General features: G+C 38.4%; 6 protein-coding genes, 8 long non-coding RNA genes and 2 other non-coding genes across 25 annotated transcripts; 7 read left to right on the top strand and 9 right to left on the bottom strand.

The window, feature by feature from the left end:
• Nucleotides 1-4,564: 4,564 nt before the first annotated feature.
• Nucleotides 4,565-6,454, top strand: LOC133742682 (uncharacterized). Of its 3 annotated transcripts, none has more exons than XR_009862673.1 (5): nucleotides 4,565-4,695; nucleotides 4,785-4,859; nucleotides 4,971-5,670; nucleotides 5,777-5,899; nucleotides 5,980-6,454. It is a non-coding gene; the product is annotated as an uncharacterized LOC133742682 (long non-coding RNA). The 3 variants fall into 3 exon arrangements; XR_009862672.1 differs by having other exon boundaries at nucleotides 4,971-5,650; XR_009862671.1 differs by lacking the exons at nucleotides 4,565-4,695; nucleotides 4,785-4,859; nucleotides 4,971-5,670 and having other exon boundaries at nucleotides 5,678-5,899.
• Nucleotides 6,455-13,412: 6,958 nt separating this feature from the next.
• LOC133742681 (indole-3-acetic acid-induced protein ARG7-like) lies at nucleotides 13,413-14,751 on the top strand. The gene has a single exon (XM_062170360.1). It carries the CDS (start codon nucleotides 14,166-14,168, stop codon nucleotides 14,415-14,417), a length of 252 nt encoding a protein of 83 aa, XP_062026344.1. The 5' UTR covers nucleotides 13,413-14,165; the 3' UTR covers nucleotides 14,418-14,751.
• A 6,557-nt stretch (nucleotides 14,752-21,308) lies between these two features.
• Nucleotides 21,309-24,645, bottom strand: LOC133742684 (uncharacterized). Its single transcript, XR_009862676.1, has 2 exons — nucleotides 22,305-24,645; nucleotides 21,309-21,781 (listed from the first exon to the last, which is right to left on the bottom strand). It is a non-coding gene; the product is annotated as an uncharacterized LOC133742684 (long non-coding RNA).
• Nucleotides 24,646-28,518: 3,873 nt separating this feature from the next.
• Nucleotides 28,519-29,225, top strand: LOC133742680 (auxin-induced protein 15A-like). Its single transcript, XM_062170359.1, has one exon. The coding sequence runs from the start codon at nucleotides 28,629-28,631 to the stop codon at nucleotides 28,911-28,913; it is 285 nt and encodes a 94-aa protein (XP_062026343.1). The 5' UTR covers nucleotides 28,519-28,628; the 3' UTR covers nucleotides 28,914-29,225.
• A 3,502-nt stretch (nucleotides 29,226-32,727) lies between these two features.
• LOC133707610 (U6 spliceosomal RNA) lies at nucleotides 32,728-32,830 on the bottom strand. Its single transcript, XR_009845223.1, has one exon. It is a non-coding gene; the product is annotated as a U6 spliceosomal RNA (small nuclear RNA).
• A 3,460-nt stretch (nucleotides 32,831-36,290) lies between these two features.
• LOC133742726 (uncharacterized) lies at nucleotides 36,291-40,664 on the bottom strand. Its single transcript, XR_009862695.1, has 3 exons — nucleotides 38,288-40,664; nucleotides 37,489-37,565; nucleotides 36,291-36,535 (listed from the first exon to the last, which is right to left on the bottom strand). It is a non-coding gene; the product is annotated as an uncharacterized LOC133742726 (long non-coding RNA).
• Nucleotides 40,665-43,446: 2,782 nt separating this feature from the next.
• LOC133742725 (uncharacterized) lies at nucleotides 43,447-45,986 on the bottom strand. Its single transcript, XR_009862694.1, has 3 exons — nucleotides 45,608-45,986; nucleotides 44,809-44,885; nucleotides 43,447-43,859 (listed from the first exon to the last, which is right to left on the bottom strand). It is a non-coding gene; the product is annotated as an uncharacterized LOC133742725 (long non-coding RNA).
• Nucleotides 45,987-50,403: 4,417 nt separating this feature from the next.
• LOC133742723 (uncharacterized) lies at nucleotides 50,404-52,319 on the top strand. The gene is made up of 2 exons (XR_009862692.1): nucleotides 50,404-51,664; nucleotides 51,961-52,319. It is a non-coding gene; the product is annotated as an uncharacterized LOC133742723 (long non-coding RNA).
• A 7,146-nt stretch (nucleotides 52,320-59,465) lies between these two features.
• LOC133742718 (PRA1 family protein B4-like) lies at nucleotides 59,466-61,216 on the bottom strand. Of its 2 annotated transcripts, none has more exons than XM_062170398.1 (4): nucleotides 60,470-61,216; nucleotides 60,207-60,350; nucleotides 59,967-60,036; nucleotides 59,466-59,908 (listed from the first exon to the last, which is right to left on the bottom strand). In XM_062170398.1, the coding sequence occupies exon 1, from the start codon at nucleotides 61,025-61,027 to the stop codon at nucleotides 60,473-60,475; it is 555 nt and encodes a 184-aa protein (XP_062026382.1). In that variant the 5' UTR covers nucleotides 61,028-61,216; the 3' UTR covers nucleotides 59,466-59,908; nucleotides 59,967-60,036; nucleotides 60,207-60,350; nucleotides 60,470-60,472. The 2 variants fall into 2 exon arrangements, with proteins under 2 accessions (XP_062026382.1, XP_062026383.1); XM_062170399.1 differs by having other exon boundaries at nucleotides 59,967-60,050.
• A 3,596-nt stretch (nucleotides 61,217-64,812) lies between these two features.
• On the bottom strand, nucleotides 64,813-68,569 carry LOC133742719 (structural maintenance of chromosomes protein 3-like). 7 transcript variants are annotated; one of them, XR_009862689.1, is made up of 6 exons: nucleotides 68,283-68,564; nucleotides 68,035-68,181; nucleotides 67,346-67,467; nucleotides 66,514-66,920; nucleotides 65,989-66,133; nucleotides 64,813-65,055 (listed from the first exon to the last, which is right to left on the bottom strand). XR_009862689.1 is itself a non-coding variant. In XM_062170400.1 (4 exons), exons 2-4 carry the CDS (start codon nucleotides 67,675-67,677, stop codon nucleotides 65,237-65,239), a joined length of 513 nt encoding a protein of 170 aa, XP_062026384.1. In that variant the 5' UTR covers nucleotides 67,678-68,181; nucleotides 68,283-68,569; the 3' UTR covers nucleotides 64,813-65,236. The 7 variants fall into 7 exon arrangements, 1 of the variants encoding a protein (XP_062026384.1); XR_009862688.1 differs by having other exon boundaries at nucleotides 68,000-68,181; XR_009862686.1 differs by having other exon boundaries at nucleotides 66,681-66,920; nucleotides 67,346-68,181; nucleotides 68,283-68,566.
• Nucleotides 68,570-71,213: 2,644 nt separating this feature from the next.
• Nucleotides 71,214-74,338, top strand: LOC133742717 (putative wall-associated receptor kinase-like 16). The gene is made up of 3 exons (XM_062170397.1): nucleotides 71,214-71,947; nucleotides 72,043-72,219; nucleotides 73,046-74,338. The coding sequence occupies exons 1-3, from the start codon at nucleotides 71,332-71,334 to the stop codon at nucleotides 74,263-74,265; spliced, it is 2,013 nt and encodes a 670-aa protein (XP_062026381.1). The 5' UTR covers nucleotides 71,214-71,331; the 3' UTR covers nucleotides 74,266-74,338.
• A 3,659-nt stretch (nucleotides 74,339-77,997) lies between these two features.
• On the top strand, nucleotides 77,998-81,111 carry LOC133744723 (uncharacterized). Its single transcript, XM_062172784.1, has 2 exons — nucleotides 77,998-78,274; nucleotides 80,807-81,111. The coding sequence occupies exons 1-2, from the start codon at nucleotides 77,998-78,000 to the stop codon at nucleotides 81,109-81,111; spliced, it is 582 nt and encodes a 193-aa protein (XP_062028768.1).
• A 1,072-nt stretch (nucleotides 81,112-82,183) lies between these two features.
• On the bottom strand, nucleotides 82,184-82,289 carry LOC133707621 (U6 spliceosomal RNA). Its single transcript, XR_009845233.1, has one exon. It is a non-coding gene; the product is annotated as a U6 spliceosomal RNA (small nuclear RNA).
• Nucleotides 82,290-85,933: 3,644 nt separating this feature from the next.
• LOC133742722 (uncharacterized) lies at nucleotides 85,934-88,160 on the bottom strand. The gene is made up of 3 exons (XR_009862691.1): nucleotides 88,131-88,160; nucleotides 87,382-87,457; nucleotides 85,934-86,456 (listed from the first exon to the last, which is right to left on the bottom strand). It is a non-coding gene; the product is annotated as an uncharacterized LOC133742722 (long non-coding RNA).
• Nucleotides 88,161-93,474: 5,314 nt separating this feature from the next.
• LOC133742721 (uncharacterized) lies at nucleotides 93,475-95,724 on the top strand. Its single transcript, XR_009862690.1, has 2 exons — nucleotides 93,475-93,814; nucleotides 95,265-95,724. It is a non-coding gene; the product is annotated as an uncharacterized LOC133742721 (long non-coding RNA).
• A 12,921-nt stretch (nucleotides 95,725-108,645) lies between these two features.
• Nucleotides 108,646-110,922, bottom strand: LOC133742724 (uncharacterized). Its single transcript, XR_009862693.1, has 3 exons — nucleotides 110,857-110,922; nucleotides 109,391-109,459; nucleotides 108,646-109,261 (listed from the first exon to the last, which is right to left on the bottom strand). It is a non-coding gene; the product is annotated as an uncharacterized LOC133742724 (long non-coding RNA).
• Nucleotides 110,923-116,828: the final 5,906 nt, after the last annotated feature.

A 116,828-nucleotide genomic window follows, 5' to 3' on the forward strand; every position in this document is an offset into this window, starting at 1 on the left:
AAGTTGAAGAAGAGGCTAAGCAGTTGATAACTTCATCATATACTGAATCAAATTGCCTCTTGCACTGAGGAGAAATCTGCTGTACTTCCTCAAGTTGTTTTTTAGCTGAGAAGAAAGGTGTCCAGATTCTGAAGAAGAATCAAATCACATCTTATGAAGCAGGCAAATGAGAACATTGTATATACGATATACTCTCCAAGGCAATTGGTCTAAAGTTCATAAGACTCCAAATTTTGAACACAAGTATTGTCAAGTTCTGTCTTTTAATCCTATGTAAAACTTTCTTGTTTTCTAGAATATATGTGAATATAAATATATTTCAAATCCTGATCAACTTTATTGTCTTATTTTTCATCACGGAGATGATATTCACACTATCTTTTGTGTTTTAAATAAGGGTTCTTGACCCAAAGCATCAAAATTGGCCAAAATTATCTTACTTTACCCCAGCAACAGATTTTTATTCCTACTAATCCAATTTAAAGGAAAATGACTATTCTGCCCATAACTTAATTAATGAATTACATGCCACTGCCAATTTCTCTTAAATGTACTTGAAAGTGAGAATATTGAAATAAATCGTGTGAGTGAACCTTTAGAATGTACAATGCCTTTGAATATATATGATCCTAGAGTTTGGGATAGTTTAGATGGAAAAATGAGAGATCTCTGCTTGTTGAAAAAGGTCCTATTAGAGAAACCAATATTGTTTTTCCTAAGGATAATCGAAATAGGGGGTTCTCTTTGGATTATTTTTCTCCAAAGATGAGTAATGGTGAACTTTCCGATAGAAAATGGTTGGTTTACTCAAAAGATTTGGATAAAGTATTTTGTTTTTGTTGTAAAGTTGTAAGAAAAACTCATTCTAGGAGTCAATTAGCAAATGAAGGAATTAATGATTGGAAACATTTGGGAGATAAGCTTAAACAACATGAAAAGAGTCGTGAACACATCTCTAACCTTAGAGCTTGGAATGAGCTACGAGTGAGATTGAGCACAAATCAAACAATTGATAAAGAATTACAAGAGCAAATCAAGAAAGATACAGAGCATTGGAATGAAGTCATGGTTAGAGTAATTAGTGATATTAAACGTCTTGCTATGAATAATATAGCCCTTCGTGGAACAAATCAAAAAATCTATGAGAATTCAAATGGAAATTTCTTAGGCTTTCTTGAATCAATAGGAGAGTTTGATCCAATAATGAAGCATCATTTTCGACTCATTCAAAATAAAAAGGGCTAAATACAAATTACTACCCTGTGGTTTAGGTCCAAAATCAATTCAGTCATTGAACTTCTAATTTCATCAAAAACACCCCTGCACTTTCAATTTTGATCTAATAGGTCCAATTTGTTAGTTTTCTGACAATTGAGTTATTTAACTTGTTAATGTGGCTCATATATGGCCTATGTTTTATGATGTGGTGTCGAGGTGGTCTGCATAGTCAATTTAGGAGTGAGTCCTACTATTAAAAAAAAAAAGTTTTTCAACAAATAATCCAACTATAACTTGAACCCATAACAAAATATTAACGAATTGGACCTATTAGATCAAAATTGAAAGTGCAGGGGTGTTTTTGATGAAATTAGAAGTCCAGGGACTGAATTGATTTTGGACCTAAACCACAGGGTACTAACTAGTATTTAGCCCTAAAAAGGGCCATTATCATTATCTTAGTCATAAAATACAAAATGAATTGATAGCTATGTTGGCATCAAGTGTCAAGAGTGTGATTATAAAGAAGATTAAGAGCATCTTTAGCAATGCTAGCCATTTTTGAGTCAAATCACTACACCAGAAACGTTAACACACAACACTTTTTGCACAACGAAAAAAAAAAAGTGTTGTGTGATGAAGAAAAGTGAATCACACAACACGTTTAGTAAACTTACGTTGTATTAGGTGGTTAAAATTCTAAAGTTTTTGTTTAGAAGGTCATTGCACAACGGTTACAAGAATAATCTGTTGTGTGAATGAAAAAAAAAACAGCGGCAGATTTCCCTCTTGGCCTAACTCAAATTTGGCTCCAAATTGGTACTTCAAAGGACAACAGAATAGTTATATCTGTTGTATGAGTGTAGCTTGCAAAATATCATACAACAGTTTTTTACTTTGTGTTGTCCAAGTAATGAAGATATATACTGGCAAAATTTCAATACATCCAAAATGAACAGACTTTGATCGAAATGTAGGTTACATATATGTACTCCTACAACGTAATTTCTTATTTGTGTTGTCTAAATGAGAGATACCTATCCCTAGCGCCAAAACTGGTACTATGATTGCACATAGGCGGGAACTATCCCTCCTTGCTCCCTCAGCTCAAATTTATAATCAGACAACATAACTTCATATACGTGTTGTGTGATTCATGAATACTTTTAAAAACCAAACCCCCGCGCCTTGATAGCTATTATCTCCCACTTGCACAAAACAACACTTCAACAAAATAACAAATTACCTTTTCTTCGAGCATCTCTCCTCAAAACATCATCTCCTCTCGCGTTTTACTGTCCCTTTTCCTAGATTGCTCCTCTCCCTATTGTCTCCGCAATCCCTTCCTCCATCTACATCATGATCTTCGCCTACACGCATCACCGCCAAGATTAGGGTTCTATTATCTCGACTCAGCCATCACTCAATTCCATTTGTGAAGAAATAGGGTTCTGCGTATTAGGAACTGGGAAGAAGGAGGAGGTTCTTCAATCCGCTGAAGATTAGGGTTCTTCGATCTCTAGGTTTACAACGTCAATTTGGGGATTTGTGGGCTACTCGATTTGGGGGTTTCACAGCTACTCGATTTGGGGTTTTTACGGCTCTTCGTCCTCTCTTCGATTTGGGATTTCTGGGCTTGTGTTGGTCTTCGAATGAGAAAGGTAATGGAGCCTAGGCTTTCGCCTGGGCGGTCTGGGCGGCAAGGTGACTAGGCGGGTTTTTTTTTTTTCCTCCCTTTTCGCGACATCTAAAACGGCCTAAACTATTCGATCCCCAAATCAATGAGATATTGAGACCTAATCTGCCTAAACCATTCGATCCCCAAAACTCAGATTCGCTCTCCGGTCTCTCCCTACCAAGCCACCGCGCCTCTGCATCACTCGTCCACGCCTTCACCGCAGCTCCCCCGAACCACCACAGCTCTCCCCAAGCCACCGCAGCTCCAGTGCTTTATCTCGGCGGCTTCAGACTCGCTTTGTAACGCGCGCCGCCTTCAATCTCTAACTCTGTAAGTCCTTCTATTCCCTTGAATTGGAAGTTTGAGTTTCTCATTTCTGTTCAAGCTCTGATTGTTTGGTAGGGACTAGGGAGACAAAGTTAATAATCGACTGTTTTGACTAGAAGCTTGCTAGCTAAGTGTTCTGTAATCTCACCAATTTCATTAGAGATTCAAGTTTTGATCGAATTTTAGTGATTGATTGTGAATGTTGGATGATCAGGACTCGTTCACGCGGGGCTTTAAGTCGAATCCTCCGGAGCCGTGGAATTGGAATATCTATTTGCTCCCCTTGTGGTGTTTCGGAGTGGTGATTCGATACTTTGTTCTATTTTCGGCAAGGTTAGAGCCTCTATCTTCTGCTTACATATTCAAACTTCCATGCATTTATGCCATCAAGCAACGAAATGTGTTGGTATGAGGTTACTGGTATAACAGGACATTGTCTCGCTGATTATTAGTTGATGGTGCTTGCCATTGTCGTTATTGTTGTTGTCTGTTTAGCTAATGAGGGGCTTAACTTATTGTGCAGGGTACTGGTCTTGACTATTGGATGGATAATTTTCCTTTCGGCATTCATTCCTGTGCACTTCCTACTCAAAGGCCATGAAAAATTGAGAAAAAATTTAGAGGTGCAGATTGTTTTATTACATTTCTATACTTATCATGTATTGCATTTTTTCCTATTGTCTGAAAACGAGGTTGGATTTTTGTGACTGCCTTTTATAGGAATCAGGTTAAATGAAGTAGTATTGCATAATCTTTCATAGACTGCGCTACAATATAGTTTGGGTTACACATGTATTATCTTTTTATGCACTACACATGTATTATATATCTTTTTATGCACTCTAAAAAATAGTTGAACTGTATTTTGCCATTGTTCTCAACATAAGGTATTTTGCCATTGTTCTCAACATAAGGTATCTGCCAAAACCTCCAAGGAAACTTGAGTCACTTTCATGCACAGAGTTCTATACTTGTCTGTATCATTGAAACGTCGGGTTAGATTTGCCCGATTTATGTAGTGTAATTACTACAATTATCCATCTTACATGTAAGTTCCTCAGGCCTCTGATGGAAGTGAAGTTTTCTGGCTTTGTGTGATTTTATTTTATTTTCATGGTTTAGAAAATGAATTTAGTAGTGTTACCATATTTTTTCTTGTACATCAATGAATCTTTTGTAAAAGTGGCCAAGTGAAGAGCCAGGTTTTGGCCTTTTGGATCTATGCTATTTTTGTTTACCACAAATAATAACAGTCAGGAATGGGAATTGATGGACCATTCATTAGATTCTGATATGGATATAAAATGCACTTGCAGCAACGGTTTTTGGAGAGCTGTGGAAATTGGAACCACTATCTGAAGAGAGGAAAACAAAATGGCAAAGGGAAATGGACTGGTTGCTCTCCCCTACAATACTCAATGGTTGAGCTAGTTCATTCCAGGAAAAATGGTGCTAATGGCTGGACATTAGAGGTATCTTTCACTTCAATTAGCTCTACATTAGACTGTCAATATGCATAATAATGTATATCACAATTTGTATCTGATTCTTGTTTGTGCAGATTATGACTCCGAAAGCTCGTGCAAACATACACATCAATCTTCCAGCACTTAAGAAGTTGGACTCGATGCTTATTGTAGGTGGCCTCTTATATGCCAGCAATGTTCATAGCACTTTTTTTTTTTTCTTTTCCTGGCTTACATTAACTGATAATTTCTGTTCACCTCATTAATCTTCAATTTGGCAGGAAACACTTGATTCAATGGTGGATACTGAGTTTGGGTATGTAGAAGGTCGGGCAGAAGGATGAAACAGAACTCCAGGTCAGAGCAAGAGATGGTGGCTCCCATCACCTCAGGTACCAGCTACTGGACTCTCTGATACAGAAAAGAATAAGTTACTTAAACAGGGTAAGGTGGTACATCAAGTATTCAAGGCTGCCAGAACCATCAACGAAAGTGTTCTTCTTGAAATGCCTGTGCCAACCATTATCAGGGATGCACTTCCCAAGGTAGTGAAATTTTTTCTGGTTTAGTATTTTGATCGATCTGTTTGGTTTGATTTTGGTATGCAATTATAGTGTCTCAGATGTAGTCCAATTTCAGTTAGACGTTCTAGTATTAGTGCTCAGAATGGTGATCGTGGCTTTTTCGTTTTTTTTCAGTCTTCCTTAATCAATCCTTGCATTTTTCATTGTCCAATGTTGTGTTATTGTTTACTGTAATTCTTTTGGTAGATTTTGTTTTTTTTTTTTTTGGTTTTCTGAAGAAATAGTTTTCATTTCTGGGTTCTTAATTTTTTTTCAGTTTTTATTTTAGGTGAGTGGCGATTATTGCTTGTGAAATACAATGGTAGTTCGTCTGGGTGTATATTGTGCTGGGATTTTTTTTATTTATTATTGGATTGACTTTTCTGGAACTCAAGCAGGTCTATTTCCCACCACACTTGTATGTTTTATCTTTTTTTTTTTTTTTTGAAACGTCGTTTAATCTTTTCTAGAGCTTTGAAGCTTTGAATCAACATGCTGTTGCTGTGGTGGTGGATCCAATTCAGAGTGTGAAGAGGAAGGTGGTCATTGATGCCTTCCGCCTTATCAACCCATAGACTATGATGCTCGGTCAAGAACATCGGCAGACCACATCCAATCTGGGCCATCTTAATAAACCATCTATTCAAGTAAGTTCCCAATGAGTCAGTTTGAACCCCATTGTTTGCAATAGCAACTTTCTGATCTTTAATGCAATTTTCTCTTCAAGCTTTGATCCATGGGTTAAACCGGCATTATTACTCTATAGCAATCAATTACAGGAAGAATGAACTCGAGGAGAAGATGTTGCTTAACCTTCATAACAAGGGACAGTTGTTTTGATTCGGGGCAGTAAGCATGGCGGTGACAAACTAGTTCTCAACTCATTGGCACATGTTTTTGCTAGGTTCATTTGCAGATCATATTGTTCAAATAAAGGATGGTGCATAGTTGGTGCTAGGAAGGCAGGTGGAGAGCTAGATTTGATCCCACATCCCACCACTTCCTCCAACCATTTCACCCATTGTGAAGCTAAAAGTCCTGATTTCTCTCAAGTATTATGTACCAATTCATTATCAAACTACTAGGTCGATCATTTTACTTTTGGGTTGTTTAGTGAACATATGCCACTTTGGCTTATTAGGTTTCATGATTTTGTGGAACAATGACTAATATGAATGCATCTTGGTGGATCCATTTGATGATTTGCAGTGTGTTTTGTTTCCAATTGATCACTGTTCATTAGGTAAAATGGAGCTATGCTCAAAATATAGCAAATGAAATTGATCGTACAACAATTTTATAGTATGGCAATCCAACGTTGTCTGAATACACAAATACACAAAACTGGCCATTCACTCAATGCATTCTTTACATATCACACAATGGTTTTAAAGAAAAAATGTCTTCTCATTTACAATCACACAACAATAAAAATGAACTAATGTTGTCCAAAACCAATTCACACAACAAACATACAATACAACTGAAGTGTGATGGTATATCAGACGACGTTGAAATTAAAGAATACGTTGTTTGACTAGGCTTTCCAACAACAGCTTGAAAACAAGATCTGTTGTATGAAGGATGCACCTGGCATGCTGTGTGGCAGCTGTGCCTGGCATCTGTCGAGAGAAGACACAACGGTGATAACAAAAATATGTCGACTGTTTGTATATCATACAACGGTGCAGCACCGTTGTGCAAATTTTAAACACACAACGCTCCGATACACAACGGTGATCCTCCAAATCAGACAACGAATTTTACCCGTCGTCTGTTTCGTTTTTTGGTGTAGTGAATTTTAGCCAAAGTAGCTAAAAAGTCATTTTAGCTAGCCACTTTAGAAATACGTTTGCATCAATGCTCTCTATTTTAGCTAGTTTTGACTTCCTTCATCCTTTCTCCCAGAGTATGCTAGAGACTTGACTTCTAGAGTTTCTATTCGTTTCTCTTAGTGCAGGCTTGTTCTTATTTATTTGTTCTGTTACACTTTTAGGTCTTGTTTTCATAATTGTTATGTTCTTATTTTGTACTGTGTGGGGTCTGTCTATCCATCCAGGGAGGTTTTGGTCTAGTTCCCCTCCCATGTTTGTATCTTTGTTCATTTTAATAAATTCCTGGCAAGGGACGGGCGGTGGGCTCCCGGTTGTTGCGGTCCCCTTCGGGGTTGTGTGGGTGCTAGTCACCCCTTTCAGACTGCTTCAGAGGAGCTAATATCGCCTAATCCTTGCTAGATAAAATTAAAAAAAAAAAAAAAAAAAAAAAAAAAAAGAAGCTAGTTTTGAATTTATATTAATTTTTAAATGAAGATTAAATAGTTTAAATGTATTTATAAATTACATAAAATAACTTAAAATGAATGTTTTAAATTATAGAGAGCCTCATCTCGCTCTCTATATTTAGGAGCGAGATAGCTATAAGTTATAATAGAGAGCCACTTAGGAGTCTGGTGCAGCTACTAAAATATATAAAAAGCTAAACATGCTCTTCAAAATAGCTAAGGAGTCAAAATAGAGAGTCTGCTAAAGATGCTCTAAAGAGGCTAAATATTTTTCTGTGATTCTTGATTGCACCCCTGATACTAGTCACCAAGAGCAAATGACTTTGATAATAAAATGTGTAGATGTTGCAAGTTGCCCAATAAAAGTAGAAGAGTATTTTTTGGAGTTTTTAAATGTAGAATATACATCAAGTTTGGGTCTTTTTAATGAACTACAAGCTGCTCTAAGCTCTCTTGATTTAGATATTGATGATGTGAGGGGACAAGGTTATGATAATGGTTCCAATATGAGAGGAAAACACCAAGGTGTTCAGAAAAGGCTACTTGACATAAATCATAGAGCTTTTTATATGCCATGTGGCTGTCACTCTCTTAATTTAGTACTTTGTGATATGGCAAACTCTTGTCTAAAAGGAAAATCATTTTTTGGAGCATGTCAGGCCATTTACAATGTGTTTGCTAATTCAACAAAGCGATGGAACCTTTTACTTGAATATGTAGATGAATTAACTTTGAAATCTTTGTCAGCTACACGGTGGGAAAGTCATATTGAAAGTGTGAAAGCAATAAGAAGTCAATTTCCCAAAATAAAAGAAGCTTTAATCAAACTTGCTGAAGTTGGTGATGCATATGATAATCATTTGAGTTGGGAAGTTAAGAAATTATTAGATGGTGAATTTTCAAGTTTTGATTTCATTTTAAGTTTGGTTATATGGCATGATATTTTGCACAAAATAAACATGGTGAGCAAAAATTTGCAGGCTGGAGATATGATTCTTGATGTTGCTATTAAAAGTTTAAAAGGGTTGATTTTCATTTTTTGAAAAATATAGAGAAGATGGATTTAATTCTGCTATAGTTGATGCTAAAGAAATTGCAAATGAAATGGGAATTGAGCTTGTATTTCCTGTGAAGCGTAGGGTTATAAGAAAGAGACATTTTGATGAGATTCCTGATACAGATAGAGAACAACAATCAGCTCAAGAAGATTTTAGAACTAATTACTGCTTTTTTGTCTTAGTTTTTTTTTTTTTTTTTTTTAAAGAAGCGGGAAGATGACTAACTCAATGTCCCCTCCCGAAATATTATTGATAGGAAAAAAGAATTACAAATAGGCCGGAGGACAAAACCAAAGCCGTGCCTGATACAAACCCCATTACATGCATAAGAAGACTCTAGAAAGTTCCAAACCATTGCACTAGCAAACAACCCAAAACGTGAAAGATAATCCACAAAACCTTTACAATCAAGACAAGGAAAAACAAAGGCAAGACTCATCTGAACCTGTAAGCCATTCGTCCAGAGAAGTCCCATCCAAAGGCAGGGGCAAGGAAATGGGGTAAAACGTCCCACACATGACTACCATGATGCGAAGCACCATAATTAGCTAAAACATCGGCGGGAACGTTTCCTTCTCGAAAAATATGAGTTACTCTGAGTCGCATAGTACGAGCTAAAGACAACCCATTAAACCACCTAGTCCGCAGCCTCCAAGGAATAAGATTTGGTGAGTTGAAAAACCGAACAACCGCCATGGAGTCCGACTCAATCCATAAGTCAGTTCATTCCCGAAGCCTTGCAACTTGAACTGCTTCAAGAAAAGCTAATATTTCCGCATCCAAAGCGCTGCAAACACTGACCTTAGAAGCAAAGGCCAGCACAAACCCACCGTCATGATCACGTACAATCTCACCAAACCCCGCAATCACCGGGCTTCTGAAGGAACCATCTATATTAATCTTTAGGCAAGGATGCAGTGGCGGATTCCATTCCACGCAAATGAAGCGTGGGGCATGAACTCTCAATTGTGACAACTGTAGAAAAGTAAACATTGGCAAGGAGGAGGGATATACTGAGGGAGAAAAAGCCAACCCCGCTGAATCCTTTAGGGAGCCTACGAAGAAGTGCTTGAAACATGCAAATGAGAACTGCCCCCCATCAAATTTACGTTTATTCCTTTCATTCCAAGTGCACCACAGGAGGTTACAACAAGTTATACGCCAACGAATCTTTGAGGCTTTGGAGAAAGAAGCAATAAAAGCATTAGAGAGAAGGTCCATTAAAGAAACCTGCGGGGGAGGCGTTAAGTTGATATGGCTCTTTCTCAATTGAAGAGTAGATTTGAACAAATGGAAAGTTTTGAATATGTATTTGGCTTCTTATTTGATGCATCGCGGTTGGTTTCATTGGATGATGAAGAAATGAAAAATTGTTGTTTGAAACTTGAACTTGCTTTGAAACATGGTGAGGTGTCTGATATTGATGCAAAATATTTTCTTTCTGAGTTACAAATATTGCAGGAAATGCTACCAATTGAAGCATATGAAACAGGAAAACCATGGAATTCCATTAAAATTATGGAGTTTGCAAAAAAAATGGATATGTTTCCAAATGTTTTGGTTGCTTATAGAATTTTATTGACTGTACCTGTTACAGTGGCATCTGCGGATAGAAGTTTTTCAAAATTAAAGTTATTAAAATCTTATTTGCGGACAACGATGACTCAAGATAGGTTGAATGGTTTAGCAATCTTGAGTATTGAAAAGAATATGTTGAAAAATGTTGAGGTTGAGCACATAATTGATGACTTTGCATCTAAAAATGCAAGAAGAAGTCATTTTAGATGAGATTTGATTGATATAAAGCGATGTAATCTTTATTTTTCGGGGTATTGGTTTTATGTCCCCCCCCCCCGTTGTATAATATTTTTTTCATCAATATGAAACATTTTTAATTATTTTTTTATATACGGCCCAATTTTATTTTTCGCCCCGAGCCTTGAATTTCCCAAGGCCGGGCCTGAGTAGTTGTTAAACATAGAAGAAACTAAAATAACCAAAGAAGGGGAGAAAGAGAGGGAGAGCTGCTGCCTATTGATCTCCTTTTATATGCTTAGAGGTTGCCTCCATCTTTCCTATTGTGTAGGAAATCCAAAACCTAAAAGAATTAGGGTTAGCGTGCTTAGGTGACGTTTTCCTATTGGCTCTTGAACTTGATGACTCATTCCAACCATTCATATCGCTCTATTTGTCCATATTAAGTCGAAATATGAAGCACAAACTCGTCCTTAGGCTTCCCTGTGTGATTTGGGCATCGAAACATAAATTCCCGTCCAATCTTAGATTCACGCGCAGCCTGACTTTCTTGTACTAAATCAGTCATAACTTCTTATAAAAAAGGGGAAATGCTCATTTACTCAATTTTAGCTTAAAATTTGCCCACTTGCTCCACTAATAGTTTTTTAACCCCATTTACCCAAACCCAAAACACTCTAAGGGATTATTTCCCTAATACCCAATTAATTCTTTTTTTATTCTTTTTATTTATTTTTGGGACACTTTTGCCCTCTCCTTCTTTGTCACTTAGAGAGAGAAGTGATAGGAGACTTTGCCGGACTCAGGTGACTAGTGGCCGACAGCGGACTCCGGCGACTGGTGCCCGGAATCCGGCGACCGGTCACCGGAATCCGGCTACTGGACTGGTGACCGGATTCCGGCGTCTGATTTTATTACCCCCCAATAATACCTAGTAATCGTATTATTGCCCCCCAATAATCATATTATTGCCCTCCAACAAACTAGTTATCGGGGATCAATAATTAGTGAAAAATGAAGATGTTTTGAATTTTGAAAGATTTCGAAGGTTTATCTAAATAAATAATTTTATTATTGCCCCCCAATAATCTTATTATTGCCCTTAAGTGAACCAAAATGAATACACTACAGACACAATAAACATTTTATTGCCCCTCAGTAATCTTATTATTGCCCTCCAATACTCATATTATTGCCCTCCAATAATCATATTATTGCCCTCAAGTGAACCAAAATGAATACACTACAGACACAATTGATCAATTTATATGTTCAATTGTAAACGTTCACTTTTTTTTTTTTTCCTTCCCCATTCTCGAAGCTCTTCCCATTGAAACCAAAAAAAAAAAAAAAACCATCGAAATCAGAAAAAAAAAAAAAAAAAAAACCGAAACCAGAAAAAAAAAACCATCAGAATTTTTCTCCGGCCACCCACGCTTCCCCTGTGGACACCCATGCTCCTCCAGCCCGATTCCGACCGGACCGCCTTCGTCTTCTCCAGGTCCTCTTCTCCAGTCGCTCACCTGCAATTGATCTCCGCGCTGCCCTTGAGACCCGATCTCGACCTCAACGACGACTCCTCTACACCGTTGCCGCACCCAGATCGGATTCGTCAGCCCCCCACCGTCGCAGCACCCAGATCGGCGACGACGTATCAGCCCACCCGCCACCTCATTGCCCAGCCCCCGGCCCCCCACCGTCGAAGGAGCTTGATCTCCATAGCCGCTTGGTTCTGTTCTTCAATCGAACCGGACTCGAGGACGCCGATTTTCGAGGCTGACGGTGGTCGCTGAGTCGTCTCAGCCGGGAAGAGAGAGAGAGAGAGAGACTGGAGGTGGAGGTCGGGGGGGGGAGAGAGAGAGAGAGAGAGAGAGTCTGGGAAGGAGAGAGAGACTGAGAGGAGAGGGATTGGTTTTAATTTAATTAATAGGGGCTAAAATGTCAATAGATGTTAGATTGGGTAAATGAGGTTAAAAAACTCTTCGTGGAGTAAGTGGACAATTTTTAGCCTAAAAACGGGTAAGTGGTCACGGCCCCTATATAAAAAATAATATTGATGAGCCGTAGATTTGAGCCTCGAAACATAAATTCTCGTCCAATCTCAGATTCACGCGCAGCCTGACATTCTTGTACTAAATCAGCCATAACTTCTTATAAAAAATAATATTGATGAGCCGTAGGTTTGCCGCCTATACAAATTAAAACCATTTATGTGTGTCAAAATCGGATGTCCCCAAACGGACGAGCGCTGCTGTAAGCTATGCCTATATGAACAGGATTATTTAGCTGCCGTTTCCCGATGTGGGACTTGTAAAACAGATATTTCAAAAGCACACGTGCCTCACGTGTCCTCTCTCAGCTATTTAAACCAAGGTTTTAAACTAACAAAATTTGACTTCTTATGGCACCTATCTAAGTTACTGTTTTTTGAATAATCTTTATGCGAACTTGAAGATCATGTTACAAAGGCTTTAGTTCCTGGTATCGGATGTAACGAAAACATACTTTTATGAATTCAAATTGTGCTTGAATTGCGCAGTTAAAGGGGATTTACATAGATGATAATATCATATTTTAACAAACTGAAAACACCAATAGATTTAGAGCTCCTATACTTTGATCCGATCTTTGGAGTGGCGCCTCTCATGTCTTCCAGTTGCTTCTTATATACACTAGTATCGTGACATACTACTTTTCGGTAAAGTTTTTCAATTAAAAATAAAAAAGGTTATGCGTTTTCTTATATATATCATCATTTTCTTCTAATATCATTGTGAATAACCATTTTTTCTAGTCTCCCAATTAATTGAAATTTCTAATTTGACCACACCAATTGTATGCATTGTTCTTTTAGCTTGTTGAGACTAGAGGCCATATATGAAACACACGTACTGAAGCTGCACATTTCTCAAGCTGGTATTCAGCTTAAAGTATGCAACCTTCAAATGAACAATACACCTAGTAGCTTAAATTTAATTCATCAACATTTTGCTCAAGCTTCGTATACGCGCAAAGGATTTTGAAATTTTGAATAAGTACCTTTTCTATTGATTAAACACTAACACAAAAGAATCTATAACCTCCCAATTTTTCCACCTTCACACGAAAAACCTTTAGTGACGCTAATGGCTCCCTGCTTCGGAAGTCGCCTCCCTTTCGCTTGCAAGTTATATACAGAAGGAACGGAAGACTTGATGTTTCTACAAAAGGAGAGAATTTCTTCAGTAGCATATTTGAAATCTCCTGGGAGGATAATGAGTTACGTGAATGGCAAGACAAAAACAAACCCATGTGATTTCATGATTTCTCACAAGCCGCCCAGTGTCCCTCATTGCTATCCATTTGACCACTCATTTCATGTACTATATCATAGTCCTTCTTCAGTCTTCACCACTACAGCCTCTCATCATAGCCTAGCATATCCTTCAACATATATATGCAGTTTGTTAGGTATATTGAAACTTGTGGTACCTAGTTTTCTTCTTGTCTGCTATAGATAAAGGAGGTAGGGAACATATGTTTCTATCCAAGTATATACAGTTTGGTATCATTTGCATGTGAAATCTAAGTGGGGCTGAAGTTCCCCATGTGATCTCTCACAAGCTAGTGTTCCTAACTGGAGCCCAACTCAGTTCTTCTTCACCAAGCATTTCATCTACCAGATGATTTACGGCATACCATCTCACCTATATATACACACATGATCAACTTCATGAGCAACTCAACTCCTCTCATTGCAAGTATCAAATAAAGCTCTCTGTTTCCCAAGTCCTTTCAATTTTTTCCTCCTCTTTTGATCACTTCAGTAATATAGAAACCATGGGTTTCCGATTGCCTCGAATTGCTAACACAAAGACATCAGTTATCCCAAAAGGCCACCTTGTGGTATATGTTGGAGAGAGCCAGAAGAAACGATTTGTGGTTCCAATATCATATTTGAACCACCCTTTGTTTCAAAATTTGCTGAGTCAAGCTGAAGAAGAATTCGGATACCATCATCCAATGGGTGGAATCACAATTCCTTGCAGTCAGGACACCTTCCTTGATGTCACTTCCCGCCTAAGTGTGTGAGTCAAGCACACTAATGAAGTGACGTTGGATCCAAAAACATCCTCATTTGGAAACTCGCAACTGAGTCAAGATCAAGAAGAGGCTAACTCATCATCTACTGAATCAAGTTGCCACTTGCGCCGAGGGGTATTCCGAGCTGATTCTGAGCTGATAAGAAGAAGGAAGAATCAAATCACATCTCATGAAGCAGGCAAATGACACTGCATCAACTCTCCAAGACAACTACTGTGTACTGTCTAAAGTTCTTGACACCAAATTTTGAATCCCATGTAAAAAAATTGTCCTCCAGAAAAATTATGGGAATATACAATATATTTCAAATTATCCTGATCAATTTTCTAATTAGTTGTCAGTAATTTCCATTATATCATATTTTTTTTTCTTGTATCTATATGCTACAAGTCTACAACTAACAAATCCCAGCAAATTTTGATGAGGAAATACTACTAATGAACTAATGGCTTATCTGATTTTTAACCAAGGCGTGCCTCATACAAAACGGGGTCTTCAATTAAACCACATCAATATGATCTTGACATTGCGATCTCTCAAAATTAATGATAGAGGTCCTTTCCCATCAAAATATGCAGATAGATTCATCCACAGGCTTTAATTAATCTTTGATAGCCTGTGGTATTAAAAGAATAATTAGAGCTGGAATTTTCGTCATGGGAAGGATTATATCATAGCAGAGGAAATGATGAGAAAAGAAACCAAATTATACAACAGAAAGCTTTCTTGCAGTTAAAAAAAAAAAGAGAAGACCAAACCTATTCGTGTGGGTAAGCTGAACCTTAGTACTGGTTCAGCCCTTTAGGTGAGTTCTGTAACTGAGTTCATAACGAATGGGAAAAAAAAGAAGACAACAACAAAAACAAAAACAAAAGATAGTGACTATCAGATATACAAGAATATGTCATCTAAATTTCGTGAAACAGCTAATCAACCTTTCTATCTGGATTTGCTGAGTCAAGTTAAAGAAGAGTTCGGAAGTGATCATCACATAGGCAGTATCAGAATTCCTTGCAATGTAAACATCGCAATTCTCAACACTTGCTTAGCACCTCTGGAGAAGAGTTTGGATGGCTGTACAATTCCCTGCAGAGAAGATGTCCTCATTTTTCGAGGTGTTGATCACTTAGCTCCATCATAGATAGCAGTGGAAGCATTCCACCAAGACGAATATGCAAACAAGTAGGACCGGGTAGTAACTTTCTAACCAGTCAAGGAAGTGGAATGCACTACCTCAAACCTATGAGAGTCATTTAAGGTAGAATGCTGTTGATGGCCCAAGAGGCAACAAGGGGTGCATGGAAAGGCAGCATCACTATCTATATTTAAGAGAAACCAAGAAGCTTGCAATGCTTCCCATTTCGTACTTCAAAGATGATAAATATTGTACAGTACAAAAAGAAAGAAACCCCTCTAATCCGGAATGGTATACATAATGACAGTGTCACAGAACATGAACTTTAATTTCTGTAAACTACTGTTAACTTGATATTGTTGCCATTCATGCTCTATGATACATAGCTTATACCTTCGATTCAATTTTGAAGGCCAAAATTGAATCATTCACAGATTCACTGATTATGTGAAATTTTGAGACAGAAAATTTTAAGATAACATATATATAATGTAAACACTATTTATCTCTCTTCTTCAATTCATAATCTGGTTGGTTTTCTTGGATAGCAAGCTAATAGATAGATATGATAAATGGTATGCAGATATGATATAGCTGAATAACCCAAAAACTGTTGTAAAACGAACATAAAATTGTTTTAGAAAATGGAGAGAGCTTTGCTTCAAAGAACTTGAGAGAGAGAGAGAGAGAGAGAGAGAGAGAGTTTTGATGCAGGGAGGAAGAGTAGTATTTTCTGCTAAAATGGATTACATATAGGGAAAGAGTGTAGGAACATGTAGCCTAAAGTCCTCCCTAAAACAAGGGAGACTTTAGCCTTAAAACATGGACCTTAAAACATGGAAAATGTAATCCTATAACAACATCATGATTACCCTATATCTATTTACATGGTATAGCCATTTATAGTATACTACAATTATACTACAACACAATTTACATAATATAGCCATAATAGTTTACAACACTCCCCCTTGGATATTTCATGTCAATAGTGTTGCCTAGGCTGTGCGCTTTTAAGTTGCCTCGTCAAAAACCTTACCAAGTAATAAAAACCCTGTGGGAAAAAAAAACAACCTTGGTCGAAGGAGAAAAAGAGCACAACGCGCATGAGTGTGGAGTAGCAATATCATAGCTTCGGAGATAAGTGGAGTCTTCTTATCAGCATCATAAGTAGGTAGTATGTCTACGAGAGGGATGCATTTAGATTTGCTACACCAAAACCTTGCCCGGTAAACCCAGTGGGAAAAACCCGTGGTCGAAGGGAAAAGATGAGCAAATGCATATATATTGAATCAAAACATCTTCAGGATGTAGTATAAGTGGGGCGACCATGCTAAAGATATGCCTCGTTAAAACCTTGCCAGGTAATAAAAACCCAGTGGGACAAAATAACCCTGGACGAAGGACAAAAGAGTACACGATGGTCAAGTGGGTATGCTTCTAGATACTCCCCCTGATTCAACTCCCCCTGAAAATTACATGTTAGGTAATTCAGATAATTTACGTAGACCAATACCTTGTACATGCTTCTAGAATGTAGACTTTGGTAGTGACTTAGTGAAGAGGTCTGCACGATTGTCTTCAGATCGAATCTGCTTGACTTTAATTTTCTGATGCTCCTATTGTTGCTGATTGAAGAAGAACTTTGGTGCAATATGTTTGGTGTTGTCTCCTTTGATGAAACCCGTCTTCATTTGCTTGATGCAAGCAGTATTATCCTCGTGGATAGTGGTTGGTTCATCAATGGTGGAATGCAGCCCACATGTGCTTTGTGATGGCTCTCAACCATATACATTCACATACTGCTTCGTGAAAAGCTAGAATCTCAACATGATTCAAAGAGATAGCAACAAGGGTCTGTTTTGTAGACCTCCAAGAAATTGCAGTATTCCCAATGGCAAAGACATAACCAGTTTGGGAACGCGCCTTGTGTGGGTCTGATAGATAGCCTGCATCAGCATATCCAACAAGGCGAGCATCATTCTGAGGATCAAGGGGGTTTGATCCATTTCTTGATGCATAGGGATAAAATAAGCCCATATCAATCGTACCTCTAAGATAACGAAAAATATCTTTTATACCATTCCAGTGGCGGCGTGTTGGTGCAGAGCTATATCTAGCTAACAAGTTCACATCGAATGGGATGTCCTGTCTAGGGCATTGAGCCAAGTACAATAATGCGCCTATTGCACTTAGATATGGGACTTCTGGCACCAATATCTCTTCGTTATCACCAGTAGAACAATACGGTTCTCTCTAGACTTCGGACGACCATGAGTGTGCTTGCTTTTATCCTGATTAAAGCATATTAACATCTTCTGGATGTAATTTGGTTGATGGACCAAAATTTCATCTGCACTTTGCTCGGGCTCCAGGTCGAGACAATAATTTGTTCTCCCAAGGGCTTTCATCTCAAATTCCGACTTCAGGTGCTTTGCAGTTTCCTTGATCTCTTCAGGAATATCAATCAAATTCATGTCTTTGACATAGACCGCCATAATTGCAAACCCGGAATTTGTTTCCTTAATAAACACGCATAGGCGTAGTTTATTATTCACATATCCCATCCCGATCAAATATTCACTTAGACGGTTATACCACTTCCGTCTAGATTGTTTTAATTCATAAAGTGAACACCTCAAAACTAATGGAGAACACGTTCCGTGGTCTAGAACTATTTGCATTGGGTACCTTAAGTCCTTCAGGAACTTTCAGGTATATCTCTGTATTATGATCCCCCTAGAGATAAGTTATGACCACATTCATAAGCTGCATATTCAGTTTTTCGGAAACTACCAAATTGATAAGGTAGTGGAACGTTATGACGTTCATTACGGGAGAATACGCCTCCTCGTAATCAATCACAGGGCGTTGAGAAAATTCTTGCGCCACTAGACGAGCTTTGTGTATCACAATCTCATTTTTCTCATTACGCTTCCTTATAAATACCCATTTAAATTCTACAGGTTTAACATGGGGAGGTGTAGGAACAACAGGTCCAAAACACCTTTCTCTTTGTCAAGGAATCTAATTTGACCTAGATTGCTTATTTCCTTTTTGGCCAGTCATTTCTTCGTTAACATTCATCAACGGAGCAAGGTTCGATTTCATCTCTTGTTTTAGTTTCGGTGGCCACCGCAAATACAAACACATCATCGATGATAATCTCATTCCAATTCCAAATCTCACAAAGTTTACCGAGATTTCTCTATTCTCGGGAGTGGGTTCAAATGTTGGAGCGTCCCCCAACGTCGTCTCTTCTAGGACGGACCCATAATCCGGATTTATCTCGTGAGATGAATCAGTTTGAGATTGCGATGTCAAGAAGATTCATTTGTGCCGAGTTTACCCTCTTCTGGGGATAAGAATCTTTCGAACCTAATGGTCTACCTCACTTCTGGGCAGGGACATATGACTGGTTAGCCGCTATGGTCGTACCTCGTCCATCTGGGATGACATGTCATACGGGGACGTCTATCCTTACAGGCATATTTGCAGCAGGTATATGTGATCTGGTCACTTTAGCTAGATCAGAGAAAGCGTCTGGCATATTTTGGGCTATACTTTGTAGATCTAGAATTCTCCGCACTTCACTATCGCATTGTGCGGTTCGGGGATCGAGATGAGACATAGTGGGGACATTCCACGTCAATTCACGTCGTTCATCAGGAACGGTAACGTTCTTATCTCCCCCTAACGGCGGGAAGATTGTCTCATCAAAGTGACAATCTGTAAACTCTCCGGCATTATCAAGTCTTATGGACTTTATGGGATAATCCGAGTGGTGAGCCACAATTTCATGATCTGGGCGAGAGTTTAGCAAAAGCAGCATTTTCTTGTGGACAATAGTGTAACATGTGATCACTTTGTCGATACATCAACCACAACCATGAAATATTTAAATTGTCCGCATGGTGGTTGGAAAGGTCCACAAATTTTCCTTGCATTCTGTGCAGAAAAATGGTGTGTGTATATACTAGTCTTTGCACATGACGGTCTAGAGTTTAACATTCCTAACGAGCAAGTTTGGCGTAATGTGTTACTAAACACAGGACCCTTATTCAGAAGGGGATGCCCGTGTGATAAGTTGAGGATACGGTGCATCATACTTTGACCTGGGTGTCCCAAATGGTCATGCCATAGCAAGTAGTTGCTCGAATTGGTTAGCTTCTGGCTAACAAATTTCAATTTCTCCAATATACGCTTCTGGCCGCACATTCAGAGGTTATGCAAAGATATTACACTCATTTTTCTTAGGGGTTTCAACGTGATAAATGTTGGTTCGAATATATATCCTTAATACTCAATAACGTTCTTCTGGAACGTGGAGATTATAAGGCTTCATTAATGGTAGGTTCAGTACCATTGGACAACATATAGTGGGTTTTGCCATAACCCTCTATCAGGTTGGATTGGCCTGATACGGTTGTCACAGAGGTATGAATAGACAATAAGTTTGAAAAATATCTCCGATCTGGGAGTATGGTGTGCGTAATAGCACTTTTAACCAGACAACAAACTTCCCCACAGAATATGCCTATTCATTTATTTAATTCAATGGATCACATGTATGAATAAGTTTATTGAATTAAATATATTCGAACATAACCACATTTCTATAATCCAAAATAATTGAAAACATAAATCACCAAAATCCGAAGATGTTTCATTCATTAAGATGAAATAGATATGGCACAAGGGGCCAATTATACCCATGTCTTCGAGTTCTAATCCTCGGTATGTTCAGTAACTGCCTGAAAATCCATGATCTCTAGTGTGGAATCGATAGAAAATGACCCTTTAATAAAGTTGGTATTTCGAGTTCTGCGACTGGCGTAATACTCATCTACTGCTTAGGCTATCGCACAACAGGTGCGGGACCAGCAGTCAATTCCTCCACATTGATAACAAAGATCATGCTGGTCGATTCTGGTGGCAGCGGGCCGGACCAGTGTTCCTTTCAACTCGGGCTTGCTGAGTTATGGCATCATGGTTCCTACCACGTGGGCCTTGGCCACGTGGAGCCTGATTACATGGCCTCTTGGGCTTTGGCCAAGTGGCAGACGGTCATATGGGCTAATTTCGTTCTGCCAATCATGTCTTGCTTCAAGCAAGAAAATGGTCATTTGATGGTGAAAGTGCTCTTCTAGAGCGACCCAAAGAATCTGTGTATCCTCTTCATCGGATACTCAACTTGGAGTGTTTTCTCCATATGTTTCCTTTGAAAATTATGGCACTCATATTAAAAACCTCAATGACGACATTGTTAGCATTGATTGTTGATCTCATCTTCTTTGCAGTTAGATGAATTATCACATCTTGAGTCCACTTTAGATAGTTTCTTCTGGAAACCTCCAAAGCAACAAAGTCAAGTTTGTTGAGATTTGGCATTTCTTACAGGAAAGGAACAAATAATCTTAGTGCTTTGGGTAGTATCGTCCATAAGCAACTAATAGGAACTTCAGGTTCTATAACATGGTATGAAAAATCGGATTAAACATGTAAAATCTACTGGTTTTATCATGTGTGGTGAATTTATGAAGGAAACTTCAAGTTTCTTAAATGGCATTATCGAAACTACAAGTTCGATATGTGTATGAACTACTGGTTCATTTAGAACTTCTAGTTCATTAGGTACCTGCATTTTCTACACATATATTCTAGTGCGAAAATTTAGACAAGTAACACAATAATATTGAATAGAGCAAATTGAAATAATATCTCACAAATTGAATAAATGGAAATCACAAATCAATTGAGATATTAATTGCATGCTAGTAATATAACATATTAATTGTCACACAATTATGTGAATAAATGCTTCTGGCAATTAATTACACATATGAAATATGGTGAATTTATTTACAATAGCCATAATGACATGCACATTGTCTGGGTTCAAATCTCAGTAGAATCAAATCATTTTTTCTTTTATTTGGTTCTGCTGGACCAAAGAAAGAGTGGGCTTGATAGTGAAGCCTATCGGGCTTAGTCTGCGGGCTTGTGACTCGGCCTTTCATGCGTAATTTAAATGGTGTGTGAGGCCTGCTGGGCTGCTAGGTCCTGCAGAGGGAGAGTAGGCCTGCTGGGCTCAAACTGGTCTTTGTCATGGCAACTCATGGCGAGCTTCTGTTATGGTCTTGTAGCTTGGGCCTGAGCTTCTGGCTCGAATTTGTTATTATGACTTTGGGCTTGATTTGAGCTTCTGACTCAGCCTCTATTAATTCACAATTATAACATAACCAAATTTAATATATGTTATTAAATCGTAACATAAATAAATTAATGCAGCGGTTATATACATAAGGAAATGAGTTCAAATCCCATTAATTAATGCTTCTGGCATTTCGTATAGGTAATAAATTGAGCAAATGCTTCTGGCATAACTTTATGTAATAATCGCATAATAATTTAGCCCATAATGCTTCTAGCATAAGGAATTATAATGGCATAATTCAAATTAGTGTAACCAAAAAATTAAGTCCATAATGCTTCAACAAAAATCAAAAACATGATTGCAGCTTCTACTGAATAACAGTCGAAAGACGAACTGAAACATTAAGCAAAACTACCCAGAAAAATACGAAAATTTACAGAGATGCACTAAACACATAAGGGCTCCAGCATACAAAATTTGGTGAGTTTTGGAGTTGATTTACTATTTCAAATAAATACTGGAACACAGAGAACAGAAGGTAAAATGAAACAGCAAAATCGGTTTTTGTTTGGAAAAAACCTACTTGGTTGTAGAGCTGGTAGAGTGAAGTTGATTGAAAGATGAACTGCCTCTTCTCTGCAACCCAAGTTATTCACCTCTCCTCTTGTCAATCTGCAATCCGAATCGTAGAGCTATTCGTGCTGATAACGTGTTGTAAAACGAACATAAAATTGTTTTAGAAAATGGAGAGAGCTTTGCTTCAAAGAACTTGAGAGAGAGAGAGAGAGAGAGAGAGTTTTGATGCAGGGAGGAAGAGTAGTATTTTCTGCTAAAATGGATTACATATAGGGAAAGAGTGTAGGAACATGTAGCCTAAAGTCCTCCCTAAAACAAGGGAGACTTTAGCCTTAAAACATGGACCTTAAAACATGGAAAATGTAATCCTATAACAACATCATGATTACCCTATATCTATTTACATGGTATAGCCATTTATAGTATACTACAATTATACTACAACACAATTTACATAATATAGCCATAATAGTTTACAACAAAAACCAGAAAACTGTTGTATTATCACCTCTTTTTCTTTGGTTGAGACCTCAAGCACATCACCCACCATATTGAAAAAGAAAATAAGCAAGGACATTGCAGCTGTATAGATTCAGCAGCATACATACAGAGGAAGTGTCAGCAGGTTTCAGAATTTGCAATCTTCTTATGTGCTTGGACAGGTTGTCAGCACTCAGCAGCATACATACAGAGAAGTGTAAGCAGGTTTTAGAAGTTGCAATCACCAACTCATGCCGAGTTCAGTCTATTCATGAATGCATCAATGTCCATCAACTCTGGTGTTTGAAACTGTTGGTAATAAGCAAATCAGTACCTGTACGTATGGCTTTCTCAGTTTCTTGTGATGCATGACCATCAGAGGAATTTCCTAGGTTGACCAAATGAAACAAAATACTCCCTCAGCTAGCCAGTTGAAACTAGAGATCATAGACTATAGATGAAACAACAAACCAAATGCCAGGCTGGCTAGGTGCTCCCAATCAAGATATAGCATCCCTTTATATCCGGCCGCAAGTAAAATTGTGTAATTAGCACCACAAATTCTTGTCTGTAAGCAACATCAATTATCAGAGTTGGGCAAGATCAGAGTTCGTCTCCCCCATGTCTGCTACCATCTTTGATCATCACACATTTGCATGTGAAATCTCATGGGTGATAAAGTGCTCGAGTAGGAAGACAAAGCCATGTGATTTCTCACAAGCTAGTGTCTCCAACTGGAGCCCATGAGTCCCTTCTCAGCTTCTTTTCACCAATCATTTCATGTAGCAGATGATTTTCCGTATACCCTTTCATCTATATATACACACATACATGATTAGGTTCCTCAACAACTCAACTCTTTTCCTTGCAAGCATCAAAGCTTTCTCTGTTACCAACTCCTTATTCTTATCTTCTGCTTCAAGCCTTCAATCACATAAAAATATAGAAACGATGGGTTTCCGATTGCCTGGAATCTCTAACACAAAGAGAAGTCTTACTCCATACCAAACCGTTTCAAAGACATCAGATATCCCAAAAGGCTACTTTGCGGTCTATATATGTTGGGGAGAGCCAAAAGAAACGATTTGTGGTTCCAATATCATATTTGAACCAACCTTTGTTTCAGGATTTGCTGAGTCAAGCTGAAGAAGAATTCTGATACCATCATCCAATGGGTGGTATCACAATTCCTTGCAGTGAGGACACCTTCCTTGATCTCACTTCCCACCTAAGTGTGTGTCATGAGCACTAATGAAGTCGATATCTTGGATCCAAAACATCCTCATTTGGAAACTTACTGCTGATTCAAGTTGAAGAAGAGGCTCACTCATATATATATATATATATATATATATATATATATATATATATATATATATTCGGGGATATGGCGTACGGGGCAACACAATGTGGTTGAGGTGTTTTGTTCTTATTTTGCCTCTCCCTTTGCAAAAACGGGTAACTTCATCATCTACTGAATCAAATTGCCTCTTGCACTGAGGAGAAATCTGCTGTACTTCCTCAAGCTGCTTCTGACCTGAGAAGAAAGATGTCCAAAAGTTTGAAGAAGGATCAAATCACGATTTCTACTACATTACATGAACTCTTCAAAGAAAATCATCTAAAGTTCTTGACTACAATTTTGAACACAAATCCAGTCAAATTCTGTGTTTGGACCCCATGTAAAACTTTCTTGTTCTCCCGAACTATGAGAATATATAGTACCTATTTCAAATCCTGCTAAACATTCTTTTTTTTTTTTTTTTTTTTTAAATCATATGTAGAGTGAGCTCTAATCTATATAGTCTGATAGTTTCCAGCTCTAATATAATTGAAACTGTCATTATATTAACCAAAATTTAAACACAGCGGCAAATTTCTGAAGTAATAACTCTAAAGTTTTGACCTGTTCATCTTCTGTTTACATTATCTGCAGACTCACAGACATCCATGAACAAAATTCAATTGAAAAGAAAGAAAGGAAAAAAAAAAAAACTGTTTTAGTTGCTGACACCAAATCTATTTCTGTCTGTATATTCCATACTTGTTCTGCTTAAAATCTTAAATTTGTTGACCTATGCTAGTACCATGCATTCGATGCATATGCAGGCAGTGTGACAGTTTCCTAAGACCTAAATCAAACTCCATAATTTCCACAAAGGGAACTTCATTTATGTAGTGATAACTGTACCACATAAAATGATAAAATACTTTTCTTGGTAACCAAGTCGCCAAGCGGCTTTAGTCAAGTCATTCACCTGGTCCTCCATGAGATCCAGTTCCCCAACATGCTCTTGTATCTGATGAACGATCCGTGGTACCGACATTTCCATATCTCTGATCAAGTTGTAGTAGTTGAATTTGCATCTGGCATTTTTGCATTTCACTGCTCTAACAGTATCATACAGTATTTCAAATACTGATACTGGAGCAGCAGCAGCATTAGCCTCCCCTCTGATCAGCGCCGCCATAATCGTCAGAAAACTTGAATAAATTGAGTTTGGCAAGGGCTCTCTAATCTACTATAAGGAGTGTGTCAGCACAAGCACTAACCAGTTGATCGAGTATAAGGTGGTAAGTGTTATGACACCTTCCAAGGCATAGATATTCTTGGAGCCATTCTATTGGAACGTCCCACTTTTCTTCATTTGACTGCCTAGATTTTATCAACCTCGAACAACAGCGGAATATCCACTGAAAAATCAAAACCCATTGTATTTCCTTCGACCAACGACCAAACCACCCAAGAATCACATCCTAAATAAACTTGGCTAAATGAATTACAAGGTCAATATGATTGAGATCTACTTTAACCTCATCAGACAAGCAAAGCCATAACCACTATTCAAGCATTAGACTCCACAAGTACAGAAGAACAACCTAACTGTAACCCTATTTTAATCCCGCAAGAGAATTGCAAAGAATCTAACATAAATGACAAAGTAAACATTGAGTTCAATCTAATAAAGAATGCACCAGGGTTCCTCATTTGGTCCTTGAAACTGAATACCTGTACGGTTTTCTTGTCAAGCTTGACCAAGTGAATGTTATAGATTTGACCAAATAAAATGAGAGGCCGCCTTAGCTTGGTGATATTATAGATGAATGGATCATAAGTGACACAGGAAAGCAGATGGGCAGCCCTTTATATTCCGGACTCATCGTAAAACTATTATAGCAGCACCAGAAATTTCTGTCTGTGACGGAACACTAGTTAATGAGCCTGTTGTTATATATGTAAAGGAGGTAGGGATAGATTTTTCTACAAAACCATAGATTTTGAACACTAGCATATGCCAAATAGACGTGAAGGACAAGACAAACCATGTATTCCTTGATTTCCCGCCCACTTGTGTCCCCAATTACTGCCATCTTCACCACTCATTTCATGTATCAAATAACTGATGGAGATTCTTAATTCATTTAATGTAGGGAATCATGTATCAACACAAGGATACAGTTTGGTATCATTTGCAGGTGAAATGTCCTTGAGGGATGAAGAACTTAAGTAGGAAGACAAACCCATGTGGTTTCTCACCTCACAACCTAGTATCCCTACCTCAGTGCGTCTTCACCAATCATTCAGGTACAAGATGAGTTTCCACACACCCTAACAGCTATATATACACAGGCATGGTCAGGTTCATGAGCAACTCAAACCTTCTCCTTGCTAAGCATCACAGCTTTCTCTTTTTCTCAAGTCCTTAAAATTCTTCCTCCTTCACTTGGGAATATAGAAATCATGGGTTTGCGCTTTCCTGGAATTGCTAAAACAACTTCAATCCCAAAAGGCTTTTTTGCAGTATATGTGGGAGAGAATCAGAAGAAGCGATTTGTGATTCCAATCTCTTTTCTGAACCAGCCTTTATTTCTGGATTTGTTGAGTCAAGCTGAAGAAGAATTTGGATACAATCATCCAATGGGTGGTATCACCATTCCTTGCAGTGAAGACACCTTCCTTGATCTTACTTCCCGCTTAAGTGTGTGAATGAATGCTTCTGATTTGAACCTGGGATCACAAACCATCCTCATTTCAGAACTCGCTGCTGAGTCAATATGAAGAAGAGGCAAGTGTTGATCATCAATGGTATAGACTCACATCTTCTGTTGAGGGGATACTTCTACAAGTCTGAAGTTGTCTACAAGATGGGCAGAAAAATACAAAGTCTATGAAGCAGAGAGTGACATGACAATATCATGAACTCACATAGACCACATTCACCCTAACATCATGACTCCAGTTTAGAATTCAAAAAGGGTCAAATTTTGTCTTAGTTGACCGTTTTTAATCCCATGTAAAATTCATTGTTGGCTCTCCAAAAAAAAAAAATGGTAATAACTATCATATTTAATTCCTCATGCATCTAGTGTTATCTTGTATTCTTAATTATGCAATTCCCTACAGAGTTATATTTAGTTATTTACTTTACGTTATTCATGTTTGTGTCTTTGATCATCAAGATACCTGGAAAATTCATGTCCATTTCAACTCATATGTTCTAAAAACAGTCATATTGTTTGTAGTTCCTGCATTTCAAACTAGTAATTTAGGTTGGCACTTCATATGAATATCACAATGTTTTTCTACCGAGATAGATACTGTAAAGATAAAACTATTTGTCATAGATTATATCTCTTCTTGCATCAGCTATATGAGCTACAATAAACTATGAGGCCATTGTACAAAACTGTTGAAAACTAACAGAGAGATAAAAATAAACAACAGAACTGTCTCGTGTAGTATTAACCTCTTACATTTTGACAATCCAAAGAAAAAAGTACGTCCTGATGAGGAAAAGAAGAATCATCAGGTTTACAAATATCATTACTATGTGATTGACAAGACATATTCAGACATATGGGACACAAGCTAGCTGGTCCCTATTTCTTAAGAGGGAGACTCAACTAATGCCAATTTTTTTTTTTTTTCCGATCTGAAGACAGAATCATGTGATCCTCAAATGCTCGATCATGTCTCCCCTGTTTATATTCAAACTCACAACAACTATGATTTTCAATACAGATTGGAAAATGTCCTTGCAATTTCTTTCTTTGTTTTCTTTCTCTTTCATTTTAAGTTCCTTTTGGTCATTTTTATTTCAACTGTTTCATACCACAAGTTTCTCAATGGAAAACAAAAATATTGAGATCGATCAATCAAATCATAAATCATCAATGCTCCTCATCCTCCAATATTTGAGTAAAAAACTTTAAATATTTGAAATCCGTACCTGTTGGGTTTTCTGGTCATGGTTGGCAGTCTATTTAATTTTCTAGACAGATCAAAAATTGAAACACTTCCTCAGCTTGTTGACACTGGAGACATAGATGAAACAACAAAGCCACATGCTAACCTAGCTTTCTTGTTCCCAGTACATAGCATCATTTATATCTGACCACATATAGAACTGTTAATATAGTACCACATATTCTTGTTTGTAGAGCAACTCCAATTATCAGTGCTGGGAAGAAATCCACATCTGAAGTCATTTTCTTATATAGAAATTCCACTTATGAAGGTCCACTCCGTGTCTCTCGTGCAATGAGGTAGGGAAGGATGTTTCTACAGTAGACTTCATCAATGGCAAGACATACACATGTGATCTCTTGATTTTTCACAAGCTACTGTCCCTCGCTGGTGCGCATCTTCGCCACTCATTTCATGTAGCAAACAGATAGTGCGTCTTCACCACTCATTCAAAGATTGTCCACAGACCCTTTCTTCCTCTATATATAAACCGATTATTTGAGATCAGGAAGTCAAGTATTCTCCTTGCCTTGAATTCAAAACCTTCTCTGTTTCCCAAGTCCTTCTAAATCTTTTCCGCTTTCTTCAACTCATATAAAAACCATGGGATTCCGGTTGCCTGGAATTGTTAACACCAAGAAAAGTCTTATTCAACCTCTATCTGCTGCTAAGACCTTAGATGTCCCGAAAGGTTATCTCGCAGTCTATGTTGGGAAGAAACAGATGAAGAGATTTGTAATCCCAGTATCATATTTGAACCAACCTCTGTTCCTGGATTTGCTGAGTCAAGCTGAAGAAGAATTTGGATACGATCATCCAATGGGTGGTCTCACAATTCCTTGCAGCGAAGACACCTTCCATGATCTCACTTCCCGCCTGAGTGTGTAAAGGAACAATAATGAAGTGGATCTTGGATCCGAAACCTCCTCATTTCAAAACTCGCTGCTGACTCAAGATAAAGATGAGTCTATGCTTGATCATCCAACTGAATGGACTCACAGCTGTTCAAGGAAAACTTTGGGAACACTGAAGCTGCAATAGAGCTGAGCAGGAAGATACAAAATTTTTGAAGCAGACAAATGATGACCTTGGTCCAAAATCAGGACTCCAATTTTGAACTCACAGTATTCTGTGTTTCAATCCCTTGTAAACTTCTTTATTGCTATCAATAACAGTATGGGAATATATTTTAAGTGCTCATCAGCTTTCTTATTTTTCATTATTTTCTAGCTCCTTGGCCTGATTTCCACTGCAGCATCCAGAAACCAAATTTGAGATTCTGATGGCTAAATGAATACTCACTTATATGACATGGCTATACTACTGGTGACTAGAACTGATGATTTCATTGAAGTTATTTCTCAAAAGTTGTTCCAGACATGCATTTTGAAAGTTCAATCTTCCTGTCATTCACATGAGTGACATGACAAGTTGTTCCTCAATGCATAGCATACAGTTATCATTTGATTTCCATTACTGATTCTGACATGTAACCTATAATTTAACCACTGTATATCCATCAGTGAAAAACCAGGGAGTTCATGTTGGAGCCAGTGACCACTTATGTTAAGTCGATGACACACATGATACCACTTTAGTTATCTCAGCTAAGACCAGGCCTATCATTGTTTGAGAAGAACTGCAAAATCCAAGTAAAGAGAACTTTCTTATAAATTATTTCATGCTAAGGGGAGATGCAAGAATAACAACAATAAGTATGTAAATTTTGAAAAGTACATGACCAAAGTTGGAGGTGCAGCCGTCCTTAGATTCATAGTTTGCAAAGAACATACAAAACCAAGTACAATCATCACTTAAGTAATTTTATTTTCAAAGGAACATCCCATTTATAATCATGATCAATCTGCAACATGAAAGCTAGAGGCAGTGAATAAGGCATTAAAGAACAGCAACATCAAAACAAAATAGGAAAAAACAAAACAAAAAAAGGAAAGGACTAAATGGTGATTTTTGGACTCAACCTTAACAAAATAAGACAGAGCCAAAACTAGTGTTGCATATATTTCTCGCTTGTGTGAGTAAAAAGGTTTCAAAAACCATTTTAAATAACAGCACAACATATAAAAAATTCAGAAAATACTAACAATAGACAAGGGCATCTTGTTTCTCATGTGTGAACAATGGCAGGTCAATTTTTTGTTTTTTTTTTTTCCTATAGAAGAGAGATAAGGGAGTAATCTGTAGAAAAGGAAGTTAACAAACAGTGTAAAAATGCAGTAGAAAATTTCTTGCAGTAAAAAAGGATAGAAAATCGAAAACTGGAGTGCATGAAAAGAGTTATTATCTTTCCCTGAGAATTAAGTTATTATCCAGGATCGACTGCATGCTCTAACAAACATCGGAAGTCGACTTTGGAGTTTTAGAATTGAATACACTGCTGGGAAATCCACGGAGAAAACCAAGCTTTTATAAATTGCAGTAAAGATTCTCAACATCCGTGGAAGTTTATGATACCCCTATACTAGTTAGCTTTTGGTCAAGACTAATATTTCTCCTACAGAACAACATGTGAGTAGGCTTATATGGGCGTATCTAATGCATGCAAATAAAGAGGTACGATTGTAAGAAGGTTCCTTTGAGGCATACAAATAAGATTTTGATGCATGTGGAAATATCTATGTTCTGTGCAAAAGACAGAGATATGAGGCATACATAATCATGTATTAGAGTTTGCAATCTTCTTAAGTTTAATTTATTAACTTCAAAGCTTTGTGCAAGTTTCTAACTGGCTCAACCTAATCATGAGTACATTAATTTCTTTATCACTGGGATTTCAACAAATAGCCGGAACTGATATTCAAATATATAATCAATACCTGTGTTTTTAGCTTTTCATGCCTGATCATCAATTGACTTTCCTTGATTGACTAGACAAATGAAATACTTGCTCAGTTTGTTGGCATTGAAGATCATGGATATCATACATGAAGCAGCAAGACCACATGGTAGACTGGCTTGGTGATCTACCAATTCTTGTCTGTAAAGAAACATTATTCACCGGTGGTCCAGAGTTGGATTAGAAGTGCAAGTCTGAATCAAGGCTATTATGAGTCCTTATCTGATAGGTTTTATTATTATACAGACACCTCACTTCTGGTCCCTGTGAACCTGTATTGTCTGTCATCTCAAGGAAGTAGGGCTAGATGTTTGAAAAAAAGGACAGCAGCATATGCATCTGCTGGGGGATGAGTTACGCGAATGGCAAGACAAACCCATGTGATTTCTTGATTTGAAACAAGCTAGTGTCCCTCATTGCTGCCAATGTTAACCACTCATTTCAAGTAGCAGATGATCTTCCACACACCCTTTCTTCATCTATATATACATACACAAATCAATCACCAGGAACTCAACTCCTCTCATTCATCAAACATCAAAGCTTTCTCTCTTTCCCAGATCCTTTCAAGTCTTTTTATTGTTTATCCACTTGGGAATATAGAAGCCATGGGTTTCCGGCTGCCTGGAATTGTTAGCCCCAAGAGAAGTCTTACCCGATCTTCATCTAATGCAAACAAGACTGCTTCAAAGACCTTAGATATCCCAAAAGGCTATTTTGCAGTCTATGTCGGAGAGAGCCAGAAGAAGAGATTTGTGATTCCAATATCATACTTGAACCAACCTTCATTTATGGATTTGCTGAGTCAAGCTGAAGAAGAATTTGGATACAATCATCCCATGGGCGGTATCACAATCCCTTGCAGTGAAGACACCTTCCTTGATCTCACTTCCAGCTTGAGTGTGTGACTGAAAGATGAGATGAAAATATGATCCAACTTGATATTCAAAAAGCAACCGAATTTCGGACATGCTGCTGAGTGAAGATGAAGAAGAGGCGAGGGCATTATTCATCATCAACTGAATCGGCATACCTCTTTTGCTGAGGGGGAGCTTCTGTGACTTTAAAGCTGCAATGGAGCTGAACTGAAAGATACAAAAGTAATGAAGCAGACAAATGACAGTATTGTATGAATCTTGTACAACAATTTCTGCAAAAATCTCGGTTCCAATTTTGAACCGAAAGAAAGTAAAATTCTGTATGCGGCCCATGTAAACTTCGCTCTACCAGGATATCACTCTGGGAACGAATCATATAGTCCAATTCTGATAAACTTACTTGTCTTGTTTTTCGCCACACCATTACCATTAGTTACTAACTTGCAGCATACTTTCACAACAAATAATGTATACAGCCTCTTACAGCCTACAGTATCAAATTATGGCTTAATGTATATCTACATAAAGGGATTTACTTTTTAACATCCAAATCATCCAAAATTAACAATGGTGAATACTTCCTCCTTCACATATATATGCAGTAAGGGTTTTACTTTTTAGCCTGATTGCCTGCGCAGCATTCATGGCTTCCCGTGTGAATAGGAAGAGTATGAATGCAACAAGTTGAGCTAACCTTTAAAACCCAGGAATATATGAAGCAGCAAGATCAAATAGTCTTGTTATTCTTCCGCCAAAAAAAAAAAAATAGTCTTGTTATTCAAGTATAATGCATTAAAACAGAAAAGTTCCATTCTTCAAACCCAAGAATTACACAAAATGTAAAGGAATGTTGAGTTTAAGTAAGCATAAGAAAGAGAAGAGGTTGTCAGACGCATTTCATCAAACAGGTGGTGGACTGGTGGGCAAAGGTAGACTACCCGGAATCAAAAGATGAAAAAAAATCCAAAAAAATTTGGACCATTTCTCGATTTATGCGTGTCATCCTTGCGCAGGGGCCATGCTAATCTTCTCTGTATCGTTCCAATTTTATCGGATGTCCCCGAAGGGACGAGTTTCCCTGCAAGGTTTTCCAATATGAACAGACTTGCTTTGCCACTGTTTCACGATGTGGGACCCACAAGGTTTTAAACTAACAAACTTTGACTTCCTACCTATCTAAGTTAATATTTTTTGAATAATGTTTATACGAACTTGAAGATCACTTACAAAGGTTTATCGGATGTATCGAAAGCATACTTTTAATGAATTCCAATTGTGCTTGAAGTGAGGCAGTTAAAGGGGATTTACATAGATGATAATAACATTTTCTAACACACTGAAAACACCAATAGCTAATTTTAGAGCTCCTGCACTTTGATCCGATCTTTGGAGTGGCGCCTCTCAGGTCTTGCAGTTGCTTCTTATATACACTAGTATCCTGACATACTAGTTTTCGGTAAAGTTTTTCAATTAAAAATCAAAAAGGTTATGCGTTTTCTTATATCATCATTTTCTTCTAATGTCATTGTGAATTAATAACCATTTTTTTTAGTCTACGATTGTATCCAATGAATCGAAATTTCTAATTTGACCAAACCAATTGTATGCATTGTTCTGTTAGCTTGTTGAGCCAAGAGGCCATATATGAAACACACTGAAGCTGCACATTTCTCAAGCTGGTATTCAGCTTAGAGCATGCAACCTTCATATGAACACTACACCTAGTAGCTTAAATTTAATTCATCAACATTTTGCTCAAGCTTCGTATACGCACAATGGATTTTGAAATTTTGAATAATAAGTACCTTTTCTATTGATTAAACACTAACACAAAGGAATCTATGGAAAATTCTACAAAATGTTAACGTATGACATGCATACAATTGCGTTAAAAGTGGTAATTTGAGTCCTCAAAATAGTAATATTAGTCCTCAAAGTGGTAACATGAGTCCTTAAAGTGGTAAATTTTCTTAGTTACCACATGAGTCCTCAAAATAGTAATATTAGTCCTCAAAGTGGTAACATGAGTCCTTAAAGTGGTAAATTTTCTTAGTTTACCATATGAGTCCTCAAAATAGTAATATTAGTCCTCAAAGTGGTAACATGAGTCCTTAAAGTGGTAAAAATAGTTGATGTATGAGAAATGTTAACATACCATAGCTTTACATAACCTCCCAATTTTTCCACCTTCACACGAAAAACCTTTAGTGACGCTAATGGCTCCCTGCTTCGGAAGTCGCCTCCGTTTCTCTTGCAAGTTATATACAGAAGGAACAGAAGACTTGATGTTTCTACAAAAGGAGAGAATTTCTTCAGTAGCATATTTGAAATCTCCTGGGCGGTGTTGGAAATTTTGATTCGATATTTCAAAATACTTTGTGTAACTCCCAATTCATTGAAAAACATTTTATTATACATTTATTCTAAAATGTTACTAATTCATTATGCTCATAATTAGAGCATATTAAGGTTATTACGGGAGTTACAATATTCCAATAATTATCTTATTAAATTTGCATAATATCTCTAAGCCTATATATACCTAGCTATCACTTCTTGGTCTTACACACACAATGAAATTCATTATCTTCTAGTTCTCTCCGTAGCCATTTCTCTAGTGATCGAGTTCATACATATTCTAGAGTGTTCCTTTTTCTTGCTCTTCCATAATGCCAAAGGAAAAAATCAAGCATTTCTAGGATCCAAGTTTGCGAGTTTACGCTTACAAGGATTAACGGTTGTTGTACCCTGGAGGGTAGGGCGCCATAAACCTGCTACACAGAGACATTGTCTCCGAGGGGCGAAATCTACTCTTAAGGGCAGTGTTTACATACCTCAACATTAAACTCTTTTCGAATGATGTGTCCTTTGGAAGTCTACAAATGCAAGAGATAAGTCCTATAATTCTTATTATTTTAATCTATTATGACAATAACATTATGATTATTATTTGTTATTAATATATGGGTTAAATAATGCTTACTCCCTATAGTTATAGGGTTTCATCATTTCAGTCCCTGACCTTCGAATTTCACTTTAAAAGTCCCTCAACTCCCAATTTCCTCTCAATTGGTCTCTACCGTCAAGCATCCGTCTTTATCTTCCCCTAAAAAGTCTATTATACCCTCATTTACTTAAAATATATATATATATATATATATATATATATATATATTTCTCTTTCTCTTTTTTTTTTTTTTCTTTTTACCTCTTTTTCTTCTTCCGGCTCTCTCGCCTCCTTCTGTTCATCTCCTCATCAAGATGGTTCCAATCCACATTGGTGAAATGAAAAAAAGAAATAAAAGAGAGAGAAAAAATAAATTTAAAAAAACAAAGTGAGGGCATAATAGACATTTTAGGCAACTTTAACAGAAAATTTTGACGGTATGGACCAATTGGGAGGAAATTGAGAGTTTAGGGACTTTTTAGGTGAAATTAGAAGGTTAGGGACTGAAACGATGAAACCCTTTAAGTATAGGGAGTAAACAGTATTTAATCCTTAATATATTGTATTTTTGAGATTTTGTAGGAGGTGAAATCCGGTGATAGAAGTAGCATCCATCGACCAAATTTTCCAACAATCTTAAGAGTAGATATCGTTGGAAAACAAAACAGTTTTACAGTCATACAATTATTGTTTTGCTCAAGATGATTTTCTCTTTTAATACTACTTATTTTGCACGGTTATAGTTACATACTTGATCTTGTTATAATTTAACATGTTTTAATATATGTTATAATGGTAAAGTATATACTTTAATTGTTAATTTTCAGTTTGCTATTGAATGTTGATCCTATAATGTGCATTTTTCGGTTAGTAATGCCTGCTGTAATAATGTTTTGAGTTGTGTGATACCATTAATTTTAGTTTTATTTGCATTCGCTTCATTGTTCAATGGAATTATGTTTGTAACTTAAAAACTAACCGTTTTGCACATTTACTTTTCTATATTAATTTCTGTGTATAATATCGTTTTACCATTTTCGTACTATTTATTTTGCATCATTGTTATTAACCTTATGGTTTAGCAAGAGTTTTTAATTCTCTTGTTATATGATTTGAACCATAATTATTTTCTATGCATTAAAATATTTTTTACCGTCATAACTCGAAAAGTTGTTCCTTTGTTGTTGCCTTCGGAATACGTCCCTTCAAAGTATTTTTTCTTCAAGGTAGAAAAAAAAAATTGAATTGTTGCCTTCAGATTATTGTTTCTTCGGAAATAATAAAGTTGTTGCCTCTCAATATTTTCATTGCCTCTTGATTAAGATGATGCCTTGGTTGCCTAAAAAAAAAAGGGGAAATGATCATTTACCCAATTTCAGCTTAAAAATTGCTCACTTGCTCCACTAAGAGTTTTTTAACCCCATTTACCCAAAATACTCTAAGAGATTATTTCCCTATTACCCAATTAATTCTTTTTTAGGACTTTTTTGCCCTCTCCTCCTTTCTCACTTAGAGAGAGAAGTCGTCGGATACCTTGCCTGTCACGCCCCGAATTTTGAATGATAAATTCAAATCCGAAACATGAATTAAACCATTTAATCAAATAAACATTCTGAATTTTTTTTTCTCAATATAACTTCACCACACGGTACACAAACTCCAAATCTCGAAACCTCGAGTTCATTATTACAATTCACTCTCACAAGCAATATTGTAAAGCTCTAAATGAGCATAACGCACCTCACAACTTACAATTGCTGTAAAACTCTAACAATTGCTCTAACCGCACGATCACCGTCCTGGTTCTCCTGTCCTGTAGGATTTCCCGCTACACAATTTGAATAGTGTACCGGGAGTTGCAACAACACAAAACCCGGTAAGCTTTTGACAGCTAGTATGAGTAAACAAGAAAGAACTGTTGATTTATTAAATTACAAGACCACCACAAACCCACGTTACTTTCTCACTCTCATATATATATATATAGACACTTATGAGTTACTCTCAATTTAGCTCATAAGATCACTCACTCTCATATATATATATATATATAGACACTTATGAGTTACTCTCAAATTCGCTCATAAGATTTCCCAACATTTGGTAGACAGACTCATATATATATATAGACCCTTATGAGTTACTCTCAATTTCCCTCATAAGGTTACCATATATATATTGACACTTATGAGTTACTCTCAAATTCACTCATAAGGTCACTCCACATTTGGCAGACAGACTCATATATATATATAGACCCTTATGAGTTACTCTCAATTTCCCTCATAAGGTTACCATATATATATTGACACTTATGAGTTACTCTCAAATTCACTCATAAGGTCACTCCACATTTGGCAGACAGACTAGAGCTCTAACTGAACGTAACCACTCGTCCGGCCACAGACGTGATTACGATTTAATACTATTAATAACCACCAGCCCGGTACGAGAGCGTGATTCACTAATAGATGCCATGGTCACCTCGTGACCTAGTGATCTCCACAGATCACAACAATTTATTGTTCCTCAACAATAAAACTCAACACCTCTCACAATATATTGTTTCTCAACAATAAACTCAATACCTCTCACAATATATTGTTTCTCAACAATAAACTCAACACAACTCCAACAATACATATTATTTCACGTAATAATATATATACAGACATTCACACAGGAATGTCTAGTAATACCAACAATAGTTCATATGATTGCAACAAAATAAGCAATTAATTGTATTGGGTTCGTAATATGAACCACGTGAGGTTTACTCACCTCGATAATCCCGCTGCGTCTTCAATTCAGCTCAAAATACGATCCACAATCGTCCACCAACTCAAACCGTCAATCACCTAGTCAGATACGATCTTAACTTAGCAATCATTCATAAACAACACATATACGGAAATCCAACGGTCGGATTCTAATTTAATGATGATCCAACGGTCAGATCGAATTTATACGATGATCCAACGGTCGGATCCTAATTATACGATGATCCAACGGTCGGATCCTCACGGATCGCCCTTAGGATCATCCTCCAAAATTATCACAAAGATCCAATGGTCAGATCTTCTTGAATCACTCTAACAAACATCTCCATAAAATTATACGAAAATCTGACGGTCGGATTCTCACGAATCGCCTTCCGAATCATTGTTTTACATTTATACGAAGATCCAACGGTCGGATCTTCGCCCATGACCACACAAAGCCACTGGGACAGTCATAAGATCATCATATCCAAATTTGAAGTAAAACCGATGGTCAGATCCTCACAGATCGTAAACCGAAGATAAAACGTAAAAACGTTAAATAGTAACGTCAAAACATAAATTCACTATTTATCAACGTTTTCTAAAATGACCTTGTAATATATCAAAACGCTCGTAAGGATGCGTAGATCATCACCTAGATAATAAAAACTCAAAATATGGTCGAATACGCCGCCACAAGCGGCGGTCAGTGGGCGGTCAACGGCGGTCAACCACCTCCTCTGGCCACCAAATTTCATCCACAGCATCATCTCAACATTTCCAATCACTTTCTCAACTGTGACAAAGTCAGAAAATACCTTGAAGTAGCCGAACAATTAAGCACTCCGATGTACAGTGAAATTTTCCAATTATGCTTTCTTCCTCCATGCTTCGATCTGGGTTATGAGACTTGGCGAGCATGAAGAGCGGCTTAAGGCGCTTCTAATGGACCTGGGTTTATGACTGGAGGTGGCCGGAAATCGGCGTTGACTAATTTGCTACAGTAAAAATGTTGGCTTCGATCTCCACATTTCCGGCCAAATCGTCGTAAACAACTCCCACATGCGTGATAAGGAGGAAGAGACGAGTCTATCGATGCTCGCAGCTCGCCATTTGGTGGTCTAGAGGTGGTGAAAGAGGAGGTTGCAGAAGAGAGAAAGAGAGAGTTGCAGAAGAGAGAGACTGAGAGAGCACGGGGGAAGGAGAGAGAAAAGAAAGAAAAGTTACCTGGCTACAGTAACATTTCAAATTTATACCAATCTACCATAAACAGTAACTTTCATATTTTGCTTATAACTTTCGCATACGAACTCCGATTTTTACGTACCACATATGCACGCACTCGGTTTAATGTCCTCTACAACTTTCATGAAGGAAGTTTTCCCAAATTCCCAATGTATAAAAAGTCACTTTTTGAGACCCCCTAAATAACGTTCGTTTTTCGAAAATTAATCGTTCGAACTAATTCCACAATTCCTCCGAGCCTCGTACTCGCTCCCACTATCGTGAAATCATTTCTAAAAATCCACAGAATTTAATTTGGATTTTTCGGGGTATTACAATCTACCCTCCTTAAAGAAATTTCGTCCCGAAATTTAAGCGTAAGTCAATTCCTCTCGATTAAGGTTGACCTAACTATAGAATCTCCATCTTTTCCAAATCTGTAGTAATCTACAAAGCCTCAGCCCTTTGTATAAAAATACATTCCTATGGCCACTAAATCCTTTCATCACAAACGTAAACTCACAACACAACTGCTCAACATCACTCCACATCAATTACACAAAATCATCACATGGATCATCACATAGATCATTACTTAGATCTTCACAGAGATTATCTCATAGATCCTCACATAGATCTTCACCCTGTACTGGCATACAAGCACAGTAAACACTCCCACAAAGCGTTTCGCTACTCAATTAGCATCACTCAAAACAAATCATTCTCCAAAGCACGCCAATAAAACATGTGACCCAGTGATGATGACTTGGGCTTGCTCAATCCTTGGGCTAAGCATTAAGGCTGGCCAATTGAGCCGAAGAAACCGAACCATCCACATTTCGAACCGGCCCAAACCACTTTGGGTTTAACATTTGGGCCTACTATTCGGGCCGAACGATTGGGCTTAACATTTGGGCCTACCATTTGGGCCTACCATTCGGGCCGAACAATTGGGCCTACCAATCGGGCCGAACAATTGGGCTTACTATTTGGGCCTACCAATCGGCCCACCAACTTCCAGCTCGGCTACGGTATGAAATTGTACATACCGTATATACGTATGCATACCGTACAGACCGTATATACGTATGCATACCGTACAACTGTATATACGTATGTATACCGTACAGACCGTATATACGTATGCATACTGTACAACTGTATATACGTATACATACCGTACAGACCGTATATACGTATGTATACCGTACATACCGTATACACGTCCGTATATCAAGCATATACGAGATCCAAAAATATTTGTAAGAGGTAAGGTTCGAACTCCCGACCTCGAACACGAAGGTTTTGCTCCCAACCACTGAAGCAAGAGCTGCCTTCATTAATATATGCTCACGTGTTATATTTATTATGTCATAAGCGACATAAATAAAATAACGGGGAAGGCAAGGTTCGAAACCTCAACCTGCCGCACGAAACCTTTGTCCCCCAACCACTGGAGCACAAGCTGTGCTTAATATAATGTGTACAAATTTTATACTTATTATGTCATAAACGAACATAATAAAAATAAACGAGAGGCGAGGTTCGAACCTCAGACCTCTTGTACACGAACTGTACACTCAACCACTCGAGCACGGCTGCTCACGTTATTATCCATACCAATCCTTTTATTTAAACCAACTGTTTCAACTGTTTCAACAATTCGGCCCAACTCATCCAAAACTGTTTCAGAAACTCGGCCCATCATGTCCAAAACTGTTTCTGAAACTCGGCCCATCAGGCCTCCACCCACAGCTACAGTGATGCCTTGATCCGAGACAGGCCCAAGTACGGCCCACTTGTGTCACGGCTTATCCCTTCCGTGATTTACGGCAGTCAAATCTGCTTTCGGCTAAAGCTGTCTGCCACAGCATCTCGAGGTTCGGCCTGTCCCCTTACACGCTCTCCACGCGCCAACAACTTTTCCGGGTTTTCGGATGACTTTAATCCAACGCGTGGATTCAAATTCTGAGATCGTTCATCCAACGGTGGAGATCTGCTCACCTTGTTCTATAAATAGGTGCATTCTGGGGAAAAACTGTTCACTCCAAAAGAAAAGAAATTTTCTTCCGAGCTCAAGCCTTTCTCTCTCAACTCTTCAGCCTTTCTCTTCTCAAATCCTTTCTTCATCAATTTCAATCCTTCTCTTCTGATCTTCTCTCCCATCTAGTTGATTCAATCCCATCTTTCCTCTGAACTTTCAGATCTTCAATCTTTTCCTCCAAATCTTCAATCCTTCTTTCTCAGATCTTTTCTTCCATTTGAAGATTCGATCTCATCTTTCCTCTGAGAATCTCAGATCTCCAATCACCAGTTCAACAACTCCAATCCTTCTAACAAAATCTCCCTCAAACACTAAACCATGTATTCCTCGATTTCCACATCCTCTCACCCCATGACCCAAGAGCCACGAACTCTGCAACTAATGGAGCTCCAAACCCCGCAACAAATGGAACCACAACAACAGCAACCAACAGAGGAGGGAGGAAACACCCAAGCAGCTGGAAGTAGTGCCAACATGGATTTCTGGCGAAGCCGTACCAGGTGGATTCCTACTCCAGAACAAATAAGAATCCTCAAGGATCTTTACTATGTCAAGGGATTTAAGTGCCCAACTACAGAGCAGATTCACGAGATCTGTCTCCAGCTGAACCAGTATGGGTATGTTGAGGGTAAGAACATTTACTTTTGGTTCCAGAACGTCAGGGCTCGAGAGAAGCAGATGAATAGGTGTAATCAGGCTGCTCCAGTGCCCATGAGAACTAGTTCTCTTGGTACTGGTAGATCCATTGATCTCAATTTTGGGTCCACTGGTTCTACTGGTGCTGGTGGATCCATCGACATCAATTTTGGGCCAGCTGGTGGATCCATTGACATCAATTTTGGGTCCACTAGTTCTACTGATGATGGTAGATCCATTGATCTCAACTTTGGTTCCACCTATTCTACTGGTAATGAAGGATTTCTTGATTTAAATTCTGTTTCATATTCTTCCTCACACTTCAACACTAATACTAGTACAACTCTTTTGGCACAACAGGAGGACAAACATCCCTGCAACAACGAGGAGGAGATCACCAGGAGGTTCAAACTCTTCCTCTGTTCCCCGTGCACGGCGAGGACGTCTTTGGTAACCTGAAGGCTACTTCCGAGGAAGGTAGCGCTTTTGGTTACTATTCTGGTGGCTCAGGCGGTTACCACAGTGGCTCAAACGTTTCTCTTGAGCTCAGCCTCAACCCATCCGGAGCTACTGACTAGGCTTAGTATAGCATAGTCCTCGCTTTTTTTTTTTTTTTTTTTTTTTTGTAATATAAACTCAATAAGATGGTGTGCATGTTTTCTTTCCTGTTTGTTTAACCAACAACAACACCAAGGATCGAACCTTGGTCACCCAATACTGTTTTCAAAACCATAAACAACTCTACTGCACACATCTTTCATAATGATGCAATAAAAACAATCACTCAAAAAGAATCCAACAATCAATTAAGTCGCATCGAGGTCTAGCTAGTATCCTCTGAGTCAAACCAAACACAACAATTTCATCGATAGGATTAGGGATTTATAAAGCTAAACACATCCTGAGTTAGCTAGGAAAAACCCACGTTTTTAGAGTTACTCTTACAACTCTTATAGAATCTCGATAATTCCATCTATCAATTGTTTCAACAAAAACTCACCACAATTCAATCCCTAACATTTAGCGATTCAGAAATCAAATCAAACTCCATATCACATAGTAATTCACTTGAACCACTATGGATACCTAACAAAATCACTAAAATCAATATCCGAAATTGCGTTTAACTATAACACCTAAAATCAATCACCAAAGGCACACACTCTCATCCAACATCATTCACAAGAACTGATTCTAACTCTCCCAATTAATTACACCAAAATCAACTCCATTGCAAAACTTTAAGTGTCCCGCCTACTTAAACTTAAAACACACAACAACTTCAAATTCACTGCAGCCCATCTCCATACTACGATCCAAAACTTAAGAAAACTAGTTCACCACACAAAGGCCACAAAATTCAATTTCATTCACTTGAACAAAACTATATTCACAAGTCTGCTATAGACATCAGGGAAAAACCCATACTTTTACTCATAACTTTTCCTTCTAAAAGTTCATCACGTAGTGTATATAAAATCACCACACAACCTTCTTAGTCTACACTAAGAATTCAATCTCACACAAGGTCAGCATAATTGCCTCAGAGTCACTTTAATCACGTATCACATGTCAATTACCAAAACTCCACTAAGACGTCTCTTTATAAAACAAGATATCTAATCCTTGATACGTACACCTCATCTAAACATCTGTACGTCCAACTTAAGAAGACAAAATTTATAACAATTCATACTCGTATCCACACTAGGTACGTGCATAGGTCCACACCATGTCTTCAACCAAACACTTCAACAATCAAAAGAACCTCATTTCCATAAAACAATCCTCGTTGACTTAACAGAGTTGAATCAAGAGGTTCCTATTCCTCAAGGATTGTAACTCGCGGCCACTGAACTTATTCCAATACGAACCTACAAGACAACTGTAAGGTTCTAAGTACAACCCCTTCGAATCTCCATCACCTAAGGAGTATAGTATGCTTGGCTAAGACATGTATAACACTTAAAACACAGTATAAGTCAAATACAAATTCATATTAACCAAGTCAATACTATAGGGAAGGTATTCACGTTCCCTAAACGACCTAGCGGCCTAAACAACTCCCAACACTCACGCATACCCAATGACTTAGCCAATACCGAAGAGCACACGATGGGGATCCGCTGCAGACGGGCCATCACTCGGAAGGTATTGACACATCACCAAATATGCACCTTACGCTCTGATACCAAACTGTCACGCCCCGAATTTTGAATGATAAATTCAAATCCGAAACATGAATTAAACCATTTAATCAAATAAACATTCTGAATTTTTTTTTCTCAATATAACTTCACCACACGGTACACAAACTCCAAATCTCGAAACCTCGAGTTCATTATTACAATTCACTCTCACAAGCAATATTGTAAAGCTCTAAATGAGCATAACGCACCTCACAACTTACAATTGCTGTAAAACTCTAACAATTGCTCTAACCGCACGATCACCGTCCTGGTTCTCCTGTCCTGTAGGATTTCCCGCTACACAATTTGAATAGTGTACCGGGAGTTGCAACAACACAAAACCCGGTAAGCTTTTGACAGCTAGTATGAGTAAACAAGAAAGAACTGTTGATTTATTAAATTACAAGACCACCACAAACCCACGTTACTTTCTCACTCTCATATATATATATAGACACTTATGAGTTACTCTCAATTTAGCTCATAAGATCACTCACTCTCATATATATATATATATAGACACTTATGAGTTACTCTCAAATTCGCTCATAAGATTTCCCAACATTTGGTAGACAGACTCATATATATATATAGACCCTTATGAGTTACTCTCAATTTCCCTCATAAGGTTACCATATATATATTGACACTTATGAGTTACTCTCAAATTCACTCATAAGGTCACTCCACATTTGGCAGACAGACTCATATATATATATAGACCCTTATGAGTTACTCTCAATTTCCCTCATAAGGTTACCATATATATATTGACACTTATGAGTTACTCTCAAATTCACTCATAAGGTCACTCCACATTTGGCAGACAGACTAGAGCTCTAACTGAACGTAACCACTCGTCCGGCCACAGACGTGATTACGATTTAATACTATTAATAACCACCAGCCCGGTACGAGAGCGTGATTCACTAATAGATGCCATGGTCACCTCGTGACCTAGTGATCTCCACAGATCACAACAATTTATTGTTCCTCAACAATAAAACTCAACACCTCTCACAATATATTGTTTCTCAACAATAAACTCAATACCTCTCACAATATATTGTTTCTCAACAATAAACTCAACACAACTCCAACAATACATATTATTTCACGTAATAATATATATACAGACATTCACACAGGAATGTCTAGTAATACCAACAATAGTTCATATGATTGCAACAAAATAAGCAATTAATTGTATTGGGTTCGTAATATGAACCACGTGAGGTTTACTCACCTCGATAATCCCGCTGCGTCTTCAATTCAGCTCAAAATACGATCCACAATCGTCCACCAACTCAAACCGTCAATCACCTAGTCAGATACGATCTTAACTTAGCAATCATTCATAAACAACACATATACGGAAATCCAACGGTCGGATTCTAATTTAATGATGATCCAACGGTCAGATCGAATTTATACGATGATCCAACGGTCGGATCCTAATTATACGATGATCCAACGGTCGGATCCTCACGGATCGCCCTTAGGATCATCCTCCAAAATTATCACAAAGATCCAATGGTCAGATCTTCTTGAATCACTCTAACAAACATCTCCATAAAATTATACGAAAATCTGACGGTCGGATTCTCACGAATCGCCTTCCGAATCATTGTTTTACATTTATACGAAGATCCAACGGTCGGATCTTCGCCCATGACCACACAAAGCCACTGGGACAGTCATAAGATCATCATATCCAAATTTGAAGTAAAACCGATGGTCAGATCCTCACAGATCGTAAACCGAAGATAAAACGTAAAAACGTTAAATAGTAACGTCAAAACATAAATTCACTATTTATCAACGTTTTCTAAAATGACCTTGTAATATATCAAAACGCTCGTAAGGATGCGTAGATCATCACCTAGATAATAAAAACTCAAAATATGGTCGAATACGCCGCCACAAGCGGCGGTCAGTGGGCGGTCAACGGCGGTCAACCACCTCCTCTGGCCACCAAATTTCATCCACAGCATCATCTCAACATTTCCAATCACTTTCTCAACTGTGACAAAGTCAGAAAATACCTTGAAGTAGCCGAACAATTAAGCACTCCGATGTACAGTGAAATTTTCCAATTATGCTTTCTTCCTCCATGCTTCGATCTGGGTTATGAGACTTGGCGAGCATGAAGAGCGGCTTAAGGCGCTTCTAATGGACCTGGGTTTATGACTGGAGGTGGCCGGAAATCGGCGTTGACTAATTTGCTACAGTAAAAATGTTGGCTTCGATCTCCACATTTCCGGCCAAATCGTCGTAAACAACTCCCACATGCGTGATAAGGAGGAAGAGACGAGTCTATCGATGCTCGCAGCTCGCCATTTGGTGGTCTAGAGGTGGTGAAAGAGGAGGTTGCAGAAGAGAGAAAGAGAGAGTTGCAGAAGAGAGAGACTGAGAGAGCACGGGGGAAGGAGAGAGAAAAGAAAGAAAAGTTACCTGGCTACAGTAACATTTCAAATTTATACCAATCTACCATAAACAGTAACTTTCATATTTTGCTTATAACTTTCGCATACGAACTCCGATTTTTACGTACCACATATGCACGCACTCGGTTTAATGTCCTCTACAACTTTCATGAAGAAAGTTTTCCCAAATTCCCAATGTATAAAAAGTCACTTTTTGAGACCCCCTAAATAACGTTCGTTTTTCGAAAATTAATCGTTCGAACTAATTCCACAATTCCTCCGAGCCTCGTACTCGCTCCCACTATCGTGAAATCATTTCTAAAAATCCACAGAATTTAATTTGGATTTTTCGGGGTATTACATTGCCGGACTCCGGTGACCAGTGGCCGGCCGCCGACTCCGGTGATGGGAATCCGGCGACCGGTGACCATATTATTGCCCCCCAATAATAGTATTATTGCCCCCCAATACTCATATTATTGCCCTCCAGTGAATTGCATAAACTCCCAAAATCAAAATGAATACACTACATGCTCAATTGGTCAATTTATATGCATATTACTGCCCCCCAATAATCATATTATTGCCTCCCAGTAATCATATTATTGTCCCCCAATAATCATATTATTGTCTCCCAGTAATCATATTATTGCCTCCTAATAATGATATTATTGCCCCAATAATCATATTATTACGCTCCAATAATCATATTATTGTCCTCAAATGAATTGCATAAACTCCCAAAACCAAAATGAATACACTACAGACACAATTGATCAATTTATATGTTCAATTGTACACGTTCCCTTTTTTTTTCTTTTTTTTTTCCTTCCCCATTCTCGAAGCTTATAGTATACCAAAAAAAAAAAAAGGGATATGGGCACCCAAAAATTGCTTTGGGCACCTACCGGAGTGTGAGGCCGGTGCAGGAGTGGTCGGGGAGCGGTTGTGTAAGGGGAGCGGAGTTGGATCGTCATTGTCTTCGTCGAGATGGGAAGAGTTGGCGAAACAAGGTTGATGGGACCGGACCACCGACCTCAACCTCAACCACCTTACGTCTTCGTTGCCGTCATGTTCCCCAAGCAAGACCCGGCCAAGATTCGGATCGAGAAACAGAGCAGAGATGGCCCAGAATCCGCCGGAAAGGTTCCGTCACCGTCATCGACTCACCGGGCCACGACGACCACCGACCTCAACCTCAACCACCTTACGTCTTCGTTGCCGTCGGGTTCCCCAAGCAAGACCCGGCCAAGATCTGGATCGAGAAACAGAGCCGAGATGGCTCATAATCTGCCGGAAAGGTTCCGTCACCGTCATCGACTCGCCGGGCGACGACTTCTGCAGCGAAGTTTTCACCGCTGTGGATCGGACTCCGGTGCTCCGACGCTCCATTGAGGAGGAGGGTGGAGAGAGAGAGAGAGAGAGAGAGCTCCGACGCTCCAACGAGGAGGAGGGGGGAGAGAGAGAGAGTCTGATAGGGGAGGGAGAGAGAAGTTTGTAGTTTATTAATTAGATTGGGGGTAAAAATGTCACTTGCGTTTAAATTGGGTAAAGGGGGTTAAAAAACTCTTAGTGGAGCAAGTGGGCAATTTTTATTTTAAAATTGGGTGAGTGGTCACGGCCCAAAAAAAAAAAAGTGTTATCATGAATAACGCATTGAGAAATTATTTGTCAGTTTTATATTGACGGTTGTCTTTGGTAATTTGATGCCACGGGATATTAATATGTCCCTGCTATTGATGCCTTTTGAAAAATGTTGCCTTATAATTTGGCTATAAGCTAGTAGTAAGGGTTGCCTCGATATTCAAATGATAATGAACATGGTTGCCTTGAGAATTTGGTAAATAGTTGCCTGATTATATATTATCTGTGCTTCCGGATATAATGCAAAGACAAAAAGTATCTAAACATGGTTGCCTAGCCATTGAAGGTGTACGTCAGTATTATTACCACGATTATATATTGTTGCTTACTACGGTATTTGCTCGGATGTTGCCTTAAAGGTTTTGGGTTGCCTTTCGAATTTTTGTTGCCTTTCGGTCAATGTTGCCTAAAAGCAAATAAATATATGCACTTTTCATTTGTTGATACCTCGATATTGTCTGTTACACTGATGCCCTGAAAAACTATCTCATTGATTGCTGCCTTCGGTTTATGCTTTGAGAAAATGGACATTCGATGTACTTCCATGATCAAATTTAATTTTGATCAAGAAGATGGCTACAAATGTGGGGGGTGACTAAAGTATCTGAAGTCACGGAATTGGATAAATAATGTTGCCTATTAAATTTTCAAATCCTTGACCTGCGAAGATTCGTTGCCTGAATATATATGGCTTGATATTATCTTGCCCATATATATATATATATATATATATATATATATATATATATATATATATATATATATATATATATATATATATATATATGAGCCTGAGGCTAATTCATATAGACTCAAAATGTGGGGGTCAAGAAAAAAACAAGAAAAATAGGCTCTTATATTTAAATGAGATATATTGGATAACTAAAAATTCAATAAAGATTACTTATTGTTGAGAATATTATTCAATAAGCTGTGTAGGTCAGAGTTGATTTTGGTCAATACTCTGACAAAGCCACTAGGCTAAAGGCCGAAGCTGGTAGTTAATACATCGAGGGGGATGAGATTATGCATATAACAAAGGTCAAGAGTGATGGTAACCCAACCTATGTGAATGGCGATCCCAGGAAGTAGGTTCATATGGGTAATAACAAGTCACTTGTTGATCAGTGACGCACTATCAGAGTAAGACTTTGAGTCAATCCCTATGATGCATAGATAGTGCTTTAACTGGAACGTATAAGGATGAACTTTGTTCTTAATAAGTACCATAGCCCTTAAACATGGGTGGTGTGTTTGATTCCAGTACACACTTGATGGAATTACCTATATGAGTGTGGAAGTGGGGCTGCTTCCTATGAAACTTGGGCAAGTCTTCTAGAGCACTCATGAATATCTAGGTAGGGGTGCATGGCCTATTCGTACCCACCCGCGGAAAATGCTTGATTTCGAGAGTTCAGTGTGGATGGTAGTTCTCTGATTCATATTAAGAATTTTTGGTTCATAGAAAATTTAATTTTCACCAAATTTCTGTGGATCACAATTATGTATCCTATGGCTGGTTCATAGTCCAAAAGAACCAGTTTAGAAGCATTGGATTCTCATTTTCCTTTGGCACTCTATAATTTCCTTTTTCATTTAGCAGCTTCCGTACGTATTTTGAAATATGTGGGGGATTGTTGGAAATTTTGATTCGATATTTCAAAATACTTTGTGTAACTCCCAATTCATTGAAAAACTTTTTATTATACATTTATTCTAAAATGTTACTAATTCATTATGCTCATAATTAGAGCATATTAAGGTTATTACGGGAGTTACAATATTCCAATAATTATCTTATTAAATTTGCATGATATCTCTAAGCCTTTTCATCTACTATATATACCTATCACTTCTTGGTCTTACACACACAATGAAATTCATTATCTTCTATAGTTCTCTCCGTAGCCATTTCTCTAATGAGTTCATACATATTCTAGAGTGTTCATTTTTCTTGCTCTTCCATAATGCCAAAGGAAAAAATCAAGCATTTCTAGGATCCAAGTTTGCGAGTGTACGCTTACAAGGATTAACGGTTGTTGTACCCTGGAGGGTAGGGCGCCATAAACCTGCTATACCGAGACATTGTCTCTGATGGGCGAAATCTACTCTTAAGGGCAGTGTTTACACGCCTCAACCTTAAACTCTTTTCGAATGATGTGTCCTTTGGAAGTCTACAAATGCAAGAGATAAGTCCTATAATTCTTATTATTTTAATCTATTATGACAATAACATTATGATTATTATTTGTTATTAATATATTGTATTTTTGATATTTTGTAGGAGGTGAAATCCGGTGATAGAAGTAGCATCCATCGACCAAATTTTCCAACAAGAGGATAATGAGTTACGTGAATGGCAAGACAAAAACAAACCCATGTGATTTCATGATTTCTCACAAGCCGCCCAGTGTCCCTCATTGCTATCCATTTGACCACTCATTTCGTGTACAATATGATAGTCCTTCTTCAGTCTTCACCACTACAGCCTCTCATCATAGCCTAGCATATCTTTCAACATATATATGTAGTTTGTTAGATATATTGGAACTTGTGGTACCTAGTCTTCTTCTTGTCTGCTATAGATAAAGGAGGTAGGTGTTAGAAAGTAAAGCAAAATTAGCTTCGTGTAGCTGTCAATATTCAACACATTCATTCTGTATCATTCATTCTGTATCATCACATTATTAGGCATTAATAGGCCTAGAATAGTTTTCCTTTTTGTATCCTAGAATCAAGCTGTATTCTTGTATATATGATATACAGATCAATAGAGCAAAAATCTGTCTCTACTGTTTTTCATGGTATCAGAGCAGGACACACGATCTTGACTCTTCTTTAGTCTTCTCAACAACAATTTTACAAAGCCACAATCACCATGGCTGGTGATGGTGTCCCACCACCACCATCCAATTCAGATAAGTCAAAATCTGATATCTCAAATCCATTCTTCACTCATCATTCAGACCATCCTGGATTGGTCCTAGTCTCCAAACCATTGAATGGAGACAACTACACAGGTTGGAAAAATGGGCTATGACATTAGCTCTCAATTCTAAAAACAAGCTCGGCTTTGTGAATGGTTCAATCAAAGCTCCATCAGCCGAAGCAGACCCAGAAGGATATGCGACCTGGTCAAGATGCAACGTCATGGTCCATTCATGGATCGTTAACACAGTAAGTTCTGAAATTGCTGACAGTATCATCTACTATCCTACAGCTCATGAGGTATGGGAAGATTTATGTGAGCGTTTTTCACAAGGCAATGCACCTCACATATTTGAAATTCAGCGAGATATCGCTTCACTCAGGTTTCAGCATACTACATAAAATTGAAAAGTTTATGGGATGAATTGGCGTCTTATTCAGAAGCACCACAAGGAACACAGACAGATCAACAAAAGCTCATGTAATTCTTGATGGGATTAAATGAGACTTACAGTGCGACCCGCGGTCAAATCCTCTTGATGAATCCCCTTCCAAGTGTTAGACAAGCATATTCTGCCGTTGCATAAGAGGAAAAACAGCGTTTCATTGTGTCTTCACATGCCGCGGCGGAGTCCAGTTTAAGCGCCGCCACCATGGCTGTCTGGAGCTGCGTCAGGCCAAATCAGACAGGCAGTAGAAGCAGTCGTGGTGACCGACCAACTTTTCAAACCGGTCGAGATGCAGAACGTGGCTTCACCACTCGTTTTGGTTCAGGTCGAGGAAGGGGAAGGCCTCATTGTACCTATTGTGGTGATCCAGGACATTGGGTCCAAACCTGCTTTCACTTGATTGGTTTTCCTCCAGGTCATCCTAAGGCAAAGCAAGGATCCGAAAATTTCCCTAAGAAGAACACTGCTGCTCCAGTCATGCACTCTCCTTCTACAAACCAAGTTACTGCGATGGACATTGTAGAAGAGGAGAATGGATCAACAATTACTTCATCTGAGGCCCAATTCAAAAAGTTTTTAGCTACACTCCAACAAGCCCAAAAGCCCAATCCAAATACTGGCTCTAGTTCCAAAGCAAATGCAGTAACGTAGCCAGGTTTGTCTAGAGTCACTTTGCGCAATTGGATAATTGATAGCGGGGCGACAGATCATACTACTTCGTCCTCTAAATTGTTGAATAAAAATAAAAATTGTGCATTACCACCTGTTTTGCTACCTAGTGGAGAAAAAGTGCATATTGAAGCTACAGAGTCTTTGCCTCTGAGTACCATATATTATTTACATGATGTGCTATTTGTGCCAAAGTTCAAAGTTGATTTAATGTCGGTTAGCCGTTTGACAAGAGGTCTGAATTGTTCAGTGACATTCTATCCTTATTGGTGCGTTTTGAAGGATCTGGCTACGAAGAGGACGATTGGTTTGGGTAAAGAACGTGATGGGCTATACTATTTGGTGGCACTAGCGACGGAGAAAACCAGTAGTCCTTCCATTACTAGTCCTTCCAGATCATCTTACAACCTTGCCATTTCCCCTACCAATCTTTGGCATAATCGCTTGGGTCATGTTTCCTCTCCATGTTTAAGTCACATAGCAAAGAATTTCTTACATTTTTCCATTCAGCCAAATAATGTTTGTCATGTATGTCCTTTGGCTAAGCAGAGTCGATTACCATTCAGTCCTAGTTCTATTTCTTCTACAAGACCTTTTGAAATAATTCATTGTGATATTTGGGTTCGTTATCGACACCCTTCTCTTTCTGGTGCTTTTTATTTCCTTACTATTGTGAATGACTTCACCAGATTTACTTGGGTTTTCTTAATGCAGCACAAAGATGAAACACAACCACTTTTGAAACGTTTTTTTGTTCACATTCTCACTCAATTTGACTCTCGCATTAAAACTTTTCGAAGTGACAATGGTAGTGAATTTATTTCACTTCGCTCCTTTTTTTCAAGATAATGGTGTTGTCTTCTAACATTATTGTGTTTACACACCTCAACAAAATGGGGTTGTGGAGTGCAAGCATCGCCATATTCTACAGATGGCTCGTGCTTTAAAATTTCATGCTCACCTTCCTCCACAATTCTGGGGGGAGTGTGTCCTCACAGCCGTCCACATAATCACTCGGTTGCCCTCTCCCATCCTTTCTTACAAAACTCCTTTTGAGCTTCTTTACTCAAAACCGCCTTCTTTTTCTCATCTTCGGGTTTTTGGATGCTTAGCTTATGCAACGAATGTGCACACTACTCATAAATTTGACACCCGAAAAATTCCTTCCATTTTCATTGGTTACCCGGTCAGTCAAAAAGCCTTCAAATTGTTTAACTTATCAACTAAGAAAATTTTTACCAGTCGCGATGTTAGATTTCATGAAGATGTGTTTCCTTATGCCTCCACTCAGCCCACTCTTCCTTCTGCCCCTTGGCCCATGACCCAGGCCCAATCCCACTTCTCACTAATTCCTTTTTTTATTCCACTTTTGACTCCCATGTACCTCCCATAACAGTTTCTTCTTCTCAGCCAACCCCAGACACCCAACCTTCACCGCCACCACTACCTCCGATCCGCCTCCACCTCCTCCTGTCCGGCCCACTGTCACCCTTCGACAATATTCCCGTCGACCCAAACCGCCTGCCCCACTCGTCCCTCCTCTGTCGTCCTTTTCCACTCCTTTCCCTACCCCTCTGTCGTCCCCGGTGCCGGGAACATTATGTCTCTTATCATTGCTACACTCCTGCCTACTCCTCTTTTGTTGCTCAGATTAGTGCAGTCAGTGAACCGACCTCCTATTCTGAGGCGGTTTCTGTTCCAGAATGGCAGGATGCCTGAGATCCGAGTTGAAGGCCTTACAGGACAACGGTACATGGACCCTCACCACGCAGCCCCCTGGGAAGACCCCATTGGTTGTCGATGGGTTTACAAAGTCAAGCACCACTCTGATGGTTCCATTGAACGTTACAAGGCAAGGTTGGTGGCCAAGGGCTTCACGCAGTTGGCAGGTATTGACTATCAGGACACCTTTTCTCCTACTGCTAAAATTGTTACAATCTGTTGTCTACTTGCATTGGCTGCGTCTCGTGGCTGGTCCCTTTCTCAACTCGATGTCAACAATGCTTTTCTCCATGGCAATCTGGATGAAGAAATTTATATGTCTCCACCGCCAGGGCTCCAGAGACAGCGGGATGAGCATTTGGTTTGTCGGTTGCATAAATCCTTGTACGGTCTGAAACAGGCTTCAAGGCAGTGGTTTTCTAGATTTTCAGAAGTCATTCGGTCTGCTGGTTTTTTACAATCTAGAGCGGACTACTCTCTTTTTACCAGGAGGCAAGGCAAGTCTTTTACAGTCTTATTGATATATGTTGATGACATATTAATTACTAGCAATGATCCTGTGAGTATAGCTGATGTGAAGAAATTTTTGCATAAAACATTCCGTTTGAAAGATCTTGGCAACTTAAAGTATTTTCTTGGCATTGAGGTTTCTGCATCTAAGAGGAATTTTTATTTGTCAGCGCAAGTATGCGTTAGAAATTATAAAAGATGTAGGATTATTGCACGCTGCCCCTGTTGATACACCCATGGAACGTGGTTTAAAGTTGTCAGATAAGACTGAGTTACTCAAAGATCCAGAGAAGTATAGGCGTTTGGTTGGAAGATTGATTTATCTCACAGTGTCAAGGTCAGATATTACATATCTTGTTCATATATTAAGCAGGTTTATGCATCAACCTCGAAAAGCTCATTGGGAGACAGCTTTGCGAGTGGTACACTACCTCAAGTCAGCTCCTGGTCAAGGCTTGTTCTTTTCCTCAAATAGTGATCTTCGGTTACGAGCTTTTTGTGACTCAGATTGGGTCGGATGTCCACTTACAAGAAGGTCTACTACATGGTATTCTGTGTTCTTAGGGCCTTCTTTAATTTCATGGAGATGTCAGAAAACAATCTCTCTTTCTTCAGCTGAAGCAGAGTATCGTGCTATGACAGGAGCTTGTTGTGAGTTGACTTGGCTATGTTATTTGCTTCAAGACTTGGGGATTTTACACCATGAAACGGCATTGCTTTATTGTGACAACAAGGCTGCTTTACATATAGCAGCAAATCCAGTGTTTCATGAACGTACAAGACATATAGAAATGGATTGTCACTATATCGGGGATAAGATCCAAGATGGTTCAGTGGAGACACGGTTTGTGAGTTCTGGAAATCAACTTGCTAATGTTCTGACTAAAGCTCTTGGCAAGGAAGACTTCGTGCTTATGATTCGCAAGTTGGGCGTGCAGGATATCCACTCTCCAACTTGAGGGGGAGTGTTAGAAAGTAGAGCAAAATCAGCTTTGTGTAGCTGTCAATATTCAACACATTCATTCTGTATCATCACATTATTAGGCATTAATAGGCCTAGAATAGTTTTCCTTTTTGCATCCTAGAATCAAGATGTATTCTTGTATATATGATATACAGATCAATAGAGCAATCATCACTTCCAGCAAATCTGTCTCTACTGTTTTTCAGTAGGGAACATAAGTTTCTATCAAAGTATATACAGTTTGGTATCATTTGCATGTGAAAACTAAGTGGGGCTTAAGTTCCCCATGTGACCTCTCACAAGCTAGTGTTCCTTACTGGAGCCCAACTCAGTTCTTCTTCACCAGTCATTTCATCTACCAGATGATTTTCCACATACCATATCACCTATATATACACACATGATCAACTTCATGAGCAACTCAACTCCTCTCATTGCAAGCATCAAATAAAGCTTCTGTTTCCCAAGTCCTTTCAATTCTTTCTTCCTCTTTTGATCACTTCAGTAATATAGAAATCATGGGCTTTTCCGAATACCTCAAGTTGCCAACACAAAGACAACAGATATCCCAAAAGGCCACTTTGTGGTATATGTTGGAGAGAGCCAGAAGAAAATATTTGTGGTTCCAATATCATATTTGAACCAACCTTTGTTTCAAAATTTGCTGAGTCAAGCTGAAGAAGAATTCGGATACCATCATCCAATGGGTGGCATCACAATTCCTTGCAGTCAAGACACCTTCCTTGATGTCACTTCCCGCCTAAGTGTGTGAGTCAAGAACACTAATGAAGTGGAGTTGGATCCAAGAACATCCTCATCATTTTGGAAACTCGCAGCTGAGTCAAGTCCAAGAAGAGGCCAACTGATCATCTACTGAATCAATTCGCCTCTTGCGCTGAAGGGACATTAAATCTGCACTATTTCAAGTCACATCTCATGAAGCAGGAAAATGACATTCCATCAACTCTCCAAGACAACTACTGTGTACTGTCTGAAGTTCTTGATACCAAATTTTGAATCCCTTGTAAAAGAATTTTGTCCTCCCGAAAAATTATGGGAATATACAATTTATTTCAAATTATCCTGATCAATTTTCTAATTAGTTGTCAGTAATTTTCATTATATCATTTTTTTTTCCTTGTATCTCTATGCTAAAAGTCTACAACTATGTACCACATCCCAGCAAATTTTGATACTAATGAATTAATGGCTTATTGTTGAAGAATGTTGGCATTTAGTGTGCCTTATCAAACTAGGATTAGTTCCATGATTGTAATAGGAGAGAAGGTTCTAGAATTCATAGTCCTATTCGGAATAGTTTTCCTTGTATCATTAGAATATGTACTTTGTAATCCCTATATATAGCGCTCCTATTATCAATAGTGGAAAATCCTCTCTTCAATCTCTCTCAAATCCTTTATTCTTAAACACGTTATCAGCACGAGCCCTAACCTTGAAATCAAAAACAAAAAACCACAAGCAAAAATCCCTTGCACCTAGCCCACGCTAGCTGCACCACCACCACGGTTCCACCACCGCCGCACCTCCTCCGCGCCGCCCTCGGCCTTCTTCGCGCCGCACGCACCTCCTCACATTCATACAGTGCGTCACCTAGCCTACCAAGGCACCTCATTGACCTACATCATTGCCAAAGTTCAAGCTTCCAAGTTGAACTTTGGAGACGATGTAGGTCTTTGTTAGAATAATGGTGCGTGAACTTTTTAAAAGGTGGGTGTATTCTGGATATGTTGGGTTCTATTTATTTTAGAATAGGATTTTGTATGTTCTAAAGGATGGTTTTTTACTGTCGACCCTATAGGGGTGTGTCGTTTGGTACTACCTGCTGACCTATTTCGATTCAAAAAAAGAATCTTTAGACATATCCCTTAAATTAATACATAATTAATGACTGCTATTAACACTCAATATTTTTATTGTCACTTAATTAAATTATTAATGTCATTGATTCACCCCCTAAAATATAAAAGTGTAAAATTAGTGTTGCAAGAGTATAATTTGGCAAGATATATTATGTGGAATTGAAAATAAAAATTTGTCTTTGCTTACATGGCATGACAGCTAAGAATTGATGCCACAAATGTTAAGCCTCATTGATGCCCCTACCATTGCTCATAATATAATATATTACCCAGCGATTGATGTTAACCGAGGCTTTCTGAGGAGAAATTTTGAAAAATGACCTTCTTTAGTCCTTCATATTGAGTTTTAACCCTGTTTTTTCAAATTAATGAAAAATGACCATATTGAGGGATGAAAAGTCATAACTATCATTGTCAAATTTCTAATTTCTATCAAACCCCATAGTTTTCAATTGCAACACTATTTTTTTTCCTTTGCAACTAAAAAAAAAAAAAAAAAAAGGTGGTTCTATTCATACCTCCATATTTAGTATACAGACTTCCTCTTAGAATTTTTTTTCATTAAAGTTTCAGTTTTTGCCCTCCTTTCTCTTTCTTAGCACCACCACTACTGCACCCCACCCGATGATCGATTCTGGAGATTAATCAAATTTGTGATATAATCAGGCTGGTCTTCGTGTTCCAATTAAATATGTTAATTCTTCAAAATGGGTTAAAAGGGGTAAGTACCCAATTGGATTTGAGAGAAGCAACAACTTAATTTGGATTGTGTTCTTTATATAGTTCATGTTCTGTCAAGCTAGCGATCGACTCATTTGCCTATTGTTGAATTTGATTTGGTGAAGGAATTCTCTTCCTCTTGCAATTGCAGGGGACATTCACAACAAAATTAATTATTATAAGTCACAAAAAAGAAGAAAATAAAATAGTGGATAATCTAAAAATTGAGAGATTTGTGCATGGATGGAAGAGAGAAAGGTTACTCCAATCCAGTGCAAGTGTGCAAACATGATCGCTGCTGAAAAAAAAATTGAACGTCGAGATTTTTTTTTCTTTTCAATTTTCTAAAGGGCAATATATATGAGAATTAAATTTTTACAAAAATTAGAAGAAGAGAATTCCAGAGGCATGTTCCTGTCAAGACTATATTTTCATTCTTCCTAGTGACAAAAGCCACTTCCTAATTCGCCTTATTTAGCATCATTTTTTGCTTCTTGTTTACAACCAATGCAAAAGATCTCTGGTCATCTTCATCTTCCTCTTTCATTCGGTTTGTATTCTTGATCGAATCAATTCTAGGTCCGGAATATATCCTTTCATAACCATATCATGGGTGATGAGTTAACTTCTCCAATTGAATTTGAATAAGATAACCATTTCCTAAACCTATGATTCTTTACTGATCCTTCATTGTTATCAAAGCTCAATTGCAAAGGAATTTGTATTGATGAGAAAGTAGGAAAGAAGAAAAAAATGGAAAATTACATATAAGTAACAGACCAAAGATTGAAGCTCTGATTGGTTTCGATCAGTGAAGATCAACTGAATCGACGGCCGGGAACATCAAATTTCTGAAATCCGATGAGGAATTGGTCAATTGCTGTTGATTTTGGGCTATCACTGATGTTTAGTTTGTGGTTGAAACTTGTTGTTAAGGATGAATTGAGAGGTTTTATGAGATGGGATATGGGATTTATGAGAATGAGAGTTTAATTGTTAGTTTGGCTATTTTCTGGGATTCAAAGAGTTCTGTTTTTAATAAGAAAAAGAAAAGTTGAATGAACTGTAGTTTTTATTTGGTTACAAAACGAACTGTAGTTTAGATTTGTAGATGAAGGAATATGATTTCTGAAAGCAGTTTAGTTTGCCGCATCAATTTAGTTTTGGATGATAGTTTGTCCTAAATAGTTTAGCTGCCTGTGTATTTTTTTTTTTTTTTTTTTTGAATTTCGGCTAAGCACCTAATCTACTAAATATGGGTTGAGCTCGAGTCTGTGGTGTGATCTTATGTTCAAGTTTTAGGAGTAATTATTGGAGTCAGCTGTGGCTGATCAAAGGTCTTGTTATGTGCTTACTGAGTCTTGTAATTTGAGACTTTGACACACTGACTTTGGCACATACAGTAGCAGCGTAAATTGTAGTCTTCTGCATCTCGTTTGTGCAGAGAAGGTGGAAATGATATTTGGGTTTGTTTGGTTTGTAGATAAGTCGGTTTTTTTCCTGATGCTTACTTGAGTTTGCTTTTGCTTGTGGTGGGGGTTATACTTAAATGTGGTGTCACTTGTTGGGACTTCAGATAATAGCTATTAGTTTGGATAGTAGTTGTGTTTTTGCTTGTGATGGTGGTATTATAGTTGCTTTTCAGATTTTTTTTTTTCATTGTGTTTGGACTTGTTGTTCTCAGACAATGACACAAGGGGCCAAAATTCAATTAGATTCCAATGACATGTTCCATGTGAACTTGGACAATTGGACCATTATTTTTTCCACTCATGGCTGCTCTTCTGTTGGCAACCCTCTTTAAACTTGTCATCATTCCTGTAGATTTGACAGCATTTTAGATAGATTAGCTGGATTTCAATTAGTTAGGCTTGAACTACGACTCAAATGCGTATGATCATCTCATTGAAGATTATGGCTATGGCAAATTGGTTTCCTGCAACTTATATTAATTTTAATTCTTTTCAGCTACAACTTTGACTGGCTTCCACTTCTCTCACTACTACAATTATTGGCAATGGCCACATACACATTCGTGACATATTTGGGCCAAAGGACACACATGTGCGTGTCAATGGGTAATTGCCACGCTGCAGCCACTTTTTTTTGGGTCAGTGCCCTGTAGAGGGGTTGCTTTCCCCTTAATTGTCTCAGTTTTGCTGTGCGTGGCTTCTTTGCAATTCTGACATGGGGACCAACGGGTAGGAATCAGAATTTCAATTGCTTTTTTTTTTTTTGGGTCAACAATTGCTTCTATTCATGGTCCAGTATCGAGTCTTATTGCTTCTTTGCAGTTCCGAAATTGAAATTGATCAGATTCTTGATATTATTCATTTTATTTCAACTTTCTGGGGATCGATTGCTGAAATCAAGTTGGTGAGTACATGGGGAAGCAAATAAAGCAGCTTCACTCTGCAATTGACTTGGCCGAAATCTGAAAACAGAGGCAATCCATGTTAGTGTTGAAGAAACAAACAAGGAACAGAACTCACCGATACCAGGATCTCAATGATGATCTTCTTAGGTTCAATCACTGCCATGGTTTCAGCCTCCTACTCAGTGCTGAAATTGGGGATCTTGGATTAGAGATGATAGGCATAGACCCATACAAAATTCAATCAATAAGCCATAACCAGAAAACCATAGACAACAAAAATCATCCAATTTTTCTCCCGCATATATATCGAATAGAGCCATCAAAGAAAATAAAATAACAAACACTAAAATGGTACCTGATTGTGTTGTCACTGGAGCTTCTCCATGGTCTCGGGTTGAAGCACGAGGAACGAGTTTTAATGGTCGATGGCTTCTTTCATCCGAGGTGATTCGCAACCTCGCTCTCTACAAACACAGTATGAAATCTCTTCAATCCCTTGCTGCAAAGAAACACCACAATCGCATAAGAAATCACAATCCCTAATTCAAAAATAGAGGGTAGGTTAAATTGATAGACCAGAGTTGAATCTGATAGGGGGATCCGGGATCTATTCCTTACAATTCAGACTATCCAGGTTAATTGATCATGGTGAATATGGAGTACGACGGCAACTCCGACCATGAGAGCGGAGATGAGGACGGATCCGACGGAGGTGAGGAAGACGACGAAGACACTGAGGCCGACGAGGCCCATTAGGGTTTGGGTGTCGGAGAAAGTCCGGCCGAAGATAACGAGGGGCTGATCGGAGGGGCGGAAGAGGTAGAGGAAGAGCCAGGCGGCGAGGAGGCCGAGGGAGAAGGGGTGGGTGAAGAGGGAGACGGCTACGATGAGGGCGACGACGGCGAGGTAGTTGACGCGGAAGTAAGAGTAGTTCTTGCGGACGCGGAAGGTGGCGTCAGAGAAGGACCCGGGCTTGGCGAAGGCGGAGCGGTCGGCAAGCTCGGCCCAGGGGCGGCGCTGCGAGAGGCCGTTGCGGACGGTGTCGGTGATGTGGTTGATGAAGGCGCGGAAGGCCAGGGTGGCGATCCGAGGCTGGGAGGCCTGAGACTCGATGGATCGGGCGGCGGCGACAGAGGTGGTGGAGATCGGGAGGACAAGTGGGATGGTGGTTGACATTGTCGGTGGATCGGGATCTGAAATTGTATCAAGTATTTTTGTGAAGATCTGGGGAGAGCTTTTTGGGTTTATAAGGGAATTTGTGATTGAAGAATCGGAGGAAGGTTGATGGAAATAGACGCAGTAAGACGAGAGAGAGAGAGAGAGAGATGGTTTATTTTTCCAGAAGAAGAGAAAGAGATAAGAGTTTGAGAGGCTGAAAATATGGGTGTTGATCAATTAAAGGTGTGGAGTGTGGTCATCCCTGTTCGTGACGTGATCGAAGAGAAAAAAGAAAGATAAAAATTCTATAAGATTAGGGCGTACAGAAAAGAAAACCCAAATAAATATTAAATAATTGGTTTAAATAAAAAAATATATATTAAATAATTAGGCACCCATGTTTTGTGTTTGTAGGTTGAGGATATAGACACCAACATTGAATATAGCGGTGGGTATGAGGTCTATATCCACAATTTTTTAATTATGTAGCAATACGTGTGTGGCCTTTGCCCACATGTGTTGTGGTGTCTGTTACTGCATTGGTTGGTTCCATATCGAATGCATCTAGGTAGTCAGCATTGAAACATGTTCCTATCTGGGATTGTTTGCTGAATATGCCTTCTAAATTTTAGATGCATGGACGGTGCAGAATAGGCTTTGGGTATTTAGCTATTTCTATATGTGCCTTGAAACTCTAAATTTTGCTACTGTTGTTGTTGCTGCTGCTCCTGCTACTGCTGCTGCTGCTGCTACTACTCTTGCTACTGCTACTGCTACTGCTACTGCTGCTACTACTCTTGCTACTGCTACCCAGGATTCAACCGGAGGCTTCAATTCCATTCATGGATTGACATATCTAATTGCTTCTGCTACTGATATTGCTAGCTACTGCTACTGCTCCTGCTACCCGGGATTCAACCGGAGGTTTCAATTTCATTCATGGATTGACAGATCTAATTGCTCCTGCTACTGCTACTGCAAATGAAGCTGCTACTGAACCGAGGACACGTTTAGCAATAAAGAAGAAAAAGAAATTTGACGTAGAGCTCTGATATTCTCTCTTTTAGCAACGTGTAAAAGGAAGATATTTTTTTCTTTTTCTTTTGAGAAGTAACATAAAGGGATTATTCTCAAAAAAAAAAAAAAAAGTAACATAAAGGGATTATGTAATACCCCGAAAATTAATTTCTTGGAATTTCTGAGAATTAATAAAGTGTTCGTTAGTACGATTTCGTGGTTCGAGGGTGGAGTGGAATTATTTTCGGACGAATAATTATTCGAAATGCATGTTTTAGGGGGTTACGAAGTTTGACTTTTTATACGTTTGGATTCTGTGAAAACTTATTTCACGAAAGTTGTAGAGTGCGTCGATACGAGTTCGTGCATATGCGGAACGCGAAAATCGGAGTTCGTATGAAGGAGTTATGGCATTCGGAAAAAGTTTCCATTTTGGGATATATGGGAAAAATCAGAAAAAAAATCAGAAAAATCGAAAGTTTCCAAAAAGGGAAACTTTTCTCTCTCTTCGGTCCCGACCCCGGTTTCACGCCCTTCCCTTCGCCGGCGTAGTTCTCCCTCCTCCGGCCACCATAGGACGTAATTCAAATGGATTTTGCTCGCCTCAATCCCCTCTAGAGGTCTGTGGAAGAATTGAAGCGAAACGAGTTGTGGAGGGCACTGCAAACCAGAGAAGTAGGGCGATCGCGCTGCAAATCGCCTTGATCAGAGTCGACGATTCCGGACACCATAGCCTGTGTTTCTTGAGGGCTTTTGGAGCCCAGAGGATGTAGATGCTTTCTCCCAAGGTGGCTTGCAACGATTCAAAGTGTGGAGGTCGAATTTTGAAGATTGGGATTCTAGGGTTCATCGAGTTTCAGAGATTGCGAGGTAAATTCTGGCCATATGGCTTGATTTTGACTTTGATGTAGTTGAGAAAGTTCTAATTCGAGTTGAGATGAAGATCTTTTTTTGAGGAAGTTTGGCCAAATTCTGACTTTTAGCTGCCGCCGGCGCTGCCACTGTGGTGGTGTTTTCCGGCGGCTTCCAACCACCTCAGGGACAATTTATGTTCCTCATTGTGAACTACTAGTCGATACAAGCATTTCGATATATAGTTTGAAATTTTTGGAAATCGTATGAGCAAGTTATGAATTTTAGCGTTTAAGGGTTTTCGGTTCGACCGGTTTTCGATCCGTGAGAATTCTGCCGTCCAATTGACTTGTAGTTTTGATATATTGATCGTAGGACTGTTCCGGAGACTTGGGTGGTCTCCGATGGGGTTTTGTCTCAATTGACATATCTTTCAGTTTATAGTTCACGTGTTGCGAACTTTAAAATGGTTGTGTGTTTTGTGTTGTATTGAGTGTCACCTTGATGTGATTAGGTGATTGACGGAATCGTGTGAGCGGAGTTTGGATGATTTTGTGCTTGTCTTAGTTTGTGTGAAGACGCAGCAGGATTTGGAGGTGAGTAAATCTCACGGTGTTTCGGTTGATAAATTAGTTATGTTTAATTTATTAGATTTAATTGTTAGCATGCAAAATCGTATTTATCAAAATAAATTATTTGTTTTAAAATATATGAACTTGATCGACAACGGTTCATGGGTAAGTTAAAACATGGTTTTGATATAAATAATTTTCAAGTAGTTAATTTGTAAAACTATAGTTGGTATTAGTGGCATCCCTGAGCGGATGACTACATATATATATATATATTTACGTGAAATATATATATCTTGATGGAGTTGGGCATGTTGTTCACTTTTGTTGTGCGTTGTGAGATTGAAGAAACTAAATGGAATTTGAAAGGAAAGAGGGTTTTGTCGGTTTGAGCTTTGATTGAAATGTGTACGATTTTGATGATGGATTTGAGATGAGAACATATTATTTTGGAAATTGGTTTTGCTATTGTTTTGGAGGTTGTTAGATTGAGGAAACAATACTTTGTGTTAACCTGTGTGGTGATCTGTGTGATGATTTTGTGTAAATGATGTGGATTGTTGTTGAGTGATTGATGTTGAGGGAGTTGATATGGTGATTGGTGTGATGAGAAGATGATTGTGTATTGTGTATTGCTTTCTAGTTTATTTCTATTATTGAATTGCTTGATTTCCTTCGTAATCTCCTGAACTAAATTATATGCAGGGATTATTGTTTTCTGAACTTAGATTGGTTTTAATGTGATCTCCTGAACTAAATTATATGCAGGGATTACCGTTTTTTGAATTCACTACACCAATTTTTCAATCAGACGACAGTTTTTCACTGTCGTCTTATTATATACTTTGCTGTTGTCTATCTCAATGCCGTCTGATACATGGATCAGACAATACCAAAAAACTGTCGTCTGATAAAGTTTACTACAACAATGACTACTATGCTGTCTGTTGTCTGAACACCAAGAAAAACAACAGCGGCTTATATACTTACTGTTGTCTGAATGTTGTGCCAGACAACAGGGGCTTATATGCTTGCTGTTGTCTGAAGGCTGTGCCAGACAACAGGGGCTTATATGCTTGCTGTTGTCTGAAGGGTATGCCAAACAACAGAGGCTTATATGCTTGCCGTTGTCTGAAGGCTTTGTCAGACAATATGTACTTGCAAATCTCATTGTCCATCCATTACTGATACTATAGATTTCTCCAAAAAACTGTTGTTTGTTGTTTTGCTGGACAATGACTTTCTCATTCTTTTAGTCCTTATAGTATTATAGTTAGATGGCTCATACAACAGTTTTTGTTAGGCATTTTGTGATGATCAATTATTGGACAATAGTTTTTAGCTGGATTGAACGGTCTGATAGACATTCAAAATGGCATCACATCCAAAACACATTCATTTATGTTAAAATCCAATACATTCATCCATATATCCAACAAAGTCATTACATCAACAGAACTAGTTTTCTAACAAAATTTAGTAAAATGTTGAAACCAACCAAGTCTTGAAGAACACACTTTGTGATGACAATGAAGATGCCAGCAGAAGTTGCATCATCAACAGCCTTTACTTTCGATGTCACTCCCCTATGCCTTGATGCCTCTCCTTTATGTATGTATGAATGATGGGAAGTTAGATAAGCATTTGTTTCACCCAATGCCACGTGGTTGACTAAAAGTTCATTTTAAAACAAGCTAACAGAAAACTAATACAAATCTCTTAACAAGGCATGAAATGATCCAACAGGTATATGAACATCAGAATTCTAGTTTGATCTCACAATTTATTATAGCGTCAGTTTCAGAATCATCAACTCCCATGCCTGAAATGGAATTAAAGGTTTCAAAGGGGAGAGAGAGGGAGGGAGAGAGATCACAATACAGAGCAAACAGTTACAAAAAATGGGAAACATAAAGCCCTCATGTTGAAAACTATACAAATGCAGAATATGATGAGTGATATCTAAGCTGGCTCTCTCTTCTGTGAGAGCTGGGATGGCTGGGACCTGCTTGGCCAATTATTAAGTAAGAAAAAGTGAAAACTACTTTACTTTACCCACTCACCATTCACCAATTAAACTCAATATCAGTAAAAACAATTTTAAACCTAGGAAACAATTTCTTTTTTTAAGTTTTGTATAACTGTAGCCATCTGTACAGTTAGATCTGTCAATAGATCATAGTTTGCTCCGAATCTGTACTTATTTGTATGATATGAATTTATTGGTTCAATCAAATTTTCAGATTTATGATATGAATCCCATAATCAGTTAACTTAAATTGACTTCCATTTCAGCCAGCATGCTTGATGACAGTTCTGAGAAAAGATTAGCAATTTAAAATGAAAAACAAAAGAAACAAATTTAAAATAAATTGAAGTAAAATTTCTGAGGAACTCCTCAAATGGCTCCGAGTGGCATAAGGTTCTATATCTACTATGTAATTATGCAATACATAAAGCACCAAATAGTCAGATGCCATGAGCAATACCCTGATATGACATATATGGTACACAAAATACTTAAAAAGGAGGTCATACCTGTGCCAAATTTGAAGAAAGAACTCGTTCAAGAACATCAATTTCCTTTTGAAGCCATTTGTCACGAGCAGCTTTGCTTGGAAACTGGGTCGCACGACCTTGTTTTTGATAAAGTATGCTAAGCTGCTTCTCGTGCTCCATTATTCTATATTCCAGAGAGAACCAATTGTGAGAAAAAATACCAGCACCTAGCACCACTTTTGCAAATCTCAGAATAAATTACATTATTATTTTTTTAAAAAAAAATAACATCAATAGTAGTACAACTTTGTAATGATGATAGTTCTGTAATGATGCTGTGATTTGTTGGCTAAAACTAAACCCAAATCATCCAAGGGACCATGTGTGTTATAAAATCATTAAAATGAGGCCTTATTTTGAACAAACTAAAACCACAAGCATCATTTGTTCACAAAAAAAAAAAAAAAAAAAAACCACAAGCATCAACGAAATCTAACTGCTAGTATTCAGTTCCAGATATGTGCTGAAAGTATATCAACTACAAACATTAATTTTCCAACGTACATTACAAGCATGTGTATATTTCCAAAAATCTCTTCCGAGAAGTTCAACCAGTGCAATTAGTGGTGATATCCCCATTGGGTATGATAGTTGAGAATCCTCCCATGCCACAGCCCTGATTATCGCACATTCAGTAGAATGATAAATAAGAATCTGCAAAGGAACATTACCTCACTGAGAATTCCACAAGAACTGGGAAACTGGGGATGCACGGTTTGGTTGGCTGGCTATCAACCAACGAGTCTGACGAGACCAAAAAGAACCAACGAGTCTCATTGCCTCACTCACTCACCCCTCTACTTACTATCCACTGCGATTCATTCAAGCCTGCCTTCTCTTTTGTAATTGTATTGCACCAAATAGAGTGACGTTGGAATGGACTTGATAGAGCATGTGTAGATAACACATAACTGTTACAAAGCCATAGTTCAATCATATAAAACAGGTGCACAGAGTACTAAAAACTGATTAAATAAAGTGTTCGAGTAAAACAGAAATGAGGAGAGGCAGCCATGTAAGATTTAAGTTTCCCATGTAATGAACACTAATTCATTACAAGGGCAACTTAATTATTTTCCTATAATTGCACCAAATTTAGCAACTATAGGGATAGCGCAGAAGGTAGACAACTGGATTAGTGTGCAAATTAACATGGTATTTGTCTAATACAGGGAGACTAGATGAACAAATTAATTTTGTAGCCTGCACATGAATGGTATGGAGATGACATGACATATTATAAACAAAATATATAAGATTATATATTTTCAAAGGGATGAAGCAAAAGAATAACAAGCTGATATAACTTTCTGATAATAAATATCTATAGACATACCCCTTTGTCATCTCCTTTTCCCTCATGACTTGATTCTCATACAGAGGTCTCATCTCCTCAAGCTCATTCATTGAATCCTGAATTTCTTTCTGCAGACTTTGTAGTTGTTTCACAGCATCCTCCTGGAAACATGAAAAGAACAACATCAGTTGGGACCAAAATAGGTGCTGCTTCAATTTCTGGTGCCCGCCTGACAAACTCATCAATTCATCATCCTTTGGTTGGTGGATTGTAACAAGATCAGGTAGAGGAGTCATGGGTCCTTGCTTGCCATTGGGATCCCAGTCAAGCATGATCTTGACCTTAATGAACACCCTGCCTAAGGAGAACATGTCTCACAGCTGCGTCAATGTACTCATTGACTGGCTGACCAGAAGAAATCATGTAATTATATAAACAAAAACAGTATTCAACATTCAATCAATCAATCGATTTAATTCTTATTCACAGAGGCCAAAACAAATGCAATTCAATTATTAATTAATCAATTGATTCAATTCCCATCCAAAATAGATACAGAGGCCAAATATTGATATTTCAAAACAGATACAGTAAGCAAAGTCGTCCAAAACAGCTGAAACCCAGCAACTTAATCAAACCCAGAAACACCACAGCCCAAAATCAAAAACTTAAGAATGAGAAACTTAATCGAACCTAGCAACTTAACAAGAGATTCCAGAAATTCGAACCCAGAAATTGAGCTTGAAGAATCACCGAACTTGAACCCAGAAATCGAACACAAATTTCTCCAAGCTTGAGTCACCGAGCTTCACAGAATCACAACTTGAGGAAGAGTCGAAGAGAGCAAACCAAGAGTGAAGAGTTCGAGCCTTCGACTGAAAAGTGTAAACCCAGAAATTGTGAGATTGTGAGAATCATGATTCATGAGAGAGGCATCAAATCAACCAAAAGTCTAAAACCCAGAAATTCGACTTACCAGCGAGGTAGCAAATCAACAATGTCACCGGTGACTGAGAATAGAGGGCCCGTGCAGCCGTGCCTAAGAGAGAGAGAGAGAGAGAGAGAACCTTTATCGTGAAGGGGGTCGGAGGCGTCTAGGGACAGAAGCTAGGTTGGGGGTTTGGGGAGAGACGACGGCGACGACGTTGCTGAGAGGATGAGAGGGTCTCGGTGGGAAGAGATGCACAGCGAGAGAGAGAGAGAGAGAGGTCAACTGAAAAATAGAGGCAGGCCGAGCAAAATTGCAGTGCGAATATGTGTGGAAAGAAAAAGTGGGAAGTTTAGCTTTCGACCAAAAAATTAGGCGGGCGGGCTGAGCAAACTATTGAACCCTAAAACTCAGACAACATCAATTTCAGTACATTGTCTGAAACAAAGTCACACAATAGACAACTAAAAAACTGTTGTGTGAATCAAAACAATCAGACGACATATTTTTCAACCATTATATTAAGAGTAATTGCACAACAGAGAAGTAATAACTGTTGTGTGATTAAAAACAATCAAACAACATCTTTTATCCACCATTGTGTTAATCAACCTTGGACAACATCACATAATAACTGTTGTCTGAATTAATTCATTCAGACAACATCAAAAAAATCAACCATTGTCTGAAATGCTATTGCACAAGAGCAAAAAAAAAACTGTTGTTGGATTCGAAAACTTAGACGACAGAATATTTCTTGCTGTCGTCTGATTAATTCAGACGACAGTTAAAATGTTTGCTGTCGTCTGATATGTGTTGTCTGATTCCGAAATTGGTGTAGTGATTTTTTGTTTTAATGTAAATTCCTGAACTAAACTCTATGCAAGGATTTATATGATTTCTATTGTTTGCTTTTAATGTGATCTCCTGAACTAAGTTTCTATGCAAGGATTACTGATTTTACTTAATTCAATTGTAAGTGCGGTTGTAGTTTGAGATTTCTAGTGAGTTGTGAAATGAGTCGTGAGGTCATTATTTTGACAAATGCTTTATGTTGAGGGGAAGTGAGTGTGATTTTCGTAGATTTGTCGTTGAGATGGAAAATGATTTGAAACGTCACTAAGGTGACAACGACATTTGTTGAGACAAATGAATGTTGATTTTGTAATTCGTTGTGTTTTAAAATGTTTAAAACATAATTGAGTTTAATTGTTTAGTTGAAGTATTGTGAAATTGGATGCATGAGTCGAAAGTCAGAACATGTTGATCTTGATATGAGTTAACTTACGTGAGCATGATATTGTAGGATGTGAACTTGATGTTATTTGTTGTGATGATTGCATATCAATTTTGTTAGGTTGAGATGGGTTAAGCATGTGTTATATTGTTTGTTTGGAGTTTACTCATACGCGCTTTCATGAGCTTACCGGGTTTGTTGTTTGCAACCCGGTGCACTATTCGATGGTGTAGGGGTTTATCCTGCAGGTTAGGGTGAACCTGATCGAAGCTGAGAGGTATCTTGCTGTTGCAGTTTTAGGTTTAGAAACTTGTTAGTCTTCCGCTGTGTAATGTGTGTGGTGAGTTTGTTTACTTATTGAATTGTAAATTCAGTTTAATTTGTAAACTCTCGGTAGTGTAATATGTGACTCTAAAGAACGAGTTGGTATTGACACTGTGAGCTCGGTTTGTTTAGTTGCTTAATTTAAATGAAAAATTTTCTATGTGTTTTCTTGTGCTTGTTAAGTTTTTGCGTTTCGGATTTAAATTTTTTTTTTTTTTTTAATGAAGCGGGGAGAGGACTAACTCCTCATCCTTCCCCGAGATATTATTGAAAATAATAGAAAGTACATATGGGACAGAGGACCAAGCCAAAGCTGGACCTAGAACAGAACAAGAGCCCTAAACAAATCTGGATTTGAATTTATTTATTCAAAATTCAGGGCGTAACAGATTAGCACTCAAAAGTAGTAGTTAAGGGTAAAAAAGTAAATTAATTAATGATATGTGACAAGTGGAGAGCAGATTGTCCTTATTTGTAAGATTTAGGTCTTATATGTTTAATTCAATATTTAAATGAGTAGTTAAGGGTAAAAAAGTAAATTAACTCATGACATGTGGCAAGTGGATAGCAGATTGTCCTTATTTGTAAAATTTAATTCTTATATGTTTAATTCAATCTTGAAATGATGTATTTGTTAAGTCATCTTTTGTCAATAACTTATATGTAATGGAAAATTCTATTCATACCTCCAAAATTAGTATTTAGACCTCCCATTATTTTTGAAAAATTTTAAATCCAATTTTGCCCCTTCAAAAAAAAGACAAATAAAGAAAAAAAAATTCAATTTTGTTTGCATCGATCAGGCCACAAATAAAGAAGAGGTTTTTACCAATAAGGTAAAGAATACAAGTCAAAGTACCATTCGCAAAGATAATTGTCATTTGCACCATGCGGACCACTAACATAGATGAAGCGCCAAAATAAACATTAAAATTGAACATAATTACATGATTGCCACTGCTTCTTGAAATGGTCTTAAACTACTGGGAATTGTACATAATCTAGAATGAACGCCGCATGGGGTAATTCGATGTACCGCGTGGATTTCATTAAAATAGGGCCTGCGCATGGAAAAAATTGGGCTGATTTTGTAGTTGGTACTTTGACCTGTATTCTTTACCTTATTGGTAACATTTAACTAAACCATTTCAATCAAAACCAAGACCAAGTATTATATAATACAATAATTATATAAACACCTCGTGCTAATACCGGGTCTTCCTCCAAATCCTATAATAGGCCAGGCTTAAATGTATTAGTATTGCAATTACATCATCCCACTTACTAGAAGGATGCTTGTTATACAAGTGATTTCATTGCTAGTGGTGGCCACAGCAGTAGCTGCTGATCAAGCCCAGCCTGGCTGTCTTGACCACTGTGGTAATGTCCCAATCCCATATCCTTTCGGCATAGGGGAGGGTTGTTTCCTGCGAGAAGGGTTCAACCTCGCTTGTGACGCCGAATCCCCAAAATTCGCGATTGGTAGAGTCCCTGTTACCAACATATCGCTTGCTGAAGGTGAGCTAGCTGCATTTAATGACTCTCAAAGCCTATGATTGCTATGACGAATATGGTAATATGACAGAACACCGTTCCCCAGAGTTCGTGTTCCCTCCTTCGTTCACCATCTCTAGTACCAGAAATAAGTTTACGGCCGTTGGCTGTGATACTTATGCACTTCTGCAAGGGAACGGCGCTGATGAAGATACGTACCAAACGGGTTGCATGTCCATATGCAACAATCTTGACAGTGCTGTTAACGAGTCATGCTCTGGCATCGGGTGTTGCCAGACTTCCATCCCTATCGGACTCAAGAATCGAACATTCATATTGGCTAGCCCTTCTAAACATAAGAAGGTATGGGGGTTCAACCGCTGCAGCTACGCCTTCATTGTGCAAGAAGACAAGTTCACATTCAACCCTAAAACAAGTTTTCCAGTACTGTACAACACCGAAAGGCTTCCCACGATTTTTAACTGGGAAATTCAGGATGGGCCATGTGCCAAAGCTCAAAAGAGGTCCGACTATGCTTGCAAGGCAAATAGCAAGTGTGTGAACAGAACCATCAACAGCCAGACTGAACCGTCTGGTTACTATTGCCAGTGCTTGCCAGGCTTCGAAGGGAACCCATATCTCCCAAATGGTTGCCAAGGTGCGTGATTTCCATCTCTTTTATATTTATGTCAGTTTTGCAGCTGGAAATCAAAGCTCAAAATCCTCAAGTGAGTTCACCTGATTCGTTATCAGATATTGATGAGTGCAAGGCTTCACAAATTGACCTCTGCCACAATGGAAGGTGCACAAATTTTGAAGGAAATTACTCATGTTTATGTAACAAAGGTTTCAGAAACCAAGATCCGTGGAGGTGCATCAAAGACAACACCGACAATCAATCTGCTAGAAAACTCTTTCTCATTTTAATGGGTATGTGCACGACTGCTCTTTTATATATATATATATATATTTATATTTAAGCGTTGTTCTAAATCACCACTTTGTTCACGACCAAAAACAAAAATCCATATGATATGTGAGCCTATCTTCTGATAGAAACACAGATGTTTGCGTTCGATATCAAATGAGAAAATATATTTTTATTTTTATTCCGGTGTTTGGTTTGTGTTTTTAACGATCTGGTCTCAACCTTCTATTTATGGGCTGAAGATACTGTAAAGCCGCTAGCAATATTTCTTTTTTGTTACATTAGGGGGAGTCGAACCCCTGACTAACCCAGTCCTAATCCAATTCTCAAATCCCTCTAACCTCAAAGACTCTCTAGCAATATATTTGGTTGTTAATTTTAGAACTGAAAAACTTTATCCCACAACATCTTTCCTGTACATAAAAATCTTTAAATTATCTTTTAAAACATCTTTCCTGTACATAAAAATCTTTAAATTATGTTTTAAAGTGACCAAATTTGATCTCATCACACCCCAAGTTTATAGCCTGTATTTTTAATATTTTTTTAATCCAACCATTACCCACTTAATCGGCCACTCCACCTCACTCCATCCATCACATGACGCTATTGATCTCCATAATTTGGTACCAACAAGTCGCACCGACAAATTTTTAACTTCAAAAAACCAAAAATTTCTTATGCAAAGCATTGTGTTATCCAAGCAAATGAAAAACAAATGTTATAATTTTAACAAGTTGCAAAGCCAATGAAAGATACATAACAGCTAGCAAACCATATATATATATCTTATTGACCAAGTTAACCTTCTCATTTTGACTTATTCAGGTACTGGCAGTGGTGTTGGACTCTTGTTGCTTGTTATTGTTGCTTGGTGGTTCCGTGATGTCATGAAGAAGAGGGAAGACAGAATACGCAAGGAAAAATTTTATAAACAGAATGGTGGTTTATTATTAGAACAACAATTATCTTCGGGAGAAGTTAATGTTGAAAAAATTAAGTTGTTCAGTTCAAAGGAATTAGAAAAAGCAACAGATCGTTTTAATGTAGACAGAATTCTTGGAGAGGGAGGCCAAGGTACCGTTTACAAGGGAATGTTGACAGATGGGAGAATTGTTGCGGTAAAGAAATCTAAACTAGCTAATGGAGGTGAAGTTGAACAATTCATTAATGAAATTGTGATTCTTTCACAAATTAACCACAGGAATGTGGTTAAACTATTGGGTTGTTGTTTAGAGACCGAAGTTCCTCTCTTAATCTATGAATTTTTGCCCAATGGAACACTTTCTCAGTATATTCATAATCACCAAGATGAGGAGTTTCCTTTTACATGGGAGACGCGTTTGCGAGTGTCAACCGAAGTTGCAGGAGCTCTTTTCTATTTACACTCGGCAGCTTCTTATCCTATTTACCATCGGGATATCAAGTCTACAAACATCCTCTTAGATGATAAGTATAGAGCAAAAGTTGCAGACTTTGGGACTTCAAGATCAGTTTCTGTTGATCAGACACATCTTACCACACTAGTACACGGAACATTTGGTTATTTAGATCCGGAGTACTTTCAGTCTAGCCAATTTACAGACAAGAGTGATGTGTATAGTTTTGGTGTGGTTCTTGTTGAGCTCTTGACAGGACAAAAACCAGTTTCTGTGACAAGGTCGCAAGAAAGCAGAAGTCTAGCAACTTATTTCCTTATTTCCATGGAGCAGAATTGTCTGTTTGATATTATCGATGCTCAGGTTATGAAGGATGGTGGGAAAGAGGAGATTACAAAAGTAGCTAACATTGCAAGGAGATGTTTAAATTTGAATGGAAAGAATCGTCCTACTATGAAAGAAGTAGCAGCGGAGCTGGAGGAAGTTCGATCAACAATAAAATCTTCTGATCATGTTGGACAAATTAAGTTGGCAGAGGAAGGAGATTTTAGAGCTCATGAAATTACCACCAAGGCTTATTGGGATGTTGTTTCTACATCAACCGGTCCTTTTACAGATGGTGGTACTGGATCTTCATGCGATGTACAACCACTGTTGTTTTCCAATTAATACATATTATGTATTAGTGAATAAATGTTTATTGTAAGGCGCGCATGTAGCTGGTCTTGCATCGTTTTATATATTACAACCATGACCATTTGTTTATTTCAGTTTGACGTTCACCACTTCACCAGTGCCTTGTCAAATATAGAAGCATACTAGGAATGAGAACCCGCGCGATGCCGCGGGGTAGAATTTCTACTCTATGCATGCTGTATGTTTTTAAGTTTTTGATTAGCAAAGATAGCTAAGATGTGTTTAAATGCAAACGGAAAATTGCTGCGGGAAGTATAACTGTACTCAGGTTGTATAACAATTATCAATTTCTTTCTTTAAGTAAACTAATAACTAACAGTAATCAAATGAAGTTCTCAGTTTCAAATAGATCTTTCACAGATCGTACAACATGCATGTTCGGTTAACATTTCGTACAACATGCATGAAGCTCATTTGTATATTGATCTGAAAGGTCATCATTTGTATATTGATCTGAAAGGTCATCACCTTTGCCAGGACTCAAATACCAAACTTGATGCCAACCCATAACATATACTGCTGAGAATTCCAAACCTTAGCAGCAAAAACATAAACTTGATTGCAGAAAGTGAGACAAACATAGTAATAGCAAAAGCCAATATCAAAATGAAGCTAAAGACTCAATATTTACATAAAAATGTGGGGAAAAATGAAAAGGGTTATTGAGACCAATAATCCTAAACCAAATAATCCAATTCTTCTATATCTAATTCTAGTAGATTAAGAAATGAATTTGGTGCTAGTAGGTATAGTAATCTAGTATCTCTGCTTACTTTAGAGTTTGTCTCAAAGCTGAAATAGGGTCATGGTGATGACTACCCCATAATTTAGAGGAAACAAAAATGTCCTCTCTTTTTATAGTCCCATCTTGAAACATATGTCTCTGTTAAAGTGTTTATAAGGGCAGACCTCCTTAGCTTGGTGATACTATAGATGAATGGATCATAAATGACACAGGAAAGCAGATGCTCAGCCCTTTATGTTCCGGACCCATCGTAAAACTATTATAGCAGCACCAGCAGTTTCTGTCCGTGAAGGAACACTACTTAATGAGCCTGTTGTTATATATGTAAAGGAGGTAGGGATAGATGTTTCTACAAAACCATAGATTTTGGAACAATAGCATATGCGAAATCAACGTGAAGGACATGACAAACCATGTATTCCTTGATTTCTCCCCCTCTTGTGTCCCCAACTACTGCCATCTTCACCACTCATTTCATGTATCAAATAACGGATGGAGATTCTTAATTCATTTAATGTAGGGAATCATGTACCATCATAAGGATACAGTTTGGTATCATTTGCATGTGAAATGTCCTTGAGGGATGAAGAACTTGAGTAGGAAGACAAACCCATGTGGTTTCTCACAACCTAGTATCCCTACCTCAGTGCCTCTTCACCAATCATTCATGTACAAGATGAGTTTCCACACACCCTAACAGCTATATATACACAGGCATGGTCAGGTTCATGAGCAACTCAAACCTTCTCCTTGCTAAGCATCACAGCTTTCTCTTTTTCTCAAGTCGTTAAAATTCTTCCTCCTTAACTTGGGAATATATAAATCATGGGTTTGCACTTTCCTGGAATTGCTAAAATTCTTTCAATCCCAAAAGGCTTTTTTGCAGTATATGTGGGAGAGAGTCAGAAGAAGCGATTTGTGATTCCAATCTCTTTTCTGAACCAGCCTTTATTTATGGATTTGTTGAGTCAAGCTGAAGAAGAATTTGGATACAATCATCCAATGGGTTGTATCACCATTCCTTGCAGTGAAGACACCTTCCTTGACCTTACTTCCCGCTTAAGTGTGTGAATGAATGCTTCTGATTTGAACCTGGGATCACAAACCATCCTCATTTCAGAACTCGCTGCTGAGTCAAGATGAAGAAGAGGCAAGTGTTGATCATCAATGGTATAGACTCACATCTTCTGTTGAGGGGATACTTCTACAAGTCTGAAGTTGTCTGCAAGATGGGCAGAAAAATACAAAGTTTATGAAGCAGAGAGTGACATGACAATATCATGAACTCACATAGACCACATTCACCCTAACATCATGACTCCAGTTTAGAATTCAAAAAGGGTCAAATTTTGTCTTAGTTGACCGTTTTTAATCCCATGTAAAATTCATTGTTGGCTCCAAAAAAAAAAAAATGGTAATAATTTTCATATTTAATTCCTCATCTAATGTTATCTTATATTCTTAATTATGCAATTCCCTACAGAGTTATATTTAGTTATTTACTTTACGTTATTCACGTTTGTCTTTGGTCATCAAGATACCTGGAAAATTCATGTCCATTTCAACTCATATGTTCTAACAACAGTCATATTGTTTGTAGTTCTTGCATTTCAAACTAGTAATTTAGGTGGGCACTTCATATGAACTTCACAATGTTTTTCTACCGAGATAGATACTGTAAAGATAAAACAATTTGTCATAGATTATATCTCTTCTTACATCAGCTATATGAGCTACAATAAACTACGAGGCCATTGTACAAAACTGTTGAAAACTAACAGAGATAAAAATAAACAACAGAACTGTCTCATGTAGTATTAACCTCTTACATTTTGACAATCCAAAGAAAAAAGTACATCCTGATGAGGAAAAGAAGAATCATCAGGTTTACAAATATCATTACTATGTGATTGACAAGACATATTTAGACATATGGGACACAAGCTAGCTGGTCCCTATTTCTTAAGAGGGAGACTCAACTAACGCCAATTTTTTTTTTTTTTTTTTCCGATCTGAAGACAGAATCATGTGATCCTCAAATGCTCATGTCTCCCCTGTTTATATTCATACTCACAACAACTATGATTTTCAATACAGATTGGAAGATGTCCTTGCAATTTCTTTCTTTCTTTTCTTTCTCTCTCTTTTTAAGTTCCTTTTGGTCATTTTTATTTCTACCAGAAAGACTTGAGCAGGTTTACAGTTTTCGATCTTCTTAGCTAGCACATGTTTCTCAATGGAAAACAAAAATATTGAGATCGATCAATCAAATCATAAATCATCAATGCTCCTCATCCTCCAATATTTGAGTAAAAAACTATAAATATTTGAAATCCGTACCTGTTGGGTTTTCTGGTCATGGTTGGCAGTCTATTTAATTTTCTAGACTGATCAAAAATTGAAACACTTCCTCAGCTTGTTGACACTGGAGACATAGATGAAACAACAAAGCCACATGCTAACCTAGCTTTCTTGCTCCCAGTACATAGCATCATTTATATCTGACCACATATATAACTGTTAATATAGTACCACATATTCTTGTCTGTAGAGCAACTCCAATTATCAGTGCTGGGTAGAAATCCACATCTGAAGTCATTTTCTTAGATAGAAATTTCACTTATGAAGGTCCACTGCAAGTCTCTCGTGCAATGAGGTAGGGAAGGATGTTTCTACAGTAGACTTTATCAATGGCAAGACATACACATGTGATCTCTTGGTTTTTCACAAGCTACTGTCCCTCGCTGTTGCGCATCTTAGCCATTCATTTCATGTAGCAAACGGATAGTGTGTCTTGACCACTCATTCAAAGATTGTCCACAGACCCTTTCTTCCTCTATATATAAACCGATTATTTGAGATCAGGAAGTCAAGTATTCTCCTTGCCTTGAATTCAAAACCTTCTCTGTTTCCCAAGTCCTTCTAACTCTTTTCCACTTTCTTCAACTCATATAAAAACCATGGGATTCCGGTTGCCTGGAATTGTTAACACCAAGAAAAGTCTTATTCAACCTATATCTGCTGCGAAGACCTTAGATGTCCCGAAAGGTTATCTCGCAGTCTATGTTGGGAAGAAACAGATGAAGAGATTTGTAATCCCAGTATCATATTTGAACCAACCTCTGTTCCTGGATTTGCTGAGTCAAGCTGAAGAAGAATTTGGATACGATCATCCAATGGGTGGTCTCACAATTCCTTGCAGCAAAGACACCTTCCTTGATCTCACTTCACGCCTGAGTGTGTAAAGGAACAACAATGAACTGGATCTTGGATCCGAAACCTCCTCATTTCAAAACTCGCTGCTGACTCAAGATGAAGATGAGTCTATGCTCGATCATCCAACTGAATGGACTCACAGCTGTTCAAGGAAAACTTTGGGAACATTGAAGCTGCAATAGAGCTGAGCAGGAAGATACAAATTTTTTGAAGCAGACAAATGATGATATTGGTCCAAAATCAGGACTCCAATTTTGAACTCACAGTATTTTGTGTTTCAATCCCTTGTAAACTTCTTTATTGCTATCAACAACAGTATGGGAATATATTTTAAGTGCTCATCCAGAAACCAAAGTTGAGATTCTGATGGCTAAATGAATACTCACTTATATGACATGGCTATACTACTGGCAACTAGAACTGATGATTTCATTGAAGTTATTTCTCAAAAGTTGTTCCAGATATGCATTTTGAAAGTTCAATCTTCCTGTCATTCACATGAGTGACATGACAAGTAGTTCCTCAATGCAAAGCATACAGTTATCATTTGATTTCCATTACTGATTCTGACATGTATCCTATAATTTAACCACTGTATACATCAGTGAAAAACCAGGGAGTTCATGTTGGAGCCAGTGACCACTTATGTTAAGTCCATGAACTTTAGTTATCTCAGCTAAGATGAGGCCTATCATTGTTTGAGAAGAACTGCAAAATCCAAGTAAAGAGAACTTTCTTATAAATTATTCCTAAACCCTAAACCCAAAGGGGAGACGCAAGAATAACAAGAATAAGTATGTAAATTTGGAAAAGTACATGACCAAAGTTGGAGGTGCAGCCGTCCTTAGATTCATAGTTTGCAAAGAACATGCAAAACCAAGTACAATCATCACTTAAGTAATTTTATTTTCAAAGGAACATCCCATTTATAATCATGATCAATCTGCAACATGAAAGCTAGAGGCAGTGAATAAGGCATTAAAGAACCGCAATATCACAAAGAAAATAGGAAAAAAAAAAAGGAAAGGACTAAATGGTGATCTTTGGACTCAACCTTAACACAATAAGACAGAGCCAAAACTGTTGCATATATTTCTCGCTTGTGTGAGTAAAAAGGTTTCAAAAACCATTTTAAATAACAGCACAACATATAAAAAATTCAGAAAATACTCAATGCCTCTTTTAGGAATAAAAGAGCAAGAGTATTGACAAGGGCATCTTGTTTCTCATGTGTGAACAATGGCAGGTCAATTTTTTTTTTTTTTGTTCCCTATAGAAGTGAGATAAGGGAGTAATCTGTAGAAAAGGAAGAGGGGAAAAGGAAGTTAACAAACAGTGTAAAAATGCAGTAGAAAATTTCTTGCAGAAAATAGAAAACTGGAGTGCATGAAAAGAGTTGTTATCTTTCCCTGAGAATTAAGTCATTATCCAGGATCGACTGCATGCTCTAACAAACATCGGAAGTCGACTTTGGAGTTTTAGAATTGAATACACTGCTGGGAAATCCTGGGAGAAGAGCAAGCTTTTCTAAATTTCAGTAAAGATTCTCAACATCCGTGGAAGTTTATGATACCCTATACTAGTTAGCATTTGGTCAAGACTGCTATTTCTCCTACAGAACAACACACATGTGAGTAGGCTTATATGGGCATATCCAATGCATGCAAATAAAGAGTTACGATTGTAAGAAGGTTCCTTTGAGGCATACAACTAAGGTTTTGATGCATGTGGAAATATCTATGTTCTGTGGAAAGACTGATACGGGGCATACATAATCATGTATTAAAGTTTGCAATCTTCTTAAGTTTAATTTATTAACTTCAAAGCTTGTGCAAGTTTCTAACTGGCTCAACCTAATCATGAGTACATTAATTTCTTTATCACTGGGATTTCAACAAATAGCTGGAACTGATATTCAAATATATAATCAATACCTGTGTTGTTAGCTTGTCATGCCTGATCATCAATTGACTTTCCTTGATTGACTAGACAAATGAAATACTTGCTCACTTTGTTGGCATTGGAGATCATGGATATCATACATGAAGCGGCAAGACCACATGGTAGACTGGCTTGGTGATCCACCAATTCTTGTCTGTAAAGAAACATTATTCACCGGTGGTCCAGAGTTGGATAGAAGTGCAGTTCTGAATCAAGGCTATTATGAGTTCTTATCTAATAGGTTTTATTAGACAGACACCTCACTTCTGGTCCCTGTGACCCTGTGTTGTCTGTCATCTCAAGGAAGTAGGGCAAGAAGTTTGAAAAAAAGGACAGCAGCATATGCATCTGCTGGGGGATGAGTTACGTGAATGGCAAGACAAACCCATGTGATTTCTTGATTTGAAACAAGCTAGTGTCCCTCATTGCTGCCAATGTTAACCACTCATTTCAAGTAGCAGATGATCTTCCACGCACCCTTTCTTCATCTATATATACATACACAAATCAATCACCAGGAACTCAACTCCTCTCATTCATCAAACATCAAAGCTTTCTCTCTTTCCCAGATCCTTTCAAGTCTTTTTATTGTTTATCCACTTGGGAATACAGAAGCCATGGGTTTCCGGCTGCCTGGAATTGTTAGACCCAAGAGAAGTCTTACCCGATCTTCATCTAATGCAAACAAGACTGCTTCAAAGACCTTAGATATCCCAAAAGGCTATTTTGCAGTCTATGTCGGAGAGAGCCAGAAGAAGCGATTTGTGATTCCAATATCATACTTGAACCAACCTTCATTCATGGATTTGCTGAGTCAAGCTGAAGAAGAATTTGGATACGATCATCCCATGGGCGGTATCACAATCCCTTGCAGTGAAGACACCTTCCTTGATCTCACTTCCAGCTTGAGTGTGTGACTGTCTGACTGAAAGATGAGATGAAAATATGATCCAACTTCATATTCAAACAGCAACCGAATTTCGGACATGCTGCTGAGTCAAGATGAAGAAGAGGCAAGGCCATGATTCATCATCAAATGAATCTGCATACCTCGTCTGCTGAGGGCAAGCTTCTGTGACTTTAAAGCTGCAATGGAGCAGAACTGAAAAATACACAAATTATGAAGCAGACAAATGGCGGTATTGTATGAATCTTGGACAACAATTTCTGCAAAAATCTCGGTTCCAGTTTTCAACTGAAAGAAAGTAGAATTCTGTACGCAGCCCATGTAAACTTAGCTCTCCCAGGATAACACTCTGGGAACAAATCATAAAGTCCAATTCTCATCAACTTACTTGTCCTGTTTTTTCGCCACACCCATACCATTAGTTACTTACTTGAAGCATACTTTCACAACAAATAATGTATACAGCCTCTTACAGCTTATAGCATCAAATTATGGCTTAACGTATATCTGCATAAATGGATTTACTTTTTAACATCCAATCATCCAAAATTAACAATGCGGAATACTTCCTCCTTAACATATATCTGCATAAAAGGGTTTTACTTTTTAGGCTGATTGCCTGCGCAGCATTCAAGACCGAACTTGTGTGCATTACAGTGGCATCCCATGTGATATGCAAAACCAAATAAAGAGGACTACTTACAGGTTTTACAATATGAATAGGAAGAGTATGAATGCAACAAGTTGAGCTAACCTTTAAAACCCAGGAATATATGAAGCAGCAAGATCAAATAGTCTTGTTATTCAAGTATAATGCATTAAAACAGAAAAGTTCCATTCTTCAAACCCAAGAATTACACAAAATGTAGAGGAATGTTGAGTCTAAGTAAGCATAAGAAAGAGAAGAAGTTATGAGACGCATTTCATCAAACAGCTGGTGAGCAACGGTTTCAGTTTGTCATTTGCATTCACATATAGCGAAGGACCGAATTCAAAGTCACAAAAAGCAAACAGAAACGAAGACCCAGAAAGCAAAGGTAGACTACCCGGAATCAAAACATGAAAGAAAAAAAAAAACCCAAAAAAATATGGACCATTTCTCGATTTATGCGTGTCATCCTTGCGCGCGCAGGGGCCATGCTAATCTTCTCTGTCAAAATTTGGACTATCAGAGATTCAAGAATGAGCCATCTAAATTTCGTCAACTTGTAATTCCAGTATCACATTTAAGCCAACCTTCAAGTTAAAGAAGAGTTTGGATATGATCATCACATAGGCAGTATCCGAATTCACAGGTGCTGTGTATAATTGGAGAAGATATCCTCAATTCTTAACCTGTCATTCTCCAATATGCAAGGGAAAGTAGAGGACATGATAATGAAGCAATGCCATAAAGACAATATCAATTACATGGTAATCAATCTTTAGACTCAACATCATATCATATCAGGGACAAAGCAGACACAACTGTTTGTTGCATATATTTCCCTAGCTAGTTATGTAGAGTAAGTAGGTTAATTGAAAGCCATTTTAAAGAAAAATAAAATTAAAAGAAGAAGAAGAAGCAAGAATGCGAATGTCTCTTTCAGTAATAACGTACAGAGCTAAAGATAGAAACAATAAAGAAGGGTGCCTTGTTTTTCATGGAGAAAAATTGGTAGATAAATTGAAAAAGTGCAGACATATATATTCAACTCGAAGATGCAGAGGGAAGAAATAAACAGAAAAAGTGAAGAAACGAAATAGAAAAGGTCTTTAATTAGAACTTCAAAAGGATAGGAAACCCAAACCATATGAGCATATGAAAAGAGTATAATGTGTGGTGACGAGTTGCTAGCAAAGGTACCACAAATATCATGATCCATAGCATGCTCAACCTCAGGTACCAACAGTTGAAGTCTGTTCTGGAATTTCAAAGTTGACTGGGCTGGGAAGCCCAAACTTTCCTTTTTCAACATATTCAAAGTTTTTGATTCCCCAAAAGTATTTTTGATTCCCCACAAATACTAGTAACCATTTGATCAAGTAAGGGGACTTCACTTTCACCAAAAGAAGCACATGTATGACTATGCTCGCTTTACAAAGATGAATATATGTAAAGGATACAAGCAGCAAGAATGACTGCCTGGCAAGTCAGTTATGAACTCGGTAACGAAATGAATAAAAAGTGCAGCAGAACATCTACAAACAAGAGAAAACATAAAGCATCATACACTGAAAATGGATATGATCATCCCATGGGCGGTATCATGATCCCCTGCAGTGAAGACACCTTCGTTGATCTTACTCCTTCTTAAGTGTGTGACTGAATGATGAAATGAAAATGGGATCCAACTTTATATTCAAAAGCATCAGAATTTCAAAACATGCTGTGGTGTCAAGATGAAGAAGAGGCAAGGCTATGTTTGGTCGTCAACTGAATCGACTCACCTCTTTGTTGAAGGGAAGCTTTTCTAACTCAAAAGCTGCTATGGAGCTGAAAAATACAAAATTAATGAAGCCGACAAATGGCGACGTACTCCATATGAATTCAGAAAGAAAAAAAAAAAAAATTGTTCAAACATCACTACTCCAGTTTTGAAGTCAAGGATAGTGACATTGTGTCTTCAATCCCATGTAAATGTACTTACTTCTCCCAGTACCATATTCTGGGAATATGATCGATACATGTCCAATCCTGATCAACTTTCTTGTCTCATTTTCCATTACCATTATTTACCGAGTGACAGAATATTTTAACAACAAATATTATAAAGTGTAATGGCTTACAGTCTATAGCTCTAAACCAGGACTTGCCTTGTACCATTCTGACATCCAATCATCCAAAGCTAAGGAGGGGGATCACTTCTCAGTAAAAAGCTAAGGAGGGGGATCACTTCTCAGTAAAATAGGTCTGCAGAAATAAATTTTAAGTTGTTAGCTTGATTGTCACTGCAGCACTCAAGGCCAAACTTGTTTGCATTATGGATACATGAGGACTCACCTATAAGTTATGATGTTATATTACATGTCAGACTTGGGATATTTGAAACCAAGAAGATAAATTCAACATGGTGATTGCCTGTATGAAACCAGGGGATGGTATTATGAAACATTCGATTCTATTAATCTAACAGCTTTGGTGTAATCTCAACTGAAGTAGTTTATACAAGTTCATTAGTGGCGATGAAAAATATTAAGGGGGGTGTATTGTATTTGGATTTGTGCAGATTTTTTTTAAATGACAGACTTTTAGAAAAGTCCACAGACTCTTTAAAAAGTTGATAGACTGCTATTGATTTTTTTTTTTTTTTTGAGTAAAATGATGTCAGCCCTTTATTGAAAATGAAAGATTACAACGATATGATGCAAAAATGCATCAACCATGAAAGAAAACAACACAAAAAGAAAAGATGCAAAAATTGCATCTGAAATACAAGGAAGAAAGGAAAAACACAAGAGTAGCAACGTCGAAACGCCAGCTAATTTTACACTACGGATTGCAGCCGTGTAGTGAATTGAGTAGTCGGTGGTTTGACTACCCATCGAACTCCAACACACAAATTGACAAAAATCAACTTGGCGTTGGAATGAAGGCACTCTCCCACCTAAAGATCGAAGCCGGCCAAGGGTGTCAGAACATGGCCATGTTGGCAGACGATCTTTCACGAACAAATACCATAGAATTGGGTCCTGGATCCAATACCAATAAAGCACAGGAGCCCCAATCCATTCTTGCAAACAAACAGCCCACAAAAAAACATGGGTCTCAGTCCAAGTCCAACGTCCACCCGGATCCCAGATCCGAATCCATTTGCAAAAACCACCCGGATCCCAGATCTGGATCCGAAACTGTGGAAGCCCAAATCCGCTTGTCCACCTATGGCTGCTTCGGCCCATGTCCAAAAACTCTTGAGCCCAGAACCCACTAGGTCTTCGCCCCATACCCAAAGCATCTGGCCAATCGACCTTACCGCCGACGACACACCCGGTATCCGTCGCCGCCATGCCTCCAATCAAAGGGCTGTCGTCTACCTCACCACGCAGATCTCGAAGATCGCCGATTGCCCAAACAAGGTCGCCTACACCAGACCACAGCCTGCTCATCGCACCGTCAGCGCCAGAAAGGTACAACCTGCTAAGACCACCGTGAGAGAGAGGGAACATATTCAACCCACTACCCGGATCCCACTCCTGCCGACAACCACCGCCGCCTTCCTTCGTCAATCCAAAATTCCTTTGGCTCGCCGGCATGACCACACCAACGCCAAAACTCTCCTCAAACAACACTCTACCATCGAAAACAGCAAGAGTCAACACACAGAGGCCAAAGCCTAGAAGTATCTCCATGAATGGAGCAGATTTAGGATGCGACGGCCACGAGACGCGCCGCTCCACAAACCCTAGCAGAGCGCTAGGGGCGAGAGTTTACTGACAGCTTTTAGTTATTTTTCGCTATTGATTTCTTAAAACCATTGATTTTAGTAACAGACTTTTTATTGATTCTTGAAAATCTATATACTTTATTATGAATGACTTCTATAAATTTTCTAGTAAATAAAAACAAAAAACACAACAAAAAAAAAAATTTGATAGACTTTTTCAAATCTTTGGTCTAGTGGCTAGAAAATTATTGGAATTTGGTATGTATAGTTAACACTACAAAGTCCATGATTATCCTTGATTTTCTAATTCCATAAGTATGAATGAAATTTTGAATACCTCTGAACTTTTATTCATTTTTAAAAGTCCTAATTGAATACCCCTAGATTTTGATGGAATTCATAAATTCTTTAAAAATCCTAATCGAATACCTCAAGACTTTCATGGACTGCTGAAAGTCTATAGGTGGTGTTTGTTACACGGGATTGGACTGGATTGGACATTCTTATCTAGTCCAATCCCAGTTATCCCATGTTTGGCAGCAAGGGGACTCTTTTTAATGAGACTCCACAGTCCCAAAAACCACCCCGACACCGTCTACCACAAACCCACCAAAAACCATGGGATTGTGGAAGCCACTCTCACTCGATCTACTCTTCCCTTCTGATGAGGTCACCGTTCGGAGCTATGCTGGTTTCGCAGGTTGGTGGTGTCACGCCCCGAATTTTGAATAATCAATTCAAATCCGAAACATGATTAACATCAATACAAATAACGTCCTGAATTTTTTTCTCACAAACAACCACACTTCACACCTCTCAATATTACAAAAACCAATCTTCAATTTACTTATTACATCACACTCTCACAACTTAATTTACAATACTCAAAAGAGCATAATAAACCTCACAATATAAATCCAGATTTACCCAATGCAATTTCTCTAAGCAGCTCGATCACCTTCCCGATTCGCCTGACCTGTAGGATTACCCGCTACACCGTTTGAATAGTGTACCGGGATTGCAACAATACAAACCCGGTAAGCTTTTTGCAAAGCTCGTATGAGTAAATGAAAGGATTGCACGATTTAAAGTAACACAATCAACTCAAGCACATTTTAATTTTGTTTTGCATAAGAATTGAAGTGTACAACATCACTTCAAGCATCAATCAACTCACATCTCATCATGACTACTCAATGATAAACAACTTCTTACTCAATATATACTCACAGGCTTATGATTTATTTATATAAATCATCCCATGCAGTATATTATACTTACAGGCTTATGATTAAATATATTAATCACCCCATTCAGTATATCATACTTACAGGCTTATGATTAATTATATTAATCACCCCATTCAGTATGTCATGTCATACCCAAGGGCATATGATAACTCGTTTATCCCCCAAGCAGTATGACGGCAGACAGACTAGAGCTCTAACTGTATCGTAAAGTGTCACCTGGGCCAAGGTTCACCTTACGAATGACTGCTTTTCTCAATTCACTCGACTCCTCATTTAATTCATCTCAACGACTCAACTATCGCACTTTACTCAATTACCCATTATCATAGACAACACAACATCTAAGATAAATCACATATTCCAAAGGTAATGCTCAAAATATAACTCAGTAAATCACACCATCCAATATATATTCCACGTAAATATATATATACGTAGTCACCCACACAAGAGTGACCACTAATACCAACTATAGTTCACATGCAATAAAATCTAGAAATTCATTTTTATAGTTTAAATACATTTTACTTACCTATGGACCGTAGTCGATCAAGTCCATATAATTTAAAACAAATATTTATTTTCATAAAACAATTTCCACAATTTCTCAATTAAATAAAATCACCGAATTTCGGTTCGTGAATGAACCATGTGCGATTTACTCACCTCGATATTCCCGCTGCGTCTTCAATTCAACACAATACACACCGAAATCGCTCACCCAAGGAAGACCGTCAATCACCTAATCACACATGACCTTAACTTAGCCAATAACTCAAAAACATATTCAAACGACAATCCAACGGTCGGATCGAAATTAAATGATGATCCAACGGTCGGATCCTCACGGATCGCCCTTAGGATCACCCTCCAAAAATCATCACGAAGATCCAACGGTCGGATCTCCCTGAATCGTCCTTACTAACATCTTCACAAATTTATACGAAAATCCAACGGACGGATTCTCACGAATCGCCTCCCTAATCACTGTTTTGCATTTATACGAAGATCCAACGGTCGGATCTTCGCCCATGACCACACAAAGCCACTGGGACAGTCATAAGATAATCATATCAAAACTACAAGTCCATCTGACGGTCCTAACTTCACAGATCACAAATCTAACGATCGAAATCGATCTAAACTTAAAAATTCATAACTTAATCATACGATATCCAAAAATTGCGTATAATATATCGAAATGATCGTATTGAAATATAGAATCTGAAAATGTACAGAAACCATATTTTTGACCCCCGGAGGTGGCCGGAAAGGGCCGCCGGAGTTAGTGGCAGAGCCGCCGCCGACCACCACCAATGGTGTCGGGGCCGGGCTGCTCTTCTTCCTCTCATCATGCTTAACAACTTTCATAACTACCATGTAAGCTGAAAATGACCAGAAGTGGTTGAAATTACCTAAAACAGTCGAGGTGGCCGGAATTTTTCCAAACACCGGCGAGAATTTGCAGAAGCCGGCGAAGCTCCGATCAACGTAAAAATGTCCTCCAAACGCTTCGATTCCTTCTGGAGAGTTGTTCAGAACTTCAAGGCGAGCTCACTGGTTCAAGAATCACTCAAAACGACATCCTGTAGCTCAAGATATTTGGATCGATAGCTCCGGTTTCGTTCTTGGTTGGGTTTGACTTGTAGCCACTGCTACGGGCCACGCCGCCGTGTGAGGCTGCTTCTGGGAGCTTCAGGAAGTTGAGGCGAGCTCGAGGATGAAGTTTGGTGAGGATTGATGGCCTGTAGCTCGAGTTATCACAATTGGACCCAATCGGGTTTTAAAACGAAACCGTGTTTCCGCCGCCGTTTTCCGGTTGTGCCGCGGTGCAAGGATGCCACTGCAGCAGTGCAAGGTCTAGGCGAGGCTAATGGAGGTGGTTCGACGTCTTGAGGTGGCCTGAGGAGGGAGAGAGAGATCGAAGAATCCGTGCTCTGTTTTTGCTGGGTTCGGCCGTGAGAGAGAGAGAGTGAGATTTCTTCTGCTTTCTTTGTTGAATGATTTTCAATTATGCATAAACACGTAAGCAAATAAAGCACCGGTCTTGATTGATCCACTAATGCTTAAATCACGGAATACCCTACCTTTAAATCAAAGGTGTTTGCCACCATTTCACTTTGCTTAAAGAAGACAAAACTCGGTTATTACAGGTGGTGTTGAAGCTTTGCTGGTTTTGGAGCTTTGCTGGTGTTGAAGGCTTCATACCCAGAAAGTCATGAAACATTGGCTTCACTAATTGGTCTTCTTCTTCCTGCTTCAGCTTCTGCTGCTTTTGGGTACTGGCATTGTTGCTGGGCAGAGCCATTTTCAGTACGACCATCTCAGACCCATAATACCACTCACTCGATCTGGTGCAGTGTTGGGTGTAAAGAGAAGAAAAAGAGAGCGCGATTTTCAGGAAAGGAAAAAAAGAAAAGAGAGCAATTAAAAGCAAAAGGTGGGTTCTTGAAAAGAAAAGAGAAGCAAAAGGTGGGTTCGAAAAGAAAAGAGAGCAATTAAAAGCAAAAGGTTGGAAGGTGTGTGCTCAAGTGCTTTGTGTGTTTTCTTCTGGCAATTATTTTTGTTGTTTGCATTGACAGAGAGAGAAGAGAGAGTGTATAGAATACAATGCAATGGGGTTTGTGTCTGGGTGTTGAAGGTTTTGCAGGTTGGTGGTGTTGAAGCTTTGCTGGTGTTGAAGGTTTTGCAGGTTGGTGGTTTTGCAGGTTGGTTCTATATTTAATCCCGCTGGCACCAAACATGGGTCAAGGAACTCTATAGCATAACCTGGCTTGAAGAGTGGAGGACTCTAAAAGAAATTAAGCCGGGGTAACACAATCCCCCCTAACAAACATGGCCATATTGAATACACCCGGATTTTTAAATTCCATAGATTTCTTAAAAAGTTCCACTAATTCCATATACAATACAACCCCCTAAGTACTTCAAATCAGGATTCACGATGAAGACCTCCTCATTAATCCTCTTATTTAATCTAGTCTCTCTATTTTTGCAATTGAAATTCTTAATTGGCTCAAACTCTTTCCTTATGAGTACTTATTCCTTAAACGAACTCTTCGGTCAACACTGTTTATGAGCGTATCTAAATTTGTTCAAACAGCTCCAATTTCTGGTAGAATTTCAATGTCATTCAAATCTCTAGTCCTTGAGCAGCTTGTGTACATATTTTGAACTTCAATCTCAGCCAATTCAGTCTTACGACCGAATGCCTTTATTTTCGGCCGATATATCTTTTTTTTTTTGGCCAAACAACCTAATATCTTGTTTTTTTTTTTGCCGAAAGACAGAATATCTCGTTTTCGGCCGAATGACCGAGTACCCAATTTCTGTTAAAAGATAGAATATCCTTTTTCTTCTTTTTTAAGTTGAACTACTGAAATTTTTTTTTTTTCCAGCCGAACGACCGAATATCTTATTTTCGGCTAAATGATTGAATATTTCTGTCTCGGCTGAATGATCGAATATCTCGTTCTCAGCCAAAACTTACTTCGGTCATGGTTTGATTTTACTCATTTTAGTCATAACCAACCTTCTAGTCTAATGTGGCACTCTCTAAGTATTGTTAAATTTAAGTTCAAACACCCCATCTAATTAAGATTGTCGAAATTAACATCCATATGTCACCCCATAAACAAGTATCGATCGTCGGGTTCATTTGTTATCACATCGAACATTTTTTGATAATCAAATTGCAACTAGTTTATTGGCACAAAAAATACAACATCATGTGCGTTGAAACACTCTTATGTTGGATCATCAAAAATGACAACTAAGACAGGATTACCAAGAAGTCATCTGACTCTTGCCTCGTTCACAAACGATTCATATATTGAGCTGAGAGATTTTGACATTTATAAGATTAGGATACCACTTTAGTAATTTGACAAGTACATTAGAAGGAAAAGCTCGTTTAAGATGATGATTGTCAGATCGGCATTAATTAAGTATTGAACGGGTTAAACTTTCAATCCTGCACTATTGTTTACATACCCAAGTGATTGATTTCCGGTCTCTCTTGTCATCCACCTTCTTAAAGATGTGTCTTGGTACTTGCGGAATTTGTAAACCTCATGGACCCAATAGTGATTGTGAGACTGATTTGTCCCCTATGCCACATGGAATATACATCAGACCACTTCATTTCCTATTTCCTATAACGCAATGAGACTTGCAAGTTATCTACCGAGTCGGTAGGGAAGTCTGCCTTTCTTATTCGTTCTGTAAGAACTTGTGGAAGGAGAGGGCAACAAAGTGTTCCCTAAACAAAAAAAATCAACAATAGCTAGCAGATATTTAGTGTACACAAACAAAAGGTTAAATGAAAATAAAGACTGCTTATGTCCTCATCCAATGGCGAATCAAGGATATAAAATAGGGCAGAGTGAGCTAATCTAACGCGAAATAAAAAAATTGGTTGATAATACTTCTAAGAATCTTGAGACACTATGATTAAATAAGGAAAAAAGTTCTTCAAGAAACACTAATACAAATAAGGAAAAAATTTATAAACTTCCTTTTAAGAAACACTAATAGAAATTTAGGAAATTGGCAAAATAAGGAAAGAAAATATTGTAATCAAAAAAGAAAGGGAGAAGAAAATGGGGAAAAAAACAGAGAATGAGGGAAAAAGCATAAAATGAGGCAAGCTTGCCTCAAAGGTGACCGGTAGAAAAAATCTTGACAACTATGCCAATTGAACCAAAGCTGAGTTCATTACAAGATAGCACTCATATACCATATAACATTTACGAAGAATTTTGTGTTAGTCTACAGACCAAATAGCCAGCTATGTAGATACGGCATTGTCCTCATCTAGCTTCGAAAATCTGCAAGAGGCAATATTTGTAACTATCTTCTTAAAGTTTAACCCGTTCAATACTTAATGCCTCTGACAGTAGTCATGCATCCTAATCGAGCTTTTCCTTCTGATGTACTCGCCAAACTACTAAAGAGGTATCCTAATCTTATAAATGTCAAAATCTCTCGGCAATCGATTCTCTTTAAGATCATACTTGAACGTCAATGACAGATGAAATGATTGTAGTCCACATGAAGGATTAGCAAGCAACCAAATTGGTAGAAACATATTGAAAGAGGTTATAAAACATTAAAACAATTAAATGTATCTTGGTTACATGAATGCATCATCATCAATCACTTCGTTTCCAAAACAACCACCATGGCTCACTATTACCAATTTTAATATTGATCATGATTATGGATCTATTGACGTCTTCCACTCAAAAAAAAAAATTTACTATAAGAGTGTTTCTATTGAGACCTCTAAATTTGCTCACTTTTTTTTTTCATCGAAATAGGTCAGCCCGTTCATTAAGTTCTGCAAGCAGTACAAAAACGAAACACCCCTATAGGGTCGACAGAAAGAATCATTCCTCAGAACCTCTCAAAATCCCTATCCTAGAAGAATAAAAATCCCAAAAAGTCCCCCGTACACCCACCTTTTAGAAAGTCCACGCACTATTATTCTAACAAAAACCTAGAAACCTCGAAGCAGACATAAAATAATTTCAACTAAGGCTCTGGTTTTTGCGACCCAAAAAGAAATTAAATTAAACTAGCAGTAAAAGGTGACAGACCACCTTCCACATTACCCTCTGCATCAGGAGACGACCCAAAATGGGCCCATAACCCTGTCGAAAATAACCACATCCAAGGCCCAATTTGGGTAAACCCTAGGGCAAACCCTAGAGCCCAGTCCCAAACTAGAACCCAGCAAGCCACTTCAGGAGAAACCCTAGTCTCCCCAATAATTCTGTCGTCGCCGTCACCCTCTTGGAAACCGCCGCCGACTCTGCCGTCTCTATAGAAACTACCACCGCCATATATAGAGACCACCACTCCACCGCCACCCAAGTTCCCATGGGAACACTGATCACTACCGTCATAACCACCATCAAGGACAGATTGCATAATCAGATTTGATACCCAGCAACTCAAGTCCCCCGACGAGCAACACAGATCCAACATCACCACCATCAAATCGATGCAATCCCAAGCAAACCAACCTGACCAATCACCGCCGCAAGCCGAACATTGGTACTCGCCCTTGCCCTTGCATCCATCCTCCCCAAAGAACCCACATAATTAACATACCGATCCAATCTCAGATCGGTAACAGAGCCACCATCACCACAACCATAGTCGGCGACGAGAAGAATTAGGCAGCAGCTTAGGAGCAAAGAGCCCCGTCGAGTTGTCCCGTTGGCACCACCAAGAGTCAGACTAGAGAAATGTGAAAGGACCCTCCTCTCAGTCAAAAGCACAAGACCACCACTCCCTGATAAAAGCCGCCGTCGAGAAACCTCCCGCAAGGGAGTCAAAGAAGAGAGCATTAGGGTTTAGAGAAAAGAGAACTTTCTAAATCTGCTCAATTGACCTCACTCTATTATAAATTATTAAATGACATATATAATCTCATATAAAATGTGTAACGTCCCGTATCTTAATTTATCCGTTTACTAGTCATTTGGACGGTAAACGACAACTACTTTCACTTTTTACTTTGTTTCGATATTTTTAGTGGCCCTAAAAGTTGACTTTTTGTTCGAGTCAAAATTTGAGAAAATGTTCTCATGAAAGTTGTGGGGGACGTTAAACCGAGCGCGTGCATATGTGGTACGTAAAAATCAGAGTTTGTATGCTAAAGTTATAAGCAAAAAATGGAAGTTACTGTTTATGATAAATTAGTATATATATTTGAATTTTTACTGTGGCTGGGTAAAACTCTCTCTCTCTTTCCCCCGCGCTCTCTCTCTGCTCCCCGACCTCCCGCTCTCTCTCTCTTCGGCTCATCTCTGCAACTCCGGCGTCCGGCCACCTGGGGACTTGCGACCGGCACGGTTCGACTTCCTCTCCTCATACCCAGCCTCCCTGCAGCTGTAGTTCATCGCGCCGTGGCCGGAAAAGGGAGATATAAGCCGTAGAACTTTACTGTAGCAAGAACGGTCAACGCCATTTTCCTTCAATTCAGGCCATCTCCGGCCGTTTTTCTGGGCTTTTTCTGCAAGTATTGAGCCGTAGACGACATCCCTCCAAGCTTTCTTCCACAAAACGCAATGAAAACGACGGATCGAAGGTTTGAACTTTGGAACTCAAATCGGGTTACTGTTTCCTTAATTGTTGATCTAGTTCTAGTTGTTTTCTAGACTTGTGATAGTTGAGAAAAATATTTGGATGGTCGAGACGAAGCTACCGCCAAAATTTGGTGGCCATCGGAGGTGGTGGCCGGCGCCGCGTGGAGGCGCGTAGAGCTATTTTCTGACTTCAATTTTTAGCCTATTAAATCCTATATTTGTTGTAGAGGTTGGATATGTGATTTTGGTGAATTTTGGATAAGTTTGACATTGATTGTGAATTTCCGAAGTTTGGGAGTTTCGGTTGTCGATTTGTGGGAATCCGACCTTCAGATTTCCCTTGTTTCCGTTATGGAATACTGTAATCGACGGATTGATATTAGTGGTGAAGTTGCGTTGAATTCAAGAAGTATTAGAGATGTTGGTTTACTTGGGGTTTCGGGTTCCGGTTTAGAATCTTATTGAGTGTCGAATTGTTGTTTATGGAATATAATTTTGTACAGGATGAGGTACCGACCCATCGCTCGACGAGGATCCTTACGTTCGGGTGCCACGTTAGCCGTATACTGTGAATGGACATTTGATTTTAAGTGATGCATGTAATATTGTTTCGTAATTAATTAATACGTTTATTTATTTAAGAATATAAATTGGTTTATTGATTTGGATTTTAGATTTTGAATTTGATCATGATTTATCTCGGTTATAATTTCAGAATGATTTTTGGCTCTAAGTTTTAAAAGGATATTGCGAATTTCGAAATAAAGTATGATTTGCGATTTATTAATTTTTGACGAATTATTTTTCGAGGTGGTTTCCGGAATTAAATATTGTTTTCATTCGTCGATTTTGAGTTTCCCAAAGTATCTTTGAAAATGGGATTTTCGTTGGGATTCATGGATTTATTTTAATCTCGCATATTGGTTTACGAATTTGAGAATATTTTGGTGTGCGGGGCCACGTCGTTGGAATATATTTTTTCTCGTGAGATATTGGGGAAGCCTTACTGATTTTCAGTTTACGTATGATTTTAACCCACCATACCTGGGTCGTATTATTTTATTGCTAGCTAGCCTATTAGTACTCATCCCCGTTTACTATGTGTTTGGGGCTGAGTTGCGCAGAGCATGGGATGCTCAAGAGTGTGGGACACTCCGACCTGAGCCTGGGAGGCTCCCTTACTCGTATGGTGATGACTTCTTCCCCATACTTTGTTGTTACTTGATTAGCGGGGCTAGTCCGATTTTGTTTAACCAGCGGGGCTGGTATGTTCTCACGAGTTTTCGAGCTTAAAGAAATGTGTTTTATAAACGTTGCATGCATAAGGGTTTTTTTTTTACTACATCAAATTGTGGGAAAGTATTAAAGCTTTGCTTTATTTAAATTATCTTGTCTACTTATTTTTGTCCACTCACGCTAACGTTTTTATGTACTTCCCCCTGGGCCCTTCAGTTTCTTTTGCCCAGTGTGCAGGTTAGATTAGTTGAGGTCGGGCGTACATGGAATCGAGCCATAGTCATCAGCATAGCTTCCTCGTTTTCATTTTATTTATGTTTTCCTTGTCTACCTTGGATTAGAATTGCTCTGATAACCTATGGGATTAATGGTGTTGAGTTGAGACTTGTATTTGTGAAATTAGAGATGATATAATTTTGGGAGCAGGGTGGCTCCAGGGATATAAGATTGGTTTGTTAGAAGTATGAATGTATTTCTACAGGTTTTGGATAGTCCATTTTTAGGGGAAGTTCTGCCAAATTTTTTGTAAAATTTCTTCAAAGGTGGGCTCTGCAGGGCCACTTCGGATTTCAGGGTAAAATCCGGGGCGGGTCCTGTCAAAATGACTTTTAAGGACAATAAATATATCAAAAAAAATATATTATATTTATTTTCTCTAAATTTTCCAACTCAATAATAGTAGATTGCATTATTGATTGGTTTCCCTATCTATTTTCATTTTCCAATTTTGACTACATACTCATTAAAGCATTTTTATATATCTTATATAATTAAGTCAATTCTTGAGGGAATGGTTAAATTTTTGAAATACCATATATGCCCTAATATAATATAGGTATTAATAAATAAATTATTTCTAGATGAGGATAGGATAGTTAATTGGCTATATCATATTTCAAAAAATTACAATACCTCCCAGGAAAAAAGGAGAAACTTCTTTAAAATTAGGAGAGATAACTTTTTTAATTTAAAAAAATTAAAATAAAAATCAATTGACATGTACTTTCACTAAATCATGAAAAATGTCTACAATAATCTTTGGAACAAATATAAAAGTTCATAATCAAATTATTTATTAGGGTTATTATGATAAAATAAATAAAAAAACACAAAAAGAATTAAAATTGAGGGAATGGAAGAGAAGAAAACCTCTCATAATTTCAATAATAACAAGTGCATCGCACAGAATAAGGCTAGTGTAATAAGAATTAAGGGTTCTTTCCCGTATACCCAAAAAGCTCCGGTATTTTTCGGAGCTACCCAACACTTATGTATTACACTGTTACTTTTGAGAAAAGACTAACAGGGATAGGTCTTTATCTAAATGCCATTTGTATCCTATAATAACCCGTGGTTTTGCTAATAGTACTTGACCAGAAAAATTTTATTTTAAACGACAAAAAAAAAAACAAAACTAGCCTTCAACATGCCCAAGTTTTTCTCCTAACGGCCACTTGCCTAACGGATACTTTAACAGGCGGAATCACTGCTGTTTTCTCCTAATTTTTGGTTTTAAAACTGGTTTTTCCGAGTAAATAATACTAACATGACTTTGGGTTTCTATAAGATGCAGACATTTTGGATGAAGAAACATGAAGGAACATGGTGACAATGATATTAAGGAAATAATTATAAAATGACAATGACATTTGTTGAATGAGTGGATGAGTAACCATATGAATTTATTTATTCAAATAATATACATGTTAAACATTCAGAGCCTCATTCTCAGGTAAACAGCAAAACTGTTTAGCTATCCATAAGAATGAGAACAGGTACTTACTTGTACTGAAGCACACTACTGTACTCTTAAACAGAAATGGAAGCACACTCCTAAACTGTTTGAATTTAGAACTGATATGGCTACTTTCGAATATCGGACTGATGTTTCCGTTTTCGAATGCCTTACAAATGAAACTAAAGCTCCTTATATAGAGAGCGGAACTCAAACTGAAATTCAAAACACAAAAATGTACAGAACAACTCCCTGATCTTCTGCTTTTCTGAGTGCTCCTGATGATGGAGGTCGGACAGGGAAAAGCAAAAGCATCTGGGTGAAATGTTTTTCACCTTCTTCTTTTTTGAAAAGCAAAAGTATCTTTTGAAAAAGGGAACAGTTGCTTTTTTGTTTTGGTGCTTTTTTCTTCACCAGCTGCTACATGTTGTCGTCAGTCTCCGAGTTGTGGCCAAAGACAAAGGAGTTGTTGTCTGCCAGGGCCATTCTGACTGTTGTAGCATTGTCTTCAACGTCTGTGTCGACATACATCTTGTAGTGGTTGTCGTTTTCAAGTTTGTCTACCCACTGCATGCATGCCATTGTTGAGTCTATCTCTTTTCTGGTGAGAGATAGGAATAGGTCACTGCTGACTACGTCAGGATGATCGTACGCAGTGATAATAGTCTTCTCTCCTGCTGCCAGGAAGGTATTGCTGAGGTCTTCAGAGATGATCTTTTTCATGTATTCCAAAGCCATGGCCTTCATCCATGGGATGCTAGAGTTTGGTTGGCCATTGTACCCAACACAGGCAGGTTGCAGATATTGTCTCAGAATAATTCTCACATAGTGATATGGAGCAATGTATTCAACCTCACCATTTGCTTGCTGGATCCATTCTGGAGGAGTGGATCTAAACTTCAGACGAAGCGTACAGTCAGTTTTTCTAACATTCTTGACTGTATTGACGATGATGGGCGGCAAACCTTTTAGATCATCATTAGTTTTGGTCCACAGATTATGGACAAAACCATTTTCAACAAGCCAAAGCTTGTGTTCTTGAGGATGTTCACTCTGAACATTTACCAGGTATCTTCCAACATATGGTCCCGCGATGATGAAGAGGGTTGGAGGAACTAGGTCTTCTGAATTGTGCCTTCCTATTAGATTGTGGAATTTATGCCAGTCTGCTTCAGTGAGTGCCATGATAGGGACCCTAGCACTTTCTGGACTTTCAAGGAAGTTAATTTTTTCTTTCTTGACAGCACTCTGCTGTAGTTCTTCGAACTGTGGCCTGCCATTTTCATAAAGTTCTTCAGCTAAGGCGAAGAGAGCTGGGAACATTAGACCACTGCTTCTTTCTTGGAAGGCAAATAAAAGATTGTCCAGAATTGCCTTCTGGTGGTAAGCGAGTCTCCTGCCAGTTCTGAACACAGGAGTGTCAAAAGTTCGAAGTTCATAATTAAAAACATTAATTACTCCAGTTGGAGTAGGTTTGTTTTTTGGCAAAGCAACAGCCGTCAACGGTCTTGATGAGCCTTTACCGTCTGCCGTTTGAGACGGGCTAGTCAATCCTTTACCCTGGGATTGATCAGTTGTGGCTGGTCCTTTTGGACCTAGCAGGAATCTTTTGAGGATTTTTTCTTTGGGATCCTCTGTGTCTTCATGTTCTTTCCCAGGTCTTCTGCTTCTGGGATTGCGACCTTCGTCGTCATCTCTTCTGTTGAACATGGCTAATTCTCTTGTCAAGGCGTCTGGAAGATAGTTTCTGTTTCCTGCAATTAATTCAACAACATAATCGTATTGGTTAAGAAATAATTGCCAGTTAGCTAATCTTCCTCTATCAGCAGCTTTATCAAGTTTGAAATTTTTGAAGTTCTTTACTCTAGCACAATCGGTGCGTACAGTAAAGGGTTTTCCAAGAAAAGCTGGAGAATTTAAAATTGTTTTCTTTACAGCCAAAATTTATTTTTCCCCTGTGGGATAATTCAGTTCTGCAGGGCTGAACTTACCACTACAAAATTTGCAGATAGTTTCAATGTTAGTTCCAGGCGCTTTCGCTAGAACTACACCGGACCAGTAATTATCACTCGCATCTGTCTGGAGGATAATCTCATCATTCTCTTCTGGTTGTTGAAGAGGAGGGAGGTTTTTGCAGAGATTTTTTTATCTGCTTCACAGTTTTTTCATCATCTTCTGTGAAGTTCCATTTTCTCTTGGAACTCGTTTTAGGAGATAACATTGCTGTTAACCCTGAAATCTTAGGAATGAAATCTCTTCCATAATTTATGACGCCAAGGAATCTCTCTAGACTCTTAGCATAAGGAATTCTATCCGGAAATTTCCAGATCTTCTCAAGGATATGAGGTTGGAGTTTTATTACCCCATTTTTTATGTTTATTCCTAGGAAATCAACTTCATCGCGGATAAAGAAGATTTTCTTTTCTCCTAGGATAATTCCATGCTGAACTATCAGCTTTACAACCTCATGGAGGTGTTTCATGTGTTCTTCTCTGTTTTTGGAGATGACCAGGATGTCATCTATGTAGACGACGCAGAACTCCGCAACATGCTTGAAGATGTTGTCCATCTTTCTCTGGAATATTGAGGGAGCTTGCTTGAGACCAAAAGGCATTACCAACCATTCGTAATGTCCTTGTGGTGTTCCAAATGCAGTGAGAGGCACACTCTCAGGATGCATCTTGACTTGCCAAAACCCCGACTTTGCATCGAATTTTGAAAAGACCTTTGCTCCTCTGAGCTGGTTGATCAATACTCGTACTTGAGCAATTTGATAGCCGTCTTTGACAGTCTTTTTATTGAAATCTCTGTAGTCAATAACCATTCTAGTTTTTCCTCTAAGGGTTTCTGCATGATTTCTCACGTAGAATGCTGGAGCATGATGAGGGCTAGTGGACGGTTGAATTAATCTCTTGTTCAGGAGATCTTCAATATCTTTTCAGAATTCTTTTTGGTCTTCCTCTTTGTACTGAGGAATGGCTTTGACATGACAGAGAGCATTCATGTCATGTAATCTTAATTCACAGACCACTGGGTCTTTTTCCCAAAACTTCTGAGGATCTGTGTCGATGTTCTCTTCAAGTAGTTTCTTGATTTTCTCAAGGGTGGGAATTTTCTGAGACTCAAGCTTATTCTGAAAGTGCTTGAGATTATGTTCATGAATGAAACTAGCTTATTCTTCTTCACTAGTTTCTTCTTCTTCTTCTTCTTCAGAAGATTCTTCAACAAGCAATTCTTCTTGTTGTTTGATTTGGAGTATGGGTTCAAATTTTGGTTTGTAGGGGATAAGATCACCACTATTCTGTTGCGATCTCTGATATTGGGTAGTGAAGTTTGGTCCTACCACACTTTTTGCTTGGGTAAGCCGATCTGCCCAGAACACCCGTTCTCCTTTTCTGAAGCCTATTGCTTCTTCATCCTGAATAAATCTCTGTTGGAGAATAAAATCATTTCCCAACAAGAAATCTGAGCCTTGGCCTTCAGATTGCCAGACGTTGTGGATGATAAATGTTCCTCCACCAATGGTGATCTGAACATTCTTTGCTACTTTATTCATGGTGAGATGGCTTCCATCAAATGTGACGCCAGTAGCAGATTTTTTCTTATCTTCTTTCCAGAGTTCTTCTGGAATTGCAAATCTCTTTGCAACGGTAAATCCCTATCCATTATCTACAAAGGCATGTAGATGATATTTTTTATGGTCAGGGAATTTTAGTCCAATCTCTATGTAGTTGCTGTATCTACTCGTAGAGACGACCTTCGATTGTTGAAGCTCATTTTCTTGAGCTTGTTCCTTTGGAATGAATGGTTTACATTCTTCTGGAACAATTTCTGGTGGTTCAACCAGTTCAATATCTTCATCGATTTTTTCTTCATCGGTTATTTTTTCTTCTTCTATTTTTGAGGAAGAAGGTTCCATGATTTTTTGGAACAAAGTTTCGACTTCTTTCTCTTTTTTCTCAGAGAAATATTCTTCATATTCTTGTTCAACCAATTGGCTGACAAGGCCATTCTTGGTTTTTCTTCTTGCTTCAGCTATGAAGCATTCTTTGTGATAAGTCTTTTTTGACTCTTCACAAAACATAGGGAGACCATTCTTTTCGTGACAGAGGCAGTAGTCACAAACGAATGTACCAGGGTTCACCTGATAAGAAGACATTAATGAGTCTGTCTTACTTTCTTCCCAGTTTTTTATTCTTAAAACATTCATTTGTCTAGATTCGAAGTACTCTACTTCAGAATCTGTCTCAGACTCAGATGATTCATCTTCGTCAGACCAGGCAGAATATACTGACCTGTCGTCTTCTTCATCATCGGAATAGGCTATTTCGTAGCCTTTCATGTTAGCTGTTTCTACTATAGGCTCGTATTCTTCAAACAGAGCTTTAGTAGTTCTTTTACCCTTTTCTGGGCATTCGTTGGCATAGTGCCCTTCAGCTTTACATAACCAACATCTGCAAGCTTTCTTGCTGGGTTGTTGTTTATGTTGATGAGTATTCTTCTTTTTCTTGAAGAATTTCTTTTTCGGATTTTCCTCCTGTTATTTCTTGTAATTGGAACTTTTCTTGAATTTCCAATCTCTTTTCTTATTACCCTTGTTGAATCTTTTGGGGTAATATTTTTCTTTTCTTTTTCTGTGGAACTTGGATTCATGACATCCCCAGTTTGTGGGTACATCCATTATTCCATGGCAGAAATTTTCAACTCCTTTGAGTTGTTTCTTAGCCATCTTTGCTCTAAGATTCGTTTTGCATTGTTCTTTCAGTAATTGCCGGATTCTGTCGGCAATTCCTCCAACTGAAAATCTTTCAATTGGTTTTTCAGCTATGCTTTCTCTCACAGCTGTTCTCCATGGCTCAGGGAGTTTCCTGTGCAACAGGTTGACTAGATCAGTATTCTCTAGTTCACCAATCGTACAGTAATATTCTTGAAATTCATTCAAGTATTCTTCAAAATATCTCATGTCACAAATCTTTAGTGCATGAATATTTGATTTGGCCGTTTCTTTAGCCTTTTCACTGAAATTTGAAAGATCTCCACGCTGCAAAATCATACGGAGATTTCGAAGTTCTGATCTCATCCAGCCATTCTTTTCCTCTGGCAGTTTCTTTGAAAGAGAAGTAATACTTCTTAGCTACTCCAGTGAGAGTAGTCTCAAAGTACATCTGAAGATTAGGAGCTTCAAATTTTCCAAGGGTAAGAGCGGATGCCATCATCAGGCTGTCTACCCATTGGTCAAGAGTTTTCCTCTTGTCTAGAACTTTATCTAGATCTAGCCAGATACCATAGTTGGAAATTGGTACTCTGGGACAAATCTTTGAGAATTTCTTTCTCCATTTCTGCCCGTAGGGACCTTCTGAACAGGGAGTTTGATTTTTCCCTTTTCTCTAATGATAATTGTTTTGGAACTGGAGCTATCTCCTTCTTCCATTTCAATATCTTGATAGGGTAGGAGTTTTCTCTCCTTTCCTGGTTTGAAATTTTTCATTTCTTCGATTAGTTTTTCTAATTGTTCAGGGTTTTCGCAAGACTCTGCTTCTTCATAGAGATCATAGAGCTTTTGTGCTCTAAGCATATTAGTTGGTCTGTTTAAATCAGCTTCCAATTCTTCTTCAGTAATGGATATAGACTCTGAGGGTTCTTCAGAGTTTTTTGTACCACTGACACTAGCCTCTCTAGTGTTGTAGCTTCTTCTGAGAAGATTTTTGTTTATCCTGATGTTCTCAGGACAGACATCACTTTTTCTGTGATTGTCAAAATTTAGACTGATTTCTCCAGTCTTTCTACTTTCATAGATTTTAGCTTTTGCACTTTCTGCTGGTAGCTTCGGACCAGATAATTTCCATTCAATAGGAAAAGTTACTTCCTTCCAAGTAACCTTGTGAATCTGCTGTGAATGGTTCTTCTGACTGGTGAGAAATCCCGTAGTAAGACCAGGGATGTTTGATATCCTTGTCTTTGGCTCTACTGTAGTGCTCATCAGTTTGTAGTATATTCTGTATACTATCGCCAATTCTTGCATATCATTTTTCATAGATATGCCATCTGTCTTGACTCTCAGTCGGAGACAATGGGCTGCATCCTTCAAGCTGGTTGAGAAGTTGGGGAAGCAGTTGAAATACGCTACTTGATTGCACAAAGATGCTTCAAGGGTTCCCAGCAAACTAGCTTGAAAGTCTGTTAGTCTATTGTCTTGTAAGACACATAGAACCGAACAGTTTATGCCTTCTCGAGCTAGAAGTTTTATGCCTACTTGGACTGCTCCAATATGCATAAATTGATCATTTTTTGATCTGGCTCGGGCAACTTCAGCTGGAGTGATCATCAGTAGATCTGTTTCTCCTGTTGTGGAGGGGGTTGTAAATTCCAGTACTTTGAAATGATGGCTATCCATCAGGTCAAAGGTTCCCCTTCTGTAGATTTGTTTGAAATCTAGCTTTGGAATTGAGGCATTTTTTACCTCATGCTCGATTTCATTGTATTCAAATTCTTCAGCATTTAGGAGTTGTACTCCTTTCTTTTTCCCGAAGATGCTTAGCATATTGACATCTCGAGTTTCTTTCGGCTTTTCATACCGAATACTAGTAGAACTAGTTGATGGTTCCAGAAAAATCATGTTTGGAACAAGATTCTTTTCTGGTCTTTCTAATGGTTTGAACCCATTAGCCTTCTTTGGTTTTACTGTAGGCACTTTCTTGTCCTTCAGTATATTTTTCATAGAATCCAGCGTTTTTTGCTGTTCATTGATTTTTCTACTAACACTCGTTAGCTTTTCTTCTTCCGTTTTTGGAAGTTCTTTGATATAATCCAGTTTGTTTTCCAATGTTTCTAATTGGTGGATTATCAAAGGAATTTTTTCTAGATGATCTTGACATCTAGATATTTCTTTCTGCAGGATCTGATATTTTTCATCAGAAAATTGTAATAGAGAATTCAGTCTATCTATTATCAAATCAGACATTGTCCCCATGGGGGGTTCCCCTGCTTGCTGAGCTTCGTTTTCAAGCTCTGATACCAGTGATTTGCGGATCTAACCAATGCTCAAATAATCAAGAGGTTTTTGTTCCTCTTCTAGAACATATAAGAAATTATCTATATCTTGTTCTATTTTATAGATTCTGGGAGGATATCCCAGTAATTGGGAGTTTCCCTAGGAAGACGTTCTCTATAGTCTTTCAATTTCTCAATTTTTCTCTTTCCTTGTTCAATTCTTTGCTAGTATTTTTGCAAATAGCATTCAGCTCTAGTCTGTCAATAATCGAAATTCTGAATAGTAAAGGGTACTGTTTACCTTTGAAATAGAGGATGATTGCAACATCTGTATATATTTAAACAAATATAATTCTTATGGGCCCAACACGTTTCAACAGAACAATTTGCATAAAGAAAGAAAACAGACATTTAAGGAAAACCAACTGACAGAGACATCAGAGAAGGGTACTACTGGTAAGAATTTTGATAAGATGGGTTGGTAGGAATGAAAAAGAGAAAGAGTTGTGTAAAGAGGAATAAAAATAAGACACTGGGGTGTATGAGAAGTATTCTCAGGAATCTGGGGTGTATGAGCATTAACCCAAGAATTAAAACTATGTTGTATCATCATACATGTTGAACGGACATTGGTGAGGGAGAACAAAAGAAATCCTATTATGACCTAAATCTAAGTGCATTCATTATATTTGCACAAAATAATAATAGAAGCTAGCAATTAAAAAAAAATCTTTTTAAATAATTAATCATGAGGTACAAAAATAGAGAATTTTTTTTTAAAAAAAAAAAACACAAAATAGTTCATGTTAAAACATTTTCTTGTTAATTAGACATTAATTTTTGAAACCCAATACCTTGTTTTTGATTTCTTTTTATTGGATAAGAGATATATGTTGTATGATTAAGGAATGGAGATGTAATTAAGATCTATAGAATAATTTAATAATTGAAATGGCCAAATTTGTTAAAGATAATAGTTTGTTTGCAAATGATATGATTGAGGTTATTTGAGGAACTTGAGTGAGATTTAGTGTGTAAATTTAGTATTTGAAAATTTGATAGGAGTTGTAAAAAGCATAGGAGGTCAAGTGAGTAAATTTGAAGGTTCCAATAGAAAACTCACCATAATAATATGTGTCAGAATTAATTAGTAATTAATTCCACAATAAATAAATATAATATAGTAAAAGAATCTATTAAATGAAAATTTATAATACATAGCCGACATAAATTTTTTTAAAAAAGTTTTTATCATTTATTTATTTGATGAGGAGGGGCACAGATGAAAGTTTGATGAAAAAATGAGACAAAAAAAAATATAAAGGGTGTCCATTAAGTAATTGAGGGGGTGTATTTAAAAATTGAGAAAATGTCCATTTACCCAAAATTGAGCTTCATTTACCCCACTTATCCAAGCATCTTATAAGATTTCCCACTTACCCAACAAATTACATATTTTTTGCCCTAATACCCAATTAAGTATTTTTTTTTTCTATATATTATTGAGACAATTTTGCCCTCCCTCTCATTATCACTTGGAGAGAAGTCAACGGAGACTTGACCGGAGTTCGGTCACCGGCTGCCGGAGTCCCGTCACCGCCGCCAGAGTTCGGTCACTTGTCGCTGGAGTCCGGTCACCGGTCGCCGGAATCCTGTCACAAGTCGCCAGAAGTTCTCAAAAAGTTCGTCGGAGATCTCATAGGTCACGAGAGAATATTATTGTTCCCCAATAATATTATTATTGCCCCACAGTAGCCCCTAATAATATGATTATTGCCCCCCAGTAGAAACATTACTGCCCCCTAATAATATGATTATTGCCTCCCAGTATAAACATTATTGCCCCTCAATAATATTATTATTGCCCTTCAGAATAAGTGTATTGCCCCAATAAAATGATTATTGCCTCCCAATAATTAGTTAATCCAGCTATTCTGATCATCAACTTAAGGGAAAAACAACTTGAAACAAAATCCAAAACCCCAAAATATCACCCACCAAAAACCTATACTTTGATCCGATCTTTGGATTGGCGCCTCTCATGTCTTGCAGTTGCTTCTTATATACACTAGTATCCTGACATACTAGCTAGTTTTCGGTAAAGTTATCAAAAATCAAAAGGGTTATACGTATTCTTATTTCATCATTTTCTTCTAATATCATTGTGAATAACCATTTTTTCTAGTCCCCGATTGTAACCAATTAAGTGAAATTTCTAAATTGGCCAAACCAATTGTATGCATGGTTCTTTTAGCTTGTTGAGCTTAGAGACCATATATGAAACACACTGAAGCTGCACATTTCTCAAGCTGGTATTCAGCTTAAAGTATGCAATCTTCATTGTTTGCCTCAAAATCGTCTCGGCCGAAATGAGGGCCAAGGGACCTGTGGTTGAATCGTCCTTCTGAAATTGCGCGGGCGTGCCAACTCGTGGCCGAATGGCCGAGCGAGGTTCAGATCTGATTTGCGCTTATATCTGACTTCTTATCCAATGATTGAAGGCCGAGGAAGGAACCCTCTCGGCCGTTAGGTTCTAATGCCTCTGTTGCAAGGACTTCAGTTACGCGTCAATCCTGACCGGGATCATCTATCACGTTCACTTCTTGGGTAAATTCAAAGGTTCGGGTGACAAGCGAGGGATCTATCGGGTGAATGTACTCACAAATCACGGTGAAGACGAAGCTGAAGTGGACTCGGTTGTCAAAGCGTTGTGAGATTATGTGTGTGTGAACAGCAAATCGCATCGACCCAATCCGGACTGGCCGAAAGAGATCAATGGATGATAATTCTATGTTATGAAATACTCCTAAGTGCGAAAATTAAAGTGCGGATAAATAAAAAAAACAAGAAAGTAAAGTGCTTGAATGTAAAGTACTGAATTGAAGTAAGAAACTAGAAATAAAAACAAGTTATGAAAGTTGGATTGAAGGTAAAGTACCTATGAGATAGCAAGAGAAAAGTTTGAGAGTAAAAGTTGTATATTTATTTGTTTCTGTGGTGCAGGACCGTTTACAATAAGTTTAAAGCTCCTATATATACAGATCAAAACCTAGGCTAACTTGCTCTCTAAGACGTGGAATTCAAGCAGGATTCATCTTCCTTTTTTGGGTTGATTCATCCATAAATGTTATGATTCAGCTGATATCTAGAATCTTCACAATTGAAATCCTTAATTGATTTGAACTCTTTCCTTGTGAGGATTCCTTCCTTGAACGGACTCCTCGGCCGATGTTTGTCAGTTGGGCTTGGCCGAGCATATCTAAACTCATTCTCGGCCCATCTGCGTAGTCACTCATTTGAACTTAGATTTTCCAACCATGTAACCGTGTGATCCACTTTCATTATCTTTTGGGTTGTTCGACCCAAAATCTCAAACCTCAGCCGAGTGATTGAACGATGTTTTTATCTCATACTCAAAACTCTAATCTCGGTCGAGTGACCAAACAACGCTCAGTCATATGACTCAAAACTATAATCTCGATCGAGTGACCGAGAAACTCTGATTTCGGTTAACACCTTCATTTCGGCCGTATGACCTAAATTATATATTCTCGGTCGACCTAATGCTTATTTGACTAATTTCCTCATCTCAACTGAATGGCCAATTAATTTCATTCTCAACCGAATGATTGAGTGACTTCATTCTTGGCCCTTACTTAATCTCAGTCAAAATTCTCTCTCATCCAACAGCGAGAGCTTAATTAGTAGGTCGACGTGCAAAAAACAGGTGCAAACATTCATATATATGAACACTACACCTAGTAGCTTAAATTTAATTTATCAACATTTTGCTCAAGCTTCGTATACGCGCAAAGGATTTTGAAATGTTTGAATAAGTACCTTCTCTATCGATGAAACACTAACACAAAGGAATCTGGAATCTATAACCTCCCAATTTTCCACCTTCACATGAAAAACCTTTAGTGACACTAATGGCTCCCTGCTTCGGAAGTCGCCTCCCTTGCTCTTGTAAGTTATATACAGGAGGAACAGAAGACTTGGATGTCTCTACAAAAGAAGGTTTCTTCAGTAGCATATTTGAAATCTCCTGAGGGGGATAATGAGTTACGTGAATGGCAAGACAAAAACAAATTCATGTGATTCAGGATTTCTCACAAGCCGCCCAGTGTCCCTCCATTTGACCACTCATTGCACGTACTATATGATAGTCCTTCTTCAATCTTCACCACTAGATGATTATTGCAGCCTCTATCTTTCAACATATATATATGTAGTTTGTTACATGTATTGAAACTTGTGGTAGCTAGTCTTCTTCTTGTCGGCTATATATCCAACGGACGTTCCCTACCTATGTTTCTATCCAAGTATACAGTTTGGTAACATTTGCATGTGAAATCTAAGTGGGGCTTAAGTTCCCCATGTGATCTCTCACAAGCTACTGTTCCTAACTGGAGCCCAACTCGGTTCTTCTTCACCAAGCATTTCATCTATCAGATGATTTACCACATACCATCTCACCTATATATACACACACGATCAACTTCATAAGCTACTCAACTCCTCTCATTGCAAGCATCAAATAAAGCTTTTCTGTTTCCCAATTCCTTTCAATTCTTTCTTCCTCTTTTGATCACTTCAGTAATATAGAAATCATGGGTTTCCGATTGCCTCGAATTGCCAACACAAAGAAAGCAGATATCCCTAAAGGCCACTTTGTGGTATATGTTGGACAGAGCCAGAAGAAACGATTTGTGGTTCCAATATCATATTTGAACCAACCTTTGTTTCAGAGTTTGCTGAGTCAAGCTGAAGAAGAATTCGGATACCATCATCCAATGGGTGGTATCACAATTCCTTGCAGTCAAGACACCTTCCTTGATGTCACTTTCCGCCTTAGTGTGTGAGTCAAGAACACTACTGAAGTTGGATCCAAAACATCCTCATTTGGAAACTCGCAGCTGATCAGTCAAGATTGAAGAGGCTATCTCATCATGTACTGAATCAATTCGCCTCTTGCGCCGAGGGGAAATGAAATCTGCTGTATTCCAAGCTGATTCTGAGCTGATAAGAAAAAGAAGAATCAAATCACATCTCATGAAGCAGGCAAATTACATTGCATGAACTCTCCAAGACAACTACTGTCTGAAGTTCTTAACACCAAATTTTGAACCCTATGTAAAATTTTCTTGTCCTCCAGAAAAATTATGGGAATATACAATATATTTCAAATTATCCTGATCAAATTTCTAATTACTTGTCAGTAATTTTCATTATATCATTTTTTTTTTCTTGTATCTCTATGCGACAAGTCTACAACTACCAAATCCCAGCAAATTTTGATGACGAATTAATACTGATGAATTAATGGATTATCTATTTTTTAACCAAGGCATGCCAAATACAAAACGGGGTCTTCAATTAAACCACATCTGATCCTGACATTGCGATCTCTCAAATTTAATGAGATGCTTTCCCATCAAAATATGCAGATAGCGTCATCCATAGGCTTTAATTAATCTTTGATACCCTGCGGTATTAAAAGAATAATTAGAGCTGGAATTTTCATCATGGGAAGGATATTAATCATAGCAGAGAAAAATATAAGAAAAGAAAACCAAATTGTACAACAGAAAGGTTAAAAAAGAGAAGACCAAACCTAGTCGTGTCAGTCGTGTGGGTAAGCTGAACCTAAGTGCTGGTTGAGCCCTTTAGGTGAGTTCTGTAACTGAGTTCATAACAAATGGGAAAAAAAAAAAAAAAAAAAAAAAAAAAAAGCAAAAGATAGTTACTATCAGAGACATAAGAATAATTCATCTAAATTTCGTCAAACAGCTAGTCTAAGACCAACACTCAGTTACTGAACCATCGAAGGGAAAAGATCATAGTTAATTTAGTTAGCCAGCATAAGCGACTTGTAATTCCAGTATCACGTTTAAGCCAACCGTTCTATCTGGATTTGCCGAGTCAAGTTAAAGAAGAGTTTGGATGTGATCACATAGGCAGTATCAGAATTCCTTGTAATGTAAACATCGCAATTCTTAACACTTGCTTAGCACCTCTGGAGAAAATTTGGATGGCTGTACAATTCCCTGCGGAGAAGATATCCTCATTTTTCGAGGTGCTGACTTAGCTTCATCATAGATAGCAATGGAAGCATTAATTCCACAAAGATGAATATGCAAACAAGTAGGGTAGTAACGTTCTAACCATTAAGTGGAATGCACTACCTCAAACCTATGAGAGTCATTTAAGGTAGACTGTTGTTGATGGCCCAAGAGGCAACAAGGGGTGCATGGAAAGGCAGCATCACTGTCTATATTTAAGAGAAACCGAGAAGCTTGCAATGCTTCCCAGTTCGTACTTCAAAAACGATATATATTGTACAGTACAAAAAGAAAGAAGCCCCTCTAATCCGGAATAGTATACATAATGACAGTGTCACAGAACATGAACTTTAATTTCTGTAAGTTACTGTTAGCTTGATATTGTTGCCCCTCTGCAATTCATTCTCTATGATGAAGCCATAATTTCTGTATACATAATAACCTATACGTTCAATTCAATTTTGAAGGCCAAAATTGAATCATTCACTGATTATGTAAAATTTTGAGTCAGGAAAATTTTAAGATGACATATATAATGTAAAAACTATTTATCTCTCTTCTTCAATTCATAATCTGGTTGGTTTTCTTGGATAGCAAGCTAATACATAGATACTCATGATCAATGGTATGCAGATATGATATAGCTGAATAACCCAAAAACCAGAAAACTATTGTATTATCACCTCTTTTTCTTTGACTGATACCTCAAGCACCTCACCCACCATATTGAAAAAGAAAATAAACAAGAACATTGCAGCTGTATAGATTCAGCAGCATTCATACAGAGAAGTGTCAGCAGGTTTCGGAATTTGCAATCTTCTCATGTGCTTGGACAGGTTGTCAGCAGCATACATACAGAGAAGTGTAAGCAGGTTTTAGAAGTTGCAATCTTCTTTTAGAATTTGCAATTTCCAACTCATGCCGAGTTCAGTCTATTCATGAATGCATGCATCAATGTCCCTCAACTCTGGTGTTTGAATAGTTAGTTTGAAACTGTTGGTAATAAGCAAATCAGTACCTGTACGTATGGCTTTCTTGTCATGCATAACCACCAGAGGAATTTCCTAGGTTGATCAAACAAAACTGTTTAAGTAAAATAGATTCGAGAGAGAATTGTAGAGAGAGATGTGTGTTATTATTGAGAATAGGAGCCCTATATATATATAGGGATTACAAAATACTAGTTCTAATGTTACAAGGAATACCAATCCGTGTAGGATTGGGAAATCTAGAACCTTCTCTCCTATTGCTACTCCTAGTTTGATAAGGCACACTAAATCGATATTCCTTCAACACTCCCCCTTGTGCCGCTTCAAACTTGGTGGTGACGCTTCATCCGTTGCCTCGTTAAAAACCTTGCCAGGTAACAAAAACCCTGTGGGATAAAAATAACCCTGGTCGAAGGACAAAAAGAGCACAACACGTCCTTCACTCTTCGAGATCGAACATGTAGACATCATAACTCCCCCTGATGTCGATATCTCCCCCTGATTGCTACAATCGTGGGAGTTCGGATAACTTTCTCAATCCGATGCTCTTCACATGTTTCTCGAAGGTGGATTTAGGTAACGACTTAGTGAATAAGTCCGCTACATTATCCTCTGATCGGATTTGATTCACTTCAATATTTAGAAGTGATTGTTGTTGCTGATTATAAAAGAACTTGGGCGATATATGCTTGGTGTTGTCGCCCTTGATGAAACCTAACTTCATTTGTTCAATACAAGCTGCATTATCCTCATAAATGCATGTAGGTTCATCTATGGTAGACTTCAAACCACAACTTCCTTGAATATGTCGAATCACAGACCTTAGCCATATACATTCACGAACGGCTTCATGTAGAGCAATAATCTCTGCATGATTCGAGGAAGTAGCAACAAGGGTCTGTTTCGTAGACCTCCAAGATATCGCAGTGCTTCCCATGGTAAAGACATAACCAGTTTGGAAGCGACCTTTGTGAGGGTCAGAGAGGTACCCTGCATCAGCAAAACCCATCAAAACATTGTTGTCGTTTTGATGAAGGGGAATAGGGTGAGGCCGACCACCATGGGCGGCGGCGGCACTGGCGGTGACAACATGGCCGACGGTCATGTTATGGACGGCGACTCCATGCCTAATGGGGTCCGATCCCATTCTTCCGTCATTCCTCTTCTCTCTGTAGGGATAAAATAAGCCCATATCAATCGTACCTCTTAGGTATCGAAAGATTGTCTTTACACCAATCCAATGGCGGCGTGTTGGCGCAGAGCTATGTCGAGCTAACAAGTTCACTGCGAATGAGATGTCTGGTCTTGTGCATTGAGCTAAGTACAATAATGCGCCTATTGCACTTAAATAGGGCACTTCGGCCTCTAATGGTTCTTCGTCCTCATCCTTTGGACGAAACGGATCTTTTCCTGGCTCAAGACTACGACCAATCATGGGAGTACTCACAGGCTTTGCTTTATCTTCATGAAAGCGCCTTAGAATTTTCTGAGTATATGCAAACTGATGGACCAAAATTCCATCACTACGGTGCTCGAGTTCTAAACCGAGACAAAACCGTGTTTTCCCAAGATCTTTCATCTCAAATTCGGATTTCAAGTATTTAGCAGTTTCCTTCAACTCATCTAGAGTTCCAATTAGGTTCATGTCATCGACATAAACTGCTACGATTGCAAATCCGGAACTTGTTCTCTTAATGAACACGCATGGGCATATTTCATTGTTAATATATCCCTTCCCAATCAAGTAGTCACTTAGACGGTTATACCACATCCGTCCAGATTGTTTTAATCCATATAGTGAGCGTTTTAATCTTATTGAAAACGCGCTCCGTGGTTTAGAGCCACTTGATTTGGGTAATTGAAGTCCATCTGGAACCTTCATATATATCTCTGAATCTAGATCCCCATAGAGATATGCTGTAACCACATCCATAAGCTGCATGTCAAGTTTTTCGGAAACTACCAAACTGACAAGGTAGCGGAACGTTATAACGTCCATTACGGGAGAATATGTCTCCTCGTAGTCGATTCCAGGGCGTTGTGAGAAACCTTGCGCCACAAGGCGGGCTTTATATCTTACCACCTCATTTTTCTCATTACGCTTTCTAACAAAGACCCATTTATGGCCAACAGGCTTTACACTTGGGGGTGTCTGCGTTACAGGCCCAAATACCTGTCTCTTTGTTAGTGAATTCAATTCAACCTGGATCACATCTTTCCATTTAGGCCAATCTGCTCTTCGTTGACATTCTTCAACAGAGCGAGGTTCGATATCATCATATTCTATAATTCCTTTTGCAATATGATATGCAAATGCATCATCAATCGCCATAGAATTTCTATCCATCATCTCATGTACACTAGTGTAATTTATGGAGATCTCTCTATTCTCTGGAGTTGGTTCTGACATTGGAGCGTCCCCCAATGATGTCTCTTGGACATAACCATAATCCGAAATATTCTCATGAGATGGATTATTCACATCGATGATTAATGGATTATTTTGTGCCAAACTCGCTTTCTTTCTTGGGCGAGAATCCATCGAACTTATGGGCCTCCCGCGCTTCCTGGCAGGAGCCATGGGCCTAGCCAAAACGTCACCATCACTGTGAGAGGGGACGTTGGCGCCATGCTCATATCCTCTTGAGTTGGCGTCATGTCCTCTAGTTTTAGGGACATCAATCCTTGCAGGCACGTTTGCAGCAGGTATGTGTGATCTCGTCACTTTAGCGATATCAGAAAACGCATCAGGCATCGATTCTGCTACGTTCCGAAGATCGAGAATTCTCCGCACTTCAATTTCGGACTGTGCCGTTCGGGGATCAAGATGAGACAGAGTGGGGACAGACCACGACAATTCCTGTCGTTCCTGTTGAACATTGATGTTCTTATCTCCCCCTAACGACGGGAACACTGTCTCATCGAAGTGACAATCCGCAAATCTAGCGGTAAAGAGATCGCCTGTCAAGGGTTCTATGTAGCGGATAATCGTTGGAGAATCATATCCAACATAAATGCCTAATCGTCTTTGAGGACCCATTTTGGTGCGCTGTGGCGGCGCAATTGGCACATAAACTGCACACCCAAATATCTATAAGTGTGAGACATTAGGCTCATACCCAGTCACCATCTGGGACGCAGAAAAGGGTTGAGTGGCAGTGGGCCTCAGACGAATAAGCACAGCTGCATGCAATATTGCATTGCCCTAAGCAGAAATAGGGAGATTGGTGCGCATTACCAATGCCCTAGCGACCATTTGTAGTCGTTTAATGGCGGCTTCTGCGAGACCATTTTGGGTGTGAACATGAGGAACTGGATGTTCAACTTCTATCCCAATGGACATGCAATAATCATCAAAAGTTTTTGATGTAAACTCCCCAGCATTGTCTAATCTTATAGACTTAATAGGATGATCAGGGTGGTGAGCCCGTAACTTAATTATTTGTGCTAGGAGTTTAGCAAATGCAGCGTTCCTTGTGGACAATAGCATGACATGTGACCAGCGTGTCGATGCGTCAACCAACACCATAAAATATCGAAATGGTCCGCATGGTGGTTGAATAGGTCCACAAATATCACCTTGGATTCTTTGCAAGAATGGTATATTTTCTTTGGTGTCCTTTGCATAGGATGGTCTCGATCCTAACTTTGCTAAAGAGCAGGCTTTGTAGAACGAATGATGGGCTTTAGAAACAACCAATGAGGATTTTGGTTGAGCCACAAAATCACAAGTGACTTTAGATGTAAAAGTTGGAGACAAAGGAGCCTTGGTGGCGTCAATGCCACCCTGAGGCCGCAGGGGGAAGGCGGCGCCGGCCAAGGATGGCCGGATTTGGGGGTGAACGGCGCCGTGAGGCGCAGGGGCTCCTTCGATGTCCAAAAACCGAGTTTTACTTCTTTTCGTTCTGAAAAAAGGGATGTCCGTGTGAAGTCTTTAATATACGGATCATCATGTCACGACCTGGGTGTCCCAAATGGTCGTGCCAAAGCCTATATGTGTCGGAATCCCATAAATCATCTCTCATGACACGGTTGGATTCAATGACTCGAATAGTGGTTGCATACAACCCACTAGAGCGACACATAAGTTTCTCTAAGACTCGTTTATGTCCGTAGTCATTAGAGGTGATGCAAAGGAACTCTTGTCCATTCTCACAATGTGTTTCCACATGAAAATCATTGGCACTTACATCTTGTAAGTAATAAAGTTCGAAAAATATGTCCATGACATGAGATAAAATCAATCGATACTTTATTAATAATAGTCAATGATTACATCAAAGTTTCTTGACCAAAATCTAATCCAACATAAAAATCAAACCGTAGTCACTCAATCCGTTCGGTAATTTCAATTTGGTTGTGACCAGGTAAGGTAAGGCGAGATTTTGGTGGAGCGTTGCTCACTTTTAAAACCGTTCTCTCATATCAAACCTTGCCTAGACATCACAATTACTCTTGAGTACGCCTAGAGGGAAAGAGTTAATACAATAAGTCATTTTATTGATTTAAGACATAATTGCCATTACATAATTCTTGGAAATATAAAAATCTGCGGCATTTTGTCTTCATCGCCAGATTTAAAGTCTTTGTGAACTCGATGTCTTGATCACCATGATGCGACTACCTTCGTAGGTACATTGCAAATTCAGGTCCATTGATCAGACGTTCCATATCAGAAATAGACACCATAAAGAGGATTCTCCCTTGATTGAGGCGCATTGGCGCAATATGCATAGTCCCTAGGACTGGTGGCGTTGGAAAGTGGTGCCCATGGCCAACGTTGGCTCCATGGTTTCCAACCCTATGTCCCTCAAAATCACGCCTCCTACAGTCGTGGGATTGTCGCCTTGAGCGATTACCTTCTTGAGCATTTCGATCGTATGGATCATGACGTCGATGGCGACTTTCTCTAGCCATAGGACGATGCTCTTGATAGATATCTTGAAGCCTATCAAATCTTCTTTTCACAAGTTCATTGCCATGTCTTTCAGTAGTGACCATAGCTTCAATAAGCTGTTGAAAACTTGTGATCCGTCTTGCATTTACATGAGTCCGGAATAAGTCAGAGGACCTCATAGCACAGACGGGGAAGGTATTGAGGGTTTTCTCAATCAACTGGTCTTCTGTGATTGTTTTTCCACAAAGACGCATCATTGCTCTGATGCTGAGAGCTTCCGAATAAAATTGCATGACAGTGTCAAATTCAGAGAAGCGAAGATCTTTCCATTCTGCTTCTGTATTCGGAAGTATGGAGTCACAAACATTGCCATATCGTTCGCGAAGCGTATGCCAAAGCTTTATGGCGCTATCCTCATTTATGAACTCAAACTGTAGGTCACTATCCATGTGACGTTTCATGAAGGCAAGTGCCTTGGAATTATCTTTCTCAGTTTGAGGGTCTGGAGCTGTTTCTATAGGACAAAGCTCTTGGATTGTATGCAATAAATCACGGGCAATAAGGTGGACCTCGACATCAGTGACCCAAATTAAGTACCTTTTGCCTGCATAATCCAATGGAACAAAATCGAGTTTGTTCATGTTTGACATCCTGAAAGATGAAACAAGAACAAGTTAGTTTCGGAGTCAATGCTTCCACGAAAACTAATATAAATAAGATTTCCGAGCTATGCTACCAAGAAATCGATTTCCAAGAATAATTGGATTAGACCGAAACAATGATGTTTGAATGGTCAAAATAGATGCTCACGAACGCTCTTAGTCCGTAGCATACGAACGCTCTTAGTTCGTTAAATCGATGCTTACGGACGCTCTTAGTCCGAAGTCTTACGAACGCTCTTAGTTCGTTAATTGCGTGAATCCCCACGATTCCGCTTTTCAAGAATCGAACCCACGTTATAAGAAAGGTGGGATGTAGAAGAAGGGAGGTTTTCAAGTCCCCGAGAAAAGAAGAAGAAATATAAATTCCGAATTATAGGAACTTCAAAACTTACTCTTTTGAATACTTACATGTATTTGGATCATGCGCGTGTCGATGCAGGCG

Source organism: Rosa rugosa, chromosome 4 (genome assembly GCF_958449725.1).
Source record: "Rosa rugosa chromosome 4, drRosRugo1.1, whole genome shotgun sequence".
NCBI lineage: Eukaryota > Viridiplantae > Streptophyta > Magnoliopsida > Rosales > Rosaceae > Rosa > Rosa rugosa.

What these genes read in the sequence shown, in the direction of transcription:
- LOC133742681 (XM_062170360.1), top strand. Translation starts at nt 14,166, where the DNA reads ATGGGTTTCCGATTGCCTCGAATTGCTAACACAAAGACATCAGTTATC.
- LOC133742680 (XM_062170359.1), top strand. Translation starts at nt 28,629, where the DNA reads ATGGGATTCCGGTTGCCTGGAATTGTTAACACCAAGAAAAGTCTTATT.
- LOC133744723 (XM_062172784.1), top strand. Translation starts at nt 77,998, where the DNA reads ATGGGATTCCGGTTGCCTGGAATTGTTAACACCAAGAAAAGTCTTATT. An exon ending in TGATCTCACTTCACGCCTGA is followed by an intron (nt 78,275 to 80,806) that starts GTGTGTAAAGGA and finishes TTGGGAATACAG; the next exon opens with AAGCCATGGGTTTCCGGCTG.
- LOC133742719 (XM_062170400.1), bottom strand. Translation starts at nt 67,677, where the DNA reads ATGTTCTCCTTAGGCAGGGTGTTCATTAAGGTCAAGATCATGCTTGAC. An exon ending in GAAAAGGAGATGACAAAGGG is followed by an intron (nt 66,134 to 67,345) that starts GTATGTCTATAG and finishes TCTGGAATATAG; the next exon opens with AATAATGGAGCACGAGAAGC. An exon ending in TTTCTTCAAATTTGGCACAG is followed by an intron (nt 65,273 to 65,988) that starts GTATGACCTCCT and finishes ATTCCATTTCAG; the next exon opens with GCATGGGAGTTGATGATTCT.
- LOC133742717 (XM_062170397.1), top strand. Translation starts at nt 71,332, where the DNA reads ATGACTCTCAAAGCCTATGATTGCTATGACGAATATGGTAATATGACA. An exon ending in TCTCCCAAATGGTTGCCAAG is followed by an intron (nt 71,948 to 72,042) that starts GTGCGTGATTTC and finishes ATTCGTTATCAG; the next exon opens with ATATTGATGAGTGCAAGGCT. An exon ending in ACTCTTTCTCATTTTAATGG is followed by an intron (nt 72,220 to 73,045) that starts GTATGTGCACGA and finishes TGACTTATTCAG; the next exon opens with GTACTGGCAGTGGTGTTGGA.
- LOC133742718 (XM_062170398.1), bottom strand. Translation starts at nt 61,027, where the DNA reads ATGTCAACCACCATCCCACTTGTCCTCCCGATCTCCACCACCTCTGTC.